This window comes from Vulpes lagopus, chromosome 6 (genome assembly GCF_018345385.1).
Source record: "Vulpes lagopus strain Blue_001 chromosome 6, ASM1834538v1, whole genome shotgun sequence".
NCBI classification, from domain to species: domain Eukaryota; kingdom Metazoa; phylum Chordata; class Mammalia; order Carnivora; family Canidae; genus Vulpes; species Vulpes lagopus.
The window spans coordinates 121,333,399-121,455,294 of record NC_054829.1 but is presented as its reverse complement, the minus strand read 5'-3'; the positions used below and the strand labels follow the sequence as shown (position 1 = coordinate 121,455,294).

The following is a 121,896-nucleotide window of genomic DNA, read 5'->3' as shown; positions in this document are numbered from 1 at the left end:
CAAATGTACCTCTATTCTCTTTGTTTCATCCGCCAAAATCTATTTCCAAACCCAGTTTCTATAGCAGCCTCTGCCCAGCATCCTCATTTCTCAGTCTTACAGTTATCTCTAGATTTTAATTGCGTGTACATTTACTAGCATAAATCTAAATATATCCAAGAATTATATTTAATTATACAACATTCATATAAGTATGATCTATGAGAATGCTGGTTTCCCTGGGATCACATGTATTTTGGTGGGGGGAAATCTGGCTCTTGTTGCAGATACTGAATACTAACTATTCTGCTGGTCTCCCTTATTTCTGTCTTACCTTGTTTGGTGTATAATAGAACTAAGGAGGAACATACAATTCAAGTTTGAATACATTAATCAAATGTGACACAAGTATTCTGTATTCAGAAAAAATCCTCTTGAATATATGAAATAATTAACTTTTTAAATAGACTTTTATTGTGAAGTATAAAATATCTGGAAATGATTTAAAATTTTTTTCAGTAACAGTGTTAGTTCAATAATCTTTATGAGAGAGCACCACATTAAAAATTACATTCATAACAATCTAAAATGCGTATGCTAAAATAATTAATAGTGATTACAACATTAGCGAGTCATGAAATTCAGAGGCTTTTCTAACCATAGATCTAAATCAGGAGTTTCAAACTCAAGTGTGTTCAGGGCTAAGACGGAAACACAAAGTAGTGAAGTAGCCTGATAAAAAAGGGAGTCTAGGAGACTGGCAAACTAGGGAATGCATGCTCAGTTGAAAGACTTTTCAAATTCAAACAAATTTTGAAATATTATGCATACTGAATAAAACAGCTGTGGGCTAAGCTGCTTTGTATTGACTGCCAGTTTGCAACTCGGGCCTAAATGATTTTTTAGCAGTTTATGTACCCAATTTTCAAATTGGCAGACAGCATTTTAAAAAATGTATATCTATAGATATAGATATAAAGCTTGAGTCATTATTCTGGGATAAACTGATAAAAAAAGTTTAAGAAAAGTTATTTTGTACCTTAAATTAATCAATTTAGGAAGTTGCATGCATAATATTCTTAAAAACATCTGGTTAAGAAATGAAATTTTTAAAATACTCTTTCACATTTATTTGGGAAAAAACTAGTTATGCCTAAGAGTTAATTAAAATGAGATGAAATTTCATTCTTTTACTAATAGAAAGTCCTATATCACAGTACATTATTGCTTAGTAAGAAATATTTAGGTGAAAAATAAATATTGGTTTTACTAAGGCGTAATTCAGAAAGCAATTCAATCATATTGCCTCACTATATACTAAGAAAATGTTTGAAATTCAGTTGACAACGCATTTTGCTTTATCTTTAAAGGGTATTTTGTTTAAGAATTTTCATACATTTTATACTTTCGGTTAAAAGTAAAGGTTCTAGTCTGAAGATATAAAATTACTATAGACCAAATGGCTGTAACCAAATTGATTTGGTTTGCTATGTCAAAGCAGGTTTACAGAATTTACAGTTTTGTATACCACCAATGACTTCACATTAGTGACTTTTAAATAGCTTTTAAAAGTAAAGGTGATGGAGACATTAAAGTGATAAATAAAATCTTTTAAATGGCTATGAAGGCACATTATAATTTAAGGTTCCTTGCTAGACCAGGAATACATATTTCAAAATAATCCATAAACAATACAGATTTCAAACAAATAAAACTCAAATATATTTATTCCAAACCTTGATACAATTCCCAAAAATATTTTCTACCTTTTTCAAACATTTTAGACCTTAGCTTTAGAAGTTTAACATAAAAAGAAAGCACCAAATCTAGCCATATAATCTCCCACTTTAAAAAATTAGTAGTTATGGTATCTTTTTCTGTCAAGTTCTATGGAACAAATCAATTTCATATGTGGCCTTTAATTTCTGAAATGAAAAAGCCAACCCTGTTAAACATATCTACCTAAAGTTAGATGTTTAGCAAACCCAGAGTAGGTATATAAGAAATGTTAAGACACAGTATCAAGTGATGCAATAGGTGTTCCCTTATTTGCATTTTTCATGAATTAAAACTTAAGTAGGGGAAATATGTTTGGCATCATTTTTTAACCTAGTATTTGGCAAAGTTTTGAAGTCCAGCCAAGTCATATGCATCTTATCTGCATTCCCACATTTGTTTTATATTAAAACCACTTAAGTATGAAGCAATTGGGATTTTTTAGAATTCAAAGTTAACACTGATTTTATACATTAAGTATTTCCATGGCAGAAATTAAAGTTGAAGATAAGAAAAAACATGTTCTCAAATCAAGTCAATAGTAGAACTATCATTTAAGGGTATACAATACATGCTGATGTATTACACACTTAGTTTAAGTAGTTCTTTAAAAACCAATAAGTTTTCTATGAATAAATTTAATAAATTATTCACAATTAAAAATATAGTTTTCATAAATAGTAACAGACTAGCTATTGCATATATGGGATTCCCACAAAAACAATAACAAAATACTTCAACATTATTTTATCCAAATATTGGTTTACAATTATTCAAATGTATTTAAAGAGCATTGTTGACTGATCATAACAATGAGTTCCAGACTAAATTGATAGCAGTTAGATATCGTGCTGTCCACTTGTTCTTCGTATCATCAAAGGATGAAATTCCTTTTATAAGAAACATGATGGCCATACTGGTTACATATAGTGATCCAATTAGTTAGCATATTTATGGAGGAAGCGTTCAAATGCATCATAGATGGCTCGTCTAAAATTAAATATGAAAGAAAAACTGTAAGTAATGAGCATAGAAAGAAGACAGTACTTTTTTTCAAAAAAGATTTTATTTATTTGACAGAAAGAGAGTGTATGTGTGGGACCACAAGCAGAGGGGGCAGAAAGAGAAGCAGACTCCTCGCTGGGCAAGGAACCCAACATAGGGCTCAATTCCAGGAGTTTGGGATCATGGCAGACACTTAACCGACTGAGCCACCCAACTTGCTCAGATAGTACTTTTACTGTAAATTATTTCCAAAGTTACCTGTGACTTGCAACTTAACTTCATCTCCAAATAGCTCTGAAAGAGGCAGGTACCTAAGGATGGGTGTTTGGATCCATGTAACTTTACTGCTGATAAAAAACCTCAAAAGTGCTTTCAGCTGATGGTGTATTCAGAAGCATTTTTTTTTTGTGCCTTAGACCCTATATAATATTTATGTATTTATATAATATATATGCAATATAAATATGTATGTCACTTGTTGAATATTATTTTTTTTTAAGTTTTTATTTACTTATTGAGAGACTCAGAGAGAGAGAGAGAGAGAGAGAGGCAGAGACACAGGCAGAGAGAGAAGGAGGCTCCACGCAAGGAGCCCAATGCGGGACTCGATCCCGGGTCTCCAGGGTCACGCCCTGGGCAGAAGGCAGGCGCTAAACCGCTGAGCCACCCAGGGATCCCCAACTTGTTGAATATTAATTGGCCACATAACTTTTCTTTTTCCTTTTTTAAAAATTTATTTATTCATGACAGACACAGAGAGAGGCAGAGACACAGGCAGCCTCCGTGCAGGGAGCCCAACGTGGGACTCGATCCCGGGTCTCCAGGATCACACCCCGGGCTGAAGGTGGCGCTAAACCACTGACCCACCTGGGCTGCCCCACATAACTTTTCATAATGTAGTATTCAACCTATTTTATAAATTATGATAAGGATGCTTTTTGTTCAGAAAAACACATGTTCTTAGCAACTGAACTAAAAGCAAAAGCCTTAGTTTCCAATTTTACCTTCAAAAAGTGTTTTAATGGGATGCCTGGGTGGCTCAGCAGTTGAGTGCCTGCTGTCAGCCCAGGGTGTGATCCTGGAGTCCCAGGATGGAGTCCCACATAGGTTCCCTGCATGGAGCCTGCTTCTCCCTCTCCCTATGTCTCTGACTCTCTTTCTGGGTCTCTCACGAATAAATAAATAAAATCTAAAAAAAAAAAAAGTGTTTTAGTATTTTAATTGGACATTTAAGGTGATATCTAAGAGTTGAACTAAATGAGTGACAACATACAAAGAATTATTTCTTGGATTAAAAAGAGGTGAAACATGTCAAACATATAGTACACACAATTCTTCTATTATATAGCTGTGCAGCTGGCAGTTTTGAAACACATCATGCACAGGGCACTAATTTAAGTACTTTATGTGAACTTATTTAACCACTAATGATTAATATAGCTCAATGATACCTTTTGCCATCAAATTTGAATAGAAGTAGAAATAATATGGCCTATCAAAAAAATGGAGTCATAGAATAAGTTTTTATAACTTCTAATAAGTGCTAGAGTCATACAAGGTTATTAGCATTAAAACCGATATTTCACTTCTCATTTAAGGTTCAATATTCACATGCTACTAAAAAACAGTGCTGGATTTTTCTACAGATGCTCATGCCATTCTGAGAGAAGAAAGTGGAATGAAAAACTCATGATGAACCAAAGCAAGTTTTAAAACCCTGGTGTCCCTCCCTATATTCTAAAATACCTGGATATTAATATTTGAAGAGGATAGAAACACAAATAAAATATGCCTATCATATGCTGCTTCCCTAATTCTTTAAAGAAAAAGGAGAAGAAGAGTATGGGATAGGAAAGAGTACCACAATGTGATAACTGAGAGGCAGGGAGAAAAAAGACTAAACGTACAATAAAAATACTTGATCGTCTATATTTTTTGAGGCAAAAAAAATTCCAAAAACTGAGCAAATAAATAGATACCTGTTTGGACCAATCATCTTACCTGAAGAGTCCTTGTTTAAACAGATAAGCACTAATATGACCCCCTTCTAGATATCGGATTTCACAACCGGGCCAAATTTCTTGTAGACTTCGAACTCCTGTTCGTGGAATATAAGCATCTTCTTTGGCTTGCACCACTATAATAAGGCTTGGATCAACTGGAACTAGGGATAGAATTTTAAAAGATGCAACATATATATACTTTTAAAAAGCTCTAAGACTTTTGTACAAATAATATTAATCATATTAGAAAATGAAATACACCTGACAGCACACTAAGCAAAACATCTGTCAAACAAACCTTTTTATTTTTTTAATTTTTATTTCTTTTTATTCTTTTAAAGATTTTAATTATTTATTCATGACAGACACAGCGAGAGAGAGTGGCAGAGACACAGGCAGAGGGAGAAGCAGGCTCCATGCAGAGAGCCTGACGTGGGACTCGATCCCAGATCTCCAGGATCATACCCTGGGCTGAAGGCGGCGCCAAACTGCTGAGCCATAAGGGCTGCCCCAAACTTTTTTTAAAAAGATTTATTTATTTACTTATTTATTTGAGAGAGAGAGGGAGGGAGAGCACATGTACTAGCAACTGAGCTAGTGGGAGAAGAGGCAGAGGGAAAAGCAAACTCCCCTTTGAGCAGAGTCTGATGTGGAGCTCGATCCCAGGACCCTGAGATCACAACCTGAACTGAAGGCAGCTGCTTAACCAACTGAGCTATCCAGATACCCCTAAAACTTTTTGATTAAGTTAAAAATCAACTATATCATAATACCATAACATTTATCTCTAATACAATGATATGAATACTTTTAAGAAGATACACAATCTAATATATTTTTAATTAATTAATTAGATGTTTTTAGATTTTCTTTTTTTTTAAGATTTATTTATTTATTTATGATAGACATAGAGAGAGAAAGAGAGGCAGAGACACAGGAGGAGGGAGAAGCAGGCTCCATGCCGGGAGCCCGACGTGGGACTCGATCCCGGGACTCCAGGATCGTGCCCTGGGCCAAAGGCAGGCGCTAAACCGTTGAGCCACCCAGGGATCCCCTGTTTTTAGATTTTCATGGATAAAATATGATACAGTTAAATAACCAACTTATTCTGGAAAATACATTCTAGAGCCAACAATAGACATACTCTTGAAAATAGGAAATTATTTTGTAAAGGAACCTTAAAAATATTTCAAAAGTTTTTACACATCAGCATTTTAATTTCAATATAAAAATTGGTACCTGAGAAATTTGCCACATGAGTACACTCATCCATGACTCCTTTCATGAATATTAAAGATTCTTTCTGAAGATTGTTTCTTCTTTGTTCTTTACTAAGTAGATGATATGACTGTGGATTGCAACTTGTATAATTACTTTTGTTGGTTGGAAGTGTTTGATTGAAGGATTCCATCTTAGAGGTGTCTTGCAGTAAGAGTCCTTCTGATGTGGCACTGATAGATGTTTTACTAGATTTATGGCACTCACTAGGTTTTTGGGATACAACTTGGTCTGTCATATCTAAATTTAAAGTTCTAGAAACCAGATTAAGGTTAGTTAGCTTGTCTGTGCTGATAGGGAAGCGTTTCACAAACTCTTGTCCCATTTTGAAAGAATCTGTCTGAATATACAAAAGAAAACATCATTTAGTATAAAATACATTTTATTTAAGAACCTTGTTAAAGACAAAACAAAAATGTCCACCAATGGATAAATGAATAAATAAAATGTAGTACATACATACAATGGATTATCATATAATCTTTTTTTTAATTAATTAATTTATTTATTTATGATAGTCACATAGAGAAAGAGAGAGACAGAGACACAGGCAGAGGGAGAAGCAGGCTCCATGCACTGGGAGCCCAATGTGGGATTCGATCCCTGGTCTCCAGGATCACGCCCTGGGCCAAAGGCAGGCGCCAAACCGCTGCACCACCCAGGGATCCTGATTATCATATAATCTTAAAAGGGAATGAAACTCTGATACATACTATGACATGGACGAACTTTGAAGACATGCTAAATGAATAAGCCAGACACCAAGGACAAATACTGTATGATTCCAACTTTTATAAGGTACCTAGAGTAGTCAAATTCATAGAGACAGAGAGTTGAGTGGGAATTACCAGGGGCTGAAAGGAGGGGGCAACAAAGAGTTACTGTTTAATGGGTACAGAATTTCAGTTCAGTAAAATGAAAAAGTTCTGGAGATGGATTGTGGTGATGATGTACAGAGGTGATGGTTGCACAACAATGTGAATACACTTAATAACACCGTGGAGCTGTATGCCTAAAAATGGTTGAAACAGTAAATTTTATGTTGCATATATTTTATTACAACTTAAAAAATAAAGAAAAAAGAGATATCAAGATTATTCTGAGGACTAGGATAAATAAATGACATACTATATTGCTAATGTCTCCTATTAAACAGTAAAGGGTATCATTTAGTCTGCATCACATTTTTATTGCTAAGGTTTTGAAATCATGATCTGCCTTAATCTCAGAACTTCCAAAAGCCTTATAAGTGTATCCTGGCAGTAACATATCAGCCACCTCAAATCCCTTTCTCAGGTTAAATGAAGAAGAATTAGAAATTATCAAGGAAAAAAGAACACCTATTAAAATCTCAAAAGTATGTACTCAGTTTAAGGAGTTGTAAGTACAACATAATTTAAGTAAGATAAATTAAGATAAACTTTGTTAGGGACTCCTGGGTGGCTCAGTGGTTGAGCATCTGCCTTTGGCTCAGAGTGTGATTCCAGAGTCCCAGGATCGAGTCCCACTTAGGGCTCCCTGCATGGAGCCTGCTTCTCCCTCTGCCTGTGTTTCTGCCTCTCTCTCTGGGTCTCTCATGAATAAATAAATAAAATTAAAAAAATAAAATAAAAAAATAAACGTTTTTAAATACTAAGGGCAGAGTCAAAAGAAAAAAAATGACAACCTCGGAAAATATATTTGCAACTTATATGACAAAGAGCTAATTTGCTTTATTAAGAGCTAGAAGTGAATATACAAAGCTCAAAACCACAATAGAAAAAGTGAGTAAAAAAAAAATGAGCAAAGGACATGCACATAAAAGTCACCGACAATGAAATATAAATAGCTCTTAAATTTAGAAACATATTCAATTTCACTTATAATTAAGTAAATTAAATAAAAACAATACCAATTTTCACCTCAGGTTAACAAAAAACAAAACAAAACTTTTAAGTTTGCTAACACACTAAATTTGTGAAATTATGAGGAAACATAAACATGTTCCTACTGGTAGTATAAACTGACATGACTAGAATGAGATAAAACCTAACCACATTACAAGTGCAACATTCTAGGAATTTATACTTATGAAATGACGTATGTACAAATTTCTTCATTGTAACACTGTTTATTACTGGTGAAAAATGAGAAACATCAACAGGGTACTACTTAATAAGTCATGGAACATCCATCCACATGACTGATTATTATGCAGCAGTAAAAAAGAAAAAGGAAACATTTGTGTATAAAAAAAGGTAAGAAAAAAGTTCATATTTCTATTGGTTTGAAAAATTCCTTGAAATATTAATAAACAGTGGGTTATATATTGAGGGAGATAAGACCTACACAAATTGGGAATAAGGGTAGGACTTGTTTAATTGTATGTCCTTTTATACTTCATGATGTTTCAACTATATGATCATACAATCTCCTTCAAAAATTAATGAATGAAAGATTGGTTGAAAGCAAGAAAAAAATCAAACCCAACAACATGGCTAACAGAACAAATCACTAAAGTCATCCAGACCAAATAAATGTAAAAGGGAAAGGAAGTTTAGAAACATTGAGAAATGTAAGATCAAGCACCTCAGAATTACTCAGAGTGGTACACCAACAACTTTAATTATTTATTTATTTTAAAGATTTCTTTATTTATTATAGACAGAGAGAGAGAGAGAGAGGCAGAGACACAGGCAGAGGGAGAAGCAGGCTCCATGCCGGGAGCCTGATGCGGAACTCGATCCCAGGACTCCAGGATCGTGCCCTGGGCCAAAGGCAGGCGCCAAACTGCTGAGCCACCCAGGGATCCCCCATCAACAACTTTAACTGCTTTTGAGTGGAAAACAGTTTTAAAAAGAAGGAATAAAGAATAAAAGAATAAAAAAGAAGGAAGCCATCTTGAATTCCTTGACTATGCATTTCTGTGAACTAGTTCCAAGACAAAAAAAACTTGTATACAACTACCAAGAGTCAGAGGCACAAGAAAGTGCCGGGTAAGACCACACTGCCATTTTAGACAACCAAATTTTTGATTCTCTCTTTAAAAAGATTTTCATATTGAGTTTTCTCATAATTCTCAAATATAGGCATCTTTTTTATTATATGTACAGGAGGACACAAGGAACTAACTAGCAGGTAGAGGTATTTTGTAACCAAGTACTTAGGCAAGTAATTACCTTTTGAGGTTATACAAGATAGACTTTATAAGAATGAGATTTATAGTAGTATAATTATAAAATGTCCTAAGAGTAGAGATTCTCTTTTTCTTTCCGAGATTTCTTGAGATTCTCAGTAACTTCCAAACTGAATGTGTAAAATTTAAAAATTCATAAAAGAAACAAAATTCATGAAAGGAATTGACCAATCACCTTAGGAGACCAACAGGGAACCAATACATTATCCTGAAAACTGGTAAATTAAGGGAAGAATCAAATATTTATCCTGCCTTTCCTATATGAACTAAACTACTAGGTAACCAAATAATAGATAAGTGCCTTTTTATACAAGCGTTCAAACTAATAAATACAAAAGTATCTGCATTTTGCAGCCCTCCACTAATTAATAGACATAAGCATTAAACATCAATGGAGGCTTACACCACAAAATAGAAACAACCAGACATTATGTGCTTCCTATACTCCTACCAAAGAAATAAAAACTGAATTTAATTGAGCTTCGAGACCCAGCTGCCAACTTCAGGCAATATAGAGCATGGGTGAACATGCTAAACTGTACCATGAGAATGCAATAAAAAACAGCTAGACTGTGAGAAACTCCACATGTAAATAGCCTAAATTCTTCAATAGATAAATTATAAGGAAAAGGAAAAGAATAGAAGTGAATTTACAGATTAAAAGATACTGAAAAGCACATCAAATAAAAGAATTGTAGTGTCTAAGGATACACATTTGGACAATATAATTATTTTAAAGGTAGAAACAAGTAATTACTATAAAAATCAGGATAATGATAAATACTGGGGGAGAAGGGCTTTTTAATTAGGACACATGGAAGTGGTTTCTGAGTTAGGTGTTCAATTTCTGTTCCATTGTTCTAAGCCATACATTTGCATTACATGACTTTTTATATCTATTTTATTTTAAAATGAAGAATCTTAGAAACTAAAAAATAGTACTGCTTTTTTTAAAACAAATTCGTTATTCTTTTTAAAAATTTTAATCATTAAACATAATCAACATTTCCCCCCATGTTATGCAGAGATTAAAAATACTTACTCCACAATATTCAAGCATGTGAATAATTTCTTCTTCATAAACTGTCTGTGTATAATACTGCTTTTCCAGCTCTCTCCAATTAATTGATTTACTCAGCACACCCTGAAATAACAAATTAAGTTGACAAATTAGGCCATAAAACATTTTGTCCAATAATTTTATTATTAGTGTGCAGAAAAGAGTAAACATAGCAGGCTTGAAATTTCCTATCTTTAGAAAGTCCTGCTTGCAATGTTAGCCCTTGATAAGAGTCTGGAAACTTAACTAATAAACATTTCCTCACCCCAATATACATCTTCTAAATGATAAAGCGGGTCACTGTGCCTAAACTGCTTGTACCATGTAGTTTCTGCTGAACATGTACTTTCCATCTGGAATTTTGGTACATGTGAGACAGAGGGTGCCTAAGTGACTGACCCCTGAAAATCTGGACTTCCAGGAGCTTCACTGATGGACATTTTGCACATACTATCACAACCCACTGCTGGATGAATTAATACATCTTGTGAGATTCCAATGGGAAGTTGTATTTGATTTCCTCTGGACTTTGCCCCATGTGCCTTTTCCCTTTGCTGATTCTGTACTGTATCCTTTTGATATAATAAGTCTTAGTCATGAGTAAGATTCTATGGCAAGTCCTGTGATTCCTTTTAGAGAATCACCAAACCTGGAGGTTGTTTTGGGAACCCCCAAAACAATTACCTTTAATTATATATACCTATCGAAATATTAATTGCAATTAAATTACCGTAGTGAAGACCCCAGATGCTGTGGACCAAGACAAACATGGAATCAATGGCATGGGCTTAGGCCAGTTGGATACTGCTAGGGAAGCCATCTGCAATACGTTTAAGAGTCAGTTAGAGAGCTTCTGTTTAAATTTCTATTCATTAAAATGAAAAGTATTTAATATTAAGCAGTAGTCTGGGTGCTAAATGGTAAGATAAGACATGAACACAAAATCTCTAAATACTTGGGGCACCTGGCTGGCTCAGTTGGTAGAACATGGAACCATTGATCTTGGGGTTTTAAGTTTGAGCCTCACAGTGGGTATAGAGATTACTTAAAAATAAAATCTTAAAAAAAAAAAAATCTCTCTAAATACTTAGGAGAATGTCTAGTGACCTTCTTAAACTCCCCAAATCATAAATTCAATAACAACATATAACTTCCCTCTTAGAAAATAATACAGTATATTGGAAAATTTTAAGTAATCTCAAGACCCTTCCCAGAGAACTACTTTCCTCGGGGTAAATATAGAGCAAATATGCTGAAATGTAGATGCTAGGCAGCAGGTTAATCATATTCATTACTGAAACGACTTGCTCAGGTACAGCAAAATCACAACATAGCATAAAATCTCAGACCTTTGAGGCTGACTGAACTACAAAGCAGATTATCTAACTGATATAAAGTAATGTAGTGTCTATGTTTAGAGAAGGGAAAAGTTATTTTTGGCTAGAGGAATCAGAGAAGGCTTCATGAAATGGCTTTTAGGGGAAATGAAAGATGAGATCTTGTCTTCCATATAAAAAAAGACAGTATGATCAAAGGCAATATGGTGAAAAAGTGCAAAGACAGGTAGGAAAACAGCCAATATACTTTAGTTTGGCTGGTCAATTGGGACACATGTGGCCAATGGAGGGGGAGATAGGATTGGAAGGATTGAATGGTATCAATCTTAGAGTTACAGGTCCCTTTTGCTCCGTATACAATGGGGAATTAATAAAGAGGTCTGAGCTAAGGAGTGGTGGCATTGCCAAAGAAGTGATACAAGGAAGCTAGAATGATAGTAGTTTACAGGATTGATTAGAGAGGGTAAGACCTGAGGTAGGAAAACCAGTATAGGAAGTAATTCAGGTGAAAGTTTTAAGACCCCAATCTAGGTCATAACAATGGAAACACTACTAGGTTAAAAAAAAAAAAAAGAAAGAAAGAAATCCTTTTCTACCCTTCAAGTTCACTAATAATTTTTTTTTATTTTAATCAGTTTTTGAATATATATATATAGTTGTTTATTTTTAAATGTATTGAGTGGCTATATGGCCAGATAACAAACTAGAGCATATTATGAGCCCTTCCTGAACCTACTGCTTCATGGAGAAAACAAATTGCTAGACAAGTAATCATAGTGCAGTGAAATAAGTACTAATGAGAGATGAAGTACACTCTGGAGTTAGGATGGGAGTCAGGAAGAGCTTCTAATAGGAAGTAAGCTCTAGACTGGAACCAGAAAGGCAAACTGTGACTTGGCTAGGAATGACGAGGCCCCTGAGGGATGTCAGCATCTGGCATAGCTAGAGCCCAGGGCAATAGCAAGCCTTTGGCAGGTTTTAAGTAGGAGAGAACGGAGATGAGATTTAGGAAAATCACTCTAGTTATGTTATGGAGAAAAACTTAGAAGAAGATTAATGAGAGAAAAAGATGAGAGACAGAGAAACCAGTTGGGAGGCCATCTGAGTACACTCTAGAAGACAAAGGTAAAACAAGTTGGTGACACTGGGGATAGAGATAAGATATAAATGAAAAGTATTTTCCAAATTCACTATCTTCACCAATTTAACAGCAAAATAAGGCATTTATACTTGAGATGTGAGTTTTATGAAAAATCAACTTTTAATAAAATATTAAATCAATACCTGAGCTATAACTGTGAAGTAATACAATGTCTCCTTAAATCATACCAAAAAAATCCTTATAATTGGAACAAAAGTTTGAAACCGGTTTCTGCTTTTACCAAAACTAAAATTAATTCCATACCTCAAGGGAATTTTTAAAATAACTACATTCTCTAAATATTATGAACATAACCATTATTAAATATCAGTTGAAATTAAAAGGCTTACATGTCCTCCCATGGATATTCCGGTCATTCCTAGAGGTCCATAACCCTCTCTCTCTAGCCAGTGCAAGAGAGCTGTAGATTCTAAAACAAGAGCTCCTCCCATCACAAAAAGGTCAGACACGTTTTTTAAGCTGGACCTTCTAGCCTCACAAGACAAAAGAGAAAATTATTTACGTATTTACATTTTAACATATGCAGATTTCAACAGGCAGCAAGATTTCATGTTTTTTTTTTCATGTGTTTTTTTTTTTTCATGTTTTTCTTTTAAAGGACCAGATAGCTGAGTAAAACAATGAATAAACTGATGGAATTAGAGTGCTGACATTCTACAGTTAATTAAAACTTATCTTTAAAGCTATATCTGCCCTTTACTGAATCTTGATTGAATTTCAATTATTTAACTATTTTTGAAGCCCAGGAATAGTATTTATTTGATGGTATTCAAAAAAACTGTTAAAAAACCCCATTTATAGTTGTCCCTCCTATTATCACAACATAACTTCAAGCATAAATATTTTTAAAAAGCAATGTAAAAGAATTTGACCTAATACTTATTACTTCTAAAATCTTAAATATGTTGCTTATTTTCACAAAATACACAATTTATTAATATAATAAACTGGACAATTTGTATTGTTTTTTAAAGATTTTATTTATTCATTCATGAGAATACACAGAGAGGAGAGAGAGAGGCAGGGACACAGGCAGAGGGAGAAGCAGGCTCCATGCAGGGAGCCTGACGTGGGACTCGATCCCGGGTCTCCAGGATCACACCCTGGGCTGCAGGCGGCGCTAAACCACTGAGCCACCGGCGCTGCCCGAAAATTTTGATTTTTTAATTGTACAATTAACATGTTATTATCAGTTTCAGCTGTATACATATATATGTATATAGACATACTCATTACTCAGTGCTCACCATGGTAATTGTAGTTACTGGCACTATACAAGGTTATTAAAATGTTCTTGACTATATTCCCTATTGGTATACTTTTCATCTCTATGACTTATTTATTTTATAATTAAAAGTTGGTTGGAAAAGTAATTTTTTATAAAAATACATATTTTGATTAACTTAAAGGCCAATTCAACTAGAATTTTCTGTCTTTAGAAATTAATTTTACATGTAAGTACATTTCCTCAGAAGCAGTACTTACATAGATCTTTTTAGATACCAGAACCATTCTTATACAGACATACTTCATTTTATTGTACTTTTGAGATATTGTATTCCTTAGAAATTGAAGGTTTATGGCAACCCTGTGTCAATTAAGTCTACTGGTGCTATTCAACAGCATTTGCTAACTTCATGTCTCAGTCACATTTTAGTAATTTTAAAACTTTTTTGTTATTGTATTTGTTATGGTGATCTGTGATGTTATAGTTGTAGTTGTTTTGGGGCACCATGGAACTGCAAACTTAATGGACAAACGTGATGTGTGTTCTGATTGCTCCCTTGACTGGCTGTTCACCTCCGTCTCTCTCTCGCACTGTCCTATTCTCCAAAGATATAACCACCTTGTATGTAGGCTAGTTAATACCCCTACAATGGCTTCTGTGAGCAAGTGAAAAGGGGAGTCACATGTCTCTCACTTTAAATCAAAAGCTAGAAGGCCACCTGAGTGGTTTAGTCAGTAGAGCATGTGACTCTTGATCTTAAGATTGTAAGTTCGAGCCCTATGTTGAGTATTGAGATTACTTAAAATCTTAAAAATAAATAAAAAAACAAATAAATAGAAATCAATTTTAGTATATGTGCTGCCGAAGTGAGCACTAAATAAATAGAAATCAAAAGCTAGAAATGATCAAACTCAGTAAACAAGGGATATCAAAACCTAAGATAGCCCTCATGCTGCAGTTAGCCAAGCTGTGAATGTAAAGGAAAAGTTCTTGAAGAAAATTAAAAGTACCACTCCAATGAACATACAAAATAGAAAACAAAATAGTCTCCTTGCCAATGTGGAGATAGTTTTACTGGTCTGGATAGAAAATCAAAGCAGCCACAATAGTCCCTTAAGCCAAAGCCTATTCCAAAGGAAGGCCCTACCTTTCTTCAATTCTTTGAAGGCTGAGGAGGTGAAGATGCTGAAGAACAATTTGAAGCTAAAAGAGGTTGGTTCAAGAGGTTTAAGAAAGAAAGCAATTGGGGCACCTGTGTAGCTCAGTGGTTAAGCGACTAATTTGATTTCAGCTCAGGTCATGATCTCCGGTCATGAGATTGAGCCCCACTTCAGGCTCCAGGCTCAGTGGGGAGTCTGCTTGAGATTCTCTCTCTCTCCTTCTGCTCCTCCCCCAACTCTCTCACACACACACTCTCTCTCTAAAATAAAATAAATCTTAAAAAGGAGAAGAAAGGAAGCCATCTCTATAACATAAAGTGCAAGGTGAAGAAGTGCATGCTGATGTGGAAGCTATAGCAAGTTATCCAGACGATCTAGCTGATATAAATAATGAGGGTGACTACACTAAACAGATTTTCTTTCTTTCTTTTTCCTTTTTCTTTTCTTTTTGCCATCTAGGACTTTCAGAGCTGGAGAGGAGATATCAATGCCTGGCTTCAAAGCTTCAAAGAAGGGGCTGACTGTCTTGTTAGAGGCTAATGCAGTTGGTGTCATTAAGTAGAAGCCAGGACTCATTTACCATTTCAAAAATCCTAGGGCTCCTAGTAATTATGCTAAATCTACGATTTCTTGTTCTATGAATGGAACAACAAAGCTTAGATGACAGTGTATCTCTTGACAACACGGTTTACGAACTATTTTAAGACCACTGTTGAGACTAACAGCTCAGAAAAAAAAATTCCTACTGCATTGACAATGCATCTAGTTACCCAAGAGCTCTACTGGGGAGTACAACAAGATTAATGTTTTCAGGCCTGCTAATGCAACATTCATTCTATAGCGCATGGATCAAGGAATAATTTTTACTCTCAAGTCTTATTATTTAAGAACTACATTTCATAAGGCTATAGCTACTATAGATAATGATTTCTCTGATAGATTTGGACAAAGCTAATTAAAAACCTCGTGGAAAGGGGTCACCATTCTAGACTCCAGTAAGGTCACTTGTGATTCATGAAAAGAGGTCAACATATCAATATTCACAGGAGTTTGGAAGGATCGGATTCCAACCCTCATGGATGACTTTGACTTTCAGTGGAGTAACTGTAGATGTGGTAGAAGTAGCAAATGAACTAGAATTAGAAGTAAAGCCTGAGGATGAGACTGAATTGCTGCAATCTCATGATAAACCTTTAATGGACAAGGAATTGCTTCTTATGGTTGAACAAAAAAATGCCTTCTTGAGATGGAATCTAAACTTGGTAAAGATGCTACGAAAAATTGCTGAGTGACAACAAAGGATTTAAAATATTACATAAACTTAGTTGATAAATCAGTGGCAGGGTTTGAAAGGATGGACTCCAATTTTGAAAGTTCTGTTGAAGGTAAAATGCTATCAAACAGCATCCCATGCTTTAAAGAAATTGTGAAAGGAAGAGTAAATTGATGTGGCAAACTTTGTTATTGTTTTAAGAAATTATCACAGCCACCCAACCTTCAGTAACCACCACTCCTGATCACTCAGTAGCCATCAACATTGAGGTAAGACCCTCCACCAGCAGAGATTATGACACTGAAAGCTCTGATAATGGTTAGCATTTTTAAGCAATAAAGCTTTTTATTTCATTTTATTTTACTGAAGTATAGTTGACACACAATGTTCCATTAATTTCAGGTGTACAACATAGTGAGTTGACAAGTCTTTATGTTATGCTATGCTCACCACAACTGTACCTATCATCTGTCACCTTATACAATATTATAATACCATTGACTATATTCTCTATGCTGTACCTTTTATTCCTGTGACTTCTTCATTCCATAACTGGAAGCAATAAAAAATATATTTTTAAAGATCTATTTATTTATTTTAGTGAGAGAGAGGTGGGGGGCAGAAGGAGATGGGGAGAAGCAGATTCCCAGCTGAACAGGGAACCCAACACGGGGCTTGATCCCATGACGCTGAGATTATGACCCAAGCCGAAATCAAGAGTTGGATGCTCAAATGACTGAGCCACCTAGGCGCCTCAGCAATAAAATATTTTAAAATTAAGGTATGTATTTTTGTTTAGAAATAATGCTATTATACACTTAGACTATAGTATAAACATAATTTTTATATGCACTGGAAACCAAAAAAAAAATTAAGTTGCTTTATTGCAATATTCCCTTTATTGCAGTGGTCTGGAACTGAACCCACAATATCTCCAAGGTATGCCTGTATAGTGATAAAAGACAATACTATCTTATTACTAAAGCGTCCAAGTTAGAATCTATTTTCAAAATTTAGTTCACATAAAGACATACATAGTTGGCTACTGGATGAAACCTTGTCAAGATTTACAAAAATTCATTTTATCAATGGTTGTTTATTATGTGTATATGTAGAGTGGTTCTGCACAAAGAACCAGGTGCCTGCCATAGGAATGCCAAGTTGTGAAAAACAGAATTCTGGCCCCCAAAGAGCTTATATCCACTGTCCTACCACATCCTCCTTTCAGAGCTCTAAGTCCATAAGGCAGAATTTCTCTTTATGGAGACTCTGTCAAAATAGATCATACATGTGCTTCCTCATAAAAGAGCTCATTATCCTTATATTTGTTTCCTATCCTCACTCCAATTATCTATTTATAATCGCATAATTTCCCTGATTGTTTTGGCCTGGTATGGAACTTTGAATTCTCAGGTATACCTCAGTTTGCTCTTTTATATATAAGTTACTGAGGTGGGGTTCTGGGACAGTGGTTATTTCTAACAGTGGACCCAGTCTCAAAATCTTTAAGAACTTTTGATGAAAATAGGCATAAGAGGCCTTTTAAAAAGTCAGATAAAAATAATTGTTTATTATTTAAATTACAAGCCAATATGATGAATTATTTGAAAAACTCAAATATATTGGTGTATTATATCTCTTGGATATATGATATATAATAGTATATTTTATAAACATGATTCTCACATCAATTCTGTGTGAAAGAAACTATATAGTATTTCTACTTTATAAATGAGGTAACAAATACTCAGACCAAGATCAATTATTAAATGGCAAGTTATGATTGTAACCTATGTCTGTGTGACTTAGTCAAAGTCAATCTTTCTGTTAAAACCAAGTTGCCTCTAATTATAACCCAATAAACTCTTTTGGGTTTTTAAGCACCAATAGACAGGGTAAAAATGACACACCTAATTCTGAATTCAGAGCTCGGTTCCTGAATAAGAATTCTTTAACTATTTAGCCTGGACATTAATTTTCAGATTTCACAAAGTTTATTCATATATGTATATTTATACATATATATATATGTATATATATGAAAAAATACATTTATACATTAAAAAAAAAGTAGCCTCCAAGCCTAGATGGAGCCTAATGTGGGGCTTGAATTCACAACCTTGAGAGCAAGACCAGCTGAGATCAAGAGTCAGATCCTTAACCGACTGAGCCACCCATATGCCCCTCACTAAGTTTATTCTAAACTATCCTCCAAAGTTATAGCTTTGCTTCCAACCCATCTCACTTTCATCTGTACCTCTTCCATGTCATGACCACAGAGAACATGTGACTTCTAAATCTACCTTTCCAGAACTTTACAACTACCTACTTAACTTTTCCACCTGTAAGTCTAATAACATCACTAATTTAACACATACAAGTCAGAACTTTTGATTTACCACCAATATCCAATTTATCAACAAGTCTTATTTCAGCTTCTAAATTATATCTTAAATCCATTAGAACTTCTTTCCATCTTTACTGCCACTACCTTAAAGTTGCTTTCTTCCCCTGCATTATTGCAGTAGCTTTCTATTTAATTTTCTGCTGCTGCTCTTGTCTTAGTAACCCAAAATGAGCCTTTAAAAACACAAATCAAGTCCTCCAAAATTTTCCAACCGTACTTACAGTAAAACTCGAATCACATGGCTCTTCATAAATCTGGCCCTTGCCTACATTTCTGACCTTGTATTAACTCTCCTATTTCATGCTTATAACAGGCTTTTCATTTATTCACCCTCTCTTCCTCAAGGTCTTCACCTTGGTGGCTCCTTCTCATATCATGTCCTTATAGCTAATACTGCTTCAACCCTGCACCCACCCTCTCTTATTCTTCACTTTTTCTCTGACTTATTTCACTTAGCATAATACTCTTTATTTAGCTCCATCTATGTTGTTGCAAATGCTAAGATTTCATTCTTTTTGATTGCTGAATAACATTCCATTGTATATATACACCTGCTTTATTTTCTTCATGGCATTGATAAATATCCAAAATCATCTTATTTATTTTTATCTCTCATCCTAGAATGTAAGCTCTATGACAGTAAGGACGTTGTCTTTTTGTTGCTATCTTTCCAATGTCTTAGATCAAACATTTATTAAATGAATCAAAACCAAAAACAATATAGATTATGGAAATACAAAAAAATTGCCTTCAAAGTTCATTATTGTAAAAGACCAAAAAGAGATTATCTTCAGATTACCTGTACCATAAATTGTAAGAATAAAGATTGGTGTTTTATTTCATGAAGTAAATGTACTTTAAGAAGGAAAATGTATGAAACATTTCTTCAATTACCATTTTACAAATAAAATATATCTTTTTTTTTTCAAATAAAATATATCTTCCAGAGGCCTACTAAAAATTTCTCTTATCAAACATTTTAAGTGAAAAAGTTTAAAATAAAAATTTAAGTCAACATTCCTACTATAGTTTTACAACAGAATTATTTCCCCAAATAACATTTGCATGTTAAACTTAAAAATGATTAACCAAAGACTAACAAAAATTTTAATACTGCTGAAAATTTGGTATAAAGACTACAAAAGTGAAGGTGACATATACTTACATTTGGTCCTTGGGTTTCCTGCAGCCATTTAAGAATGTGGGTCAAAGAGAAAGTTTTAAAATAATTAAATACAGTCTGTGTCTCAAACACATTAACTTAAGCTAATTAGTTATATTTGTACACAATTTGATACAGAAATAACTATTTTCTAGTTATCTCAAATAGGCTGTTTTGTTGTAGTTCTCAGGTTTTTCAACTTATTTTTCTTTTTTCTTTTTAAAAACATCTTTACTGATAACACATACCATACAATTCACCCATTTTAAGGGTACAGTTTAATATGTTTAGTATATCCACAGAGTTGTGCAATCTTCAACTTAATTTTTAAAATGAAGTTTTTTTTTCATGTTTATATGTTGATTACAGAAAATCTAGAAAATACAGAAAAGCATATTAGAAGAAAAACTACTTCATCTACAGACAACCATATTCATATTTTGGTGTTATTTCTAGTATTTTTTCCTTATGCACAGTTTTTTTTAAATGGATTTTCTATTTTTAGGTTTTTTGCTTATCTGTGTCATACCATAGAGTTTTGTTTTCGAGTTTTGCATATTTTTAATACATTATTGTAAACTTTTTAATAATAACTAACCATTAAAATTTACTGAATGTCTGTTATTTACCAGGCATTCTAGACAGTATTAACTACTTAATACTTAAGAGTGACCTCAGAGATTATTCCCATTTACCAATGAAAAATTGAGGTACTAAAAGGTTAAGTAACAACAGGTCTGAGGTTATACAAATGGTAAGTGGTAGAGCAAAAAACATAATTAACTGCATAACATTCTAATATTATGAGCCACAATTTACTCAACCATTTTTTTATTGTTAGACATTTAAGCTATTCCTAATATCTTACTATTATAAATAAAGCTATATGAGTATCTTTTCTCTTTTCTATTACTTTCTCTTTTCTTAGTTTTTTTTTTTTAATTTTTATTTATTTATGACAGTCACAGAGAGAGAGAGAGAGGCAGAGACACAGGCAGAGGGAGAAGCAGGCTCCATGCACTGGGAGCCCGACGTGGGATTCGATCCCGGGTCTCCAGGATTGCGCCCTGGGCCAAAGGCAGGCGCTAAACCGCTGCGCCACCCAGGGATCCCCTTCTTAGTTTTTTTTTTAAGGGGAGAGGGGCAGAGGGAGAAGGCGAGAGAGAATCTTAAGTAGACTCTATGCCCAGTGCAGAGTCCAATGCAGGACTCAATCTTATAACCCTGAGAGCATGACCTGAGCTGAAATCGAGTTGGATGCTTAATGGACTGAACTACCTATGCACCCCCCCTTTCCTTTGTATTTTGTCCTTAGAATAAATTTCCAAGAATCAAAATCACTGTCAAGAGACATAACATTTTTTAAGGCTCCTGATACATATGGTAAAAATGCTTTCCCAAAGTATTAAACTGGTTTTTATAGCCAATAGTAATAAGAGTGCCTATTTGTTTTTACAATAGCCTCACAACTATAGTGTTTTATTTTTAAAATCTTTGGTAATGTTGCTTTAGCTTTGCATTTCTCTTATTACCAGCAACGTTGAATATTTCTTTATATCTGTGCATCACTTTCGTTTCTTCTTCTGGGAATAGTCTGACGTCATCTTGAAAGTTAAGTTAAGTACTGTTCTAAACCTCAACTGATGACTTAAATGTAAATGCATTTAAAACATGAGGGTTTCCTTAACAGCAAACATTTGACTTATTAATATTAAAATCCAGCATAAGTTTTACAAGAAAAAGAAGTACAATTTATCTTTATTATACAGTAGAAGCATAATCCCTACATTGGTTTTTTAAAGGCATGAAATAATTTTTCACTGTGTCCTTGCTTCTTAAATATTTTCTCAAATGACAACTAAATTTAACTGGTTTAGAAAAGCTGGTTACTATCATTCCTTTTGATAACTAAATCTGTGAACAAATAAGTAAAGGATTTCTAGGTATTACAAAAGGATATAATAAGGGTTTTCTAATAACAGAGAGGCCATTCGGGCTTCTTTAATCATAGGACGAGCCATTAGCGTTCGTCGTCTCCAGTAATGCTAAGGAAAGAAAAGATGACATCCTTAAAGAATATAATAACCACATCTGTGTTACACACAATATGTTAACAAATTATGGATTAAGGTATCATAATAGAGTCTTACATGATCTCCCGTTCCAGCAAGATGAATGCATACAGGTTTATATTTGCTGTTCCATTCTTTAGGAACTATAAGTTGGAACCTATATAAAACAAAACACATCAATGAAATTCTCTTTAACAGGTTTTTTTAACTAACTTTCAATTTGTAGAAGTTACATAATTAAATTATTTGGGAGAAAAGATCATTCAGATTTTTGACATTCAATTTATGATTGTTTGCACAAAGGCAACTAAGATATTATAAACTTGCTTTGTATTAGGATATTAAGATATTCAGTACAATATAAACGCAGAATTTATTGTAATCATTTTTACCTAGTTCAATACAAGTTTATCTTTTTATTGAAGTTCGATTTGCCAACATATAGTATAACACCCAGTGCTCATCCCATCAAGTTCTGTTCTCAGTGCCTGTCACCCAATTACCCTGCCCAACCTCCTCTTCTGCTACTCTTTGTTCGTTTCCCAGAGTTAGAAGTCTCTCATGTTTTGTCACACTCAATACCACAAATATGCTTTATAAATGGCATAATGATATATTCTTAAATTTTTTTTTAATTTTTTATTTATTTATCATAGTCACAGAGAGAGAGAGAGGCAGAGACACAGGCAGAGGGAGAAGCAGGCTCCATGCACCGGGAGCCTGATGTGGGATTCGATCCCGGGTCTCCAGGATCGCGCCCTGGGCCAAAGGCAGGCGCTAAACCGCTGCGCCACCCAGGGATCCCCATAATGATATATTCTTATTTGGAAAGAAACCAATATATATAAGTAAGTTTTAGAAAAAACAGTTCTTTAGATAGCTCTGATTTTTCTCCTTGTAGGAATAATGCTTGCTGTTGTTGTATCAATAAAGTAGTTTGTCATCAATTTTGTTTTTCGGGCAGCCCGGGTGGCTCAGCAATTTAGCGCCGCCTTCGGCCCAGGGCATGATCCTTGAGACCCAGTATCGTGTCCCACGTCAGGCTCCCTGCATAGAACCTGCTTCTCCCTCTGCCTGTGTTTCTGCCTCTCTTTCTCTCTGTGTCTCTCATGAATAAATAAATAAAAATCTTTAAAAAAAAATTTGCTTTTCAATTTGGAGTGTAAGAGCAATCCATGGTAGAAAAAAAAGTTTTCCGGGATCCCTGGGTGGCGCAGCAGTTTGGCGCCTGCCTTTGGCCCAGGGCGTGATCCTGGAGACCCGGGATCAAGTCCCACGTCGGGCTCCCGGTGCATGGAGCCTGCTTCTCCCTCTGCCTGTGTCTCTGCCTCTCTCTCTCTCTCTGTGTGTGTGACTGTCATAAATAAAATAAGATAAAATAAAATAAAATAAAAAATTAAAAAAAGAAAAAAAGTTTTCCCTACTTGTCATCTTCTTATTGTAGTATTTTGCCTTTCATTTGATGTTTTTTCCATATAGCCATTCTAACAGGTATGAGGTGATATTTAATTGTGGTTTTGCTTTTGGTATTTGGCATTTTGGGGTCTGTTTTTATGCTATATTATTTTCTTGATGATTAGTGATGTTCAGCACCTTTTCAGGTACTTGTTGACCATATGAATATCTTCTTTGGAAAAATGTCAAATTAGTTACTCTGTCTATTTTTTAATCATTTGTTTTTCTGCTTTAAGTTGTATAAGTTTAGATATTTTGATACTAAACCCTTATCAGATATATGATTTGCAAATATTTTTTCCCATTTCATAGGTTGCCCTTTCCTTTTGTTGACAGTCTCCTTTGCTGTGCAAAAGCTTTTTTAGTTTGATGTAGGCCTAGTTGTTTATTTTTGCTTTTGTAGCCTTGCTTCGGGTGTCAGATCCAGAAAAAATTAAACTTCAAGACTTGATGTCAAGCCGGTGACTGCCTATGCTTTCTTCTAGGAGCTTTATAGTTTCAGCATTATGTTTAAGTCTTTACTCCATTTTGAATTAATTTTTGTTTGGTGCAAGATATCTGTCCAGTTTCATTTTTTTGCCTAAAGCTGTCCAGTCTTCCTAATACCATTTACTGAAGAGACTCTCCCCATTGTATATTCTTGGTTCTTTTGTCACAAATTAAGTGACCATATATGGTGGATTTATATCTGGGCTCTCTATTCTCTTTCATTGATCAATGTGTCTCTTTTTGTGCCGATTCCATACTCTTGATTACTATAGCTATATAGTATAAAAATTTGAAGTCAGGGAATATGATGCCTCCAGATTTGTTGTTCTTATTCAAGATTGCTTTGGCTGGTCAGGTTTTTTTGTGGTTCCATACAAAATTTAAGATTATTTGTTGTATTTTTTTGAAAAATGCCACTGGAATTTTGATAGAGATTGCAATACATCTGTAGATTGCAAGCATATGGATGTTTAAACAATATTAATTTTTCTAATCCATAAGCATGCAGTATGTTTCCATTTATTTGTATCATCTTCAATTTCTTTCATCAATGTCTTATAGTTTGCAGTATACTAATCTTTCACCTCTTTGGTTTAAATTTATCACTAGGCATTTTATTCTTCTTGATGCAATTGAAAATAGGATTGTTTTCTTAATTTTTCTTTCTGATGGCTTGGTATTAGTGCATAGAGATGCAATTGATTTTCGTATATTCAGTTTGTATCCTGCAACTTTACTGAACTTATTATTAGTTCTAACAGTTTTTCGGTGGAGCCTTCAGGCTTCTCTATACATAATATCATGTCATCCGTAAACAGAGACAGTTTTATCTCTTCCTTTCTGATTTAGATGTCTTTCTTTTTCTTGCCTAATTGCTCTGGCTAGGACTTCCACTATTCTGTTGAACTAAAGTGGTGACAGTGTGCATACTTGTCTTGTTCCTGATCTTAAAGGAAAAAAAATTAGTTTCTCCAATGGAACATGATGTTAGCTATGAGCTTGTCATATATAGCCTTTATTATATTGACGTATGTTCCTTCTATACAGTTTGTTGAGAGTTTTTTATCGTAAATGGATGTTGAATTTGTCAAATGCTTTTCCTATTTCTATTGAGATCAACGTATGATTTTTATCCTTCATTTTGGTATAACACAGTGATCGATTTACAGATATTGAACCATCTTTGTATCCCCTGGATAAATTCCACTTAATCATGGGACATGATCCCTTTTGTATCGTTGAATTTGGATTGTTAGTATTTTGTTGGGGATTTTTACATCTATGTTCATTAGGAATATTGGCTTGTAATTTTCTTATGGCTTCCTTGTCTGGTTTTGGTATCAAGGTAACGTTGACCTTGTAAAATGAATTTAGAAGGCTCCCTCCTCTTCAATTTTTTTGAAGAGTTTGAGGAGAGTCATTATTAATTCTTCTTTAAATTTTTGGCAGAATTCACCAATGTAGCCATCTGGTCCTAGACTTGTTTTTTTGTAGGAAATTTCTGATTACTGATTAAATCTCCTTTTGGTAACTGGTCTGTTCAGATTTTGTATTTCTTCATAATTAAGTCTTGGTAGGTTGTACTTTCTAGAAATTTATCCAATTCTTCTAAGTTGTCCAATTGGTTGTTGCATAATTGTTCACAGTAGTCTCTATGACTCTTTTATTTATATGATATCAACTGTAATGGCTCCTTTTTCTTTTTTTTTTTTTTAATGGCTCCTTTTTCATTTCTAATTTTGAGACTTCTTTCTTTACTTCTTGGTTAGTGTAGATAAAGTTTGTCCATTTTCTTTATCTTTTCAAAATCACAGCTCTTAGTTTCATTGTTCTATTATCTTTATAGTACTATTTATTTCCTCTTCGATCTACACTAATTCCTTCCATTAACTTTGGGCTTAGTTTGTTCTTTTAAGTTCCTATTATAAACTAAGTTGTTTATTTTTATAAAAGATCTTTCTTTTTTCTTAATGTCAGTGTTTACCATTATGAACCTCCCTCTCAGAACTGCTTTTGCTGTCCTGTGTAAGTTTGGGTATGTTGTATTTTCATTATCATTTGTCCCAAAGTGTTTTTTGATTTCTGATTCCTTCTTTGACCCACTGGTGTTTCAATAGCATATTGTTTACACATATTTTTGAGTTTTCCAGTTTTCTTCTTGTTCTAATTTCATACCAGTGTGGTTGGAAAAGATGCTTGATATGATTTCAATTTCTTAAATTTATTAATATTTGTTTTGTGACTGATATATGATCTATCCTGGTGAATACTCCCTGTGAATTTTAGAAGAATATATATTCTGATGCTGTTGGATATGTTTTGTGAATGTTAAGTCCATCTGGTCTTTTTTTTTTTTAGTGAGTCTTTTTATTGTTGTGTGTGTTGTTGTTGTTTTTTAAAGATTTTATTTATTCATGATAGACACAGAGAGAGAGCGGCAGAGACACAGGCAGAGGGAGAAGCAGGCTCCACGCAAGAAGCCCGATGGCGGGACTTGATCCCGGGTCTCCAGGATCAGGCCCTGGGCCGAAGGTGGCGCTAAACCGCTGAGCCACCCAGGGCTGCCCTGTTGGTTTTTTTTAATTGAAGATCCCTTACTGGTCCTGTTTCCATGAGTGCCAAGACCAGGAGAAAAGGGGAGGGGAACCAGGCAGTGCAAGGAAGGGTCATCTCCACAACATTCCATTTATACACAGAACTAAACAGACAAGCACAGAGTCACTATTGCAGTTAGAAGTTTGCAGCATGGGAAAAGGGAGGAACCGGTGGGGACTGGGGTGTCATTAAAAAAAAATACAGGCTCCTCCCCAAACTGAGGTACCTAGGGGAACTTGGTCTGCTTCAACCCAAGAGGAATCAGAAGATCAAAGGGGGTTTGGGAAAGCCAGAAGCATCAGGGATAGAGGGAGGAGGAAGGTCCAGGGGGTGAGGGGGCTGTTTGGCAACTGGGGTGAAGAGATTGCCTTCCCCCTGCTGGGATCCCCTGAGTCCCTCTGGTCTGGCAGGAAGGGGGCAGCTGCAACCCCCATGGGCAGGTCTGGGGCTGCCAGATGCTCCAGGCAGGGGGCTGGAGGGGGCTCACAAAGGCTTGCCCTCCAGAGAGATGATGGCACTGCCCCCCGTTTCTCTGCCAGGGTACAGCAGTCCTTGACCTCCTCATCGCAGTTTGCTTGTAATTCATGCTTGATCCTGGTCAGCTTTTTTTATTGATGGCATCCTTGAAGCTGGCATAAATCATTTTGCTCTTAAGGGGTGCAAATTCAGATGCCCAGAAGATAAACACCAGGTCCTCCTTCTTGTTGTTCTTGGTCTCATAGGTTGTATCATAGAGGGCATAGCAGCAGTCCTTGTCTGGTAGCATCTTGACAAAGGTGGCATAGGGGTTGTCTACATTCAGGCCCACATTGCCTACCAGGATCTCCTTGCCCTCCTCAAGGATGATGTCCTTCTTGTCCTCACTCAGGCAGAAAAGTACTGCCTTCTTGCGCTTCTTCACCTCCTCTGGTGTTGAAGACTTCTGTACCTTCATGTCATTGAACACTTTGATGACACCATCAGAAACAGCCACGCCCAGAGGCTATGTTTCCAGAAGGGAAAGGGAGATAGCAAAAAGGGCCAGAAGAGATGAGAGCCGCTGCAGCTGCTGCCAGGATCCGACTGAACCAGGTCCATCTGGTCTAATGGATAGCTTGAATCCTACATTTTCTTACTGATTTTCGGTTTGGATTATCTATCTATTGTTGCATGTCAGGTATCAAAGCTCCCTAGTATTAATTGCTGCCTTCAAATTTGTTAATTTTTTATATATATATTTCACTCCTATATTGAGTGCATAAATATTTACAAATGTTATTATATTCCCATTAGATTGATCCCTTTACCATTATATCATGACCTTCTTTGTCCCTTATCCAATTTTTGTCTTAGAGTCTATTTTGTATGATGTATAGCTACCTCTACTTTCTTTTGATATTCATTTGCATGGAATATCTTTTTCCATCCTGTTCAGTCTATGTATGTCCTTATATCTGAAGTCTCTTTTTTGTTTAACAGGTTTTTTTTTTAGTTTATTTACTATGTAAGTTATCTCTACACCCAACATGGGGCTCAAACGCATGACCCTAAGATCAAGAGGCAAACGCTCTTCCAACTAAGTCAGCCAGATGCTCCTGCAAGCGCTAAGTCTCTTATAGGCAGCATATAGTTGGGTCCTGTTTGTTTTTAAGATTTTCTTTATTTATTTGAGAGAGAGAGAGAGAGAAAGAGAGAGAGAGAGAAAGAGCGCGCACAAGTAGGGGGAGGGGCAGAGGGAGAAGGAGAAGCAGACTCCCTGCTAAGCAGGGAGCAGGACATGGGGCTGGATCCCAGGATGCCGGGATCACAACCTGAGCTGAATGGGCAGACGCTTAACCAACTGAGCCACTCAGGAACCCCAGGTACTGTTTTTTAATCCATTCAGCTGGTCTGTCTTTTGATTAAAGAGTTTAGTTGATTTATATTTAAAGTGATTATTGATAGATACAAATTTATTATTGCCATTTTGTTTATTGTTTTCTGGCTATTTTATTATTCTTTTGTTCCTTTCCTTTTTTTTGTCTCTTCCTTTTTTCTTTTTTTTGTCTTTTGTTTATCCAATAGGTTTTAGCTTTGTGGTTCTATCAGGCTTATATAAATCATTTTATAACAGCCTATTTTAAGTTGATAACAACTTAAGTTTGAATACATACTAAAGCTCTCTATATTTTTATTCTGCCCCACCCCACATTTAATGGGAATAATGCCAAATAATGACTGTAATTAAAACTAAGCAATTAAAAATAACATGGAAATGATTTTCTTATAATTGTAAATTTTAAAAAACTTACTACTTTAAGTTTCTGGATAAAAATTCTTACCTTGCAATAACAGATTCAATTGGCATTATATCAGGCACATAGTGGGCCATGGGGGAAACAAAGTGTCCATCTAGGATCTTACAATCTGATTGCTCTTCAATCTAAAAAAAAAGCAAATCCAAAATGTAGACATGTAGACTAAGATATCTTGGTCTGTCATACATGTTTTCCTATAAAAAAGTTCTATTCAATTAAAAACTTTGACTACATATTCTTTCTCCCCCAGTTTTGTTTTTTTAAGATTTATTCATTTTAGAGAGAAAGCAAGCAAGCTCAGTGGGTAGGGGCAGAGGGAGAGGGAGAGAGTCTTAAGCCGACTTCGTACTGAGCATAGAGTCCAATGTGGGGCTTTGATCTCACGACCCTGGGATCATGACCTGAGCCTAAACCGAGTCTGACACTTACCTGCCCGTACTATCCATGCATCACCCCCCAACTCAGCTTTCTAAAGACATAGCTCGGGTGGCTCTGGGGTTTAGCACCGCCTTCAGCCCAGGGCATGATCCTGGAGATGCAGGATCAAGTCCCCACATCAGGCTCCCTGCATGGATCCTGCTTCTCCCTCTGCCTGTGTCTCTGCCTCCCTCCCTCTCTCTGTGTGTGTGTGTCTCTCATGCATAAATAAACAAAATCTTTAAAAAAAATAAATAAAAATATATGGTTCAGGACACCTGGGTGGCTCAGCAGTTGAGCATCTACCTTTGGCTCAGGGCGGGATCCCAGTCCCGGGATTGAGTCCCGCATTGGGCTCCCTGCAAGGAGTCTGCTTCTCGCTGTCTTTATCTCTGCCTCTCTCTCTATGTCTTTCATGAATAAATAAATAAAATCTTAAAAAAAAAAAAAAAAGACATGGCTCTTACACATTTTCTTTCCTTTTACATCCTTTACTAATAAATAAACCTCATTTGTACAACAGCACGAAATAAGTCAAAATAAATCAAAATAAAATACTAGTTGGAAGAATTTAAAAGTATAAAAGTAAACATGAGAACAATTTACAAATAAACTGTAAAAATTTACTGCAATCAAATAAGGGTTGACTTGATGTCAAATATGTTAGAGTGGCTCATTTTAAGCAATCCACTGATGCAATGAGTCATGTAAACACATTAAATAAGAATATATATTTACATACATAGCAAAGGCATTTGTTAATATTTAACACCTAAACTTCCCCTCCTCAAATAGTTATACTTTAAAAGATTTATTTATTTCAGAGATTCAGAGAGTGTGTGTGCACACGTGCACCTGAGGAGGGGCAGAGGGAAAGAATCTCAAAGACTCCCTGCTGAGCACAGAGCCTTACCTAGGGCACAACCCAAGCAGAAACCAGAAGTCAGACATTTAACTGACTGAGCCACCCAGGGGCCCCTCAAATAGTTATTTTTTTAAGTAAAAATTTTTTATCAGGACAACAGTCAAAATTAAATTAGCAGTAAATACTACATTTTTCATTAAAATTGGAAACAAAAAACTTTATGAGCTTATTTTAAAACACAGCTTATTTTAAAACACAGATTCTAGCCAACAGTGTCAATATTTTTTATTAAATAATCCATTTTTTTTTGCAAATGACTTAAAATGCTTTTTTCCTTTTAAAAAAAAGATTTTATTTTTTCATGAGAGAGAAAGAGAGAGAGAGACAGGCATAGGGAGAAGCAGGCTCCATTCAGGGAGCTTGATGCAGGTAGGACTCGATCCTGAGGCTCCAGGATCATGCCCTAGGCCAAAGGCAGGCACTAAACCCCTGAGCCACCCTGGGATTCCCTTAAAATGCTACTTTATCATGAAGTGAGTTTTAATAAATTTTGGCAAATCATTTTCAATCCTTTATTGGTTCGTATTAGCCTATCTTCTTTTTCCCCATTTTTTAACAAGTTTCTTTTAGTTTCCAAGTTTTAATTTAAATTCTAGCCAGTTAACATACAGTGCAATATTAGTTTCAAATGTAGAATTTAGTGATTCATCACTTAGCATACAACACCCAGTGCTCATCACAAGTGCCCTCCTTAATATCCATCACCTGTTTCACCCATTCCACTACCTGCCTCTCCTCTGGTACCATCAATTTGTTCTCTACAGTTAAGAGTCTGTTTCTTTGCCTCCCTCTCTTTTTTTCCCCTTTGTTCCTTTGTTTCTTAAATTCCACATGAGTAAAATCATATGGTATCTGTTTTTCTCTGACTTATTTCACTTAGCATAATACTTTTTATTTAGCTCCATCTATGTTGTTGCAAATGCTAAGATTTCATTCTTTTTGATTGCTGAATAACATTCCATTGTATATATATACCATTTAGTCAAAAAGGAGAAACCCAAATGCCCCTCAGCTGATAAATGGATAAACAAGATGTCACATGTCTATACAATGGAATATTATTTAACAATAAAAAAGTGAAGTACTGTTAGATAACATGGATGAAAACTGAAAATTTGCTAAGTGAAATAAACCAGATCCAAAGGTCTTTTACTATATAATTCCATATGCAATGTCTAGAATAGGTGAATTCATAGAGATAGCAGATTAATGGCTGCCAGAAGGTAGGAAGCTGTGTGGAAGTGGGAAGTAACAGCTAATGTTATATGGGAATATGGTTTCTTTTTGGTGAGATAAAAATATTCTGGAATTAGGTAATGATAGTGGTGAGGACTGCACATCTTGGGAATGTAGTAATAAAAAACAACACTGAATTGCACACTTTAAAAGGGTGAATTCCATGGCAGGTGATTTATATCGGTTTTTAAAAACCAAGAGAGACAGTGATGGGGAGAATAGAGAGAGGAAGGAACTCTCTAAGAATGCATTCCAAAATCTTAAAGTAACTCTTCCTTGGGAGAGAAATGGAATTAAGTGGTGGAAAGTGGCAGAAAGTTCGAGAGTTTTGATTTTTTACTTGGTATACTTTTAATTTGTTTAAGTCTATGATTTTTTAAAAAAAGATTTTATATATTTATTCATGAGAGACATAGAGAGAAGAGAGACAGAGGCAGAGACATAGGCAGAGGGAGAAGCAGTCCCACAAGGAGCCCGATGTGGGACTCAATCCCAGATCTCAGGATCAGAACCTGAGCCGAAGGCAGACACTCAACCGCTGAGCCATCCAGGTGTCCCAAGTCTATGATTTTTAATAGAAAAAAAAACAGAGAAAATAGAAATATTTAGCAAAATTGAGGGAGAAATGTTCTAAATCCAGAAGCTACAAAAAGAAGAGCTATATGGTATAGACAAGGGATTTCTAATTTATAAAATTTTGTTTTTAGCAGTGGAACTATTTTGAAAAGTGAAATCTTCTAAAGATATGCAATACATATAAGAGATGAAACTAGAGTTACGTAGGTTAAAGGGCAATAAGGGATGTGAAGCCCAGGCATTTTTATCCCCTCCCCAACAATACCTCAATTATTCAATTATATAGACCTAGAACTGCTTTACGGAAAAACATATGGTTGCTAAGAAAACAAAACTATTTCAAATATATTTTCTCATCTTCTCTAATGATAAGCCGTTTTCTTTTTCTTTTTTAAGATTTTTATTTATGTATTCATGAGAGACAGAGAGAGAGAGGCACAGGCAGAGGGAGAAGTCGGCTCCATGCAGGGAGCTTGACACAGCCGACACGGAACTCGATCCCTGGACTCCAGAATCATGCCCTGGGCCTAAAGCAGGCGCTAAACCGCCGCTGAGCCACCCAGGAGTCCCTAGCATTTTCTTTCTATCCTTCTCTCAACAATTAACTACATAACGTTTCCCTGATGTTATTTAAAAGCTGTTTTGATAACAACTTCTCATGCGCGGATTCTCCAACTAGAATACTTCCCTGCATTACTTAGAATTCTTCTGAAATGTTGAATAATTTATTTTAACCCTCCTGATCCTAAAGATACAAAACGGGGCTCAAAAACATTGAGACTTATCGCTTCTCAGCCTTTTGGTTAAGATCAAGTGAGACAGATCAAGACAAATATTTTCATATATATATATATATTTTAAGGTTTATTTACTTATTAATGAGAGACAGAAAGAGAGAGAGAGAGAGAGAGAGAGAGAGAAAGAGAGAGGCAGAGACACGGGCAGATGGAGAAGGAGGCTCCATGCAGGGAGCCTGACGTGGGACTTGATCCTGGGACTCCAGGATCACGCCCTGGGCTGAAGGCAGGCGCTAAACTGCTGAGTCACCCAGGCTGCCCAATATATTTTCCTATATTTAGGCAAGTACTAAATATATGCTCTCAAATATACATGAATGATAATTATAATAAACAACCTTTTAGGATAATATGGTATTTATTTTAATAATATTAAATTAAAAATCTATGTTGTACTCATGTTTTGTTTACTGTTATTATACTCCAACATTCAGCCTACTCTTTTTTTTTTTTTAAAGATTTTATTTATTTATTCATGAGAAACACAAGAGACAGAGGCAGAGACACAGGCAGAGGGAGGAGCAGGCTCCCCGCAGGGAGCCCGATGCAGAACTTGAACCTGATCATGGGATCAGGACCTAAGCCAAAGGCAGACACTCAACGGCTGAGCCATCCAGGCGTCCCCTTTCAGCCTACTCTTGATACATATTTATATTAAACCAGAATCTCTGTAACTTCATTTCTCTCATTTGAATACCTTATCAATGTGTACTGGATAATCACTTGAAACCAGATTCTGACATCTTTCTCGATTTCCAATCATCTTTCTGAATTCGAAGAGTCTATTATGATAAGCAGGAAAAAAAAAGAAAAAATTCATTATGCCCACTGTACTGAAAATGATGTATAATGCTGAAAAATTTGCAAGTCCAGTTCATAAGCTATGTCAAAATTTAATTTGAATCATTAGAGAAAAAAATGAATCTACTGGTTTTTATTCAAGTTGGACATTTTGCCTCATAAAATATGTGAGAAATATCATTGTTCAAAAAGCAATTAACATATACAAGACTCATAATTAAAGGGATAAATCCTGAAGATTCACTTTCTTAAGTCCAGATATTTCCATGAGCTATGGTGTATCTCAGCTTTAACGTCATAACAAATTCAAGTTACCCGAGGAAGCTAAGTCCCTGGAACGCTAAGCAACTTAAAAATAATTAAAGTTAAAAATCTAGTTTGTATTTAGGAGCTCTTTATTTTTAATCTTAAAATAGTTCAACAGTTCGATTTATGATATGGTTTAAAACAGGAAATAATTAAAAAGACAAAAGGAAATAATTACATTTTATATACTTTTAATGCTTAATTTGTCATTTTATATTTATAGTAAAGAATTTTATCACTAAAATTTTTTTTAAATGTTTACGAAAACAAATTTAGAATAAGCATTTTGGAAAAAAAAAAAAACTCACCTTTTGAGATCTTCTGGCCTACCCCATCCTCTGATAAAAAGTTTTGTGAGGAGAAGTCTTCGATATAGAATATCTAACTTGCTCACACCCATTAGTAGCAAACAAACATCTATGAAACAAGATTTAAAATGACTTTAAAATATTTTATTTTAGGCAGGTGGTCAATTTCCTAAGCATCTCTTTAAATATCAGGTGAAAATTAAAGATCAATCTACTTTTTGTAACTTTCAAATATACAAATATGTATTTTTAACTATAGTTACCATGCTATACATTACATCCTCAGAACTATTCACCTTATAGATCTTAAAAGTAGTCATCACAAGAAAAAAATGTGTAGCTATGTTAGGTGATGGATGTTAAACTTTACCACGTTAATCATTTCACAATATACACAAATATCAAATCATTTGCTATCAACTTTAATATAATGTTATATATTAATTAAATGTCAATAAAACTGGGAAATAAGTTAAAGACTAAGATTAAACTATATATCTTGAATTTAGTCTCTTGGATATAAGACACACGAAAAAAGAACTGGGATGAAAGTAGAAACATAAACTCTGTATTCCTTTAGGGCAGGATTCCATTCTCAGCACAGTAATGGTAAATGCTCTCTCTATATCTATTAAGATTTTATTTGAGAGCAAGAGCAAGCAAGAGAGAGAGAGAGAAACTGAGCACAAGTTGGGGGGGAGTAAAGGAAGGGAGAGAGAGAGAGAGGGAGAAGCAGGCTCCCCACTACAATTGGATAACAATTGTAGTGACACTTACTTGCTGCCAAGCACCATTTTGTACAACTACAAACACACATACACACATTTTTTTTTTACATACACACATTCTTGTTTAAATCTCTCAGCAACTTTATGAAGAAAGATCTATTACCCCAAGATGAGGAAACTGAGCCACAGCGAAAATGATTTACCTAAGGTCACGCAGCTAGTGGTAGGCAGAGCTAAAACTGAATCCCAGGCACACAGTGAGATCTAACTATTCTACACTGCCTGTCTACTACACTATAGTGCATGAAAAGTAATAATCAGTGCTACTACATTGTACTATTTTTCAATTTTACCAAATATTTCTTAAATATATATTTTTTTAATTTTATTTTTAAAAAATATCTGCCTCTGTCTTTTGAAAATGAATGGTATAGTTTTGACTTGTGGAAAAAACCTGATTTATTCTACTTAGAAACATGGAAAATGGAAATGTGCATTTTCACTAGTGAATGTTAGTATTTCTTTATTATTTTGAATATTTTTATGGAACTATCCCTATGTTTTATACTTCTCTTTGATTTGTAACAAAATTAACTTAATGCTCCTCTTTGTTTACATAGGTATATAATCAAACCCACCATCCAACTGGGCTGGCACTTGTTTTTGTGACTGGACCAGCAAAAACAAATCATTCATATTGCCTCTCACAATTCTCAGGACCAAGAGCAAATATTTACTAGATAATATACTTGTTAAGCAATATAATCTAAAGACAGAATAAAGTATTTAGTATTTTTTAATACCACCCAACTCTTTTTTTCACAATTTCCATGTGTTATTCAATTCTTTTTTTTTTTTTTTTTTGAAAATTTTATTTGTTCATGAGAGACAGAGAGAGAGAGAAGCAGAGACATACGCAGAGGGAGAATCAGGCTCCCTACAGGGAACCCAATGTGAAACTTGAACCCAGGACCCCAGGGATCACACTCTCAGCCAAAGGCAGATGCTCAACCATTGAGCCACCCAGGTGTCCCTCAATTTTTATTCTTGATAAAAATTTGGTTCTGGCATAATAATGCATATCCAGCTTTATTATACTACTTCTTTCTACCACCATAAATAAACAAACTAGGATTCTGATTACTAGACTCCAATGAATTATCATCAATTAGTTCCCCAAAGCTAAACCATTCTAGGACAGTGTAACACAAATAAGTTTCTGAACTTTTAAGAATATGACCTTTTTTCATTTAGGCAACAAGCATTTATTTATTAAATACTTATAATATGCCAAGAATTATATTAGGCCCCAATATAAGAAGATCAAAGCACATTCTTCCTCTCACAGATCTTATATTTTAATGAAGTAAAACAATTTTTTTAAAAAATTAAGCAAAAAATAGACAGATGATGACAACACTATAATGATAATATAACAAGACAGTGTGATAAAGACCAGAAGGCTCTTTTGATAGTCAAAAAAAGTCCCACTTAACCAAAGACATAATATTTAAGCCAAGACCTACATAACAATATGATGTCGACAGATAAGACTTTAAACTGCAAATATCATTAAAATCATATACTTCCTGAAGTCTACTCATGGACAATGTTTCAATGAAGTCTGTAAAAACTATCTAGTCGGTAGGTAAAGGCAAAGCACAGGAACAAATAATTTATGTAAGAGGAAAGGCAAGAGAAAATGATCACACAGTCTCTTCTTTATTTGCTAATTCAAAGATGCTCATTGTAACATTTTTATTTTTATTTTTTTTTATTTTTATTATTATTTTTTTTATGATAGTCACAGAGAGAGAGAGAGAGAGGCAGAGACACAGGTGGAGGGAGAAGCAGGCTCCATGCACCGGGAGCCTGATGTGGGATTCGATCCCGGGTCTCCAGGATCGCGCCCTGGGCCAAAGGCAGGCGCCAAACCGCTGCGCGACCCAGGGATCCCCGTTGTAACATTTTTAAATTCAAAGTAGACATAGTGAAAAAGGGAAGAATGGTCTTGTTTCTATTACCTCCAATTCTACTTTTCAGAGCTATTTAGTGTTAACATTTTGGAATATTTTCTCTTTGACATTATTTACTACCTACACAAACTTTAAAAACACTAGTTACATTACATATTTTTTAATAGATTTTATTTATTTATGAAAGAGAGAGAGAGAGAGAGAGAGAGAGAGGCAGACACAGGCAGTGAGAGAAGCAGGCTCCATGCAGGGAGCCCAATGTGGGACTTGATCCCGGGTCTCCAGGATCACACCCTGGGCCAAAGGCAGTGCTTAACCACTGAGCCACCTGGGCTACCCATATTACATATTTTTGACAGGATTCAAACAACATAAAAATATACAGAAGAGGAGTGACTGGGTGGCTCAGTTTGTTGAGTGTCTGACTCTTGGTTTCAGCTTAGGTCATGGTCTTGAGGTCGTGGGATCCAGCCCTGCAACTAGCTCTATGCTCAGGGCAGTCTGCTTGAGATTCTTTCTTTCTCTCTCTCTCCCTCCTCCCCCCCCCCCCTTTAGAGCATTCTCTCTCTCTCTCAAATAAATAAGTCTTTTAAAATATATATATATGTGTGTATATATATATATATAGAGAGAGAGAGAGTGTGTAAAGCTGAGAAGTCTCTCTTCTTTACTTCTAAGTTTCCTCTCCTTCCAAAAGGTAACCATTGTATTTAATGCTGTATACCTGTGACTCCTATCCATTTATATATGTACACATATTTTAGGAGTTTTTGGTTTGTTTGTTTTTAAACACAAAAGAGACTAACAACATTATTTGTTTTTTCCCAATGTTGTTCCTCAGCCTGCTGATTTATAGGACTGCCTCATTTTTTTATATTAGTAGATGAGTTTAGCCCATTTATATTTATTATTGTGATACTTTCTGGATTTAGTTGTTATTAAAAAATTATTCACATTTAATTGTTTTGCAGTTGAGTGTATATAAATTAGAAAGAGTTGTGTTTAAGGTTCAATATGTCATAATGGCTTAAGAGCATGAACTCTTTTTTGGGTTGCACCCTCTACCATGTGACTTTGAACAAATCAGTTACCCTTTTTGTGAATCATCTGTAAAATGGGGAATAATGACAGTACTTACCCTTTAGGATTGGTTTGAGAAGTAAATGAGTTACTATTTATGAAGCATTTTAACAGTACTTCGCAAATTTAAGTGCTATATCTATGACTAATAGCAACGATATTACTGGTTATCCTTATTGTGGGGCCTCCCAATCAGATAGCAGGGCCACCAAATATGGGGTGATATGTTCAGATGGATGCCAGTAGTGCAGATAGTGAAAGAATTCATCCAAGCAGAACAACAGAGATAGAAGTTTACTAAATACACGCAAGGAAGTGGCCAGCAGGACAGCAAAGACTGTATCAGAAGTCAGTGGTGGGATGCCACAGTTTGAAGGCAGAGTGAGGGAGTATGGGGACTTATGGAATCTTTCCTTTTTTGGTAGTCTTAGGAAAATTACCTTAGGTAATTAAGCGTGGGGTGGGGTGGGGTGGGGGAGGGAGAAGGAGAGAGAGAATCTCAAGGAGATTCCCCACTAAGTGTGAAGCCCCATTCAGGGCCTGGTCCCATGACCCTAAGATCATGGCCTGAACAGAAATCAAGAGTGGGACGCTTAACTGACTGAGCCACCCAGATGCCCCAACTAATACCTACTTTTTAAATCTAGAAATCTATAAACTTAGATCTAGTTCTAAAACCTATATCCATTTTTAAAACCCTTTCAAAAATAAATAAATAAATAAATCCCTTTCAAGCAGCTCTTACAAGTGTTGTTTTGGTGCTTAAATGTGTACAATGAGTTTCCCATATATATCCCATTTATGATTATCATAACTTATGAAATATCCTTTTTGTAATGTAACCAATAGTGTGTTCAATCCATATATTAATTTAGTAACACTGTTTTTTTTAGCCTTTCCACCCAGAGTTTTATTTGCTCCATTAATATTTTATTCTATCCTTTATGTATTTTTATGAAACATGACTAACAAATTATTATTTGTGATAACTATTATGACTTTTTCCTTATGCTTTCTCTTGAGATGAATATTACTATTTCATAAGAAAACAGTTTAGTCTACATTTTTCCCTTGAATCCCACAATTTTTGTATTAGAATTGCATTCCAGGAACGCCTGGGTGGCTCAGCAGTTGAGCGTCATTTTTTTTTCTTAAAAAGCAGGTTTATAAAAATCCTTAGGATAGTAGATTAAGAAATGTAATCCTGGAATTTGGTAACATGCATGGAACTTTTTTCACTTTATACTTGTGATCTTGGGTTTCTGATATGGCTTAACTTGTAAGAGAAATTGAAGAGATAGCACGGTATGGTGGAGAGATGCATATTCCATCACAGAGGAATAAAGCTTCCCTAAGTATTTGATACATTCATTCCTGGAATGCAATTTTTTAAAAGATTTTATTTATTTATTCATGAGAGACACAGAGAGAGAGGGGCAGAGACACAGGCAGAGGGAGAAGCAGGCTCCATGCAGGGAGCCTGATGTAGGATTGGATCCTGGAACTCTGGGATCATGTCCTGAGCCAAAGGCAGATGCTCAACTGCTGAGCCACCTAGGTGTCTCAAGATATTTTAAATAATACACCTAGTTGTAGGGAATAACGATCTGAAAATGAAAAAAAAGCTAAGGAATATTTTTAAAAATAATTTGTACTAAGTGTATCTTATTACAAAATGATATCTTGTAGAATTCTGCATGGGAAAATACTAATTAATGATATAAACATAAACCTTGTGTCTGTTGTTAACAGGTTTAAAAATAGTATCTCAAAAGAACAATGTTATAAATAGAATAGAGGAGAGATGCCTAAGTGGCTTAGCGATTAAACGTCTGCCTTTATTGAGGAAATTCAAAATCTAATAATAATAACTAATGTTTTGTAATATAGGTCTAGAAATGAGAAAAGTGAAACTTTTTTCTTGGGATTTTGTGTAATGGGGGTTCCAAGTTAGTGCCCTTATAACCAAATTGGATGAATGGATAAGTAAAATGTGGTGTAAACATACAATGGAATATTATTCAGCCTTAAAAAGGAATGAAATTCTAACATATGCTACAGTGTGGAAGAACCTTGAGGACATTATGCTAAGTGAAACAAGCCAGTCACACAAAGACAAATACTGTATGAGTCTATTTATATGAGGTACCTAGAATAGCCAGATTCATAAACAGAAAGCAGAAACCAGAATCCCCAGGGGCTGAGGGGATGGGGAAAGGGGACAAGTATTATCTAATGTGTAGAGAGTTTCAGTTTTGCAAGATGAAGACTTCTATAGATGAGTGGTGGTAATGTTTGCACAACACTATGAATGAATTTAATACCACTTAACTGTACACTTAAAAATGGTTAAGATGGTAAATTTATATGACATATATTTTACCACAATAAAAAAAAAGGCAATTTAGAAACTGGAGTTAATTTGATAATCTCCAAATTCTTCAGAAGTTAATTGATACTTTCTTTCCCTCTTGATAACTTTCTCAGTAAGCATAAGTAGTTCATTATCCTACTGATCTAAGAACAGATTCAAAGCATGTATTGTTCTCTTCATAAAAATGCCAGGCCATGATTTAAATATTTGAAGGCCTCATTAATGCTTTTAAATAGAAATTTGAAGAACAGATCTCTTTAACTGGTTTCCCTAACCTCTCACTTCCTTTTCTTGAGGATTACTTTCCAAGAACCCAGCCTACCTGGGTTTTCTGCTTTAGGGTCTCATCTAGCTTCAATCAAAGTATCAGTTGGGCTGTGTTCTCATCTGTAAGCTTGAGGGGGGAAAACTTGCTTACAAGCTCACTCAGCTTTTCTTCACAGCTACAGGGCTGCAAGTGTCAGTATTTTGCTATTTGTCACCCAGAGGCCAACCTCAGCTCCTAGGGGCTATCCATGGTTCCCTACCATGTGGCTCTCTTCGTAGGCAGTTCACAAAAAAGCAGCTTACCTCTCAAGGCCACCAGGAGAGTGAGACTGAGTATGCTAGCAAGGCAAAGTCTAATATAACCTAATGTAACTATGGGAGTGTCATACTATTAACTTTACCATATAACATATCATCATCATGGGCCATTTATTTTCTCTATAATGGCTGGAAAGGGATGGGGGCTGATGTCTTCCTTTGCAACATGTACAGCTTCAACAGCAAAAAGCAGATTCCATATTCGCATTAAAAAAAATCCCCCCCCCAAAAAAACCCAAACTCCAAAACTCATATTTACAGTAAGAAGAAAACTCCTCATGAGACATCCTATTTTTCTGAGAAGAATATTCTTCTCAGTTGGTAAACAAAGACAAATAAATATACAAAAGTAAAAAGTTCAAGGGAAGCAGGAAAGGACCTGAGAACAATGAACTCTTCAAATACTTTCTAAAGTACCATGTTTATTATATGTCTAAGTTGTTTAGTCATTTCTAATTTTCAATCCTATACCAGAAAAGCTTTCCAAATCACTTTAATTCCATATAATATAGGCTACAACAGTCAGCATTCAAAATCTAGAGCCAGTACATTCCTTGCTATATTTACCTGCAATAAACGACTGGCCAATTAAGTTATAGAAAACAAATCAAATACACACATAACTTGCTATAAGTTTGGTTATGGAGTTTAGGATTACAAAGAACTTCTTAAATCCCATTTCAGTCCCAAGAATAATATTAACAACCAGGTTTTCTGGAACGTTCTAAACACATAAGTCTTCTGGGTAGGGCTAACTGCTATCCAGTGTCATCATGATAACCTAAGTCTAGGGTAAAGATAACTTTAGTTCACCAGAGAGAGGCACCATCTAGATCCACATAAGATACTTAAAGCCTCTATATCAGGCTGGATTGACACCAGTGAGCTTCTGCAGAGACAGGATCCATTTTTGAAGTATATATCAAGCCAAACGGACACAACTGTCATCTATGTTTTAATATAGCCAGTGCAAAAGGAAAAATCGAAGTACTTCTACAAAAATAAACTTCTACAAAAATAGAAGTTCTACTGCAATGCTAAGGAATGAAAAGCCTTTCCTAGAAATGAGCTCTATTATTGAAGCAGCACTCAGTGTCTACATAGTACTTACAGTGCCATATACTACTTTTATCTCCTATTACTCTAATTGTTTTTTAAAGATTTTTATTTATTATTCATGAGAAACACAGAAAGAGAGAGGCAGAGTCACAGAGGGAGAAGCAGGCTCCATGCAGGGAGCCTGATGTGGGACTTGATCCTGGGACCACGATCACGCCCTGAGCCAAAGGCAGATGCTCAACTGCTGAGCCACGCAGGTATCCCTATCATTCTAATTCTTAAGCATTTAAACAATGAAATCCTGATTTTTTTCCTGGATTTTTATCTTCATAAAGTTGACACATAAATAGGAAGTTTATTTGCTCAGTTGTTTTGAGAGGTGGATATCTAAGAAGTCATGGAAGGAAATTCAACAGGTGGATTGTTTCATATCCTATGTGAAACATTCAGCAAATAATCTAATCTCTCTTCAAATTTAGCTCTACTTTTCTATGGGCTTTTTTTTTTTAAATTTTTTATTTATTTATGATAGTCACAGAGAGAGAGAGAGAGGCAGAGACACAGGCGGAGGGAGAAGCAGGCTCCATGCACCGGGAGCCCGATGTGGGATTCGATCCCGGGTCTCCAGGATCGCGCCCTGGGCCAAAGGCAGGTGCCAAACCGCTGCGCCACCCAGGGATCCCCTCTATGGGCTTTAAAGAAAGTAATTAAGAGTCTTAAAATATTTTTAAAATATTTCTTTGGGTGCACTGTTCCTAAAAAATGATTTTTTTCTTCTTTTTTTTTTCCTATGGTACAATACACAGAGCTTACTTAGATTTCACCAGTTCTACACACACTCATTCCATGTACTTTTGTGGTCTAAAGTCATCACTTGGAGGTAGCAATGGAAAATAGCAGTGTCAGAAGACCTGGGTTTCTTCACTAGCTATGTGACCTTGAATGCCACCTTAATTTACAAAACGGGAATAATATCTGGCCTACTATACACACACAGTAGCAAATTATTCAATTTACATAAAAATTGATCACTTGTTTTGATATATTTTAAGAGATACAGGAAAAGATTCTTCTTAAAATTATTTTTATAGGAAGGCTGTTGGCGAAAAAGCACCCGCTTTACAGTCAGGAGTCCTATGTTTCTTGGATTCTAGCTCTGTTACTTACTAGCAGTGTGACCCTAGGAAAATTAACTACTCTTCATGCTCTCACTTTCCTTGTATGCTTGACAGAATCCTAACACAGAAGATTGTTGTAAGGATTTTTTTTTTTTTAATTTTTTTTTTATTTATTTATGATAGTCACAGAGAGAGAGAGAGAGAGAGAGGCAGAGACACAGGCGGAGGGAGAAGCAGGCTCCATGCACTGGGAGCCCGATGTGGGATTCGATCCCGGGTCTCCAGGATCGCGCCCTGGGCCAAAGGCAGGCGCCAAACCACTGCGCCACCCAGGGATCCCTGTTGTAAGGATTAAATGAGGTAAATCAATAAGCACTCACTCAACATATATTCATCTAGCAATTATTCTTCTTGGTGCAATATTGGTTAAAAGTTCCTTTGTGGGGATGCCTGGGTAGCTCAGTGGTTGAGGATCTGCCTTCCGCTCAGGCCAGGATCCCTGAGTCCCAGGATCAAGTCCTGCATCCGGCTACCAGCAGAGAGCCTGCTTCTCCCTCTGCCTGTGTCTCTAACTCTCTCTCTGTGTGTGTCTCTCATGAATAAATGAATAAAACCTTAAAAAAAAAAGTTCCTTTATGAAATACACACATACACAGTGCTAGATTTCAGGGATTAAAAAAGAGGTCACTGATACATTAAAGCAACGTTATGGCAAACACACACACACACACACACACACACAATGTTTTTTTACCAATATACCCTCTTGGAACCAGTCATGGGAATCTGGTAAATTCTTGGAGCTGTCACAAACAAATTTACAAGACTGAATCCAAGCACAAAGTATCAGGTCTGGATTCAGAAAACAGTTCTGGGGACAACTGGGTGGCTCAGCGGTTTAGTGCCTGCCTTTGGCCCAGAACTTTGATCCTGGAGAACTGGGATCTAGTCCCACATCAGGCTCCCTGCATGGAGCCTGTTTCTCCCTCTGTGTCTCTGCTTCTCTCTCTCTCTCTCTCTCTCTCTGTCTCTCATGAATAAATAAATAAATCTAAATAAAAAAAAAAGAAAAGAAAACAGTTCTGAACTAAGAGGAAACACATTTCAAATTTAGCTGCTCACCAGTGGAATACGCCTGCTAGGATAAACACAGGAAGGTCACAAACAAGACAAAAGTCAAAAGTCATGGCCTATATACCACAGAACAGATAACTAATATAGGGCCTGGCACAGGGAAGCTGCTTATAAATATTGGTCGAATTAACCGAACTGAGTCCCAATTCTGCCACTTTCACACCAAGCGGCTCTGGGTAATATTTCTCTGAACCTTAGTTTTCTATAAAACAGAAACGTGTCTGCTCTACCTATCTCACAGGACCAGTTGTAATCAAATGAAATCACATGAGAGTGTATCAGTCCTAATAAAACAATAATCATGACACACATAATGACCACTGCTACCAATCAGCTTACAAGCCTACTCGCCGAAGATGTTAATTTAATATGTAAGCACCAGGAAAGAGACTGCATCAAGATCTACTGAAACACCCGTGCTTTCTAAAAATGTCATCTTTGGGCAGCCCGGGTGACCCAGCGGTTGAGCGTCTGCCTTCAGCCCAGGGCCTGATCCTGGAGACCCGGAATCGAGTCCCCCGTCGGGCTCCCTGCATGGAGCCTGCTTCTCCCTCTGCCTGTGTCTCTGCCTCTCTCTCTCTCTCTGTGTCTCTCATGAATAAATAAATAAAATCTTAAAAAAAAAAATAAAATAAAATAAAAATGTCATTTTTATGATGAAAGGAGCCGGTCACTGCTACACCGAGGCTGGGCCTTTTCCAACCCCCAGGTTACAACAGCGGGGTCTGCGGAGTGCATGCATCTTGCAAGACTGAAAATCGCCCAGTCCGCGCAGGCGGCGGGGAGATGCCGACCTGAGGATCGGCAGATTGGAAAGAGCTGGACCCCCACCTGCACAGCCCCCACGCAGGCCCCAACGAGGCACTACCTTTGCATTTAGCAGCGCGAGACAACGACAGCGCCGAGACCACTGCACCTTCCACGGGGGGTAAGAGACCGCCCGCCCGCCGGCCTCCCCCGGGGCGGCCACAGCGCGCCCTGCAGCCCCGCCTCGTGCGGGGCCGGGACCCCGCGCCTGCCGCCGAGCCCGCGCCTCCAGTGCCTGCCTCCCGGCACGTAGGCAGCGCGCAGGGGCTCGGGAGCGCGGCCCGGACCTGCTGCGTACTCACTGGCCGAGCCGAGGGCGCCCGCTGTCCAGCCGCCGAGCCTCCTGGAACCGCCGCTCCCCTGGCTCCCGGGACTCGCTTTCCCTCGGAGCCCCAGCTGCAGCGACAGCAGCCTCTCCAGGAACGCGGGAGCCTAAGGGCGCAGACAGCCGAGGCTGGGGAGGCGCGGGAGCCGTTTCGTCACGCCCCGAACCCTCCCGGGCCGTCGCGCACACGGTCCCAGGCGCCGAGACACCCGCCGGCCCGAGGAGAGCGAGGACGCAGGGCCCCGCCCCCGGCCTCTTCCCGCCCTGCGCCGTCGGGCCTCCCACGGGACTGAGTCTCTGCCCCGCCTCCCTCGCCCCGCCCACTCCGAAATGCCGGGCACGCACGCGCACTCGCGCGCTCGCTCTGACAGCTTCGGCCGAGGGGAACGCGAGGGAGCAGGAGGTGTCGCGAGAGTTGGCCTCACACCGCGTCGGGGGCGGCGGCACCATGGCGAGCCTGGGGATGGAGGCCGAGCAGGAGCCGCTCTTAGGCGACCGCACACCCGGAAGCAGGTGAGCGGATGTTGGAGGAAGGCCCCCTCACCTCCCTGCACTGTTGGGGCTGGCCCCTCGTCCGGCGTCAGCCTCGCTGGGGGGACGTGGGCTGGGCGGCCGGTTGCGCGCGATCCGGCGGTGGCTCCCGCCGCGGAGGCGATAAGTCCGACGGCGCGGCGAGCCCCGGGCCCTGGGGCAGGCGTGACCGACGTTCAGACGCGCCCCCGGCCCGGCGCCCGCTGCCCTCCGCGTTCCCTGCCCCCCTGGAGCTCCTCGCTGCGCGCGTTTCACCGAGGTTCCGAGATGATGCTTTTAAGTGGATACTTGAAGATACTCCTCTCCGTCTTGGCTAAACTGCGCGATGACTTTTGATACTTTGTTAGCAGGTCAACCTGTACGAAACGGGCACACCTTTCCCCTTTGCCAAGTACATTGACTTAATTTCTCAGAGTTTAGGTTCGACTCCTAATCCTGGTTGTTTTGGGCCTACTTTATGGACAGTAATTTGTTACAGTTTGTCTCACTACGCAATGAAGTATCTATTTTTTTTTTTTTGTCTTTAGGAAAACGGGACTATTTTCTTTGAAACGTAATTTGTCAAATTAATTGATACACATTAAACTGTCGACGACCATGTTAAGTTTTGCACATTTGTCTTTTAAGCACCGAGCTTTTATTTTAACCACTTTGTTTGAAACTCCCTGGGCGCTGTGTGTCTCTGGTCCCTGATTTACTAGACGGACTATATGTCTTGCAATTTAAAAAAAAAAAATTTTTTTAATATTTTATTTAGCACCGAGCTTTTATTTTTTATTTTTTATTTTTTATTTATTTATTTTTTTTTACCGAGCTTTTATTTTAACCACTTTGTTTGAAACTCCCTGGGCGCTGTGTCTTTGGTCCCTGATTTACTAGACGGACTATATGTCTTGCAATTAAAAAAATTTTTTTTGAATATTTTATTTATGTATTCATGACAGAAAGAGAAAGAGAGAGAGGCAGAGACACAGGCAGAGGGAGAAGCAGGCTCCATACAGGGAGCCCAACGTGGGACTGGATCCTGGGTGTCCAGGGTCACGCCCTGGGCTGCAGGCAGTGCCAAACCGCTGGGCCACCGGGACTGCCCTGTCTTGCAATTTTATCTACACTTTACTTGCAGATCAATATGGTTATTACCAGTGCTGAAATATGTCAAAATAGAACGATGTCCTCAGGGCCCTATTGAGACATCTTGGACTATTTGCTTCTATACTAGTTTATTTTACACTATTTTCTTACGAGTTTATTCTACACTTGCTACACGTTTAACGTTTTATGTCTGCTTTTTAGTTTTTCTACCTGTTCTGTTGCCGGCAGACTCTTCCTCAACATATTTTTGTTACCTGTTGACGACACCAGTTTTTGTTCCTGTCGGCACCGTCTCTTCTCCCAACTTTGAGACTTGTAGTTTGCTGCTGTTTTGAAAACCATATCCAAGCTTAATAGAATTATGTCCAGTTAGAACATGGAAGCTATGACTAAGGGCTAACCTGCTCTCTTATTAGTCAGGTGCATGTGCTTCAGGGCATACACTTTGTGACATTTGGATTTATCAAAGTTTTTGCTTCTACCTGATTCTTGGCTGTTTTTCCCATAGATTCAGGATCCTTGAGTTAATAGATATGGTCTCATAGTATATATTCTACAACTGTGTCCAAGGAAATCTGCTTTAAAACAGTGAATTTTTCTTGTTCTTATGTACTCCTATGCTTCATTTATTTTTTTTTCTAAATATTTATTTATTTATTCATGAGAGACAGAGAGAGAGAGGAAGAGACACAGGCAGAGGGAGAAGCAGGCTCCATGCAGGGACCCAGATGCAGGACTTGATCCCGGGACTCCAGGACCAAGCCCTGGACCAAAGGCAGGTGCTAAACTGCTGAGCCACCCAGGGAACCCCCTCATGATTCAACTATATCTGAGTGAGTGATTGAGGTTCATTAGGGTGCATCTGAATTCACATGTTCTGTCCAAAAATAAAATAGTTGATTGAGGTTCTAGATTGAGCATTTTAAAAAATAGGATATATTTTAAGAATAATTCAATAAGTATACTAACTTTTAAAACATAGATTCCCTAGTAAAATGAACATATGTATTACTAACTGTCAAGCCCTGCTGGTTTTGAGTAAATTGTAGACACTTCAGCCCAGTTCACCATCAACTTTTCCTCACTAAGAAGGTTAGGTTTATTTTTTATTTTTATTTTTTGAATTCTACCAAACATTTTTAATTAATTAATTTTAAAGATTTTATTTATTCATGAGAGAACACAGAAAGAGAGAGAGGCAGAGACACAGGCAGAGAAAGAAGCAGGCTCTAAGCAGGGAGCCCCATGTGGGACTCAATCCCAGGTCTCCAGGATCACGCCCTGGGCCAAAGGCAGACACCCAATTGTTAAGCCACCCAGGCGTCCCCAAACATTTTTAAAAATTCAGTTTGCCAACGTATGGTATAACACCCAATGCTCATCACATCATGTGCCCTCCTTAATGCCCATCACGCAGTTCCCCATCCCCCCAGCCACTTCCCTTTCCACAACCCTTTGTTTCCCAGAGTCAGGAGTCTCTCGTGGTTTGTCTTCCTCTCTAATTTTCCCCTTGGTTTCCCCTCCCCCTTATAGTCCCTTTCAGTATTTCTTACATTCCACATAAGAGTGAAACCATATGATAATTGTCTTTCTCCAATTGACTTACTTCGCTCAGCATAATACCCTCCAGTTCCATCCACTTTGAAGCAAATGGTGGGTATTTGTCCTTTCTAATAGCTGAGTAATATTCCATTGTATATATAGACAACTGCTCTATCCATTCATCTGTTGAACGTCTCGGTTTCTTCCTGTAGTTTACCTATTGTGGGCATTGCTGCTATAAACACTGGGGTGCAGGTGTCCCATCATTTCACTAGGGTATTTATATTTTTAGCTTCTTGAGGAACCTCCACACTTTTCCAGAGTGGCTGCGCTATTTTGCATTCTCACTAACAGTGTAAGAGGGTCCTCCACATCCTGGCCAACATTTGTTTCCGGTCGTATTAATTTTAGCCATTCTCACTGGTGTAAAGTGGCATCTCATTGTGGTTTTGATTTGTATTTCCCCGATGACAAGTGATATGAAGCATTTTTTCATGTGCCTGTTGGCCATATGTAGGTCTTTGGAGAAATGTCTGTTCATGTTGTCTGTCCATTTCGTGGTTGGACTGTTTGTTTTTTGGGTGTTGAGTTTGATAAGTTCTTTATAGATCTTGGATACTAGTCCTTTATCTGATATGTCATTTGCAAATATCTTCTCCCATTCTGTAGGTTTCCTTTTAGTTTTGTTGACTGTTTCCTTTTTATCTTGATGAAGTCCCAATAGTTCATTTTTGCCTTTGTTTCCCTTGTCTTAGGGGACATGTCTAGTAAGAAGTTGTTGCAGCTGTGGTCATAGAGGTTGCTGCCTGTGTTCTTCTCTAGGATTTTGATGGATTCCTGTTTCACATTTAGATCTTTCATCTATTTTGAGTTTATCTTTGTGTATGGTGTAAGAGAATGGTCTAGTTTCATTCTTCTGCATGTGGCTGTCCAATTTTCCCACATTATTTATTGAAGAGACTGTCTTTTTTCCAGTGGATATGTTTTCCTGCTTTGTCGAAGATTAGTTGTAAGGTTAGTTTTAATTTACTGGTCTGGGGAGTCCTCAGTGGTCTCCACTTACCCCATTTATAGTGTTTAAGAGAACAAGGGGTTACCAAACTTTTTCTGTAAAGGCCCATGTGGTAAATATGTTAGACTGCAGGATGTGAGGCAGAATCAAAGATACTATATAGGTACTTAGATAACAAGAAAGAAAACAAAGTCTCACAAAATTTTTTGGTAATGAAATTTAAAATATAATAAATGAATAAATTTTTTTGCAATACAAATCCATGATAGGAATACCATTCCTTTTTTAGGGGTGGCATTTTGCTTAACTAGAGTTAAGGGCCGATGTTTTTGGGGCATCTGGGCGGCTTAGTTGGTTAAGCAGCTGCCTTTGGTTCGAGCCATGATCCCCGGGTCCTGCTCCACAGGGAGCCTGCTTCTCCCCCTCCCTTTGCTGTTCCCCCTGATTGTGTTCTCTGGCTTGCTCTCTCTGTCAAATAAATAAAATAAAAATCTTTTTTTTTTTTAAAGTTGATTTCTATTAAGTTGCTCACAAATATTCGTTTGTAAAAACTATTCTTCAGTAGAAACTGGTGATCTAGAAACAGGTGATAGGTTGGATTTGGACTAAAGACTATAGTTTGCTGATCCTTCTTTTAGAATATCCTAAAATGTTAACAGGTGCTTAGAATTTTTCTTTGCAACTCTAGCCTAATTTCTGTAATACAGATATTACTAAGCCTTCTGGTCTTATAGAACATATCCTTATAGAACATTCTCAATTTATTTTTATCTTCTAAATTCTGTACTGTAATACCATTACACTATTTTGTCAATGAGCACACATCCTTTAATCTTCTTTGAATATGGGTTCATTTGCTCTTCAGTAGTTCACAAATGCTCTCGCTGGTAAATATGTTTTTTTTGTTTTTGTTTTTAAGATTTTATTTACTTATTCATGAGAGAAACACAGAGAGAGGCAGAGACAGAGGCAGAGGGAGAAGCAGGCTCCATGCAGGGAGCCTGATGCGGAACTTGATCCCAGGACCCCGGGATCACATCCTGAGCCAAAGGCAGACGCTCACCCACTGAGCCACCCACGCGTCCCTCTCTGGTAAATATGTAATTTTATTTTTCCCTCAGTAAATCCAGAGTCATTTTTTTGAAAATAAAGTACTGCTGTTTACCCAAGGCTCCTTGTATTAAATAATAATCTATTGAACCTAAATTTGGCACTTTTTACTTATTCCTGTTAAATTTTATCTATTTTATTTTGGTGATCAATTCACTCCAGTATTTCATGTATTCTTCCTAGTTTTTAAGTTACAGCTTTGACAAATTGTCTTGGAAGTTCAGCATTCCTTCTTATGCCTTTGTGATACAAGAAAGAAACCTTCAGAAAGTCAGCCTTAGCCATGTGACATGGTTGGTTGAATCATCACAGTTAAGAAAAATATAATAAAAATGGTAATGGGGCACCTGGGTAGCTCAGTCGGTTAAGCCTCCAACTCTTGATTTCAGTTCAGGCCATGATCTCAAGTTGGTTAGATCAAGTCCCCTGTCAGATTCCATGCTCAGCGCAGGGTTGGCTTCTCTTTCTCCTTTGGCCCCTCCCCCCACTCACACTCTTTCTAAAATAAATAAATCTTTTTTAAAAAATGGTAACTTGACTGAGGGACAGTTATATCCTCCTATGTTCCTATTCTCTCCAGCAGAATAGAAAGATGCACTTCTTCACCAGGCTTATACTTTTTGAATTAAAAAAAAGTAAAAAGTAAAATTATTTCAAAAAGTTTCAAGTCCATAGAAAAGTTGAAAAAAGAGTACAATGAATACCTGTATACCCTATCACTGTTAGCCTTTACCATGCTGCTCAAATCTCTTTCTATATGCACATACACCCACATATACCTTTTTGCCAAACTTCCCAAAAGTAGTTTGCGGGTATTATGACACTTTATCCCAAGTATTTCAGTCATTTTCTTCTTTTATTTAAGATTTATTTTTAGAGGGTGCGCACATTCTTGCAATGAGAGAGGGAGAGAGAGAAGCAGACTCCCCACTGAGTGCAGAGCCTGACCTCACAATCCTGAGATCATGACCTGAGCTGAAACCCAAGAGTCCACTTCTTCACCACCTGAGCCACCTAGGTGCCCCTGCAGCCTACATCTTCTCAAAGCAAAAACATTCCTTTACACAACTATGTCACTGTAACTATAGCTAAAAATACAATACTAATTCAAAATATCATGCAATATGTAGTCTATACTCAAGTTTTTTTCAGTTCCAAAAATATACTTTATAGCTATTAAAAAAAAGACAATAACAGGATTTAGGGACACCTGGGTGGCTCAGTCAGTTAAGCATCTGAATCTTGATTTCAGCTCAGGTCATGATCTCTGGGAAATAAGCTTAGGTGATGATCTTGGATGATGGGATTGAACTCCACATCAGTCTGCAAGCTCAGCAGAGAGTCTGCTTGAGATTCTCTCTCTCTCCCTCTCCCCCTTATCCCACTCATGTTCACTCTCTATCACTCTCTCTCAAATAAATCTTTTTTTAAAAAAAAACGGAATCCAATTAATGGTCATGCACTGATTTTTATATCTTTTTAAGACTCTCCCAATCTATAACTGTCCCCTGATTTTTTATCTCTGTTGTTTCCAACATTGAATCCTTTGATAATTCTAGGTCAGTTTCTTTCTTTCTTTCTTTCTTTCTTTCTTTCTTTCTTTCTTTCTTTCTTTCTTTCTTTTTTTTCCCCTAGGTTAGTTTCTGTAGAACATCTCACATTCTGGATTTTTGGCATGTTTCTTTTTTTTTTTTTTTTTTAAGATTTTATTTATTTATTCATGACAGAGAGAGAGAGAGAGAGGCAGACACGGGCAGAGGGAGAAGCAGGCTCCATGCAGGGAGCTCAAAGTGAGACTTGATCCCAGGTCTCCAGGATCACACCTCGGGCTGAAGGTGACACTCAACTGCTGAGCCACTGGGGCTGCCCAGCATGTTTCTTTTTTAATAGATCAGATATTTCTGGCAAGAACATCCCATGGGTTATGTTGAGAATATCCTAATATATTAACATTAGGAGGCATCAAATATCCAACCATCCCACTATTGAGGATGCCAGTGACCACTTGGTTAAGAGGGTGACTGCTGTATCTCTCAGTTACAAAGCCTTATTTTCTATTTTGTGGTTACTAAGTAGACAGTGGGGTGATACTTTAAGACCCTGTGACTATTCTGTCCTCAACAACTTTTCAACCAGTTGTTTTAGGATCCATCAGTTATCCTTTCTTTCATATATTATTACATGGAGAGTAGTGATTAAATAGCATTTTTCTAATTCTGTCATCCTTTCAATATTTAATAGCTATCATTGAAAGAAGAAAGATTTTTGACTGAGCTCCAAATCAAGTTGAAATTAAACATTTTTATTATATTTTTTTCAGAATCAAATTATTTACTTCACTTGATTCCCTAACCTAGATAAGATATGAGCAAAATAGTTATTTGAAATTTTTAGGCTTATTTTAATGATTGTTTTTATTAGTGATGGTCAGTTTAATTTCTGATATCCAGGAAATAATAATGGTTTCATTAAAAATATAATACCCAATGCTGGAAAGTGATACCAGAATCCAGTGCTGCAGGATTGAATAATGGGTACCTTTTGCTGATACGTAATTATCTATCTTATGTTCCAGATTCCAATATATTGATTTCCAAATAGATGGTCCCTGACTTATGATGGCTTAACTTATGATTTTTCAACTGTACAATGGTGCCAAAGAACCATACTTCAGATCTTGAATTTTGATCTCTTCCTGGCCTAGTGATGTGTGGTAGGCTACTCTCTTGTAGTGCTAGACAGCGAGCTGCTGCTCCCAGTCACTTGATCACCAATATAACCAACTTAAACACTTACAGCCATTCTATACCCATACAACCATTGTGTTTCTCACTTTTAGTACAGTATTTTATAAATTACATGAGATATTCAATACTTTGTTATAAAATAGTCTTTGTTTAGATGATTTTTCCTAACTGGGCTGATGTCTGTGTTCTGAGCATGTTTAAGGCAGGCTAATTTAAGGTATTATGTTCAGTAGGTTAGGTATATTAAATACTTTTCCAAAAAAAGAAAAAAAGAAAATAAATAAATGCTTTTCCAACTTAATGTATTTCCAATTTATAATGGGTTTATTGGGTGGTAACCCCATTGTAAATTAAGGAAGATCAGCATGGGTATTTGGGGTTCTGGTTATTAGAGGGGGAGAGGGCTGGAGGGGCAGAGGTAAAGGGAAAGGGAGAATCTGAGGTAGGTTCCATGCCCAGTGCAGAGCCCAGTGAGGAGTCCCACTTGGGGCTCAACCTCACAACCCTGATGTCATGACCTGAGCTGAAACCAAGAGTTGGTTGCCTAACCTACTGAGCTACCCAGGCACATCTGGGGTTCTTCTGTTTTTCAAAAGTGCTATATTATGGTGAAAAGTCTATTTTCATGGAATGGAATATATAATATTAGAAACTTTATATTTATTATATTCACAACTAATATGCCTGGCACATAGTAGATCTAATTAATGTTATCTTCTTCCTTAGCACTCTACCACACCCAATCACATCACTTTTGAAAAAAAAAGTTTCTTTTCTGAAGACTAATTTGACAACCGTAAGGTCTATTTTAGAAAATAGCTTCGGAACATAAGAAGACATTCTGTCTGTTGTGCTTATATTATTTGAAAATATAAGGCTCATAGTAAGGTAGATTTATTAACTCTTTCTGTATGTGAATGTGAAAATGCAATGAATCCATACACACCCTCATGTATTACCTAACTGAAGGAGGATAGAGCTTATCTGGTAACCCATGTTGGAGCAAAGGCAAGAATGTCTTAGGGCTCAGAATGTCTTAGGTCACAACAGACTTTTCTGGTGTCACTTCTACATTAATTTTGCTTAAAGTACCCAGCCAAAATAGCTTCCTGCAGCAAAGTCAATTTACTGTTGTCATATAGAACCTGTCTACTAATGACATAATTATTTTTTAATATGTAATAGCTGTATATCCCATCCACAGGAGATCTAATTGTTGTAGCTAGTTTGACTTATTTTGATATACTTTATTTATTTTGTCAGTTTGACAAATTTCAACACTCAATTTGTAGCAGGTCAATGATAGCCAAGTAATTGTTTGACAGAATGTTATACCCTTTTAAACTACATCATGTCTCCTAAGTTTCTATGTGTAATGATATGTTAATATAATCCATGGAAATTGAAAGAAAAATTGCTTATTCATAGATAATTAGTATAGTAAAAACCAATATTAGTAAATTATACCTCTGTTGTATCTTCTTTATTACTTTAGGAGAGAAAAAATAAAATACTACTTTTTCTTATTTAATCCTAGAGAATGGGATATTATAGAAACTGAAGAGCATTATAAGAGCCGATGGAGATCTATTAGGATTCTATATCTTACTATGTTTCTTAGCAGTGTAGGTAAGTATTAGAAATTATATATAATCTTAAAAATTCAAATAAAGTATCTTATTTTAGTGTCACTTAATTTTTTTTTATTTTGGTAAAAATCACATAATCTAAAATTTTCCATCCTAACCATTTTTAAGATCAGAAGTGTTACATTTGTCTACATGATTATATAACCTATCTCCAGAGTTTTTCATCTTGCAAACCTAAAACTCTGTACCATTAAACAACTCATTTGCCCTTTCTCCCATGTCCTGGCAACCACCATTCTTTCTGTATCTACTTCATATAAATGGAATCATACAGTATTTTTTCTTTTTGTAACTTGCTTATTTTATTATCCTATTCTCAAGGTTCATCCATGTTATAGGATGAGTCAGAATTTCTTAAGGCTGAATGTGGTGGGGAAGAAAATCTTTTCTTCTACTTTCTTAAGTTTTGTAGCTTGCCCCTGCAAATGAAAGCAATGGAAGACAGATCAACAGAATGAAATCTTGTCATTTGCAACTACATGCTACATGAGTGGAGCTAGAGAGTATAATGTTAAGCAAAATAAGTCAGGCAGAGAAAGACAACATAATTTCATTCCTATGTGGAATTTAAGAAACAAAACAAAAAGCAAAGGGAAAAAAAGAGAGACAAACCAAGAAAGACTCTTTTTTTTTTTTTTACGATTTTATTTATTTATTTGACAGAGAAAGAGCGAGAGTGTGTAGCGTTCTCCAGTGTACAAGCAGGGCGAGCAGCAGGTAGAGGGAGTAGGAGAAGCAGGCTTCCCTTTGAGTAGGGAGCCTGATGCAGGGCTTTATCCCAGAACCCTTGGATCATGACCTGAGCCAAAAGCAGACACTTAACAGACTGACCACCCAGGTTCCCCAAGAAACAGACTTAACTAACTATAGAGAACAAACTGATGGCCAATCAGAGGGGAGGAGGAAGGGGGGGGGATGGGTGAAATAGAGGAATGGGATTAAAGAGTGCACTTGTCGGGATCCCTGGGTGGCACAGCGGTTTAGTGCCTGCCTTTGGCCTAGGGCGCGATCCTGGAGACTCGGGATCGAATCCCACATCGGGCTCCCGGTGCATGGAGCCTGCTTCTCCCTCTGCCTGTGTCTCTGCCTCTCTCTCTCTCTCTGTGACTATCATACATAAATAAATAAAAATTAAAAAAAAAAAGAGTGCACTTGTCATGTTGAGCACTGGGTAATATATGGAAGTGTTGAATCACTTATTGTACAGTGAGAATGGGGAAAATTAACAAGGCAGGAAACAACAAATGTTGGAGAGGATGCGGAGAAAAGGGAACCCTCTTACACTGTTGCTGGGAATGTGAACTGGTGCAGCCACTCTGGAAAACTGTGTGGAGGTTCCTCAAAGAGTTAAAAATAGACCTGCCCTACGACCCAGCAATTGCACTGTTGGGGATTTACCCCAAAGATTCAGATGCAATGAAACGTCGGGACACCTGCACCCCGATGTTTCTATCAGCAATGGCCACAATAGCCAAACTGTGGAAGGAGCCTCAGTGTCCATCGAAAGATGAATGGATAAAGAAGATATGGTTTATGTATACAATGGAATATTACTCAGCCATTAGAAACGACAAATACCCACCATTTGCTTCAACGTGGATGGAACTGGAGGGTATTATGCTGAGTGAAATAAGTCAATCGAAGGACAAACAGTGTATGTTCTCATTCATTTGGGGAATATAAATAATAGTGAAAGGGAATGTAAAGGAAGGGAGAAGAAATGTTGGGAAATATCAGGAAGGGAGACAGAACATAAAGACTCCTAACTCGGGGAAACGAACTAGGGGTGGTGGAAGGGGGGAGGAGGGCGGGTGTTGGAGGGGAATGGGTGACGGGCACTGAGGTGGACACTTGACGGGATGAGCACTGGGTGTTTTTCTGTATGTTGGTAAATTGAACACCAATAAAAATTAATTAAAAAAAAAACTAATATACCTGCATGTTTATACTGAAATTAAAATAAAGTAAAATTAAATACTTCTAATTTTTAGTACTCAATTATCTAAAATTATAAGTAATTTTAATTTTAATAACAAAAAAGGAAAGTTTTTAACTTTAGGTTTTAATTAGCATGTTAAACATTTTACCTATTTATAAGTTTCTTGTTTTGTGTGTGTGTGTGTGTGTGTGTGTGTGTGTTTAAGATTTTATTCATGAGAGACACAGAGGGAGGGGCAGAGACATAGGCAGAGGGAGGAGAAGCAGGCTCCATGCAAGGAGCCGGATGTGGCACTCAATCCCAGGACTCTAGGATCACACCCTGAACCGAAGGCAGATGCTCAACCACTGAGCCATCCAGGCGTCCCCTATTTATAAGTTTTTGATTGTGAAATTGTAGCCTTGATTTCAAATATTAGTTTACTCTTTCAGTCCTCTTTTCATCAAAACAATGTCAATTCAAAATACATTAAAATGAAACTAATAACTAAATTATTTTTTTAAATAGGCTTTCTAAAAAGAATGAAGTATTGATACTGGTACAACATGGATGAAACTTTTTTTTTTTTTTAATTTTTATTGGTGTTCAATTTACCAACATACAGAAAAACACCCAGTGCTCATCCCATCAAGTGTCCACCTCAGTGCCCGTCACCCCTTCCCCTCCAACACCCGCCCTCCTCCCCTTCCACCACCCCTAGTTCGTTTCCCCGAGTTAGGAGTCTTTATGTTCTGTCTCCCTTCCTGATATTTCCCAACATTTCTTTTCCCTTCCTTTATATTCCCTTTCACCATTATTCATATTCCCCAAATGAATGAGAACATACACTGTTTGTCCCTCTCCGATTGACTTATTTCACTCAGCATAATACCCTCCAGTTCCATCCACGTTGAAGCAAATGGTGGGTATTTGTCGTTTCTAATTGCTGAGTAATATTCCATTGTATACATAAACCACATCTTTATAACATGGATGAAACTTGAAAACATTATGCTAAGATAGAAGCCAGACACAAAAGACCCACATGCTGCATGATTCTGTTCATAGGAAAGTCTAGAGTAGGAAAATCAATAGAGACAAGTAGATTAGTAGTTGCTTAGGGCTGGTGGCTGATAGGATGGAAAACAGCAGAGTAAAGGGTCCAGAGTTTCTTTGTGATGTGACTAGAATGTTCTAAAATTGACTGTGGTGATGGTTGCACATATCTGTGATTATACTAAAAACAACTCATTGTATACTTTAAATGAGTAGGATATATGGTATGTGAAGTATATCTTAATAAAAGTGTTTTTTAAAAAATAGCCTTGGGACACCTGGGTGACTCAAGGTTGAGCAGCTGCATTCCGCTCAGGGCATGATCCCAGAGTCCCAGGATCGAGTCCCACATCACGTTCCCTGCATGGAGCCTGCTTCTCCCTCTGCCTATGTCTTTGCCTCTCTCTGTGTGTCTCTCATGAATAAATAAATAAAATCTTTTTTAAAAAATTAAAAATAGCCTTTATAAAATTTTGATTGGACATGCCTAACATTTAAAATTGACAAATAGGATTATAGTTTATCATTACAGCTTTTAAGCAATAAAGAATAGTAGAGATAATGAATTTTCTTTTAAGGTATAGCCATATTGAAGTCTCTCAGTTGTTTACAGCTACTGTCCCGTTTAGATGTTCATATTCCTTTCTGGTTGTCTTCCCTACAGTCAATTATCTCTGCCAAAGAGGGCTGCCTGGGTGGCTCAGGGGTTGAGTGTCTGCTTTTGGCTCAGAGCATGATCCTAGGGTCCCCAGATCGAGTCCCACATGGGGCTCCCTATGGGGAGCCTACTTCTCTCTCTGCCTATGTCTCTGCTTCTCTCTCTGTGTCTCTCATGAATAAATTTTTTAAAAATCTTTTAAAAAATTATCTCTGCCAAATAACATGGATTAGAAGTCTACCACTTCCTGTATAACAGAATAGACTTTCCTTCATTCTTTTCTGCTATAAAAACTTAACAAAACTTTCTATTTACAGTAAAGACATGTGAGTAAGAAGAAATAGGTCCTCTGCTTTTATTATCTTAATTATGGCCAGGGTTCTATACTTATATCTTGTTTTCAAGTCTTTAATGTTTGTTTATCTTCCTTCTGATAAATGAAACTGCATTACTTGGTAAATTAAACGTTGTGGGGCATAAATTTGTAAATTCAGAATGATATTTTAAAGTCCATGTTACAATTTTTTTTTTAAGATGTTATTTATTTATTCATGAGAGAGAATGAGAGGCAGAGACACAGGCAGAGGGAGAAGCAGGCTCCATGCAGGGAGCCTGATGTGGAACTCGATCCCGGGACCTCAAGATCATACCCTGGGCTGAAGGCAGATGCTAAACTGCTGAGCCACCCAGAGATTCCCCCCATTCTAACAATTTAAAAATTGTTCTATAAATAATGATGAAATTATTTTTAAGTATAAATAACAGATTTTGCCTCTTTACAGGATTTTCTATTGTCATAATGTCAATATGGCCATATCTCCAAAAGGTTAGTACATTTCAATCTGTTATTCTATTAAGTAGCTACAATGACAGTAACTCTTATGTAGTTAAGAGTTTTCTTAAGAGTCTCTTTGGTATTTTATTGATTTAATCCTTACTAGAGTCACTTGAGATAATAATTCCCCAGAAGAGGCTTAGGTAAGGTGATCTAATGTTTTACTGTGCAAACTAGAACACTCTTGAAGTGAAGGGAGTACTTATCAGGAAAACAGGATTATACCTGGACGGTCCCAGGCAAATGTAGATGTGTGGTCACCTACCTATTCGGCATTTGCACATCCCATCAGTACCCACTCCTTGATAAAAAAGAAATTATACACAGTCTGAATTCCCAAAATGTACAGTTCTATGGAATAATTTTGTGCTTTCCTGTAGAATTAATTTGTCAGGTGACATTGGGTTTTTTTTTTTTTTAAGATTTTATTTATTCATGAGAGATACAGAGAGAATGAGAGGTAGAGACACAAGCAGAGGGAGAAGCAGGCTCCATGCAGGGAGCCGGACATGGGACTCGATCCTGGGTCCCCAGGATCATGCCCTGGGCTGAAGGTGGCGTTAAACCACTGAGCCACCCGGCTGCCCTGTCAGGCGACATTGTAAAAAGAATAGATAATATATGTATTTTGATGCTGTGGTTACTAGATGGGAAGGAGGGAGTGACAAAAAGAAGCAAGTTTAGCAAGTACCCTGACATCAGTTAATCATCAAGTCCTGCCAGTTCTATCTTTTTTTAAAAAAATATATTTGACATATAGGATGATGTAATTATCTGTCAATTCTATCTTAAGTCTCCAGTAAGAAACTTGCTGAAAATCAGTAAATAAGTTGCAGACATAATTCATCTATAACAGTATTTCAGTTAAGGGTCTTGATGGAAAAAAAAAAGGGGGGGTCTTGATGGAGTTCCTCCGTACTCTCCAACCTCTTATTCACTCCTTAAACTGGTAGGATCTGATTAACTCCTCTGCTGCCTTGAAACTGCCCTCATCAAGGTCTTCAATGATTTAATTGCTGATCAAATAGATACTTTTCACTCCTTTAGGTGACATTTGGGTAGCATTTGACATTGTTGTCCTCTCCCTGCTTCTGAAAACCCTCTCTTAGCTTCCATACATTTCTCTATCCTGGCTTTCCCCTTACATATTTGTTCTTAAATTCTTTTGTAAGTCTTCTTTATCAACCTGTTCCTTCTATGTTGGTTTTCCCCAGAGGTTGGGCTATGTATGTATGTGTGTTGTAGCCTAAATCCTAAGCCTTAGCCCACGTTATATCAATACCCAACAATTTGTTAGACATACCTACTTGAATGAACCTAGCTTCCTAGGGTCTTTATACATTTTCTTTTTTTTCTGGAATGCTTTCCCTCCCTTCATCTCTCCTTTCCTCTGTCCTTCCTTTCCACCCTACTTCCCGATTATCTTTTATTCATTCTTCAAGGCTTTGTTCCAGTGTCACCTCTTCTGAAAAGCCTTCCCTGATTGTTCCCCAACCCAGTTAGTTAGGTTTTCCTATTCGCTTCAATACCCCCATTATCATTATCATTTATCATTGAATGTTATAAAAGTCTGTTTTTAGAGAGTTAACTTCCCTACCAGATTGTTAGGATGGTCAGATGGCTTCAATAAAAATACTAGACATATTTGATGAATACTTAGAGATTTAAAATAATGCCTGTGATTCAAGAAGCTTATTGACATTTCATATTTCATTTTAGATTTTTTTAGTTTCTATGAATGTTTAACTTTTTGAAAATGCTGACTTTTAAAATGACAGATATTTTAAAATAAATATAAGGACAGAAATACAAATTTCATTTTTACTGATTTGGTGCCACATTTTCAGTGCTATTTTGAAATTTATTTGAAAATTAATCAAAAAATTATATTACATGAAATTATTACCCATGATGCTAAAAATTCTTTTCTTACTGGCAGAGTTACTAGATTTAAAGCAAGATATTTAACAATTCTAGAGCAATATCTTCTTTGCCAAAAATATATTTCCATATATCAAAACTCTTTTTATTTCCATGGTCCCTGTATTCAATCTGTTTAACCTCAAAATTATCAAAGGGAAGATATTTAAAGTAATTCAGTCTACTCAGCACAATATGTTGAATTTTGAAAAGGTACACTCCTTTCTCCAGAAATTTGAAATTTCTTCAAAGAAATTGAAGAAATTTGAAATTTCTTCAAAGGTAAATTTAGTAAGTACATGAACTTGTAACTATTTCTCCAGCAACACAAAAAGAGTTTCATTAAAGAACTTACCAACTAATTTTCTCAAGTTATTTCATAACAATAGTGAAAGCTCAGTACGTGCCAGGTAAAGTACTAAGACTTTCACCTCTTGATATTCATAACAATGTTGTGAAATGATTATTATCACTCCTGTTGGACAGATGAAGAAAGTTAGGTAGCTTGTCCAAGGTCACACAGCTAGAAAATGACAGAGCCAAACCTATCTGAAACTAAAATCTGATTCTTAACCACAGTGCTGTGTTACCTACTATCTTAATAAAACTGACATATTAGTAAAAACAAAGTACTAAGAAATATTAGTTTTTATACTGTATAGGTAACATTCATTAAGTGCATATATATGCTGACATTGCCCTAAACACTACACATGTATTGGCTCAAATAATTTTTTTTTAAGATCTTATTTATTTATTCATGAGAGACACAGAGAGAGGCAGAGACATAGGCAGAGGGAGAAGCAGGCTTCTCACAGGGAGTCTGATGTGGGACTCGATTCCCAGACTGGGATCACTCCCTGAGCCGAAGGCAGACGCTCAACCACTGAGCAACCCAGGCATCCCTGGCTCAAATAATTCTTATAACAACTCTCTGAAGTTATCTTCATTTGATAGATAAGAAATTAAAGATTGTGATCCCCCCTCCCCACCCCAGCTACTCAAATGCCAGATAAGTAAAACATGGTTTGGAAACTCCTTGGTGATGAAACTCAGTTTGGAAACTCTGTATTAACTCATCTTTGTATCCATATTGCCTAGCACAGTTTTTGTCACAGGGAAGGATTCAACGACTGTTAGTTAATAAGCAATAATCTATAAGTAGATTATTAAAGAGGCTTGGAACACCCATTTTCATGTCTTAATTCCCCAATCAAAGCATGAAGATTTCTAGAACTTTGTCAATATTTTAACATATTTAGAGAATAATGTTTTGAAATTCAATACCATGTACTTTGGAGTTTAGGAAGGGTTTTGGTTTTTTTCTTTTTTTTCTTTTTTTTCTTTTTTCAGAGCAGATACACATCCAACTTTCACTCAAGTGTACAAAACCAAACAAGTTAATTACAGATGATTACCAAATAATATACATCCATAAAGGTCTAAAAGTATGGGTGTGGGGCGCCTGGGGTGGCTCAGCTAGTTAAGAGAACAGCTCTTGATTTCAGCTCAGGCCATGATCTCAGGATTGTGCAATAAAGCCCTGTGTGGGACTCTGCTCAAAGCAGAGTCTGCTTGAGATTTTCCTTCCTCCTGTTTTGAATGAATGAATGAATGAATGAATGAATAAAATATTTTTTAAAAAGTTTGGGTGCATGTGTGTGAGAGAGAGAGATGGTTTCAGAGAGAAAGAGAGAGGCAGGCAGGCAGACAGACATGGGCTGTTAGGGGGATGTTTCTAATTAAAAAGAAAAAAAAAAAAAGAAATTCTGGAAGACTTCCCAAAATCAGTTACACGAGAGCTGAGTTTTGAAGGTCTGCAGAAGTTGGTTTCCTAAAGAAAAGGTGGAAGCCAGGGAATTGGAGGTTGGGAAGGCATTGCTGGTGGAAGGGGGCAGTAGAGAAACCAGCACAAAGGCTTGGAGGCAAAGAATTTGACTCATTTTGGAAACTTCAAACAGTTCTATGTGGCTGGAAGTTAGAATTAGGGGAAGGGTACATGCAGAGAGAGAAGTTGAGCGAAGAGAGACAGTGGCCAATTTATGAGCTAGTTTTCCATAATAAGCAGTTTGGATTTTATTCTGAAGACAGTATGGTAGAGATAACCAGAGGTGGCCAGAGGACCAGAAATAAGATACTGTTACTACTTTAATAGAAACACACATGAGCACAGATAACAGTTCAACCGCTGAAGTGATACCTTCTGTTACAGTGTAGAACCTGTATCTCTTAAAACATTTTACTTTCCTGTTGCAATTCTAGCAGAATTCTAGAAGGTTCCAGTTTTCCAGTCACTGTAAAGAATAGAAGCCAATTAAAATAAAAGTTTCTATTGGTCTCTGAAAAATATTGTTAATATTGTAAGCCATCCCTGAGAGTCAGCTTCTGTCCATGAGACGGATACTTGACTTGATATCTGAAAAGACATTTTCATCCTTTTTCTTTCAAACCACTACACATTTATCTTAAATTGAATTTTTACTGCTTTTTAAAAAATTAATTAAATTTTATGACATGAAGTTATTTTATATTTTAATAGATCAAAGGAACTAAAAGGTAATATGGGTAGAAAATAAAAACCAGAGTGCCTAAAATAAGAGATATTTTTCAGGCTAGAACTTTAATATTGTGTATCATTATACATAATTACTCATTTCTCATCCCCTGCAAGAAAATGTACCTAAATATTTCCATTTTAAACTACTTAAAAATATCTTTAGAAAAGATAAGGCTATGGTTTTCTTTAAGTTGTTCTACCATTTGGGATCCCTGAGTGGCGCAGCGGTTTGGCGCCTGCCTTTATCCCAGGGCGCGATCCTGGAGACCCAGGATCGAATCCCACATCGGGCTCCCGGTGCATGGAGCCTGCTTCTCCCTCTGCCTGTGTCTCTGCCTCTCTCTCTCTCTGTGACTATCATAAATAAATAAAAATAAAAATAAATTAAAAAAAAAAAAAAGTTGTTCTACCATTTAACTTATGTATGTTTAATCTCACTTCCTAAATTTAATGGTTCTTATTTTTCCAAATTCCTGTATAGGAATACCGTATATATATATTTTTTAATCTGTCAATTTATTCCATAGTCTCTTTTGTAAGCTAAAATTTTATTTTCTGAAAGTATTTCATTTTCTGAATTTAATCATTTGGTTTTTTTCCTCAACATTCATCATGATATATAAACCCTCTTTCAGTGTCTATGTTGAATGGAAGAATTAGTATATTAGTAATAGGTTTTTTTGTTTTTTTTTTTTAAGATTTTACTTATTCATGAGAGAGACAGAGAGAGAGAGAGGCAGAGACACAGGCAGAAGGAGAAGCAGACTCCATGCAGGGATCCCGACTTGGGACTCCATCCTGGGACTTGATCCTGGGACTCGATCTTGGGACTCCAGGATCATGCCCTGGGCAAAAGGCAGGTGCTAAACCGCTGAGCCACCCAGGGATCCCAGTAATAGGTTTAATGAGAGAATTGCCTTTCAGCTTTTGTGTTTTTGTTCTTTGTAAGCATTTGACTACTGTGCGTAATTAAAAAATAAAAAATACATTTACAGTGCTAATGGATATTTAGCTTATGGAGTAGTATAAGTCTAAGTAATTGTATTTACATTATAAGAATTAAAGAATGGCATGCTATTTTTATGATGCTCTTGTTTTATATATATAATGTGATTTGGGTATTTTTTGTGATTCATTTTTTAACAAGATTTTTTATGAACCAGAAATTCCCATAATCATTCTAAAAAATGAAGTTTCCCAAGGATTTTTCCTACTGTGTAGTGAATTGGTAACACATTTAATTGTAATGTTAGAAGTTTGAATCTCTTACTATACGTAATAGTGTTATAAAACTTTTATGTTAGAATTACTGTTTTTTATTTCTTTTTTTTTTTTAAGATTTTATTTATTGATTCATAGAGACAGAGAGAGAGAGGCAGAGACACAGGCAGAGGGAGAAGCAGGCTCATGCAGAGAGCCTGACGTGGGACTCGATCCAGGGTCTCCAGGATCACGCCCAGGGCTGCAGGCAGCACTAAACTGCTGTGCCACCGGGACTACCCTGTTTTTTATTTCTTTAAAAAGAAATGTTACATGGTCTGAAAAATATAAGTTTTAAACTTTACTTTTCTTGGATAACAATTCTTAAAGCATTATTATACTTTTTTTCTGCAGATTGATCAGACAGCTGATGCAAGTTTTTTGGGCTGGGTTATTGCTTCATTTAGTCTTGGCCAAATGGTAGCTTCACCTGTATTTGGTTTGTGGTCTAATTATAGACCAAGAAAAGAACCTCTTATCATCTCTCTCTCCATTTCGGTCGCCGCTAACTGCCTCTACGCCTATGTCCACGTTCCAGCCTCTCATAATAAATACTACATGTTGGTTGCTCGTGGATTGCTGGGATTTGGAGCAGGTAATATGTATGTATGTATATGTTTAGCTGTGTCCAATTCACATTCACCCTGACATTTATGGCCCTCTCTCACCTGATGTCACCACTTCTCAATCTCATATCTTTACATATAGATCTCTCATTGCAAATAGACAAATACCTTTACTATTATTTTGGCTTTGCTTGCTCATGATGTTTCCATTACCTATAGTTTCTTTATTCTGTTCCCATCATTCTTTATCCTTCAAGATTCAGCTCAAATTCTACATCTTCCATAAAGCTTTCTTAGGTAACACAGACCCTTCCTTTTTCTAGCATGTCTGTGACACCTGCTTATATACTGTTGTGTACTGTTTTCATCCTTTATTACCAGCTATACAGTAAACTTTTTATAATTAGAGATAATTTATGACTTCCTAAAATATTCTGTAATCCCCTGCAGAGTCTCCTGAACATAGTAAGAACTCAATACATTTTTTTAAAAATCAAATTGATAGTGGATTTCTTTCTCTGTTTCTTATATTTTCGGTCCTAATCATGCAGAGTTTGTAACATCCTTGTTTTAAAATCAGTTGTGGCAATTAGTATTATGCTGTTCACTCTGTGCTTTCTCCATATTTAACGAAGAAAAAAAGTAGCATTTCTATAATGCCATATTTTCATTTTCATTTATTCAGATCTTTAATTGTGTTTTCATGTTACTAAAAGCAATATTTTCCATTAATTGATACGTTTGCTCAGTGTACATGCTTTGTATGATCATAAAAAGGAAGTAGTGATATTTGTTCTGTATAAAGCCAAATTAAATTGAATTTTATATGAAGAATAATTTCTTTTACTTGGAATTATTGTATCTTTTTTTAGGAAATGTAGCAGTGATTAGATCATATATTGCTGGTGCTACTTCCCTTCAGGAAAGAACAAGTTCAATGGCAAATACTAGTGCATGTCAAGCATTAGGTTTTATTCTAGGTCCAGGTAGGTATTTTTCACATGTCATTACTTGGGAGTTACATGGGAAAACTTTTGAGGTTCAAGTGTTAAATGGAATCTAAGTATAAAACCTCATAGCTGAAAAGAAACTGGTATTTTTTGATCCAGCAGGAGGCTAGGCTCTTTATATGTGTTAACAAATGTCCTCTAAAGTAAATGATATGTTTCATTTTACAGATTAAGACACTAAGGCATAGAGAATCTAAGTAAGTTATTTAAGGTCAGCCAGATAGCAAATAGGAAATATGAGGTTCAAACCTAACTCTGACCCCTAAGTATATGTTCTGTGAAATAATCATTTAGCTAGACATCTCCATAATATTTTGCTTTTTTCCCCATTTATTAGAAACAAAATTCTTTTGACTGAAGGATTTGAGGAAACTTATGAGGTTCTTTACTCTTTTGCTCTTTGCCCATACCTTTCAGACTTTTCTAAGGTTGAAGAAAATGAAAGAATTTTTAAAGATTTATTTACTTATTTATTTGAGAAAGGGGGAGCACAAGTGAGAGAAGAGGCAGAGGGAGAGGGAGAACCAGACTCCCCACTGAGCACAGAGCCTGACTCAAGGCTCCATCCCAGGAGCCTAGGATCATGATCTGAGCCAAAGGCAGATGCTTAACTGACTGAACCACCCAGGTGCTCCCCAAATGAAGGATTTTTAAAAGGCTATTTAAAGACTATTCTTTGGGGATCCCTGGGTGGCTCAGCAGTTTGGCGCCTGCCTTCAGCCCAGGGCTTAATTCTGGAGTCCCAGGGTTGGGTCCCGCGTTGGGCTCCCTGCATGGAGCCTGCTTCTCCCTCTGCCTGTGTCTCTGCCTCTCTCTCTGTGTCTTTCATGAATAAATAAATAAAATCTTTTAAAAATAATAAAAAATAAAAAAAATAAAGCCTGTTCTTCCAAATCTTCATTTGAACTATGAGTGTAAAACAATACTAATGAGATTTAAAATTCCCCAAGACAAGTAGATTTCTGCAGATTCATAGATTAGTAATTTTTATGCTTAGAAAAACATTGAAAAACCATGTAATTGGCTGATACTATGAATATTGCAGTTTCAAATATCATCACTTTGAATCCAGCTCAGTTTACTTCATCATTAATATCCCACCCTTACACCCTGTTTCCATTACTTTCTTTTAGGTAGCCAAGAAAAAGCTCTATAAAAGAGAGTCTGGTTTATCCTTCATCAAAATCTAAAGTTTCAGTTTAGTATTCTGGAGTAAAATATAAGCACAAATGTAGAATAATTGTATCTATGACTATATTATAAAATACATGAGGACAGGGCAGCCCGGGTGGCTCAGCAGTTTAGTGCCTCCTTCAGTCCAAGGCATGATCCTGGGATGAGGTCCCACATTGGGCTCCCTGCATGGAGCCTGCTTCTCCCTCTGCCTATGTCTCTGCCTCTCTCTCATGAATAAATAGTCTTTAAAATATGTATGTATGTATATATATATATATATATAGACATAGTCTGGGTCTTTTTCATTTATCCCTCTACCCTCAGTATCTAGCACAGTACTTGATATAGACTTAGGTTCTCAGTAAATATTTTGACCACATAAGTATTTTAAAGATTAAATAATGATAAAGTAAAGTACATGAGGTAAAAGCATGTAATAAATCTCATATAGCATTTTATTTTACTTTATTTTTATTTTTATTTTTTTTAAGATTTTATTTATTTATTAATGAGAGACACAAAGAGAGGAAAAGAGGGGCCGAGACACAGGCAGAGGGAGAAGCAGGCTCCACGCAGGGAGCCTGATGCGGGACTCGATCCTGGAACTCAATTCGGGGACTCCAAGATCACGCCCTGGGCCGAAGGCAGGGGCTAAACCACTGAGCCACGAAGGGATCCCCTCATATAGCATTTTAGAGCCAAGAAAACACGTTTAGAGGCAGTATCAGCTAGTATAAAGGCAGACAGGACATTAGGAAAAAAAAAAAAGACCACTAAAATTTATATCACCTCGTTCATTGATTTGTCACATTTTCAACCTAAGAATACAGGAAATAATCAAAAAAGGAAAAGAGAGGCAAAAATTATTTTAAAGGTTACCTTATTTAAATATTTTATATTATATATAGATGAGTAAATGTAGGCCTGAAGAGGATTAGATGACCTTTCCTGTAAATAACCACATTAACAGCACTAGCATTTGTTGAATGCTTACTATGTGCTAGATACTATTGTAAGTGTTTTATGTATAGTATATTACTTCATTCTTACCTTAAGGTTACATGTAAATTATGAGAACAGCCAGTTGTAGAATCTAAATCAGGAAAGCAAACTAGTACTCTTCCAATCTGAGTTTTGCTGTAGAGCCAAAATTTTAAAAATATATAGAATTTAAATACTATATGCACAGTGACAATTAGAAATATTGACTTAAAACATGACATTCTATTTCTTAAAATGAAGTTGTGATTTATTTATGGAAGAAATTGGATAATTTAGATTTCCTGTGGAGATATTTTTTAAAAAGGAAGATACTGACAAGTTACTTCAGATATAATACTTTGTGAATGCATGTACATCAGTATTTCCCAACCTTTTTCTCATTGTTGTCCCTCAATGGAGCCATTTTAGGCATTTTTTTTTTCCCTAGTACCACAGGTCAATTGTATATCTTTTATGTACTGTTATGAATGTCTATGCTTTATACAGAAAAAGTAATATTTTGTCCCCTTCCCCGAACTTTCTTGCCTCTATTGAGATGCATGATATAGATAATCCCATAATGTTGCTTCCAATCTCATGGTAAATGTCTTTCAGAGTTTTTTAGCTTCTGCTTCCTACTTACTAATTCATCTGTATACATTTTATTTTATTAAGTTTTTCAGACTTGTTTTGCACTCATTGGAGAAAAGGGCGTGACATGGGATACCATTAAGCTACAGATAAACATGTATACAGCACCAGTTTTACTTGGCGCATTCCTGGGAGTTTTAAATATTATTCTGATCCTTATTCTATTAAGGTAATTAGGTATAAGTGATAAACTACCTTTTTAGATTGTGAAATTAAATAAGCATTATCATTAATGGAAGATAATTATTCCTATAAAGCCTTTATTTGGCTTTTGATGTCCATAGTTGTGTTCATGTTTTTTCGATCAGCTAATAAATATAGTACTCATAACTGCTTGATATAGTTACTTGATATAGTACTACTTGATATATTAACTATAGATTTCTAAGTAGGGAATAGCATGAAAGCAGCATTTAAGTAGATTAAGGATTGGTATCAACCTTAAATACAAAAGTTACTTATATCTCTCTTATCTTTTATATATTAGAAGAGATTTTTATAAAACTACAGACGTTTTATTACTTTATATTTCTTTGGACTACTCTCTATCCAAGGACCCAAAAACATTTATAAAAAATGTTTAAAATCACTGGAAAACTTCAATATTTATTAAAGTAGATCATGTATGCTTTTGAATGAATATTATTTCTCATTTATATGATAATATAATAAGAATTGTAACTTGTATCTTTTAAATTTTGTTGGTTATATTTCATTGGTAATAATTTTCATTTCTCAGTAGTCAGTAAAAGGAACTGTATCAGAATGTGCAAAAATAGAAGGCTACTAAAATTATAATCATTTATTATACTAAGTTTTTATTGGATACAATACTTATGTTTTTCTTTTTATTTATTTATTTTTTAATTAATTTTTATTGGTGTTCAATTTACCAACATACAGAAAAACACCCAGTGCTCATATGTTTTTCTTTTTAAGAGAACATCATGTGGATGACTCAGGACGACAGTGTAAAAATGTTAATTTTGAAGAAGGTACTGTTAACCTGTTTGACTAATGACTGTAACATTATCAAAATGTATCTGATGATTCTGTTTGATATTTACTTGGATTTTGCTTCTGGGGTTAGTACAGTGGGTGACTGGGGAGGATCTTCAAAGTAGAAAGTTACTTAAATTGATTATTTTTTTAAAACAAGCATGCCCAGATCAATTATTTGGTGTTCATGATTGGTAAGGTTAAAACCATGGCTAAAAATCACTTCATCTTGTTTGTAAAGAGCCAATATCCTAAAATCCTCCAGTTCTTTGGAATGATTTCAGTAACTTTCCTACCAAATGTATCTTTCTATCTCAAGCATTTCTTTCTTTTTTTTTTTTTTAAGATTTTATTTATTTATTCATGAGAGACACAGGCAGAGGGAGAAGCAGGCTCTCTGCAGGGAGCCCTACATCTCCAGGATCAATCCCAGGTGTCCAGGATCAGACCCTGGGCTGAAGGCGGCGCTAAACCACTGAGCCACCTGGGCTGCCCATCTCAAGCATTTCTTTACTTCGTCATGGGAATGGATTTGTCTTTTGTATTTGTATTTTAATTTTTTTTTTTTTTTTTTTTTGGATACTCTACAAAGGTACACTTTCATCCCTTAGATCTTTCTTTGGTTCAGAAGTAGGGACCCAATCTGGTCAGTAGGTATATTTTAGTAAATAAACCATTATTTCAGTACTAATTAGTCCTCCTTTGGGAGTGTCCCCCTCTGTGCAAAAGATTGCAACTCAGTTCTTGCCTTTAAGGAGTTTGTGAAGTTGTGAAAAAGACATAGTGTTATTTTACCAAGTACTTTTATAGCCATTTTATTTAATTTTCACAATAAAACTAGTGGAAGATAAAGTTAAAAGTAGTAAGGTGGAGAGCAGAGTGGTGAGGAATGTTAGTAAGTTTTTGAAAAAAGTATGACAATAGATTCCATGTGAGACTAATCCAGATATGTGAAGGTCTGAACTAGGACAGCAACTTAAGAACAGAGAAGGGATAGATGTGAGTTTTGAAGAAAAAAAATATCAAGATTCTTGATAGTTTGTATAGGGAATATTAAGGAATAGGGGGAGTTGTTGAAGAGGTCTATCGGGTTTTGAGTCTAAATAAATGAGAGAATGGGAGAGAACAAGAATTTAGGAAGGGACATTGGCTGAACATAGAAAATGATTTCTAAGCTCAATCTACTGCTATACCAGAACAACTAAAAAATGCTGGAGTCATTTGTAATTTTGGCAACAGAGATCAAAGCTAGAGGTACAAATTTTGGAGTAAGCCAGTGATAAACACTACAATAAAGAGAATGAGAGAAAAATGGAAAGGAAGGGGTAGATGAATCAAGTGTGGCAACATACTGTTGAATATAGGGGCTGAATATATTTAAAATAAAGGAAAGGAAAGGAAGGAAGGAAAGAATGGTGAGGAAATACCAGCAGGGAGTATAAGCTGTTTTGCTTAAAATGTGAGAAATAGGATGCTAATTAAAAGACCTATCAGGTTAAAGGAATGAACAAGTAGAGAGGGTGAGTGTAAGATGCTGAGAAAAGGAAGATACATCAAAAGCAAAATCTTTCAGAAGTTGGAAGGGAATAACAATATCGATCAGTGCTTCGCGGACTTTTAACATGCTTATTAGAAAGCACTTGGAAACCTTGTTAAAATGCCACTTCTGGATCAGTGGGCCTGGAGAGAGGTCTAACTAGGGTTGCCAGATAAAACACAGGACAGCCAATTGAATTTGAATAATTTTTTAGTATAAATATGTCCCATCCAGTTAAATTTAGATTTCTGAAAAGCAATGAGTAATCTTTTAGTATAAATATGCCTCAAATATTTCATCAAACATTATTTTTCTTCATCAAACATTCCTATATTTAAATTTCAAATATTGCACGGAAAATACTTAAAGTTGTTGTTTATCACAAATTCAAACTTAACTGGATATTGTGTATTTTTATGTACTAAATCTGGCAAACCTAGTGAGATTCTGAGAATCTACATTATAATAAAGCTATCATGGGAGCTGATGCTGCTGGTCTATGAACCATACTGGGGAGCAGAGTTCTTGAACCACACTGTCCAATATGGTAACCACCAGCTATATTTGGCTATTTAAATTTAAATTAAATGACATTTAAGAAATCCCTCAATCACAGTAGCAACATTTCAAGTGTTTAATTATGGGTATGTGGCTAGTGGCTGTCTTAGGCAACATGGTGAAACATTTCCATCATGTGAGAGTTCTATCACACAGCACTGCCCTAAAGCACAAATGAGAGTTTAGAAAACCAATTTATTTTCTTTATTAAGAATTCTATGGGAAAAAAAAAAAAAAGAATTCTATGGGGATCCCTGGGTGGCTCAGCAGTTTAGCGCCTGCCTCCGGCCTGGGGTATGATCCTGGGGTCCCGGGATCAAGTCCTGCATCGGGCTCCCTGCAGGAAGTCTGCTTTTCCCTCTGTTTGTGTCTCTGCCTCTCTTTCTGTGTCTCTCATGAATAAATAAATAAAATCTTAAAAAAAAAAAAAAGAATTCTAGGTACTTCAAAATATTTCCAAAACAAAAAAACATTTTAAAATTTCAGTGTAAGTATTTAAATAAAATGTGTCAGTTTTTTCCATTATTAAACATATTATCATTGGATAGAGTATAATTTCTAGTTATATAGTCTTTGAATCATCAATATATTAATGTAGTGTTTTCTTAAAATTCTTAAAATTTGAATAACCAGGCAATCCTCACAGTCTAGGATGCAACATTTCTGAGCTTTCCCACTGAGGCCAGCAGTGGGTGGGAGCTATAGGAAACTAACCACATAGGAAGAAAACTCCAGTTTGAGTTAGAGCAGTGTTGCTTTTTGATTCAAGGAGTAAAGATTAGCTTCTAGATGATAATGGAGAATCAGGAAGGTCTCTCCAAAATAATACAAGGCCCACAAGACCAAAGTCAAGAATCCTGAGATACAGAGTCAAGGTCTATTATGAAAAAAATTATAGAAACTTACTGTGTCTTAGGAAAGTAGCCCCTTGCCCCCTGCTGCTGCTACACATACACTTAGGTATACTTAGATAGCATAAAATGAACACATTCTTGAATTATTTGCCAGAGTTACTCTGAATGAGTTATAAAACAGCATGACAAATGTATATAAGTAGATGTATATGGCTTCACACTTCTCAGTTATATCAGGAATAGCTAATATTGAGTGTGCAGCTTAACTACATAGTTCAAGATAAGTCAGTACACTTACTTTGCCCTCCTAATTTATAAAACCACCATCAAATCTTGGTGGTTATTTGCAATATATATTAAAGATTTTATTTATTTATTCATGAGAGACACCGAGAGAGAGAAAGAGACAGAGACGTAGCCATGCAGGGAGCCCGATGTGGGACTCCATCTCAGGACTCCAGGATCACACCCTGGGCCAAAGGCAGGTGTTTAACCACTGAGCCACCCAGGTATCCTGCAAAATATATTTCTTTGTGAAAATATAAGTGATAACATAAATACTTTGAGAAAATGTGGTAATAACATAAAAATATTTATTAATACTAATTTCACATAGCATTGAAATTCAAAATATATAGCCATGGAAGTGAATGAATCACAGAACTAACTGATTTAGTAAACTATTTGAGATCTTCATTGAAATCTTCATAAATTTAAGATTCAGGTAAAATAGAAAAAAAAAACTTGAAATGGAAATTTTTTTTTTTTTTAAAGATCTTATTTATTTATTGAGAGAGAAAGCACACTTCAGTGGCTGGAGGGGCAGATTGAAAGGGAGAGATAATCTCAAGCAGACTCCACCCTGAATGCAGAGCCTGTTGCAGAGCTCCGTCTTACAACCCTGAGATCATGACCTGAGCCAAAACCATGAGTCAGATGCTTAAGTGACTAAACCACCCAGGCACTCACAATAAAAACTTAAAATAAGTATTTTTAGTATGAGATCATTTTATAGAATTTTATAAAATATATTCCTATTTTGGATTGAGAGAAAGCTAATAGAAAATATGAATGCTTCTTATAGATAAGACAATTGAAGTATATCTCCTGGGAAGAAAATTCACTTTATTTTTAAATGCCATTTTAAAAAATTATTTCTGTCATATAAATCATTACTTTTAAACTGCTTTGAAACCTAAAAGTGATTTTTAAATATTTAGTCATAGAATTTGCTACATATAATTTCTATACTGTTTTAGTGTTGTAAGAAAGTTTAAGTAATATAATTTTTCTCCTGTTTATTATAGCAAGTACAGATGAAGTTCAGGTTCTCCAAGGAAATATTGATCAAGTTGCTGTTGTGGCCACTAATATTGTGTTTTTCGTGATTCTATTTATCTTTGCCCTTTTTGAAACGTAAGTTTTATTCTGTCTTCATCTAAATCATACTGTGTGAATAACTTGCATTTCTTGATGCAACATTAATCAAGCATATCAATGTTCTCAAAACTTTAAGACATTTTTTGTCATGATGTAAAAAGTATATATAAATTTTATGCTTTTAATTTGAATATAGTTGATTCTCTGTAATCTTACTACTTTATCTTACTTCCTTATAAAGAAATCTGTTTCACTAGTCTTTCTTTTCTTTCTCACAGTTTTATGATAAATATAGTTATAAAACTTCAGTGCCATGATTTAACTAACTTTAAGCTGTATAACTATTTATGTATATGAGGGTCAGTCTGGTAGTGTTAACTCTAAGTGCTGATTACAAAATTTACAAATTTTGTAAATTTGTAAGTTTTGTAAATCAAATTTTTTATTACAAAATATATTACAAAATTTCTGCCTTGTGTAGGTTTGTTGACCTTTAGCTATCATATGACTTTTTTATTTTTAAAATGCCTTTCGAGGATGCCTGGGTGGCTCAGCCTGTTAACCATCTGCCTTCTGTTGAGATCATGATCCCAGGGTCCTGGGATCGAACCCTGTATTGGCTCCCTGCTCAGCAGAGTCTGCTTCTCACTCTCCATCTGCCTCTCCCCCCATTCATGCTCTCTCTCGCTCTCTCTCAAATATATAAATAGTTTTTTTAAAAATGAAATTAAATGCCTTTCCATTATATTATAAAAATAGTACCTTCTTGGTATAAATATTCTAAACACTAAAACTGTATCTCCACATCCACTTCTTTCCCTGGAAGTAACCACTGCTAATAGTTCAATATTAATTTTTCAAAAATTTTTTTCTATACAATGTAAGTACTAGCATGTGTGTCTATTAAATCAACAGATTGTGACATTATCATTTGAAATTTTGGTTTATTCCTTTGTCAATAATTGTAACATTTGTATGCCAGCACATGTAAATTTTCTTGATTTTTTTTTAATTTTTAAAATTATTGAGATAGGTGAAAGTTTCAGTTCATCTGATTTGGGAGCATTTTTTAAATTGTGGTAAAATATACATAACATAAAATGTACCATTTTAACTATTTTTAATTTACAATGCAGCATTAAGTATATTCACAAATGTTGTACAACCATTTCCAGAATTTTTTCATCATTCCAAACAGAAGCTTTCCACCCATTAAACAATAATTTCCCATTCCCCCTCACCTAGTCCCTGGTAGCCTTTATTCTACTTTCTCTGTGAATTTGGCCAATCTAGATACCTCAAATAAATGGAATCATATAACACGTTTCCTTTTGTCCTTTTGTATCTTGCTTATTTCACTTAGCATGGTGTTTTTAAGATTCATCCATGTTATAGCCTGTATCTGAATTTCATACCTTTTATGGCTAAATAATATTCCATTGTATGCATATAGTAGTTTCGTTTATCCATTCACCTGTCAATGGATATTTGGGTTGTTTCCACCTTTTGGCACTTGTGAATAATGCCATGATGCTGTGATGTTGGTGTACAGACTATCTGATTGAGTCCCTGCTTTCAGTTCTTTGGGTTGTATACCGAGAAGTGGATTTGCTGGATGACATGGTAATTCTATGTTTTACTTATTGAGAAACTACCAAACCATTTTCCACATCAGCTTCTCTGATTTTAAAATTAAAAAATAGTGATGTTCTTTTTTTTTTTTTTTAAGAATGAACATTTTAAGTATGTTTCAGTTCCATTTTGTAGCCAGTTAATAGAATAGAGTAGGGAAAGAAGCTTGGCAAGGAAGGAGACAGACATATAAAAGAATACCATTCAGAAGTAGGAAAAGAAATACATACATTCAAAAATAGGGGTGAAAGAGACTGAGGAAGAAACAAAATCTAACACGTTTCTAATAATTATAATAACACTCTTACTATTATGTTATTACTTTTAAAACCAATTTAAACCAATTTAACCATGATTAGTTAGAATGGTAAAAATTATGGTTGGTTTGTTTCTTTTCCTGTCCTTCAGACTTTTTTGCCATGTGGATATATTACTTATAATTAAAATAGATATTAGTAAATAAAAATACAGCCAAACAGTAGCTTGTATAAGTAACAACAAAATGTGCTTTTTTTTTTTAAGATTTATTTATTTATTTATGATAGAGAGAGAGAGAGAGAGAGAGAGAGAGGCAGAGACACAGGAGGAGGGAGAAGCAGGCTCCATGCAGGGAGCCCGATGCAGGACTCGATCCCAGGACTCCAGGATCGCGCCCTGGGCCAAAGGCAGGCACTAAACCGCTGAGCCACGCAGGAATCCCCAAAATGTGCTTAAAATGTTTTTTTTTTTTTTTAATGTAGAGCTGGTGTCATTAAGGGATGCAAATTCTTTAATGTGTCAGTATCATTATTAAAGCTTCTATTTCACATTGATAATGACTATAATTTCAATAAAATAAGAATAATTTGTTTTTCTTAGGATTGTTACTCCATTAACAATGGATATGTATGCCTGGACTAGAGAACAAGCTGTATTATATGATGGAATAATACTTGCTGCTCTTGGAGTTGAAGCACTTATTATTTTCATGGGGATTAAATTACTTTCCAAGAAGTAAGTTATGTATTTTGTTTCAGTGAATTTTAAAATAGACTTTTAAAGATGTCTTTTTTAAAGTGAAACATGAAATAGAGCTAACAACATAAACAAGTGTGTTAGTAAAAATATTTAAAGTTTTTCTCTTATGTATTACTTTCAGTCCTTGAATGTTTTGCAAACAGATTTAAAGTTTATTAAGGAAACATGATATTTCTATACCATATGGCATATTCTTTGGTAAAGCAAGATATTTTACAAAGCGAATTAATTGTCCTTTAACATATCTTTTGTATATTCTGTTTTATTTAAAGTATTTTTAAAAGTGTATTTTAGAAAACTTTATCTGCTGTATGGTAATATATATGCAACAGAAAAGATTTAATGGTTAAGTCTGGAAAATTCTGGTTAAAATAACCAAACTTCTTAATTTTTTTTTTTATTATTTATTTATGATAGTCATACAGAGAGAGAGAGAGAGAGAGAGAGGCAGAGACACAGGCAGAGGGAGAAGCAGGCTCCATGCACCGGGAGCCTGACGTGGGATTCGATCCCGGGTCTCCAGGATTGCGCCCTGGGCCAAAGGCAGGCGCCAAACCGCTGCGCCACCCAGGGATCCCAATAACCAAACTTCTTTACTCTAAAACTTCCACATCTTCAGTACATATATATGATGTCACCATAATGACAAAGCTATTATGTAGCATTTCTCAAAGTTACTTGTAACTTGACCACAGAACATTTTTTATTTTTTAAAAAAGATTTTAGGGATCTCTGGGTGGCGCAGTGGTTCGGCGCTTGCCTTTGGCCCAGGGCGGGATCCTGGAGACCCGGGATCGAATCCCACATCAGGCTCCCGGTGCATGGAGCCTGCTTCTCCCTCTGCCTCTCTCTCTCTCTCTCTCTCTCTCTCTCTCTGTGACTATCATAAATAAATAAAATAAATAAATACTTTGATTTAAAAAAAAAAAAAGATTTTACCCATTTGACAGAGAGAGAGAGAGAGAGAGAGAGAGAGCAAACACGAGCAGGGGGAGAGGGAGAAGGGAGACTTACCACTGAGCAGGGAGCCAGATGTGGGACTTGATTCCAGGATCCTGGGATCCTGTCTGAGCCAAAGGCAGACACTTACTAGACTGAGCCACCCAGGCACCCCAAGAACATTGCTTTAAAGAAGCATTTTGTAAAACTACAGCTGTAAAGAACACGCTTTGGGGAAAGTACTTGTATAAAATTAAGTTCATTCATATAGTCTGAGATGGGACATTAGTTGATGAATTTAAGCAATTCTAACAATTTAATATTCCTAAAATGCTTTAATAATACTTCAGAACTTTATAAAGTTGTAAAATCAATTAACAAATCTTGAGTCAGTGTGCAGGGTGAGGTGTGATGGGAGATACTATGAAGATTCCTGTGCTTATAGAGCCAAGTAGAGGGTCCACGATAAAGACACAAACATAGACATAGATTTATTTTCTAAATTAAATAATAGAAAATGCATTACATCTTCCTACAGAAAAAGAACAGTCCTGCTGATAAGCATTCTTATAGATTATCCAACTCCATACCTTCAAAGAGCTTGTATTCTATTCGGTGGGAAAAAACAATAAACAAAAATATGAAGTCAGGTAGTGGTAAGTGCTATGAAGAAGAATGGAGAGAGGAAGAGAATAAAGAGTAGCAAGGGCAGGGTTGGAAGAGAGTGGCAGTGTTAGAAAGAAGCAGGAAGGCAAGTTTGGCCAGAGCAGAATGAAAGAAATGGCAAATGGGAGAACATCAGGTTAGAAAGATGTGAAACCTGATAGGTATTCTGAGGGTGATGTGAAGTGTTTTTATTTTGTTTTGGAAAGTCTTTGGTCTTGTTTGTATATTTCACTTTTTATTATGGAAAATTTCTAACATATACAAAGGTTTAGAGAGCATCATGTCCTGAATTTCTAATATGCATTACCCAACCTTAGCAATTACTAATCCTTGGATAATTGTGATTCATCTCTATCGCTACCTACTCCACATTCCCTATCCCTATCCTCTATCCCTGGATTATTTGGAAGCCAATCCCTGATATCATTTCATATCTTCCATAAATATTTCAGTATGTATCTCTAAAAGTTAATGATGACAGTGTCATCACATCTAAAAAAATTAACCATGGGGCACCTGGGTGGCTCAGTCGGTTAAGCATTGACTCTTGATTTCAGTTCAGGTCATGATCTCAGAGTTGTGAGATGGAGACTTGCCTGGCTCTGGCTCTGGCTGGGAGCCTGCTTGAGTTTCTCTCCGTCTCTCCCCCCAGTGCATACACACATAATGCTCTCTTTCTCTCTCAAATAAATAAATCTTTAAATAAATAACAAAAATAAATTTAAAAATTAAGTGATTTCTCACTATCATCAAATATCCAGGCAGTATTCTAATTTCCTGTACTGTTTCAATAGTTTTTAGGATTTGTTTTGTTTCATACTGTTTTGTTTCACAACTTACTTGACTAAGTTCCTTAGGTCTTTTTTAATCTATAGGCTTTCTGTATTCCTTTTTTTTCCTTACAAATTAAAGAAACTAGGATGTATGTATACTTTATAGTTTCTCACATTTTGGATCTTGCTAATTGAATTCCTGTGGTGGGTTTTTAATTTTTTTTAATTTTTTTTTTTAAGATTTTATTTATTCATTCATGAGACACAGAGAGAAAGAGAGGCAGAGAGACAGGCAGAGGGAGAAGCAGGCTCTATGCAGGGAGCCTGACATGGGACTGGATCCCGGGTCTCCAGGATCACGCCCTGGATTGAAGGCGGCGTTAAACCACTGAGCCACCCTGGCTGCCCCAGTTTTGTTTTTGTTTTTTTAACATTTTCCAGTGTTTATTAAATTTCTCAAAAATTGGAACTTAGACCTAGAAGCTTGATGAAATTTGAGTTCAATTTTTTGGCAAGAATATACTTTATATGTGGTATTATGTGCTTATATCAGGAGAAATGTTACATTTTGTTTATCTCATTTTACACTGTTAATGACTATCAATCATTCCTAGATTCATTAATTTAATAGATTATTGTACAGTGCTGTGTTTTAATTCTGTTGTGTCTTTATTTAATTTTTTGGAATATTTTCTTTAGAGGGAATCTTCTCATCACCAACTATTTGTTTATCTTGAGGTACAGTTTGTATAGGAACGACAAGAAGACTATTTCCTTTAATTAACTGATTTTTTAAAATAATGAGTTGGCGCCCTAACATTCTCTAAAAGTAACCAAGAGTATTTTTTTTTAAGATTTTATTTATTTATTCATGAGAGACACAGAGAGAGAGAGAGAGAGAGGCAGAGACACAGGCAGAGGGAGAAGCAGGCTCCACGCAGGGAGCTCGACATGGGACTCGATCCCAAGTCTCCAGGATCACACCCTGGGCCGAAGGCAGGCACTAAACCGCTGAGCCACTCAGGGATCCCAAGAGTATTTTATTTTAATAAAATATGAATTCATATATTATAACATTTTTATATGTTTTAACCCATTGTCGTCATTACTATTATTTTTTGTGTTCACACTGTTGTATTTTTGGCCAGCATTTTCAGATTGGCTCAGAGTACCTTTATCTAGATATTAGAAGTACCTGGTAGACTGATAGCTTCTATATTCTCTAGTATGAAAAAAAGTATCCAGGCTCATCTTTTTTTTTTTTTTTTTTAATTTATTTATTTGAGAGAAAGAGAGCAGGTGTGGGAATAAGGCCAGAGAGAGAAGCAGGGAGACCATCTGGGGTTTGATCCCAGGACCCTGAAATCATGACCTGAGCCAAAGACAGATGCTTAACTGACTAAGCTATCCAGGCTGCCCTTCCGGGCTCATCTTATACATTTTCTATTCCAGATCTGAAATCCGCTGGTTCTATTTAGTGGAAATTTATATTTAACATTCATATTAACTGGTATATGACTAAAAGCATCAAGAGACTGTATCATAGTTTTTAAAATATTAAAGTAATGAAACTATGTAATACTGTTTTATTTTTAAATTACAGAGTTTCTGTTCTTTAACAGGATTGGCGAGCGTGCTATTCTACTGGGAGGATTCATCGTTGTATGGGTTGGCTTCTTTATCTTGTTACCTTGGGGAAATCACTTTCCCAAGATACAGTGGGAAGGTATAGCCATACATGTTTCTATAATGTTAACCCCTGTTATTCATCTAAAATTAGCAAGTAATGCACTGTACTAATTTTATTTTTATAGATCTACATAATAATTCAATTCCTAATACCACATTTGGGGAAATTATTATTACTCTTTGGAAGTCTCCAAAAGAAGATCACAATGAAGGACCAACTGGTTGCCCAATTGGACAAGCTTGGTGCTTCTACACCCCCATGATCCACCTGGCCCAGTTCCTCACATCAGCTGTGCTCATTGGAATAGGCTATCCATCCTGTAATGTTATGTCCTATACATTATATTCAAAAATTTTGGGACCAAAACCTCAGGTGAGTCAATTACTCTGATACTGCTATTGCAATTAAATGAAATATAGTTGTAAGCATTCACATTTTTTGCTACCATTCTCTATTTTTACACAAGCTGACTTAGCAGATTTTTATCATATTTAGCACTTTTTTTTAAAAAAAGATTTTATTTTATTTTGGAGAGACAGAGAATAAGTGTGAGAGTGAGGGAAGAGGCAGGGAGAGAGAGAATGAATCTCAGGCAAAAAATAAAAAATAAAAAAGAATCTCAGGCAGACTCTTTGCTGAGTGCAGAACCTGATGCGGGGCTCAGTTTCACTGCCCTGAGATCATGACCTGAACCCAAAACCAAGAGCCAGACACTTAACCGACTGAGCCACTCAGGTGACCCTCAAGTTTTATTTCTGACTCTTGTTTTTAGTAGAAGTTGTTTAAATGGTCACAAAATGAAAATATTAATTTCTTCTTTAAAAATTACACCAATGGTTTTACATTTTCAGGGCAAAAATTAATGTTTCTATTGAAATAAGGCAGAGAAAAGAAAATGTTTAATATTGTGTTTTTAAGCTATAATAAACACTTCTGAGTTTTTTAACCTATAAAATTGTTTTTCAAATTTTTAAAATAAAAAATAAAAGCATATTATAAAAGCAGATTACAAAAGATAGTTGTAACAAAATTCAAATAGTTTGAAATGTGTACAGTAGAAAATGAAGGCTTCCCTTAGCCTCAACACACTAAAGCTGACCCCTGTTCATTTGTATACTTCTGGACATTTTTTTTTCTTTTTTTTAAAAGATTTTTATTTATTTATTCATGAGAGACACAGAGAGGGAGGCAGAGACATAGGCAGAGGGAGAAGCAGGCTCCCTGTGGGGAGCCCAACATGGGACTCGATCCTGGGACTCCAGGATTACACTTTGAGCCAAAGGCAGACACTCAACCACTGAGCCACCCAGGTGTCTCTCAAGACATTTTTCTATACCTGTTCAAGCATATGTACACTCATGCCTTTTTAGAAAAAGATAACACAGAATATATCTTATGTATATCAATTTTTTTGCATCTTGAATTTTTTTACTTAATAGCCATAGTATTCTTTCCATGTTAGTGCATAGAGATGTTCTCATTATAAGATCTTACTCCGTATAAGATCTTGTTCTTTTAAGCAACAGATTAGCAGTCCATTCATTAAATATACCATAATTTAGTTACTTAATCTACCATTGATGGACCATTAAGTTATTTTCAATTTGAGGATATTAAAAGTATTGCTGCACTGTACATTCTTGGGTAGATTGTAGGGTTATAGTTTGGGGGGTACAGTAGTTGAAGAGCAACCTTGTGGTATAATGAAAAGTGATATAATGGAGTCAGCCAAACATGCTTGGACAAGTTATTTGAATTTTCTGAGCTTCAGCTTCCACATTTGTTAAATGGGGATAATAGCAATTGTAGAAATTTGTGAATGTTGGAAACAATATATGTAAAGCACCTAGCAGAGTGTTTGGCAGATAGTAAGTACAAAATAAATGTTAGCCATAAGGATAATTAAAAAATTATATTGTTTCCAGGGCTTCAGGTGACACTGCTTGTCTCTTTATACTACTTTATTTTTCTTAAACTGACTAATCAAATAAGTTTACTGTTTGTTAGTTGCTGTATTTATAGAGAGGCATTTTATATTTAATTTAAAAGTAAAAGATGGAGAAAGTGATTCTTGTGAGTTTATCATAGTTTGGTAATAGTAGTATCATCCTTATTATTATTAATTTTTGTATCATCCTTATTTTTAAACTAACTAAACCTGAATATCAATCTGCTTCTCCCTCTCCTCTCCCTGCCACAGGGTGTGTACATGGGCTGGTTAACAGCTTCTGGAAGTGCAGCACGGATTCTTGGACCTGTGTTCATCAGCCAAGTGTACACTTCCTGGGGCCCACGATGGGCATTCAGCCTTGTGTGTGGAATAGTGATGCTTACCATCATACTCCTGGGTGTGGTTTACAGAAGGCTTGTTGCTTTTTCTGTAAGGCATGGAAGGATTCAAGAGTAACCTGACACAGGATGCCTGGGTAGTTCAGTGGTTGGGCGTCTGCCTTTGGCTCAGGGCATGATCCTGGAGTCCCCGAATCTAGTCCCACATCGGGCTTCCTGCATGGAGCCTGCTTCTCCCTCTACCTATGTCTCTGCCTCTCTCTCTCTCTGTGTCTCTCATGAATGAATGAATAAGGTCTTAAAAAAAAAAAAAAGTAACCTAACACTATGATGGAAAGTACTTGTTGTATGGGACTTCCTCTTCCAAGGCTCTGCTAGATCATTATTATGAGTCAGTTTCCAAAAGTCAGGCTGCAAATATTGTATATTTTTAATTACAAAAACATATATTGAATAATACAGACAATTCTATGTGTAATTGTGAACAGTGACCTAATATAAAAACACTGGTTCACAATTTCCTTATTTCAAAAAGATATTCTATTATTGTGTCTCTTTTTGGGTTGCATGAACTCATGAGTGAATGGACAATGGTTTTATAAATATGAAGTTGTACTCTTAGACTGAAGAGGTGTCATGAAAATAATGAGAAAATATGCAGTGAAACCATAAGGAGAGTTCTGTATGAATTAATTATAACAAAAGAATGAAATTATAGAAATTACCTAAATAGAAGTACCTGTGTTTGAAGATACCTACTTTTTATTTTTTAGGAAAAAAAAATGCTTCTATTTTCAGTTTTCCTATGAAATAAAAGTCGTGACTCTTAAATTTTCTATTTACCAGGGCCTGCCATTCTCCCTGACATTCTATAAGTCATTATTTTTAATACTACACCTTTTGTCCTATTTTAGTTCACGATCTCACTAAGTAACCCCTAAGTTAATAGGTAAGCACAAATAATGCTAATATTTGAGCACTAAAGAGGATTAAGAGATCAAGATGAATTACACTACCTTTAATAGGACTAATTACATTTTTCTTTCAAGTACTAATTATTCACTTTCGAAACATAAGTCAAGTGTGTTACTATTTATTCAAATTATTGACATTTTCAACTCCCTTAAATTCTGGAGAAAAACTATCACTTTAATTATTTACTTTTCCCATCTTTTGGTAGTGACAAGGAAGACATACAGTTTTCAAACCATGTCTCCGTAGCTATCCAGAACTGTAGAATTTTAAATTTGCATGGGCCGTGACAGCCCTAATCTAGTTAGGCTAATAAATATTTGTGGTAAAATTGCTTTACTGTAACAGCGTACTGAGTTTACTTGAAGTTGGCTAAATCACACTATGTATACATTTCTACCTCTATGTAAGTTGAATACTGATAAGAGGAACTAGTATAGAATTATGTATACTGATAATCAATATTACCAAAAAATACAAAAATATTTCTAAATATTTTTCCAAATGTTTCCTATTCTAAGTTCTGTTTTCAAATCTTAAAGTAAATAAGTAAACACTATAATCTGCACTTTATACCATGTTTGCTATACTCTTTCTTTCTTTCTTTTTTCTTTTCTTTTCTTTTTTTTCCTTTTGGCTTGACCAACAGAAATTTATTTCTCACAGTTCTGGAGGCTAGAAGTCTAAGATCAAGGTTGTCATCAGGGTTGGTTTCTTTTGAGGTCTCCTTGGCTTATAGATAGATATCTTCTCCTTGTACCTTTTGTTTTTCCAGCTTTATTGAGATATAATTGACATATAACATAGTGTAAGTTTAAGGTGTACAATGCATTGATTTGATGAACTTACATATAGCAAAAAGATTACCACCATAGCATTAGCTAATACCTATATCCTATCACAGAATTATTATTTCTTTTTTTTTGGTGAGAACATTTAAGATCTACTCTCTTAGAAACTTTAAATTATATAATACACTATTATTACTTGTGATCACCATGTTGTACAGTAAATCCCCAGAACTCACTTATAACAGGAAGTTCTCTGACCAACATCTCCCCATTTCCTCCACCCCCAATCCCTATCAACCATCATCCAACTCTCTGCTTCTAATAGCTCAGCTCGTTTAGATTTCACATATAAGTGATATCATATAGTGTATGTCCCTGTCTTTCTGTCTTATTTCACTTAGCATAATGACCTCAAGGTCCATCCATGTTGCCACAAATGGAAGGATCTCCTTTCTCATGGCTGAATAATATTTCACTACATACGCACATCCTCCTTATCTATTCCTCTGTTGATGGACATCTAGGTGGTTTCCATATTTTGGCTTTGAGAATAATGCTGCAGTGAACATGGGAGTGCAGATATCTCTTTGAAATCCTGCCTCCTCCTTTGGAAATATACCCATAAGAGGGATTGCCACATCATATGGTAGTTTTTAATTTTTTGAGGAACCGCCATTCTGTTTTCACAGTGGCTACACCAATTTACATTTCCACCAACAGTGCACAAGGGCCCCCTTTTCTTCACTTCCTCATCAATACTTGCTATTTCTTATATTCTTCATATTAGCCATTGTCACTTGTGTTAAGTGACATCTCATTGTGGTTTTCATTTGCATTTCCTTGAGGATTAGTTGATCTGGAACATCCTTTCATATATCTGATGACCATATGTATGTCCTTTGGTAAAATGTCTTTTCAGATCCTCTGCCCAATTTTTTTTAATCTTTTTTTTTTTTTTTTTAAGTAAGCTCTACACTCAGTGTGGCACTTGAACTCATGACGCCAAAATCAAGAATCTAATGCTCTATGGACTGAGCCAGCCAGGTGCTCCTCCTCTGCCCATTTTAAAATCAGACTATTTGGCTTTTTGTTATTGAAATTTGCCATACTCATAAATCAAACTTCAGCTCTAATAGAAAGCTTAATCTGACAGAAATATTGATTAAATTTTAGAGATTGTTTTTACTCATCTTCATCTCCCGTAGCAAGACTCTGCTTTGGTTAGACTTATCAGAGCCATAGCCAGGGGTTTCTGTCTGTTTGGTCAAGACCTGGGATCTCTCTTCTTTGATGTTCTGCAGCTCTTTCCTCAGTCTTACATTTTTTGGGTCACTTCTAATCCTAAAAAGTAAACACCCTTGGTTTAGATAGTGTGTACAATAGAAAATAATGGTGATGATGAAACTAATAGTGAACATTTATAGAATTCTTCCCATATTGCAGGCAATATGTAATACAGAGTTTAGTTTTCACAGCAGTCTTATGAAGCAAAGTTACTGTTATGATTCCCATTTTACAGATAAAAGAACAGGCACAGAGAAATTAAGAGATTTGTCTAATAAATATCTGTCTTTAGACTCCACACTCTAAACCACTAAATTTGTTAGAGTGGGGGAAGTAGGCCAGAAAGTTGCAAGAGCAGTTAATTGCTTATTTTAGTGTAAATTACATGTACTGGTGACTCCTGTTAGCAGAAATATTTGGAAAATATAATATGAAGTCCACTAATTGAGGCTGTTATCTTAGCATAACAGACTGTTTCCATCCAAGAATATGACATAGAGAAGTTGCCCAACTTCCAAAGATTTATAATATCGAATAAAATTCAGCTAAACTATAATTTTACAAAAATGACTAACATCTTTCTTTTTATTGAGTGCTTTCTTTTCTGGATTATACCACCACATATCTTGGCGCAGAAGACGACAAGGAAATGACATAGGGTTGAGGAAAAGGCAGGGGGATAAAGTTTCAGGAAAAAATCACTAGTTGAGGTCTTGAGTGGGTCAAGTGGATTATAAATTGGAAAAGATGATAGGTATGAAAAGCTGCTGAAAATAGTTTGTATTTCAGAAAAAATAAGTTTTTGAAAACCAAAACTTAAAGTGATTTTTATATTTGAAGGGATTTATAACTTCACAAAGCATCTCTATGTTACCTTGCTAAGCTGGCCTACATTTAAACTCTTCCAGTTATCTTGCATAAAGTGAAATAAATCTGTATATAATATTTGTTTGGGGGAATAAGTATACACTGTTTATCTGCATCTGCTCAAATTCTTGAGATTAACTTATTGTGAGAGGATATTTTTCGGTACCTTTTTCGACTACTGCAAATTTATTTGTAATTTAATGTATTTTAACATTGCGAATGTACATTTTCTAATAAAATTATTATGTATATGTGCCATAAGCCTTAAAAATATTTACTCATACTTTCAATACATATTCAAGAGATACCTACTATGTACCAATCACCATGTCAAAATCACAGAGCACCTCCCCTCATGGGACTTACATATTGGCAGGAACATTAGACATTAATTAGTGAAGTGGTTGCACAAATGATTATGTTTAAGGGAAGGGTGACGAGAGAGATGTATAGGGAGCTATGAGGGTGATTAACAGAGGGTCTGAGCTGAACAGGAATGTCAGGGACTGTTTTGCTGAGGATATAACAGTTAACTGAGGCCTGGTGGAGAGAAAGGTTTGGACTGGTGCATTTCAGGCCAAAGGTATGGCAGGTGCAAAGCCCTGGAGGTGGTAAGATATTGGGGCTTTCGTGGAACCACAAATAGATCTAAGGTGGTTAGAGTACAGTGACTGAGAAAAAGTCTTATTAGTTGAGGCTAGAGAGGGACAATTCGAGGTCTTGTAGACCTCGGGCGGTAGGTCTCCAGTGGTAAGAGGTATTCTAACTTTACGCAGGGTGGAGTTAGGAGTCTAAAAAATGCCTTCAAGACTCTTTTCTTTAGTTCTACATGCTTGACTTTATTTTCAGGTACTATCCATTCTGTGGCAGGATGGGCACCGGCAGCTCCAATCTTGCAACATCTTTGTAAGTCACAATTCCAGAGAAAATTAGCTCAGGCAGAAATATCAGAAGAGGCTCCAACTAGCCAACTTTAGCATATATACCCATCCCTGAACTGCCCAGATGGGCAGGGAATGGAATCCTCTACTAACCCAGGCCTGGATCCTGCGTCCATTCTGGGAATGCAATTTGTATGTGGAAGACACAGGAGGGGAAGAACCTGGTCAGGCTCATCTTAATTACATGGACTAAAAAGATTTAAAACTGAATGGAGAAGTTTCCATCAAAGGAAGGTCTGTTGAGCTGACAAACATGTTTATCCACTATACCGTCACCTCCTGTTTTCTCATCATTGCAATCGTAGAAAATATTACATGCACCATTGTGGAAAATAGGTGAAGTTGCTTGTCCCCAGCTTCTTCAGACAACATAGGCTCCACCAATCAACTCAGCTCTGAATTGGTCAATTTTTCCATTTAGGAGTATAACGCATTTGTGACATACCAATGTCAGGAAGCATGATACCATATTAGGTATTTTGGATTTAAGAGAAATGGGAAGACATTTAAGGTAATGTGGTCTCTAAAAAAGAAACTTGTGCTCGTAGAAATGTCTGATTCCAGGTGTGGGGTAAAATGAAGTTAAGACATCTTGTGCCAGAAAGCAAGAGTGTTATCAAAGACTACACAAGTCTTGCCCAAAGGACACAGGAGTCAAAGAGACTACTACTGGCCCAAAATAGGGCAGTTAAAGGATTGAAAAGAATATCTGTAGCTGATTTAAACACAACAAATATGTGAAAATCTATGAGTTAAAAATGATATTAAAAATAAGAAATGGGCTCCTGGTAGCTCAGCTAAGTGACCAACTCTTGGTTTCACGCAGGTCATGATTTCAGGGTCATGGGATTGAGCCCTCCATTGGGCTCTGAGCTCAACAGGGAGTCTGCTTGAGGTCTCTCCCTGTGCCCCTCCCTACCGCTTGCTCTCTTTGTCTCTAAAATAAATAGGAGTGCCTCGGTGGCTGAGTCAGTTAAGCATCTGCCTTCAGCTCAGGACATAATCTCTGGGTCCTGGGATGGAGCCTGACTCCTTACTCAGCAGGGAGTCTGCTTCTCCCTCTCCCTCTGCTCATGCTTTCTCCCCCCCCCCCCTTTCTCTCTCTCTGTCAAGTAAATAAATAAAATCTTTAAAAAAAAAAAAAAAAAGCCCTATTAGTCACCTTTGGAGGTTGCTAGGGCTTTAAATCTTTATTCTGAAAACCAGAAAATAAAGACTCAAGCATTTATTCTGCTTTTCACATATCTAAACTTGCTGAGGGAGAGTTATTTCCCGTAGAAAAATCCAAGTTAGGAGCACCTGGATGGCTCAGTTAGTTGAGCATCCAACTCCTGATTTTGGCTCAGGTCATGATCTTAGGGTTGTGAGATCAAGCCCCGTGACAGGCTCAGCATGAGATCTGAGGATTCGCTCTCCTCCCTTTGTCCCTCCCCCTATTTGCCACACTCTCTAAGCAATAAATCTTTTTTTTCTTTTCTTTTTTTTTTTTTTAGTTAAATCCTGTGTGTTTTATTTAAAGCCTGGATCTGTATTTTCTAGGAGCTCACAGTCTAGTGGGAAGATACAAACATGTGCAATTTTAATAATATTGGAAGCACCACAGAGAAAGTATGCACAGTTCTGTAACAGGAGCCTAAGGGAGCCAGGGTCTCATTCCACCTAGAGGTGTCAGGTAGGGTTTCTGTGAAGGGAGGAAGGGTAAAAAGTCTGAGAGGCTTGATTCTACTACCTCTCCTGAGTCATGTGACCCAGCTTAACCTCCTACCTCTGGTGACTTTTGCCTCATAAGAAATAAATCTTAAAAAGAAAGAATCCAAGCTAATATATACAAAGTGAATAATACAAGGATCTCCATTTAGCAACTTCTAGTGAAGTAATAGAGGTAACAATCATCAATGAAGGCTAAAATAACTAGGGGAGGGGGTCCCTGGGTGGCTCAGCGGTTCAGCACCTGCCTTTGGCCCAGGGTGTGATCCTGGAGTCCCGAGATCGAGTCCCACATTGGGCTCCCTGCATGGAGCCTACTTCTCCCTCTGCCTGTGTCTCTGCCTCTCTCTCTGTCTATCACGAATAAATAAAATCTTTAAAAAAAAATAAAAATTAAAAAAAAATAAAAATAAAACTAGGTGAGCCTTAATAAAGAACTTTCTGAAGGACTAATGGGCTGACAACACCCGAACCCACTGATTATTCTTAACATCATTGAAAGTGGGTAAATTTTATCTCATGATTTGATGCAGCAGGAAATACATAGCACCACTTATAAAAGTGTTCTTGCCAAAAAAAGAAATTAAACCAGAATATAGTCAAGCCTATAGGTATAAGCTACTAGTTTATAGGAAATTCAGAGAATCTGTAAATTAAATACTACCTCTGGATAGTAATCACCTAAACCCAGAAGGCAATATATTTTGTAGATCCAGTTTCTTTATTAAAAACAAAACAAAACAAAAAACAAAACAAAACAAAAAAACAGGATGCCTGGGTGGCTCAGTCATTGAATGTCTGCTTTTGGCTCAGGTTGTGATCCTGGGGTCCTGGGATCGAGTTCCGCATTGGGCTTCCTTCAGGGAGCCTGCTTTTCCCTTTGCCCATGTCTCTGCTTCTCTCTCTTATGTCTCACATGAATAAACAAATAAGCAAAATCTTTTAAAAAATAAATAAAGAGATCAAAGAGATGAAAAGAAACTTAAAGATCTTTTTTTGGATCCTGTTTCAAATAAAACAAATGTAAAAGGATCCATTTGAGGCATTTGGAGAAATTTGAAACTAGACTCAATATTAGATGATATTAAGGAATTATAGCTAATTCTGAGATGTGAGGTAGTATAATGGTTATGCCTTTAAGAGGTTCTTATCTGTTAAAGATAGATACTGCAGAATTTGATAGAAGTTAAATGATGTCTGAGATTTGTTTCAAAATACTGTAATGGGGAAAGAGCATCAGAATAGATGAAATAAGATTGGCAAAATATTTGTGGAAGTTGGGTGAAAGATACATGGAGGTTCCTTATACACTTACATGTGTACTTCTGCATTTTTAAATTTCCACAATTAATTTAAACTTAATAACAATCAGCTTTGTATTTTAGAATGATCTAGCTGCACTGTGAAGTATGCGCTGGAATGGGATGTAGAGGACATTTATCCTGTTTGTGGCCACTCTTCATTTCCTGACAACTCCTATACATTTGGAGAATTTCTCACACTGAGCCTCTTACATAGAAGCCCAGACTCTCATCTACCCTTGCAGCTAAGGCATGTTTCTGACTCCTGTGAGGTGTCATAAGGAATTGGGCAAAAAGAGGAAGTGGACAACATGAGAAAAATGGACTTTGGTGATGGAGCAAAGTCAGCTGTCAAATTTTGGAGACAGCACTGGCAGAGCTTCTAGAACCTAGTTCCTTAGCTTTGTCAGCATGGCTGTGGGATCTGTGCCAAGTGGGTGTGGCAAGTGTCTTTCTGGGGCAGCTCCTACATTCAGAGATTCAGGCATTGGTCCTAACTGCAAAGCTTGAATCTCTGTCCATTCTAGAGGTTCTAAGTACAAATAACCTTTAAAAAGTATACTCTGCTTGACCTAACTAGATTAGATTCAAATGTTTGCACCTAAAAACTCTGAAACAGGAGGCAACAGCAGATGTTTGGAGACAAGCAGTGGTTTAGATGAGTAATGCTGGCAACTCAGACTAGGGACGTGGCAGTGGAACTGGGATTTGAAAGCACAGCATATAAAATATATTTTAGAAGTAGAGGTGACAGGATTAGTTGATTAAATAAGGCAAAAGAAGGTGTTAAGAATGACTTCTGGGATTCTGATGTGAACAGCTGGAAATACAAGTGCCGTTTAACAGAATAAATACTGAGGAGGAAACAAGAAAATAGTACAGTTGAATTAAATGATATTCTTATAGACAAGAGAGACAAGCAAGATATAGGCCCATAAAACACAGTAAAACTGAATATCATAAAATGAGCAGAAAGAAATTATGAAATAATGGAAACTTGAAAACAAGGACATAAATCATAATTAGAAATGAGGCAATTCTTTAGTGAAATTGAGAAATAAGAGAATAGGAAGATATGAAAATGTTTCTTACTCAGGAAAGAATAAGAAATTTAAAAAATGATCTCAACATGAAGGCCAAATTAGAAAAAACACAAGAATAAAGAAGATGCCATAGATAATTTCATAAGGGAGATAAAAGAAAAAGGAAAATTAAAGTAACAGAAATAGGGATGCCTGGGTGGCTCAGCGGTTGAGCTTCTGCCTTTGGCTTAGGGTGTGATCCCAGGGTCCTGGGATCGAGTCTCACATGGGGCTCCCTGCATGGAGCCTGCTTCTCCCTCTGCCTCTCTCTCTGTGTGTATCTCTCATGAATAAATACATAAAATCTTTAAAAAAAAATTTTAATAAAAAAATAAAATAACAGAAATAGAGATAAAAATGATTCTGGGGGCAGCCCTGGTGGCTCAGTGGTTTAGTGCAGCCTTGAGTCCAGGGCGTGATCCTGGAGACCCGGGATCGAGTCCCACGTCGGGCTCCCTGCATGGAGCCTGCTTCTCCCTCCCTCTGCCTGTATCTCTGCCTCTCTCTCTCTCTCTCTCTCTCTCTCTCTCTCTCTGTGTGCGTCTCATGAATAAATAAATAAAATCTTTTAAAAAAATGATTCTGGGGGATCCCTGGGTGGCGCAGCGGTTTAGCGCCTGCCTTTGGCCCAGGGTGCGATCCTGGAGACCCGGGATCGAATCCCACGTCAGGCTCCCGGTGCATGGAGCCTGCTTCTCCCTCCGCCTGTGTCTCTGCCTCTCTCTCTCTCTCTCTGTGACTATCATAAATAAATAAAAATTAAAAAAAAATGATTCTGGAGCAAGTGATGGGCATAAAAACTAAGCACAGATAACATATATAGTAGAAGTCTAAAGAAAACCAAAGCAATGGAACAGAACAAATTCTACAAACTATAAGAAAAATTTGCGGGATCCCTGGGTGGCGCAGCGGTTTAGCGCCTGCCTTTGGCCCAGGGCGTGATCCTGGAGACCCGGGATTGAATCCCATGTCGGGCTCCCCGTGCATGGAGCCTGCTTCTCCCTCTGCCTGTGTCTCTGCCTCTCTCTCTCTCTCTCTCTCTCTCTCTCTCTCTGTGTGTGTGTGTGTGTGTGTGACTATCATAAATAAATTAAAAAATTCAAAACAAAAAAAAAAGAAAAATTTGCTAAAATAAAACTCAAACATACATATGGAAAGGGCATACCAAGTACCTGAGAAATTGACTCAGAATGGTCTACTGTCAAATATTCCATTAAAAATCTTGGATTGTTTTGCTTAGCATAATAGCCTCTAGGTCCATCCACATTGTTGTAAATGGCAAGATTTCATTCTTTTTGATAGTTCTATTGTAAACACATACCACTTCTTTATCCATTCATCTGTCGGACATCAGGGCTCTTTCCATAGTTTGGCTATTGTGGACATTGCTGCTATAAACATTGAGATGCAGGTGCCCTTCAGATCACTACATTTGTATCTTTGGGGTAAATCCTCAGTAGTGCAATTGTTGGGTCATAGGGTAGCTCAATTTTCAACTTACTGAGGAATCTCCAGAGTTTTCCAGAGTGGCTGCACCAGTTTATATTCCCACCAGCAATGTAAGAGGGTTGCCTTTTCTCTGCATCCTTGCCAACATCTGTCATTTCCTGTGTTGTTCACTTTAGCCATTCTGACTGGTGTGAGGTGGTATCTCATTGTGATTTTGATTTGTATTTCCCTGATGCTGAGTGATGTTGAGCATTTTTTCATGTTTGTTGGCCATTTGAATGCCTTCTTTGGAGAAATGTCTGTTCATGTCTTCTGCCCATTTCATGTCTGGATTATTTTGTTCTTTAGGTACTGAGTTTGAAATTCTTTAAAGATTTTGGATACTAGCCCTTTATCTGATAAAACATTTGCAAATATCTTCTTCCATTCCGTAGGTTATCTTTGGTTTTGTCAACTGTTTCCTTTGCTGTGCAAAAGCTTTTTAAATGGTTGCTGGAGGGGAGGGGGATGGGGGATGACATAACTAAGTGATGGGCATTAAGGAGGGTATGTGATGTAATGGATATTGGGCGTCATATGCAACTGATGAATCACTGAACACTACCTCTGAAACTAATAGTACATTATATGTTAGTCAAATTTAAATAAAATAAGATAAATTTTAAAAAGTACTGGATTAAAAAAAGTGGGTACAAGTCAAAATGGCTAAGTCACATAGAAAGAAAGGAAATCAGATTGCAATCAGACTTTGTGATGATACTTTATGCCAGAAGTCAGTGGATTAACACATTTAAGACACTTTAAAGAAAGGCAGTGTGATTCATCTACTTTTTTTTAGTCAAGCTGACCTTCAAGTATAACGTCCATAAACTATCACGCAGAACCCAAGGAATATTGTTTTCATGAGCTGTGAACAAATTTCAAACAACCGAGATGACAAGACACAATTCAGCATAAGGAATGGTGATGAGCATTTTATATATTATCTCTAGAACTAAAACTAAATGATGGAAATAAAGGTGACAGAATTATACATAATGGTTATAGGTTCTGATGATGTAGGTATAGTAAAATTATCCAGAAACTGTGGATGAATAGAGTAGAATAAGCTTGCTGTTAGCTGTATTGTTATTTATTGGAAATGGAAGGATATTACTTTATTTTTTAAATTTTATTTATTTATTCAGAGAGAGAGAGAGAGAAAGATTGAGAGAGAGGCAGAGACACAGCCAAAGGGAGAAGGAGGCACAATGCAGAAAGCCCAACGTGGGACTCGATCCAGGGTCTCCAGGATCGCGTCCTGGGCTGCAGGCGGTGCTAAACCGCTGCGCCACTGGGGTTGCCCAGGATATTACTTTAAATGTTAGAGGGAAAGAAGAGAGAAGGACTTGTGAGATAATTTTAATATTGCTTGTGTTAGGGAACTAATATAGGCAGTATGTAAAATTAAGGAAATCAAGGATATTATGAAAAGGTAGTAATAGAGGTAACCAGTAGAATAAGAACACAAGTTTCCTAAATACCAGACATACAACAATGGAAGAGCTTATAAAAGAAACCACAAAATGAAAAATTACACACGTATATAGAAGACATATAAAAATAGATATAAAACAGAACAGCAAACAAATCAGTCATATCAATAAGTGAAAATAGGACTTTCTCATCTTTTACAAGAAAAAAAGATTTTCATCTTTTTGCTGACAAATCCAACACTAAGATGTGTACAAGAGACATTCCTCAAACAAGCACAGAAAGATTAAAAGTAAAATGTAGGGCAGCCCGGGTGGCTCAGCGGTTTAGCGCCGGCTTCAGCTCAGGGTGTGATCCTAGAGACCCGGGATCGAGTCCCACATGGGGCTCCCTGCATGGAGCCTGCTTCTCCCTTTGCCTGTATATCTGACTGTCTCTCTCTCTCTCTCTGTGTCTCTCATGAATAAATAAAATCTTAAAAAAAAAAGTAAAATGCTAAGTATAGATATTCTAGACCAAAGAAATTAAAAGAAAGCAGAGATCAACATCTTGATCTCACAAGGTGGAAATTCAAGCAAAAAGTATCAAAAGGCAACAAAAGATACCTTATTATGCTCAGTGTTACAATCACAAAAAATGTTAATATTTGTGTAATAAATAAGACATTAATACCTATTATTATAAAGCAGAAACTATAAGAAATGCTGTTTCACCACAATAAAAAATTAATTTAAAAAAATACCTATGATTTCACAAATATACCAAAAACAAAAACCTTATTAGTTACTTTTGGTTATTTTTAGAACACAAATTCCTTTTATTCTGAAAACTAGAAAATAAAGGAAAAAATGAAGCATTAAGCTAGACTTTTCTGAATCTTCTTTATTCCTGGTTACCCTGATAATCAATAATAGAAAATTCAGAAAGAATGATAGCATCAGAAATGTCATCACTTTGTAAAACCTAATGAAATCATGAATCTAGGTAATGATCATTATTAAGAGTGGAAAACTCATAGAGAACTATAATGCACAGCTCCTGAATCCACTAATCAATTTTAGTATCACAAAAAAGAGGCAAAAAGTTATTATACATTCCCAGTAGTAAAAACAGTACCAGTTAAGAACTATTCTTGTCCCCCCCCCCTCCTTTTCCTCTAACACCCACCCCAACCAAACCTAATCTAATCCTGTTTCTAGATCTTTTGGAAAATTCAGAAGATCCATAGTAAATGATACCATTGGGATGCAATCTATTGATTCTAGAAGTTGAGAAATGCTACAGAACAAATTACTGTTTCACTAACAAATAAATGGCAGAAAATATGGTAGAAATGGGAGTATATTAAAAGATTAAAATATGGGGCACCTGGGTGGCTCAGTTGGTTAAGTGTCTACCGTCGGCTCAGGTCATGATCCCACGGTCCTGGTATCCAGCCTCCCCACTCAGTGGGGAGCCTGCTTCTCCCTCTCTCTCTGCTGCTTGTGGAAGCACTCTCTGTCACTCTGTCAAATAAACAAAATCTTTAAAAAAATAAAAGATTTAAAATGCTAAGTGAGGGGATCCCTGGGTGGCGCAGCGGTTTGGCGCCTGCCTTTGGCCCAGGGCGTGATCCTGGAGACCCGGGATCGAATCCCACGTCGGGCTCCCGGTGCATGGAGCCTGCTTCTCCCTCTGCCTGTGTCTCTACCTCTCTCTCTCTCTCTCTGTGTGACTATCATAAATAAATAAAAAAATTAAAAAAATAAATAAATAAATAAAATGAAATGCTAAGTGAAGCAAGTCAGAGAAAGACAAATACTGTATGAGCTCACTTATATGTGGAATCGAAAAAACTGAACTCAGAAATAAAACAAATTGATGATTACCAGAGGCAGGGGATGAGGGGCCCCGGGGGTTGGGGTGGGGAAGGAAGATGGGGGCTATGGGTGAAGGTGGTTAAAGAGTAAAAACTTCCAGTTCCGAGAAAAATAAATCCTGGAGATGTAATGTTTCAGCGTGATAACTATACACAACTTTCAAATATACAACAATACTGTATGTGTGGAAGTCGCTAAGACAGTAGATATAACAGTTCTCATCACAAATGGCTGCCCTTGTGGCAACATAGCATAATGTGTAGGGAGTAGTTGAATCACCACCGCTCTACACCTGAAACAAATGTAACATTGGTATCAAGTATATCCAAAAAAATGTTTTTAAATAAATACACACCAGAAAGTTCTCAAAGACAAAAATTTTAACTTTGTGATGTTATTACTGTTAACTAAACTTGGGATAATCATTTTTGTGTACAACCTTTATCTATGACCTGTCTTGTGGATAAAGAAATACTAGAGGGGGGGAGGAGTTAAGATGGCAGAGGATCCTTGAATTTGCCTCCTCCTCGGAACATAGCTGGATCAACATTTATTTCAAGCAACTAGGAATAAGATCTGAGTGTTAAGGAAACAATCTGCATCGTTGGAGGGAAAGAACCTGGCAGAAGCAAGGTGTGGAGCCTGAACTGGCAGAGAGGAAAGTGGTGCAGCTGCAAAGGGGAGGAGGCCTTTTCCTGGAGCAAGGTCAAGGAGAAGAAGAAAGTGGGAGAGAGCACAGCTGTTGGAATCGCGTTATAAGCCATGGCGAGATCACCTGGGCCACACAGGGAGCTCCCTTCCCTGGACTATTTGGAAGAGGGTATTTTGCTTCTCCGAAGACAGAAGGCCCGGTGGGAGCCATTGAGTGGCGCTCAACAGCAGGGTCAGCCGTGTGTGCGGAGGGCAGAAAACCTCTTCACCACCCTTTGCTAGAGCCACATTGGCCTAAACCTCCGTGTGTGCACAGAGTCGCTGCTTTTCTGCAGCAGATCTGAGCAGACAGGAGCAGACTGCAGATGACCTGGTCACCAATTTTCGTTACCTGCCACAATAGATTTAAGCTTCTGTGATGGCTCTTCCAGGACAGATGGGAGTAGGGGACTGAGACGCGAACAAATGGCTGATAAACTGAGCATTAAACTCCAGCCTCTGCGTGTGCACTGTGCCACTGCTTTTTGGGAACGGGATGCTTTTTGGGTGCTGGGCATGCCCTGAGCCTCTCCTCCTGAGGACAGAAGTGGGCTGCATCTTACCAGGCTTCTAACTAAAACTTGGGAGTTTTGAATCCCAGTCACTGGCCAGAGATAAAATACAGAAGATCCGTGGCTCCAGGCATGCCAGTGGCCTGGGCGCAGACCCGTTAAAGGCAGGGAAGTGAGGAGAGCCTGGTACACAAATTGTTTGCTTTTCCTTTTGGAAAAGCAATGGCCATGAGTTCCCTTCCCCGGGGACAAGAGTGTGGGGTGATGCCAAATTATCCCCCCACCTCTACCTCCCCCACCGCCTCCCAGCACAGTCTGACTTCAGAGAGAAACACAGAGCCTCCAGTGGACACTGAAGTCCCCTACACTAAGCCTCACCACCCTGCACGTGGCAGGGGCATCTTTACAAGGGCAAGTCAGCTTGTGAGGCAGCCTAGCAGAAAGGCCTTGTGAGGCCTTTCTCAGAAGACCAACGTAAGTCCCTCGCATCTACTAAGTCTACTGATAAAGAATGCTCCAATACTCAGCTTCTGATGGAAATAGGACCAGACTTGCTTTTTTTTTATTTTAGTTTTTTTTTTTTTTAAAGATTTTATTTATTTATCATGACAGACACACAAGAGAGAGAGAGAGGCAGAGACACAGGCAGAGGGAGAAGCAGGCTCCATGCAGAAGCCTGATGTGGGACTCAATCCTGGGTCTCCAGCATCACGCCCTGGCCCAAAGGCAGGCACTAAACCACTGAGCCACTCAGGGATCCCCTAGTTTTTTTTGAAAAATGATTTTATTTATTTATTCATGAGAGACACAGAGAGGCAGAGACAAGGCAGAGGGAGAAGCAGGCTCCCCACAGGGAGTCCAATGTGGGACTTGATCCTGGGACTCCAGGCAAATGCTCAACCACTCAGCCACCCCGGTGTCCCTAAGTCCCTGTGTTACTCTTTTCTTAAGTATTTAAATTTTTAATTTTCCATTTCTTATTTCTGTTCTTAAGTATTTCTTAAGTATTTCTGTTCTTAAGTAGTTCTTAAGTTCTTATTTCTTAAGTATTTCTTATTTCTTAAGTATTTCTGTTCTTAAGTAGTTCTTAAGTTCTTATTTCTTTTCTTAAGTATTTAAGTCCCGGTGTTACTCTTTTCTTAAGTATTTAAATTTTTAATTTTCCATTTCTGATTTCTGTTCTTTATATTATATATATTATATATATATTATATATATTCTTTTTCTCTTTTTTTGTATCAGGTTTATAATTTTTTATTCATTTGTTGGTTTGTTTCCTTCTCTTATTTTTCACATCAGGCTTTTTTTTTTTTTTCCTCTTTACTTCTTTCTGTACTTTTTCCCCTTCTTCTTTCTTACATTTTAAAACAAGGCTTATAATTTCTGTCTGCTTAGATTTTTGTTCCTTCTCCTTTTCTCTTGTTCTGGATCAGGTTTCTCTTTTTTTGTTTTCTTCTTTTTTATTTTATAGGCTTATCCTGACAAACAAATCAAAGCATACCAACTTAAAGGTCCAAACACTCTCCACTACAAGCAAGGAGGAACTTCATAGAGGAAGGACCACTGGGAAAGAGCAGCCCAAACACAACAGCAGGACGTACACAGCATATACTAGAAACAGTTCCTAAAGTTTTTGTTATTATTTTGTTGTTATTTTTCTTTTTCTTTCATCCTTTATTTTCTGGACAAAATGATGAGTTGGAGAAGTTCACCCCAAAAGAAAGAAGAGGAGGTAGTACTCACTGCCAGGGATGTGTCATCAATATGAAAATAGGTGAGATCCCTGAACTAGAATTTAAAACAACAATTATAAAGATCCTAGCTGAAAAAAAAAAAAAAAAAAAAAGATACGAGCTGGGCTTTAAAAAAGCATAGAAGATACTAGAGGATCCCTTACTATACAGATAAAAGAACTAAAATCTACTCAAGCCAAAATTAAAAATGTTATTACCAAGATGCAGTCCCCAATGGAGCCTTTAAAAACGAGGATGAATGAGGCAGACAAGCGAGACAGTCATATAGAAGATAGAATGATGGAAAATAAGGAAGCTGAAAAGAAGAAAGAAAACTACTGGAGCATGAAGGGTGACTTAGAGAACTCTATTTCATAAAATGAAATAATATCTGGATGATAGGGATCCCAGAGATGAGTGGGAGAAAGGGACAGGCTTATTTGAACAAATTATAGCTGAGAACTCCCCAAATGGGGAAGGAAAACAGGTATTCAAGTCTGGGAGACACAGAGAACCCCCCTCAAAATCAATAAAAATAAGTTAACATCTCAACATATAATAGTGAAGCTTGCAAATTTCAAAGATAGCGAAAATTCTGGAAAGCAGCCTGGGACAGGGGGCCCTTAACTTACAAGGGTAGACATCTAAGGCTGGCAGCAGACCTGTCTAGAGACCTAGCAGGCCAGAAAGGACTGGCATGATATATTCAGCATGCTTAATGGGAAGATAATGAAGCCAAGAATACCTTATCCAGCAAGCTGTCATTCAGAATAGGAAAGATAAAGAGTTTCCAGGGACAAACAAAAACCAAAGGAATTTATGAATCCTAAACCAGCCTTGTAAGAAATATTAAGGAGACCCTTTGAATGGGAAACAGAAACCAAAAGTGACAAAGACTAGAAAGGGACCAGAATTTTACAGGTTATATGATGGCACTAAATTCGTATCTTTCAATAGTTACTCTGAATGTAAATGGACAAAATGCCCCAATCAAAAGACAGGGTATCAAAATGGATAAAAAAAAAAATAAGACTCATCTATATGTTGCCTTTAAGAGACTCATTTTAGATTCAAAGACACCTCCAGATTTAAAGTGAGGGGGTAGAGGACCATTTATCATGCCAACGGACATCAAAAGAAAGCTGGAGCAGCCATCCTTATATCAGACAAACTACCTTTTAAACCAAAGGGTGATAAGAGATGATGAAGGACACTACATCATAAATAAAAAGGTCTATCTATCCAACAAGTTCTAACAGTTGCAAATATTTATACCTCTAATGTGAGAGCAGCCAAATATGTAAACCAATTAATAACAGAATTAAAAAACTCATTGATAATAATACAATAATAGTAGGGGACTTTAATACCACACTCACAACAGGGGACAAATCTTTAAGCTGAAGATCAACAAGGAAAGAAGGGCTTTGAATGACACACTGGACCAGAGGGACTTCACAGATTCAGAACATTTCATCCTAAAGCAGCAGAATACATATGCTTCTTGAGTGCACATGGAACATTCTGCAAAATAGATCACACACTGGGTGCGTCACAAATCAGGTCTCAACGAATACAAAGAGATTGAGATTATATGATGCAGATTTTCAGAACACAATGGTTTAAAACTTGATGTCAACCATGAAAAATATTTTGGAAGAAACACAAATACACGGAGGTTAAGGAGCATTCTACTAAAGAATAAGTGGGTCAAACAAAAAAAATCAAGGAAGACATAAAGAAATGGAAAAACATTCCATGCTCATGCACTGGAAGAACAAATTTTGTTAAAATGTCTATATTACCCAAAGCAATCTGCAATGCAATCTCTATCAAAATACCATCGGCATTTTTCACAGAGCTAGAACAAACAATCCCAGAGCTAGAACAAACAATCTGTACAGAACCACAAAAGACCCCAAATAGTCAAAGTAATGTTGAGAAAGAAAAACTGGAGGTATCAGAATTCTGGACTTCAAGCTGTATTACAAAGCTGTAGTGATCAAGACAATAGGGTCCTGGCACAAAAATACACACAGATCAATGGAAGAGAATGGAGAACCCAGAAATGGACCCTTAACTCTATGGTCAACTAATCTTTACAAATCAGGAAACAATATCCAGTGGAAAAAAGATGGTGTTGGGAAAACTGGACAACAACATGCAGAAGAATGAAACTGAATCACTATCTTACACCATAAATAAAATAAACTGAAAGTGATTGAAAAAATCCATGAAAATGCTAGAGAAGAGCAGGCAGCAACCTCTTTGACGTCAGCTGCAGCAACTTCTTGACAGACATATCTCCAAAGGCAAGAGAAACAAAAACAAAAACTGGACTACTGGGACTTCAAGATAAAAAGATCTTACACAGCAAAAGTCAGGGACTTCAAGATAAAAAGATCTTACACAGCAAAAGTCAACAAAACTAAAAGGCAACCTATGGAATGTCAGAAGATAATTGCAAATGCTTTATCAGATAAAGGGTTAGTATCCAAAATCAATAAAGAACTTATCAAATGCAATACCCAAAAAACTTAGTCAAGAAATGGGCAGAAGACATTAACAGCCATTTCTTCAAAGAAGGCATACAAATGGTCAACAAACCACATGAAAAAATGCCCAATATCACTCGGCATCAGGGAAATAGAGATAAAAACTATGATGAAATACCACATCACACAGTCAGAATGGTTAAAATGAACAAGTCAGGAAGCAACAGATGTCAGTGAGGATGCAGAGAAAGGACAACCTTCTTACACTGCTGGTGGGAATATAACCTGGTGCAGCCACTCTGGAAAACAGTATGGAGGTTCCTCAAAAAGTTGAAAGTAGTGACCCAGCAATTGCACTACTAGGCACTTATCTAAAAGTTATAAACATAGTGATTCAAAGAGGCACCTGCACCACAGTGTTTATAGCAGCAATGTCCACAATAGCCAAACTATGGAAAGAGCCCAGATGCCCATCATCCATCATCCACAGATGAATGGGCGAAGATGAGGTACATATTTACAATGGAATATTAGCCATCAAAAAGAATGAAATCTTGCCATTTACAATGACATCGATGGAAATAGTATTATGCTTAGTAAAATAAGTCAGTCAGAGAAAGACAAATACCATATGATTCCAGTCATATGTAGAATTTAAGAAACAAAACAGATGAACATAGGGGAAGGGAAGAAAAAATAAGATGAAAATAGGGAGGCAAACAATAAGAGATGCTGAACTCTAGAAAACAAACTGAGGGTTGCTGAGGGGAGATGGGTGGGAGGAAGGAGTAATTGGGTGATGGGCATTAAGGAGGGCACCTAATGTCATGAGCACTGGGTGTTACATACAACTGATGAATCACTAAATTCTACCCCATAACTAATAAACAGTGTATGTTAATTAAGTTGAATTTAAATAAAGAATTTTTAAAAATACTATGCAGAACTTAAAAAGCAGTATCTGTAAAGGAAGTCTATGAAATTGTGGACATTTAGAAATTTTTGCTTATCAAGACATACTAAGAGAGTGAGAGCCTAGAATAGTAAAGACATTTGCCACATGTCAATGGGCAAAGGATACATATCCTGAACTCTTCATAATGACCAAGAAAAAGCCAGACAACCCAAGAGAAAAAAATAGGTAGAAGACATAACAGGCACTTCATGAAAGATGAATATCTAATAACTATGTAAGATTCCAGCCTCTTTAGTAATTAGGGAAATGCATATTAAAACCACTATTGATCACTATTCTACACTTGTCAAACTGGCAAAAACTTTAATAGATCGTAACACCAAGTAATGATGGGAGTGTGGAATAATATAAACTCTTATATGTTACAGGTGGAAGTGTAAAAAAATTAGGCATTATCTCCTAACATTTGAGATGCACCAATATTAAAGTCCAGCATATTCAGTTCTGAGTAAAACTCTAGAGAAACTTGTGTGCATATGCACTAAAACACTGTCATACCAAAACTGTTTTTATAGCTGAAATCTGGAAACAATATAAATATTCATCAGCAGTATAATGGATAAAAAAATTACAACATATTTTATTTATATAGTGAAAATGCTATATACATAGCCACCAGTCCAGATAGGAAAAGGAAATCAGAGGGCTCCAGAGAGCTGTATTCAAAGGGAGGGGAAAAAGGAAACAACAACAAAAACTACAGATAATCAGATGTGTTTGACCTAACAAAGTAACTCCAAAAAACACAGTTGTTCAAGAAATGTAATTCTAATGTGGTACATAGTTCAGCTATGAATGTTTTCATAGTCATGATAATGTAAAGTGAATATTAATAAACCACTACTGTACCCTCTCAAAAAAAATCAGTATGAAGAGTAAAAGAGATTAAAGGAAACTCAATCTCAAAGAAGGCAGGAAAGGGGAAAAAAAGAAGGAAACAATAGGTATGTGGTACAAAGCACAAAAGAAACTGGTAGACATAAATACAATTGAACTATAATGCCAGTAAACATATCAGAAATGATAATAAATATGAACATGGTAGACTACAGAGGTTATCAGATTGGATTAAAAAACAAAATGCAGCTATGTGGTATGTATAAGAGAAGTACCTGAGACAAAGGTACATTCAGACTGAAAGAGATGACAAAAAATACACCTAAGTAAAGTCTGTAAAAGCAAAATGTATTTAGCCTTCAAAATTAAGCTAGAAATTTCTTTAAATACTTCCGTTTTTTGAGGGAAATTCTTCTTTCTTATATTTTTTCCCTATAAGAAGAGCTTACATGATTTTCCTCCTGAAATTGGATTACCAATGTACTGAAATGTGTTACTTCTAAAAGATATTGCTAAATTACTTTTCATTAATTTAACACCTGAATGTGTCCTGTTCCTCTTAGCAAGCACTATTTTATTATTTTTTTTACCAATCTCTTTGATAAAAGGATATGATTTTAATTTTGCGTTTCTCCAACCATAAATGTGGTGAGCATATATTTCCTTTTGATTCAGTATATGTATTTCTGTCTTTGTGAATTATCTGCTCCTATCTTTTGTCCATATTTCTATCGGGTTGTCTTTTTCTTATTAACTATGCAATTTATGTTGCAAATTGTTTTTCTACTCATTGCCTTTGGCAAAAACATCCAAAACAATGTTGAATAACTATGGCATTAAATATTCCTGTCTACTAGATGGAATTACCTCAAATGTTTCTAATTCTAAAAAATAGCAGGAAACATTAGGTTAAACAGGTTATCTTATTTATAGTTTTATTTCATTCCTATTTTACCTTGAGTATTAGAAATGGCTGTCTATCAAATATTTTTCTTCTCCATCTTAATTATTGCATTAAGTTCTACAGTGTTAAAATGTTTATCATTAAAATATGCAGATATTTTCAAATACAGGTAGAGAACCAAGGTATTTACCATTTGCAAAATTAATTTTGAAAATTTAACTGGCTCCTAAACAGGGAACAAAATTTAAAAATGAGCTTACTAGTAACTTACTTTAAAATAAGTATTTAATTAAATAAATCAAAAGATAAAGCAACTTATCACTGTATTTATTTTTTTATAAAATGCATTTTCAGAAATGTTTCACTGGTGCTACAAAAATAAATATAAAACAAATATACATGTTTACATATGTTACTTATAAATACACATTATTTACATGTTCAAAAACTTCAGCATGTTTTTTTCATGATTCTCAACATGTCTGAGAAGTAGAGAAAACAATTTAAAAAAGCATAAATATACCACACACCATTTATATTTTTGCTTTTAAAAAACTGTTCAATACAAATATATGAACACAAATTTTGGGGGTATATGTTCTAAGAGCAAAGTCCGGTATACAGTTTTAATCTATGACCTGTACATTTTATAAGTTTCATTCTGCTTTGTTCTCTCATTAGAATACATCCATTATGGTATAGATTAAACCTGTCTTTTATAGAAAGGCTTTCTGAGGAAATTATATTAAATAAAAAAAGTCACTTTACTTGAAAGCCAACAAGTTATTTATTAAACTTATAAATCTAAAAGGAGCTTCAATCATTCAAAACTAGGAGATGGATTAGAAAACATCAAAAGTATGGAAGAAAGACACTGTAATTTCTGTTTGATGTAATCTGGTAATTTTTCATTTTCTCCATACCTAAGTGAAGCAAAAGAAAAACATAACTTAATTAATTAGTTTGCATGAGAGTACCAAAAGATGTATTATACTTTTCAGTAATTCTTTAATGAAAGAGGCACCTCAGAAAAATTACACAAAATTATTTAAGTAGATACCTAAATCAAGATAAGCATAACCAAAAAAAAAAAAACTAAAAAAAAAAAAAAAAAAAAAAAAAAAAGATAAGCATAACCAATTTGTTTCCTTTTAAAACAGGCCATTTTCTAAATGTATTTAAATAATAAAAAGAAAATTAAAAATAATAAAAAGAAAACTTGAAATGACCTTAGAATTTCTTTTTTTTTTTTACTTTATAATTTCTAAAGCAAGTTGAAAATTGGACTCTTCATTAAATTGAAGGCCTTAACCTAAAGAACATATAAAACCTTATTAAATCATTTATTTCAACATAGAGAGGAAAGAAATTATATAGCAAAAGGCTAAATCCCAACCATTATTTTATGAACTTACCTAGTTATTTGACCATTTGGTGATGTATAACTGATAGAAGATACTCCTGCCTGCACGACCAACTGGGACCCATCATTGAACTGAACCCACACAGCTCCACTAGTTAACTAGAAAAATAATAAGCATGCAGAATTACTATACTGTAGGAGACTTGAAGTTCTTAGAAGGTACTCATGTTTAATAGGTTTTTCACACAGATAAAACAAAACAAAACAACAAAACAAAACAAGAAAAACAAAACCAATGCTCAGAGCACCTGGGTGGTTTAGTTGGTTAAGCATCTGACTCTTGATTTCAGCTCAGGTTAAGATCTCAGGGTCCTATGATCAAGCCCTGTGTAGGGCTCCCCACTAAATGGGGAGTCTGCATGCTTCCCTCTGCCCCCCCAACCCTTCACACTTTCACGCACTCACGTGTACTTTCTCTTAAACAAATCTTTTTTTTTTTTTAATTTTTTTTTTTTTCTCTTTAACAAATCTTAAAAAAGAAAAAAGGCAACCCTCTCGGTAACTACAAATATGAGGCAGTGATGGTAGTAGCCTTGGGAATATTTACATCTTTTCAGATTATTCCTTTAATAGCTAAGGCATTATAATAATAAAATTATTTTTAAAAATAAATAAAATTATTCTAAATTAATCGTTTCCCATTCATTTCTACTACAATGTCTGAATAGTTTTGTGTCTTCCTCCCCACTCCAATAGCATCCTAACCAAGAAGAGATTTAAGAAATAACGGAAGTAACATTTTCTTAAATTAGGATCTTCCTCTATTCTTTGCTCTTGGGACACAGAATTTCTCTTCGGCCTGAGAACATTACACCTTTGCAAACTTACTCCTTAGTCACTGATATTTGATATAGTTACTAATACACAATGTGGCATTCCAAACAGCAGAGAGAAGTCATGGACACTGGAATCAAATAGACCTGGGTTTACATTCATCTCTGCCAACTACTGAGTAGGACTGTGCAAGTCAATCAATAATTATAAGCCATAATTTTACTATCTATAAAAAGAGGTAACATCACCTTTACTAGGTTTTAATTTGGGGAATAAGACAATATATATGAGAAATATGGTACCACATAGCTTATTCAATATATGCTGAGTTCTCTTCATGTATTTCCTACCCCCATAAAGGTCTAAAATGCATTTTACTTCACTAGCAAGTAAAAATTACATGTCTCCATCTTCAAGTCTCCAATCTTCAAGCTTTCAGATAATATATACATACAGGCTCACACCTACATATAATTCTGTAAGTTTGAAACTTAATGTGGACTTAATTTTTAAATGCAAAAATCCTTTTCTGCCAAATGTAAGTTATTCTAATAGATTACAAATAGTTTCTAAAACTTAAATGTCATGAATATCATTCTTAATTCCTGACAAATAGCCATTATCGTGACAACTCTATTCTGTTTTTAATTTATATTTTAGTTTTATTTTTTAAAGATTTTGATTTATTTGTTCATGAGAGAGAGAGAGAGACAGAGACAAAGGCAGAGGGAGAAGCAGGCTCCCTGCAGGGAACCTGATGCAGGACTCAATCCCAGGAACTTGGGATCACGACCTGAGCCAAAGGCATACTCAACACTGAACCACCCAGGTGCCCTTAACTTAGATTTTAAATTGAAGCATAATTGACATATAATGTTACGCTAGTTTCAGGTATACTACATAGTGATTCAACAATTCTATATAGTACTCTGCTCACCATCTGTCACTGTACAACATTACAGTATTATTGACGATTTTCCATAGGCTATACTTTTCATTTGTCATTTATTTTACAACTGGAAGTGTGTGCCCCTTAATCCCCTTTACCGAGTTTGCCAATCCTCTTCCTCTCTGGAAACAACCAGTTTGTTCTCTGTATTAATGAACTTCTGTTTTTGTTTTGTTTTTTAGCTTTCACATGTAACTGAAATGACATATTTGTTTTTCTCAGTCTTATTTCACTTGGCATAATACCCTCTAGAACCATCTATGTTGTCACAAATGGCAAGATTTTATTTTATTGTTTTTATGGCTGAGTAATATTCTATTGTGTACATACACATACTTTTAAAAATGTATGTATGGGGCAGCCCTGGTGGCACAGCGGTTTAGTGCTGCTTGCAGCCCAGGGTTTGATCTTGGGGACCCTGGATCGAGTCCCACGTCAGGCTCCCTGCATGGAGCCTGCTTCTCCCTCTGCCTGTGCCTCTGCCCCTCTCTCTCTCTGTGTCTCTATGAATAAATAAATAAAATCTTTAAAAAAAAAAAAGTATGTATGTCTTTATTTATTAATCATTTTAAGTAGGCTCCATGCCCAACGTGGGGCTTTAACTCAGCCCTGAGATCGAGTCACAAGCTCTACAGACTAAGCCAGCCAGATACCCCAACACATATATCGTCTTTATCCATCTATCAGTGGACACTTGGGTTTAAAATTTGTTTTTAAAACTTTAAAAGCAAAACGACAAAAACAAATCACTTATGCCTTAGGAGACAATCTGTTATTAGCAATATCTAGAGTTTTCCAAATGTACACAAATAAAAAATATTTAAAATTTTAACATAACCAATGTAAAAAAAGGTAGAAACTTTCTTGCAAAGAGAAATCTTTAAAAAATAAATTGTATTTTCTGATAATTGTCTAATTACTATGAAAACTAAGGATATTCAGTGAAAAAAATTCTTTTCTAAAAATTCTCACCTGTGTAGCCCAACCAACATTTTTCACAAAAACCGATTTCAAAAGTTGTGCTGATTTAGGAAGACAATCTTTTAGACTACTAGAAGGAATGTTTGTTCCAGAAGCTGCAGCTGTAAAGCCACATCCTTCATTTGTAACCATCTATAAACAGTAAAAGACAAGAAGATATTATTCCTCAGTGTTTTTATAAGCCAAGCAAAACTGAAAAAGGACTAGATTTTCATTAGTTTACAATAATTTTTAATAACAAAGTTAAAAAATTAAAATATAACCACATAAACAAGAAACTTCAGATTTAAAGTATTAAAAACATAAACATATAACTATTATGGAAAGAGAAGAAAATCAGAGTTGCTGTTTTCATGTAGGTAAATTTCTATTTTTCCCTCAAGGTATAATTTTTCATACTGCTATTATAGTATATATGTATGTCTGTGAGTATACACTCACAGATCTATTTCTTTAATGTCGCGGTTTTCTATATTGCTATATAGTCTTTACAGGCATGATAGTTCACAGAATAAAAATTTACATTTATGTAACCATAGGCCTATCATGGATATTAAGGCAGTCAATATTTTACTAGTAAAAATAAAATGATATATACATATAATAATATATTTAGCTTTTCGCCAGAGGGGCAGGTTAGACTTCACTGTGGTTAACATTTAAACTAAGACCTGAATGATGAGAAAGAATTAGCCATTAAGAGTTTGGAGAAAAGTTCCAGGTCAAGTGAACAGCATGTGAAAAGGCCCTGAAAGTTTAACTTACTTGAAGAACTGAAAGAAGGCTTTAGAGAACTAGAATAAGGCAAAGAGAGTACAGGATAAAGTAGGCAAGGGGGAAAAAAAAAAAAGTAGGCAAGGGAGAAGTAGACAGGTGAGAGTAAGGTAATAGTATGGAATTTATATTTTATATGAAGGACATGAGACAATGACAGAAGTTTAAAGTATAGAAGTGATGTATTTTTACTTACAGAAGGATTAAGTATTGGTGTTGGTTTTGGAGAAGCAGCACTATTTATGATCATTTTATTCAAAGATGCTCTGTCACTCATCAGGTAGTCTGGATCCACAGAAGCAGGAGGTGATAAGGCCTTAGGTGAACTAGTATTACCAGGTTTTCTGAAGGGAAAGAAATGTCCAGATATATTCCCTTAAAGCTTTCAACTTACAAAAAACTAAAAAATGTCCAAAATGTAAACACCAAACCTTTTTTTAAACATTTACGACACATTTTAGCCATGTTTAAACATTTTTCAACCATTTACCTTCCTACAATTATTGGGAAAAAGGGAGCACTTCCACTTTTCTTTTCCTCTTCTGAAATTACGGATTCCAGTGCTAAGCAAATACGATGGCCCTGTTTCAAAAGAACAATAATGCTTTTTGTCATTATTTCACCTGTCATTTGGAATCAAACTTTTTTAAGATTTTATTTTTTCATGAGAGACAGAGACAGAGAGAGAGAGAGAGAGAGAGAGAGAGGCAAAGACATAGGCAGCAGGAGAAACAGGCTCCCCGAGAGGAACCTGATGCAGGACTTGATCCTAGGAACCCAGGATCATGACCTGAGCCAAAGGCAGACACTCAACCACTGAGCTACCCAGGTGCCCCTGGAATCACTATTAATTGGTATGAAAAACCTACCATAACTAGGTACATACCTCATCTGCATGGTCCATATACATTTTTATTTCCCCTTTCAAGGTATTGATTTCACTTTCACCTTTTAAGGTATAAGATTTCCCAGTCTTTTCAATCACCTGAATTAAATCTTCGGTTTTGTGTATCTTTGCTCCTTAAAGAAGAAAAATGCTTTTATCATTTCTTTAAATATTCCTATGTTTATACTCATTATCATACTAGTATGTAAAGATCAAGTTATTTATATTCACTTGCTGACCATGAATAAAATGAGTCTCTGAATGTATTCAATAAATACAGACCATCCATTTTCCTTTTCTGCATACAATTGGCTTAAGTCTGATACTTTTATAGTATTTTAAAAAAATCACTGATCTCATATGAAAACATAATTGGAGGATAAGTATAATGATATGTGTACTGTGTGTTTGTGCTAGGTGTCCCTTAAAGGGAGCTTTACAGATTAAAAAGTAAACCATCCTTATAGATTAAGAAAATGATACTCTCTAGGTCAAATCGATCCTTTAGCCACATTTATAATTTTCACAATTTGAATATTTGAATTTCTAATAAGAAATAGGATATTGTTTATTTCAGGTGATTTTGTACTATCAAGCTAAATGTTGTTAAATCCGAGCTAAATAAGGAAAGAGGACTAATATACATATTGGAGAATAAGTTGTTTACATAAAAATATATATAAATAAATTTGGTTAACATATTTAACATAGTACACTGTATTGTGTAATTTATTTGTATGAATATATAGCTTAAAAACTTGTGGTGAATTAAAAAAAACCACAATTACTAAATTATAAACTAAAGGGGAAAAAAATTACCATTTCTAAATGGCTCTTACCATCATAAAACCAAACCTCAAAATCAGCACCAGGGGAATTCTCCATCAAAATGCATTTAGCATATTTTGTAAAATAAGTGATTTTGGGTGATTTAGATCGTACAAGGTGTACAAATCTAGAAGCATATTGATATTTTCGCCAGTACTTCTCTAGGAAAGAACAGAAAAAAAAATTAGCTATTATTAGGAAATAAAGTGCTGATTTGACATGTAAATTCTATAAGTTTAATACTGATTTCTACTCTTCCTCAAAAATTCAAGTTCATAGCTTAGAAACCTCATTACCAAAATAAAGATATTTTAGTGATCCAACTCTATTATTTTAATGAAAACTAAGGACAGTATAATACAATTCCCAAGAAGTATATAACAAATTCTGATGAGTAGTACCATGATTATTTAAAAAATCTCTTTCTTTGAATCATTGACATCTTATTATAAGTAATTATTCTAGGAAGGTTTTAGTAATTGAAATGAAAAAATTTCTACCTGAGATATTAGTATCAGACTATTAGGAAAAGATGTAGTTCTTTTTATGCTAGTAAAGCATAGAGTTTTATGGTCCTAATACACAAAAGTCAGGTTTTACATTTCCCTGTAACTACAGTCACTTATAGTATTTAGTCTTGTCTATCTGTTTTGATTTCTAATAGGGTTATAAACAGGTTTTCTTGTTTGATTCCAAAAGTCAGTTCAGCCAAGTCTTATTACTATTCAATATTTAATTCCCCCATCCATAATATCCAGAAGCTGAACAAGGAGTCTATGGAGCACAGTAATGGCCTCAAAAGTCAAAATTAGATACTTTATGTTGAATTTTAAACAAGATTCTAGACAAATTAGTAACTAAGTAAGTGTACACATTATACTTGTGTGATAAACAACTAATATTCCATAGGTAGTTTTTACTTATAGAATATGAATAAACATTAGATTAGTAAGGTACACCACATCTCACCACATATAAAGAATAAGAACATGAGCTACAGACTGGCTGAAGCAAGACATTTATAATCTATGATATCCACATATATAGAATTTATGTATATATGAATCCATTATTTAAATTTATCCCCTGGTAAATTTACATACCTGGTAAATTGTCAAAGCTGTACCTACTAATGTTGTCAGTAGGGGGTGGTGGTCTATCAGCAAGAGGAAAACCTCTTCCATCATTCGGATAATAAATAGTGATCTGCCAAAAAACATTTTAAGAATTCTAATCATATGCTGTTAAGTTAGAGTGCTTTATTTTGTTAATAAAATTATGAAAAGAGCTCACATGTAAAACTTATTTTGTTGAAAATGCTAAATATTCTCTAGAAGTAATTATTTTGCTTTCCAAACTTAAGTTTAAAGTTTAGATTTTGTACAGGTTGTAATTATTTTTTTTTTTTTTTTTTTTTTTTTTTTTTTTTTTTTTTAAGATTTTATTCATTTATTCATGATAGAGAGAGAGAGAGAGAGAGAGAGAGGCAGAGACACAGGCAGAGGGAGAAGCAGGCTCCATGCACCGGGAGCCTGACGTGGGATTCGATCCCGGGTCTCCAGGATCGCGCCCTGGGCCAAAGGCAGGCGCCAAACCGCTGCGCCACCCAGGGATCCCCAGGTTGTAATTATTTTAAAGCTACACTAGTTAAATATATGTAGTCTGCTACTTTAGTTTTTGAATTTAACATATTAAGAAAACTAATTAAAAAAAATTTAACAGTATCATTGTAGAATAAATTGGAATGCTAAATGCTTAATGATAATTTAAAGTTGCAAGATAATAAAGGAAAGTTACATTACCATATTTCCATCACTAGATATTTGAAGAACTTCTTTCACATATTCTTGAGATGTATGCTCCTTTAGAAGCTCCACACAGACCTCCTCTGAATCAAGTATACTAACCTATACAATGAAAAACTAGGGTTAATAACAATTCTCGCTTACTGTAATAGCTCTGACATATACAACACTTAAAAGCAATACTTAACCATAGCAGAAACAAAAATTAAAGTCAAAATCAAATGGCTGCTTCTCAACAACAATCTACATCAGAGGTGTAGTTGAGCACAACTGTAAAACATAAGGAGCAAAGGTAAGAAGGTATAATTAAGTGTGAAATGATAACCAGGGGGCAGAATGAAAGCAGAAGGTAGGGGTGGAGAATAAGGACTCTGAAAAGACAAGAGCAAGCCAAACAAAGGCAAGACTGGATGAAATAGAAAACAAGGTATGAACAGGAGCAAGATGGAATTAAAAAATAAAAATCACTATTTCCAATTCACACAATTTAAACTCTAAACTTGATTTTCTGTATGGTCTCCTTAAATAGTTTCAGATGTTTAAAAAATATATATATTTTCTAGTTTACCTTTTTGATTTGAAACTGGAATACAGAAACATTTAAAACAAAAGCAAAAGGTAATATTAAATATTAATTTAGTAATTGGAATTGTGAATAATATCTAACATAGTATTTAACCACTGTTACTTTTAAATGTTTCTCATCAATAATTTAAAACTCAAAACTTATCAGTATCAATTCACCATTCTTAAAGTAGCTGGAAGAAGAACAAAAGCTATTTTTCCATAAACTCTCAGTCTCTTTTCTTTCAAATGAGTTTATCATGTAAATATCAGAAGTACAGGAACTAGAGAGACATATTTAATATAAGAAACCACATACTCAAAGAAAATATCATATAGTAATTTAGAAAAATTGTTGACATACCACAGCCTTTTTGGTTTTCTGTCTAATTGGTTTTAACCTGTAAGCAGTCAAAGGAGATGTAATGCCTCGTAATGTACGTTTCTGATATGGTGGCTCCATTCCCCTAGTCTTTTGTTCAGAAAGAGGATCAGAGTCAAAAATAGATTCTTGTTGAATTATTTCAGCTTTACTTTGAAATGCAGTCATATACTTCATAGTATTCAGCTGTTTTGCAGAATGTACATTATCAGAAGCATCAGGGCTCTTTTTGACTCGTGTATCAGTCCAAGCATTTCTTGATGTGTCCTGCAAATCTGGATGGCCTTGGAAATCTCTGTTTGGGCTAATGCTATTGTGCTCAGTAGTTTCTCTGAAATGAGCTGTAATATAACCAGAATGAAGTAATTTAGTGAAAAATTAATATAACACAATGTCATGCTGGCATTATTTTATTGAGGTACAAAAAAAACCTAGTAAAAAAATCTACATAATATTTCTAACAAATAAGCAGTTTTAAGATATGACATAATAAGTGACTTTAAAAGAATATTTTAAGAAATACCTTTATACTCCTAAAATTAAGAAAGATATTATTAAACCTATTTTCTAATGACTGCCTTTTGTATTATGAAATTAGTTTTTCAACTGAGGCAAAATTGAGGGTCACTTACTAGTTCTAAAACAAGTAATTTCCAATGCTCCAACAAGTACAGATTTGAGGAGTTCCCAGGTAATCATTCTAAGTAATAAGTAAATTTATCCTCTTTAAGCTAAGGACTGTCTGTTCTATCTTATAAAATATGTAAGTAAAAGCAAAAACAATATATGAAATAGTTTTACTATTATTAATATTTACTATCACAAGTATATCTGCACTACATTTTTAAAGAGTTTTTGTTGAATTTTACCCATTTATATTTTGTATGTTTGAGAGTTCACAAGGGAACATTATCTTTTTAAAGCACTTAAATGATTAGACTATATAGATATCTATAAGGCAATTATTCAAATGCTTAACTCTAAAAATATGTATTGCAATTTTTTTCCCTAAATGACTTTTTTTTTTTAGTGCTTTCCTTCCCCCTACTCCCATTATGACAGAAAATATTTTGTACCCAATAATATACTTTAAAATTGCAGTGGTGGGGATCCCTGGGTGGCTCAGCAGTTTAGCGCCTGCCTTTGGCCCAGGGCGCGGTCCTGGAGTCTCGGGATCGAGTCCCGCGTCAGGCTCCGGGCATGGAGCCTGCTTCTCCCTCTGCCTGTGTCTCTGTCTCTGCCTCTCTCTCTCTCTCTCTATGTCTATCATAAATAAATAAATCTTAAAAAAAATAAAAATAAAAAAATAAAATTGCAATGGCACTACTAGATTATAAACAAGCTTATTTCTCCATCTCAGATATCTCCATATTACTAAATAAAAGTATCTATAAACACAGCAGGTTAAGTGCAAGTTTAAGTACATGGCAATTTTATAGTTTAAAAAAAATAGAAACTTGAATCATCAACAAGTACACATAAAAAGATTAATTCCCTTTGGGCTCTTGAAAATATATTTTTTAAAAAAGCAATACACACTTGAGATAACAACTGTGCTTAAATTATAGTCATATTATGTACTCCTTGTCTGAAGTAATATAATACCGTAATCTCCTCCTCCCCATATGTTTTTTTTATTCTTTTTCTCCACCATTATTTTCAACACACCTTCTGTGAGTCTGTTATGTTCATTAATAAGAAATGTTGAACTTCCAAACTCTGAATCTAAAAATAATGACTTCAGGGACACCTGGGTGGCTCAGTGGTTGAGCACCTGCCTTTGGCTCAGGGCATGATCCCGTGGTCCTGGGATCAAGTCCCACATTGGGGTCTCTGCATGGAGCCTGCTTCTCCCTCTGCCTACGTCTCTGCTTCTCTCTCTGTGTCTCTCATGCATAAATAAATAAAATCTTTAAAAAAAAAAAATTAATTAATAAATAATGACTTGGAATGACAGCTGTTTAAAAATGTTAGGTTTTTGGGGTACCTGGCTGGTTCAGTCAGTAAAGCATATAATTCTTGATCTCAAGTCTTGAGTTCAAGCCCATGTTGGGCTTAGAGCTTACTTAAAACAACAAACCGCCAACCCCCCAAAAAAACCCATTTAGGTTTTATTTTTTTTTAATTTTTTAATTTTTTATTTTTTTTAAATTTTTATTTATTTATGATAGTCACAGAGAAAGAGAGAGAGAGAGAGAGAGGCAGAGACACAGGCAGAGCGAGAAGCAGGCTCCATGCACCGGGAGCCCGACATGGGATTCGATCCTGGGTCTCCAGGATTGCGCCCTGGGCCAAAGGCAGGCGCTAAACCGCTGCGCCACCCAGGGATCCCCCCCCTTTTTTTTTTTTTTAATTTTTCATTTAGGTTTTAGTAGTTGTATACTTTATCATATGTGAGGTCCCATTAGTGAATTGTCCACATCAGCTTCTACTTAAAAATAAGATCAACCATCTTTTGATTATTTTATATGCACTGATAGTTAAGTGCTTATTATAGATACACTGCAAGAACAGAGAGATAGAGTAAAGTCTATGAGCCAGACTGTATGGGCTGGAATCCTGGCTCCTCTACTTAAAGGCAGTGTAGCTTGTCAAATTAAGCTCTGTGCAATACAGTTCCTCAGGTGTAAGACAGGGCTAATTATATTATCTTCATATTTTTTGAGTGTGAGAATTTAATAAGTTAATATTTGTTAACCATTAAGGATAGTAGCTGATACAGCAAATACTCAAAATGAGTACTTATTATTACTGTATTGTAATACAGCTTATTGAAAATGTATTTTCTTTTTTTAACATGTATTATTTTCTTAAGAAAACCCAAACATATAAAAAAACAAAACAGAAAACTCACGCTTTATTTGCAGATTCCCAAACCACTGCTGCACCATTTCAGTCTGAGGTGTCTGGTCTGGAAATGGAAAAGGAGTTTTTCCTGGACAAAGATGATTAGAGCTAAACAGAGATAAGAAATTCTGATAAACAAAAAATTATCAGGTAATAACTTTTGAAGATAAAAAATATTTTAAAAGGTAGTTATCTTTTGATCTGAATACCTGAAAATTTTAGAGTAACTATAGAAACCAATATTGGCATAATTAAGTTGTCTTTAAGAAGTTAAACTTCTAGACCAAAATGCCCATGGTACTGTGACATTTCTATATGGCTACTGCGCTGTTAAAATTTAAGCATAAAAATCAAAGATCAGAGAAAGGAAAAAAAATACCACAGTCACTAAAAAATTAGCCCTCATGTGAGAAGGAGTCAATAATATGATTACTCATCACTGGCTCAGCTTGTGTGTGTGTGTGTGTGTGTGTGTGTGTGTGTGTGTGTGTGTGTTTTGTGTGGTGGGGATAAAAAAAAGGAGGGGAGAGAGAGAGAATAGTTACTACTGGAGTACTTTAGGGCTCAGACATGTTCAATATACTTCACACTGGAGACTTCCTTTCTACAAAAAAAAAAAAATCAGACTAAAAATTCTCAGGTATTAAAACATTCTACAAAGACATTCATGAACTATATACTCATTTTGAAAGAATTTCTTAACTACAAATAAAAAATCATTCTGGGGTGCCTGGGTGGCTGAGTCAGGTAACAGGTAAGTGCCTTCAGCTCAGGTCACGATCTCTGGGTCCTGGGATACAGCCTCATATTGGGCTCCCTGCTCAGCAGGAAGTCTGCTTCTCCTGCTCTCTAACAAATAAAATCTTTTAAAAAAATTTAAAAAAAATCATCATTCTGATTCTCTAATAGAAATCATAATTAAGAAGTACCCAGGAACATCTGAAAATGTTAAAAAAAAATCAACCCTCAGTTACATGCAGCTTCATATTTGTGCTAATATAACATTAAAAAAAAATGCTTTTGATAGAATTCTTACCGTGCTTGATCATTATCAGGTCTTTCAAAAGATCCAGGACTACTGGATGCCTTTTCTTTAAAGAAGTGAAAAATATTGACATCGCTGTTTGTAGGTGAGTATCTTTCTTCATTTTCATCTACTCCTGATCTTCTAGGCTTTGAAAGCATTTCTGCTGAGTGACATCGTTCCATTGTGTATGTTTTTGCTCGAGACTGACCATTAGAAGTGTCAGATCTATCAGAGGAACGGGCTCTACGAAGGTATCTAGAATGTGGCCTTTCTTCTGCATCCTGGATCACTCTTCCCCTTCCCCTATTACTGGTTTCTTTTTCTTGATTTCCCCACTGAGTATAAAGACTGCTTCCATCTCCTGAAGAAGAAAAATCACTTGAATTTTTATTCTTTGGAAATACAGTCACTTTATTTGGGAGTGGTTGACCAATCAAGAGTCTTCTTCTGTCAAATAAACTACCACTTATACTGGTACTGGAAGAAGCTGTAATTGCGGTAGAAATTGTGGCATGTCCACTATCAATGGAGTCTTCTACAGTCCCTAAATCTTTACTTTTTGTTGAGGAATTTCGGGACATAAAAGGATGGTCTAATACTGAAGACAGACTTAAACGATCTGCTGGATTTCTACGAAGTAACTGGTGAATAAGGTCCTTGGCCTCTCTTGTCAAAAAAGCTGGCATTTCATAATCTGCCAATACTACTTTATTTAAGGTGTTCTTGACTGTGTCAGTGTCAAAAGGTGGTCTCCCAATAAGCAACGTGTAAAACATACAGCCCAAGGACCAAACATCAGATTCAAGTCCATGTGCACTTCGAGTTGCAATTTCTGGTGAAATATAATTAGGAGTTCCACATAACGTATAGTGCTTTTCATGTGGCATTTTCAATTGAGTTGCCAGCCCAAAATCAGCAATCTTGATGTTCATATTACGTGTAAGTAAGAGATTAGAAAGTGTGAGATCCCGGTGTAATATACCATGAGAATGGAGATACAACATTCCTGTGATGATCTGGTGCATAAAGTGTCGAGCTGTTGGAATGCAAAAAATAAAACTTACAATTTAGAAAATATGAAAGATTAAGTATTTATTGAATCTTAGAATTCAGTTTTTAGAAACCCAAGTACATGTACCACAGTATTACATTAAAACACCAGCTTGTAGCTTAGTTTTACTATCCAAAAGACTACTATAATAATTTCATAATATTCTTTAGTTTCCTTTAAGACAACTAGGCACTCCTAATCTTTGTCCTTTCTAACTGATGAGTTTTCTATATAGTTAAGGTAAGTTTAGTTATATTAGCAATTGGAAGAGACTAGGGTAACTAGGGTACATGGAAGTCCAGAGCAATTAAGAGCAAATATCTATAATCATACAATTTATAAATATAGTCTAACTGTAAAAAAGAAAAAAGAAAGCTAGTTCCTCTGATGTGCTCCCAAACCCTCACAAAAAATAACCACTGTTAATAGTGTGTATATATTGTTTTATGCTTTGTGCTTATGTACATTTACATGTACAGAAAAACACTGTAATAAATGCTTTAAAAATAAAAAGGTATAAAAATATACAGTTTCATTACTTTTTTCCCTACTTCATACTCTTTCTTGAAATATTTCCACGACAGTACCCATAAATCCTATTTTTTAAATATTTATTTATTTTAGGGGCACCTGGGTAGCACACTCATTATGCAAAGGTCTGACTCTTGGTTTCGGCTCAGGTCATGATCTCAGGGTTGGGAGACAGAGCCACAGGTTGGGCTCTGTGTTAAGTGGGAGTCTGCTTAAGATTGATTCTCTCTCCCTCTGCTCCTCTGCCCTGCTCTATTTCTCTCCCTCTCTAAAATAAATAAATCTTAAAAAAAAAAAAAAAAAAAAAAAAAAGGAGTATCAGAGAGGGGCAGAGAGAATCTCAAACAGACTCTGTGGGGGAGTGTGGAGCCTGATATGGGGCTCCATCTCAACACCCTGAAATTACAACCTGAGGGGAAACCAAGAGTCAGAGGCTTAACTGTGTCATTCAGGTCCCCTAAAAATCTTCATTTTATTTAATCGCCATTGATGAATATTTGGTCATTTCTGATTATTTCAAAATTACAATAAAACAACAACATAAAAAAGAATATGGAAAAAATTACAATAAAACAAACAAAAGGAATAGGGACTCCTGGGTGCTCATAGGGACGCCTGGGTGCTCAGTGGTTAAGTATCTGCCTTTCGCTCAGGTCGTGATCCCGCAGTCCTGGGATCAAGTCCCACATCAGGCTCCCCACAGGGAGCCTGCTTCTCCCTCTGCCTAATATGTCTGCCTTTCTCTATGTGTCCCTCATGAATAAATAAAATCTTAAAAAAAAAAAAAAAGGAATAAATATTTTCTACATGTTTGTTTTCTCATGCATATGTATGGGGTGGTTCTCTAATGTTAAATTCAAGAAGTAGAATCACTGGGTTGAAGAATAAAATTCAATATTTTAATACTTGCCAAACTGCCTTCCCCAAAAGGCTGTATTTTCATGTACATCCTTGTTAGCATTGGGTAGTCTCAATCCAATGAGTAAAAAAATGGCACTATTTTAGTAGGCACTCTTACAATTACTACAGAGTTGGAGTATCTTTTCATATATTTTTTTGGCCATTTGTACTCTTTTCTGTGAAGCAGGGTTATATTCCCTGCCCATTTTTCTATTGGATTAGCCTTTTTGAAAGGCATCTTTTATATTTTTT

General features: G+C 36.0%; 3 protein-coding genes and 1 pseudogene across 8 annotated transcripts in view; 1 reads left to right on the top strand and 3 right to left on the bottom strand.

Annotated features, from left to right (window-relative positions):
• Positions 1-430: 430 nt before the first annotated feature.
• On the bottom strand, positions 431-45,676 carry ABHD18 (abhydrolase domain containing 18). Of its 3 annotated transcripts, XM_041758046.1 has the most exons (13): positions 45,422-45,676; positions 34,259-34,367; positions 33,541-33,625; positions 28,917-29,017; positions 22,156-22,234; positions 21,966-22,050; positions 20,009-20,036; positions 13,105-13,243; positions 11,007-11,096; positions 10,259-10,360; positions 6,003-6,381; positions 4,762-4,924; positions 431-2,745 (listed from the first exon to the last, which is right to left on the bottom strand). In XM_041758046.1, the coding sequence occupies exons 2-13, from the start codon at positions 34,348-34,350 to the stop codon at positions 2,694-2,696; spliced, it is 1,395 nt and encodes a 464-aa protein (XP_041613980.1). In that variant the 5' UTR covers positions 34,351-34,367; positions 45,422-45,676; the 3' UTR covers positions 431-2,693. The 3 variants fall into 3 exon arrangements, with proteins under 3 accessions (XP_041613980.1, XP_041613981.1, XP_041613982.1); XM_041758047.1 differs by lacking the exons at positions 28,917-29,017; positions 45,422-45,676 and having other exon boundaries at positions 34,259-34,284; XM_041758048.1 differs by lacking the exons at positions 21,966-22,050; positions 22,156-22,234; positions 28,917-29,017; ... (1 more) ...; positions 34,259-34,367; positions 45,422-45,676 and adding an exon at positions 21,538-21,610 and having other exon boundaries at positions 20,009-20,026.
• Positions 26,688-28,271, bottom strand: LOC121492841 (annotated as a pseudogene).
• A 33-nt stretch (positions 45,677-45,709) lies between the features above and the next one.
• Positions 45,710-88,234, top strand: MFSD8 (major facilitator superfamily domain containing 8). 4 transcript variants are annotated; one of them, XM_041758042.1, is made up of 12 exons: positions 45,814-45,957; positions 55,016-55,107; positions 59,542-59,585; positions 65,686-65,926; positions 66,770-66,883; positions 69,740-69,884; positions 70,655-70,710; positions 74,971-75,079; positions 77,534-77,668; positions 81,693-81,796; positions 81,885-82,132; positions 83,961-88,234. In XM_041758042.1, the coding sequence occupies exons 1-12, from the start codon at positions 45,893-45,895 to the stop codon at positions 84,165-84,167; spliced, it is 1,560 nt and encodes a 519-aa protein (XP_041613976.1). In that variant the 5' UTR covers positions 45,814-45,892; the 3' UTR covers positions 84,168-88,234. The 4 variants fall into 4 exon arrangements, with proteins under 4 accessions (XP_041613977.1, XP_041613976.1, XP_041613979.1 ...); XM_041758044.1 differs by lacking the exon at positions 45,814-45,957 and adding an exon at positions 50,659-50,713; XM_041758045.1 differs by lacking the exon at positions 55,016-55,107 and having other exon boundaries at positions 45,854-45,957.
• Positions 88,235-106,257: 18,023 nt separating this feature from the next.
• The window catches only part of PLK4 (polo like kinase 4), a 19,066-nt gene continuing 3,427 nt past the window's right edge, over positions 106,258-121,896 (bottom strand). Inside the window, exons 5-16 of the mRNA XM_041759228.1 lie at positions 119,172-120,198; positions 118,143-118,243; positions 115,271-115,629; positions 114,340-114,444; positions 113,641-113,743; positions 112,549-112,698; positions 111,710-111,843; positions 111,314-111,405; positions 111,020-111,167; positions 110,041-110,181; positions 107,338-107,444; positions 106,258-106,845 (exon numbers count right to left, since the gene is read on the bottom strand). Of these exons, the coding sequence (XP_041615162.1) occupies positions 106,743-106,845; positions 107,338-107,444; positions 110,041-110,181; positions 111,020-111,167; positions 111,314-111,405; positions 111,710-111,843; positions 112,549-112,698; positions 113,641-113,743; positions 114,340-114,444; positions 115,271-115,629; positions 118,143-118,243; positions 119,172-120,198 (2,570 nt within the window). The 3' untranslated portion in view covers positions 106,258-106,742. The remainder of the gene's footprint in view (positions 106,846-107,337; positions 107,445-110,040; positions 110,182-111,019; positions 111,168-111,313; positions 111,406-111,709; positions 111,844-112,548; positions 112,699-113,640; positions 113,744-114,339; positions 114,445-115,270; positions 115,630-118,142; positions 118,244-119,171; positions 120,199-121,896) is intronic.

Coding starts and splice junctions, on each gene's coding strand:
- ABHD18 (XM_041758046.1), bottom strand. CDS start 34,350: ATGGGTGTGAGCAAGTTAGATATTCTATATCGAAGACTTCTCCTCACA. Junction 22,235..28,916: donor ATTGAATCTGTTATTGCAAG/GTAAGAATTTTT, acceptor TGTTTTATATAG/GTTCCAACTTATAGTTCCTA. Junction 4,925..6,002: donor TCATGTGGCAAATTTCTCAG/GTACCAATTTTT, acceptor TTCTATCCCTAG/TTCCAGTTGATCCAAGCCTT.
- MFSD8 (XM_041758042.1), top strand. CDS start 45,893: ATGGCGAGCCTGGGGATGGAGGCCGAGCAGGAGCCGCTCTTAGGCGAC. Junction 81,797..81,884: donor TCCCAAGATACAGTGGGAAG/GTATAGCCATAC, acceptor TTATTTTTATAG/ATCTACATAATAATTCAATT. Junction 82,133..83,960: donor TTTTGGGACCAAAACCTCAG/GTGAGTCAATTA, acceptor TCCCTGCCACAG/GGTGTGTACATGGGCTGGTT.